This window comes from Tachysurus vachellii, chromosome 13 (genome assembly GCF_030014155.1).
Source record: "Tachysurus vachellii isolate PV-2020 chromosome 13, HZAU_Pvac_v1, whole genome shotgun sequence".
Lineage (NCBI taxonomy): Eukaryota > Metazoa > Chordata > Actinopteri > Siluriformes > Bagridae > Tachysurus > Tachysurus vachellii.
The window spans coordinates 3,206,500-3,349,445 of record NC_083472.1 but is presented as its reverse complement, the minus strand read 5'-3'; the positions used below and the strand labels follow the sequence as shown (position 1 = coordinate 3,349,445).

Sequence of the window (142,946 nt, the reverse complement as noted above, 5' to 3'; positions counted from 1 at the left end):
CTATTATTATTAATATTTTTACCATTGTGTCTTTCTCTGTGTCTCTGTATCTAATTTTGTGTTGTACAACAAGACAATAATTAATTCACAAAAATGAATTATAATAGATATTTTTTGTGACTACATTATACACTAAAGCCACCGTAAAAATCGGAACTCACCCATAGAAAGAATCTCAGGGCATCCAGACTGTTGCACCGCAGAGGGACAATCATGACTGTATATGACGCCATGAAAAGTAAACAAACTTAAAGAAAAGGTGAACTAAGAGACGACAAGCTTCCAAATGTTAAATAAAAGACACAAAGTATGAGCTGAACGTTCTCTTCCTAATCCCCGTCCCAGAATCGTGTGTCAGATGAAAAAGAGGAGTACAAAGGGGAGAGATTTAGTGACAGAGTGAGAAGTCTGAACACTAACGAGATTCGTAGAGTCCGTGTGCAGCCTGATCAACACGCTGTAAATAACGAGGTATAACAGAAAAAGCTACAAGTTCAAAAAGATTTATTTGATATGAACCCTTTTAATTAAAACACTTAACCTCAATTAATAACTGAACGTCTTCGTAAAAGAAACAAACTTCCTTTGATTACTCAAATAGACATTAACAACAGTTACTCGATATAAAAACAGACAGCAAATATTAGAGTAACTCGAAATTAAACAAATTTAATTAAACTAGGGAATAAAACCATCCGTTTATAACAAACACTTTTTTTTAAACAGAAAGAAATTAAAATCTAAACGTCTGTTTTAAAAACGGCATTTTTAAGAAATAGTAACAAAACAAAAACAGTTTTTTTCCCCCTCATTTTCTTTTGTTACTCCTTCACATCATGTCCATCTCTCTGGCTCTTCACCATTTTCGTCGTTGAGGGGGTATGGAGTGAGATCCAGTGACAGGAGGTGGCTGGACATCCAGTCATTGAACTGTAAGGCCAGAAGTGCATGAACAACATCAGGTGTGAACGGGAACAGTGGGCACTACCACACAAGCAAGTTACAAATCGACACACAAAGTCCAGCATTTCAATTGTAACTTAAAGGTGGGGTGCACGTTGTTTGAAAAATGTTTCAGAAAACTGAGTCAGACCGACAAACAAAACAAACATGTAGCCAATGAGCAGAAAGGGGCGTGTCTTCTCAATATGCAGTGGAGTGTTCGGTGCGCATGTTTGACATTAGCCGAAATCGATCGAAACATTGACATGGTGGATAAAAACGGATAAAAACGAAAAGCGAAAAAAGGCTTATGATAAGGCAAGAAGCAGGACCCGTGTTAATATAGGATCAGCTTTCCAGCGCTGGAGAGAACTGAACGTCTTCTGCGTGAAACGGAGCTAAACCTTTCACGATACAACACACAGTACTACAAAAACGCATTTATATTACCATAGTATTACTCATTGAGTTCATTTATTGATAAAAATATACCCTCGGCCAGCCTCCATAATAGTTGCCTGGGTTACGTATGTATGTGTGTGGCGGAGCTATCAATACAGGGGTGGGACCCATTTGGGTTAGGGGCGTGTTTGTTTTTAGGTGATTTCAAATGTCAACATTGGCTTTCAAACAACGTACACCCCACCTTTAAATAATTTTTTTTTTTAAATGTTTATACATAACAACTCACACCCCCAATATAGGGTAAGCTGTACATCAACTCCAAAATGTTTCGCAATCCGTGTGCACACCTGAGAAGGTGTGTTGTGTGTAGGTGTGCAGTACCTTAGTGTAGACTCCCAGCAGAGCATCTGAGCGTGAATAGAACTCCTCCTTCAGTGAGATGACAATGACCTGAAAGTTATTTCTGGATTGTTCCCTAATAAAGCTTGTCACCTGCAAAGAATCATCATAATGTTGTATGATTCATATATCAGAGAGTAAAAAGTCTGCTTTGATTATGAATATAATAACACCAAAACTCCACTCTGTAACTAATTGCAATGCTCAGTGATTATTTTTTAGTACTGTATTAACTTGTATTGATATAAGTATATTTGGAAATGGGAAACTAATTGATTTATTTATTGTAAGTATAATTGATAATAGAAAAAGTGATGAGTGTCATCTTGCCTTTCCAATGTTTGTGTTGTCCAAAGCAGCATCCACTTCATCCAGCACAAAGAATGGAGCAGGACGGAAACTGTGATAAAATAATATATAAATGTCAAAACTAATGTCATGAATGAAAATCAGTCAAATTTACATTTTGTTTTAAAGACAATTATACAATCTATAAATTCTTATAATATAAAATAAATAATGACTATACCTGTGAATAGCAAACACCAGAGCGAGTGCTGCAATGGACTTCTCTCCTCCTGACAGGTTGTCCATGGACATAAATCTCTTGCCAGGAGCCACACAGTTATAACTGATACCACCCAAGTATGGCTCATCAGGATTTTCTGCAATCAGAGTCGCCTTCAGGACAAACACACACACACACACACACGTCAAGTTGTGTGAAGTTGGTTAAACATACATAACAAATTAAAACACTTGATTCGTATTTTTTTTTCATCTCTTTCTAGTTTCAAATTGGGATGCCTCCACTGGTCAAATAGTTTATTTCAGGGTTTCTTCAGGGTTTAATCAGTCAAATTTAAGACTTTTTAAGACCTTTTTATGACCATTATGATTTGAATTTATGACCTACACGAATTACGACAGAAACGGAATCCCGCGCTGTATTTGACCGGGTAACGTTAGTGACGGAGCCAAACAAAACTGACGGATCGCCTGCACCCGCTGCAGGCCTTTTACAGCAACGATATGGTTTTCCGACTTTGCAAGCGACTTCAAGGCTTTTATGCATAAACTAGACAGCTCCAACGTCTTCTTACACAGAGTGCAATAGACTTGATACCGATTGTTAGCGACGGGCTTGAGCCAGCTACTAAAGGCACCGTCTTCGAGCCACAGATCGTTAAAGGTACATTTTCCCATTGTGATAGCCAGGATGATTTCAATTAAACTAAGCACTGACTCAGTATGATACAGTATGTTCGGAGTTCGCACGGGTTTCTGTGAAAGTCCTTCCGACAAGTCTGTATGCTGCCGCATGGACCTTGTAGTTCTGGAACGCTGTGATACCAGTGTGATACCACCCAGATTCCTCATACAGAACTACAACAGGCCAAACAAATGAATGCCATTGCCGCCACGAGCGCATTTTGATTGAAGAACAAATTAATGGACGAGCATATCAATTTAAGACGTGGCTAAATGTTTTTTATGACCTTGTATGGAAAATCCGGACGTTTTTATGTCTTTTTATGGCCTTAAATTCTTATTGTTAAATTTATGACTTTTTATGACCCCGCGGAAACCCTGTTATTTGGTCTAGTTCTTCTTGTTGCTAAGTTGTATGCGACGCATAACCTTTAAATAGACTTCAAGATCTACTGAAAATAAGCGACTGTAGAAAGTTTGACCTTTCTGTGACCTTGACCCTATTCCATGACCCTGTTTAGATCAATTGCAGGTTACATTTTAAAACATTCAACACTTGTACATGATATCGCATTTGGAGATGATCAAGGGTGGCTCGATGGCAAAAAATCCATAGAGAAACATAAAAACGAAATGTGCTTCTTGCTTAATATACATAAAAGAATGAATCTGAATAACAAAGTCTCACTTGAGCACTGTCATTTCTGCAGAGGTCTTTGTAAATATGGTTGATGGTGACAGAAACGTGCTCAAAGCACTGGCTGAACCGATGGAAGCGCATGGCCTTCACTTGCTCAAACTCCTTATGGCATTTCTTAGCTACACTTGTGCTGGCCTCAAATGCTAATAAACACAAACAAATAAAGAGGCAGTCGAAGCATTAACTACATACATTAATAATTATGTCAACTTATGTGCATCTGTGTGTGTTTTTACCATCAGCCACACCACGAAACGTGTCCTTCACCTCACTCATCTTCTCCAAGGCCTTCATATTGGGTGGTTTGGACATATGGATCAATTTCTCCAGAGACGACACTTGCTCTGTCAGCACCTCCAGCTGGGACATCACCTCCTGCTCCTCAGTCAGACTCTGCATGTTCACACACACACACACACATCCATGCAAATACATCACTTGTGTACATAAGTAACCTGACAGCTCTATGACATAAAACCTTCAAAACGTCACAAGGGCTCGGTCTTACCTTCAGATTATCTCCCAGATGTCTATAATCAATCAGAATCTGTGCTTCTCGCTCATAAATGCTTTGTGTAGTGATGCTTACAGAATCAGAGTCCAGCTGTGTTGAAAAGAAGAGAACTTTTCTTTGTAGTGTGCAACACCATCACATTAACATTAAATTTTTTCCCAGCTCACATCTTGGAAAAGCTCACCAACGCACCACTTCGGTATTAAAAACGCTTGAACGTTCTGATTAAGAATATTAACTATTCATCAAGGGTTAAATGCAAGAGAAGAATAATCACAAACCATCTCCTGAGAAACTCAAGGACAAACGTTGATCTGGATGATATTTTAGTGCAAGAATCTCTACCCTTTTAATCATTACAAGCAGCAGGTACTAAAAATATTAATTGTAATATGAATACGAATAATAATAATAATAATAATAATAATAAGGGGGGCACGGTGGCTTAGTGGTTAGCACGTTCGCCTCACACCTCCAGGGATGGGGGTTCGATTCCCGCCTCTGCCTTGTGTGTGTGGAGTTTGCATGTTCTCCCCGTGCCTCGGGGGTTTCCTCCGGGTACTCCGGTTTTGATGCCCGATGACGCCTGAGATAGGCACAGGCTCCCCGTGACCCGAGGTAGTTCGGATAAGCGGTAGAAAATGAGTGAGTGAGAGAGTAATAATATTGATCATTTTTAATCCAGAGTAGAAAATAGAAAAGAAAAAAAAAGTTTCATAAAGTTCATTTTTATAAAGGGTGCCAACATTTCTGGAAAGCAGTGGCTTTTTCAAAGTCATTCAAACTGTGAGAAGCTCACGGGTCAATTATTTAGACAATAAAAACAGCACCTTTAGTACTAGACTGATTACAAAACATTTCCCCCAGTGACTGTACGGTGTTGTGCAGTCTCGGTGTACCTCGATGTCACTGATGTCGTCGAGTGTTCCCGAAAGCACTGTGAGAGGCAGGCCCTCAATTTTGCAGCCCAGGAGTAGGTTGTGTTTGCAAAGTTTCTGATGCTCCAATGCAGTTTCCACAGAGATCATCTCCTTCTGCTGCTTTGTTAGTTCCCTGAGAAAGACAGAGTACCTTATGCACTGCAAAGGTATCTTGAATAAAGGAAAAGTGTACAGTCTATAGTTCGATTAAAATGAGAGAGAATTGGTTGAATCAAATGGTTGAATAAAATCTACCACTGATTAACTGTGAGCAACCAGAGATACCTGGAGTTCTCTTGATGGACACTGATTCTCTTATCCAGCTCAGCCTTCGCTTTATTAATACAAGACTTCTGTTCTGCCTGCTTATTCTTTAAGTCTTGGAGCTTACACTGAGATTCGTCTACTGCAACAAGCAGCTTCTCTTCCTCCTGAACAACACAAACATTTAAAATGTGCTACCTGCATTAGGCTGTACTGGAGGAAATAAACCTAAGGGTTAAAACAGTTCATATATGCCTCTTTTCCACCAAAAAGAACCGGGTGCTGGTTCAGAGCTAGCGCTGGTGCTGGTTCAAAGTTGCTTCCACTGGCGAACCTTCTAAGAACCGGTTTGCCTTTCCACTCGGCACAGAGCCGAGTCTGATGTCACTGTATACGTGTCACGTTACACAGCAATGTTAACGCAGCAGCGGCAAACACAAACACATCAACAATGGCGGATTTTACTTTACTGTTAATGCTCATGGCTTTGTGAACCTACATTAACATCCAAACGCGGTGAATCCAACGTCTACGTGCAGCTCCATGTTATCTATATAAACGGAGGTTGTAATCGAGAAAGTACATAACGTTATTTTATCATTAACACAAAAGAAAGTTAGCCTTAGCATGTAGCTACCCACTATCATGTGTGCTGATAATGTATCATATCGCAGTAACGTAAATGTGTATTAAACATTAGTGTACTTAAGGTACATTATCAAGTGCGCTAACAGTAGCCCCGCCCACAGCCCCGCCCACAGCCCCGGACACAAGCGGTTCTTAAATGTAGACCAGCAACGTTTTGGTGCTACTTAAGAACCACTTTTCTTTGGTTCAGAGACGGTGCTTTGGCTGTCGAAAAAGAAAGAACTGGTTCTAAATTAGGCTCCGAACCAGCAATCAAACTGCCTCGGTGGAAAAGGGGCATTAGACAGTATGTAAGTGGCGTGTATGAATATTTAATTTTAATGTTTTTGGTTTTTTTTTTTTTTTTAAAGTGTAATTTAAAACCAGCCGAAAGGTAACATACGTTAGACATTTAGAAATGCTTACCTTTTTTAACATGAGGACAACATCTTCCTCTTTCTTGATGGAGTCCTCTATTTTGCTGATCAGCCTGCGCTGCTTGTGCAGCTGCTCCCGCTCATACTCCAACTGTGTGTTCAGACGAGTGCGTTGCGACTCAAACTGCAGCCTGGACATAAGCACAAGATGATTAACACACCTTACTTTTGTAATCAAAACAATTGTGAGTATTTTGTAACTTGTAGATAGCACACTATTTATTACATTATGATTATGGATAGTCCAGCGTTAACATATCGACACCAAAAGGCAAGTTTTAGCAGCTATACTGTCACATACTCATACGTTAACGTGTAGTTGAATACTTTTTTTTTTTTGGCTTAAATGCTCTATAGTTTTCCTATAGGTATTCAGTTCAAAGGAAAATGTCTTCCTAGTTTTAGAAACCTATCATTAAGTCTAATGTTCCTGTGTGGCATGTGTGTACGAGGCCCTACCGCTTATTCTCGATCTCTCCTTGCTGTCTCACATAATCCTGCTCGTACTCACGAATGTTGGCTACTCCAATCTCAGCGCAGAAGTCTGAGAATACTGTGTCCTCCATCTACAGCAGAAGAGTAAACCTCTACTAAACAGCTCACCGTTCAGGCCCTCGGTGAATAAAGCTGTTGTCACATATATATTTTGTGTGCCTCACGTGATTGATTTCGTCCTGGAGGGCTGACACCCGACTGTCGTTCACTTGCACATTATTGGTCTGCATCTCGATCTGAGACTTCATGTTTGAGAGCTCACTCTGCAGTCTAGAGATTTCCTGTCGCACACCCACAAGCGTAAAGACAATTTAGTATAACGGAAGAAATTTAGTTTAGTAGATGATGGAAGAAAAATGGGGGAAAAAAAACAGAATGAAAAGAATGAGAGAAATGAGAGCGGGACAGCTTACAGACTGACGGGTTGGGATGATTTTTTTGCGGATGGACTCCAGCTCAGAGTTAGAGTATTTGAGGCGAGTCTGGATTCCGTGGGCCTGGGCTGTGATCTGATGTAGCTCAGCCTCCTTGCGTTTCAGTTTTATTAATTCCTACCAAGAACACACACATGCACACAGGTCTCGCATTAGACGTATATGAACCCTGATGCAGCTCCGTTTAAAGAAATGAGTGACACAGACAAACCCTTAGCTCTGCATTAAGCTGCTCCTTTCGCTCTTTCAGGCCATTCATGTCCTTCTCCTCCCAGCGCCGAGCTTTATGCCGCAGGTGAACGGAGCCACCAGAGATCACCCCCGACTTGGAGAACAAGGTACCATCCAAAGACACAGTCTAAAATATTCAAGGTCAATGAGGTCATCAATTAGAATCGACCTGGGTATCAGTACCAAGAGCAGGCATTTTATAATAATCTTCAACTTCATCCCCACCTTTGCACACAGAAAGTATTCACAACCGTGTCTAAATCTTACCTTAAGGCGCTCTGGGCCGTCAAAAGCAACATGGCGGGCATCTTTCAGATTCTCACACACAAGGGAATTTCCACACACAAACTGCACCACTCTCTTCAACTGTGGTGCATTCTGGGAACACTGCACCACATCCACCACCATCTTGGCCCCACGGACCTCCCGGAGACGCTCATTTAGCGGCTTAACCTGTCAAGTACAGCCTCGTTCAAACCAAAGATGCTTACTGTGAATCGTGTGAAAATTAGCTCATGTTCAAACAATTTAAGTTCAATAACCGTTCACAAATAATGTTTCACCAAAAGACAAAAATTAACCTGACATGCATCCTGTCTAATGACAGATGACACAAGGCAGTCTAACTCACATCCAGGTTGTCGATAGGGAGGAAGGTCTCTCGCTCAGCTCTCTCCTCTTTTATAATCTGAATGCAGTCACGGGCCACTTTTGCAGTAGACACCACAATGGCGTTCATGTAATGACCGAACACCTTTGTGACAGCAAGCTGATATTTCTTGTGGATTGGCTGACACAAGTCCATCAATCGTCCGTACTAGAGATGAAGAAAAAGCGTCAGAATCAATTCATTAACAAAAAGTTGTTTATTAAAAAGAAAGTCAATCTTATGTATGTATATGACGCTTTTTGTATTACCTTTACACGTTACAAAGCATTTGTTAATAGCGGGGACATGTTCTGTGCAGGACGACTCTCCCCTTTACAAATCATGCACAATGTAGGCATATTAAAAAACGGATAATAAATAATATGGAACTTGTTAGGTTACTGTCACAATTTTCTTGACTCTGACTGCATGAAGGTTCTTAGAGTAACGAGCACCGTGTGCTTATATGTGCTTTGGTATTATGAGTGGGATAGAGTATTTTGCATATATATTAGGTCTGCAATTAAGACTAATGTTGACAATACCACAACGTCCGGGTAGAGTCTACGCAGGCTCTGAAAGAGCTCGTCTCGTTTCTGTTGTTTCCGATTCTCCTGGCTATCCATGCGAGCGCTCTGAAGTTCCTGCCCTACCATGCCCAGTTCTTCGTTCACTTCTAGTATCCGCAACCGTCCACGCTCCAACGTCTCCCTCAAGCACCGTTCCTGCTCCAGCTGCTCATCCAGAGCTTTGCTGCAACATACAAAGTTTTGGTGAGCAGAAAACAAACATTCATTCTAATTTTATACTGCTGAATTAAATTTTTATAAAAGGTTACACCAAAATACAAGGATTTTAAATATTTTATGCCCCGATATTACCCTACTTCTGTTAAAAAAAGATGGACCCATATGTTGCATTTAAATCATTGTTCTTCACTCAAAGCTCAAGAAATTTTACTAAAATCTTAAATAGATCAATGAACTAAAATGGATAACAAACTTAGAGGTGATGGCATATTCCTCCAGTTTCTCTGCCTTCCTGTTTAACTCGTCCAGATGTTCTTCAGCATGCTTAATGTTTGTCTATTCGTGCAGACAAAAATACAGGTACATTAGACACTCTATTCTTAAATCCAGCCAGTTACTATATTTGTTGTGCATTTCAACAGAATTAAATTAACACAACGGATCATACCCATACTGATAAAAAAGGCTACACAAACACACACATCCCACATACCTCGACTTCACTTGTTCGCCTTTTGTCAAATTCCAGCTTTTCCCGATCAGCCTTCACCTCCCAGTGTAGTTTCTCAGCTTTCTGTAATAAGATGGCCCCTTTTTTCCTGGTCAGTTCCTTCAGCTCCTTATAACGCTCCAGCTATGACAAAACAATTTCTAAATGTTACACCTCGATCCAGCACAATTTAACCCACTGTTCATATCCGTTTACACACACTTTGTAGATTAAAGAGTAAAAATGCTTATCCTGAACAAACCTGAAGATAGCGTGACATGTTGACACAATACTATGTTGCATTTAAAAATGTAGAAAAAACACTTTAACAGAAAATACTGCCCTTCATCCCACTCTGTCTCACCTGAGCTTCCTCAAGCTGCACGTCCTCGCCCCTCTGAGCAGCCTGCTCCGCTATCTCTGTCTCATAAACTCTCCAGGCCTTCTCTAGCTCGGCCAGCTCAGTCTCCAGTTCCTGCAGCTCCTGTTCCTTCTTGGCTTGCTGCCTTTGGGTCTTCAGCAGACTGGTGCACGTTTCCTCGACCTTGCGCTGGTGGTGACTGGTGTTCACTTTGGCCCTGATGTAATGAGGCCTCTGCTGGCTGAGGGTTTCCTCCTGGGACCTGGAAAAGGAGCAGAAGAAGACATACTGTATAAGCTGAATGAAGGCACAGATATTCAGCTCTTCATCCTAAATGGCACACTAGTAGAGTAGTTTGTTTTCCGAGATTCAGCTACTGGCTGTTTTGCTCTGCTGATATCCCGACTCTTAACCTGACTATTTGTCCTCTTCGATTTTTGCCCTTCTGGTTTTGTCTGTTTCATTTCCAATAAAACTCTGCACTTGTATCCAAATCGTGTATGTTCCTGATAATGCTCACTTGATCTCCTTCTCTAGTTTCTGCAGTTCTCGGTTTAGGCGTCCGTGCTCTTTCTTCTGAGCCTTCACACTTTGCTCCCAGTCCTCCACTATGCTCTTTTTGACAGTGACAGCTTCCTGTTTCTCTCTCATGAACTCCAGGAGTGCATTAATACGCCTCTCGTTGTGATAAAGCTGGAAAAGGCTGAGGTGCAGCTTGCTTTCACCGAGCTGCTCCACCAGTGCCTGATATTTCTCTGCCTAAACAGATGATGGCATGTCATGACAGCATTAGCCCAACCTGCATTCAAGGAAGATAATTACTACAGATAGTACAAATCGTTCACCTTAATACCTCAGTTTTATCCTTGAACACCTGCTTCTTCTCTGCAGTGGCTGCCCGTTTGCGATTAAAATGGAACTGCGTGTCCTCTTTTGCTTTCTGCAGTGCTGCTAGCTTGGTGTCGTATTCGTTTGCCAACTCAATGGAGTTACTGATGCGTTCAAACAGCTTTGTATGTTCCTTTGCATTCATCATAGCGATAGACTCCACTGCACCCTGAAATATACACAGTACACACCACTCCACATCCTCACAGCTACTAAAGCAGTGCAGTGCGGTGATGATCTGTGTTAGTGTACCTGTCCTATTAGTGTACCTGTCCTATTAGTGTACCTGTCCTATTAGTGTACCTGTCCTATTAGTGTACCTGTCCTATTAGTGTACCTGTCCTATTAGTGTACCTGTCCTATTAGTGTACCTGTCCTATTAGTGTACCTGTCCTATTAGTGTACCTGTCCTGTTAGTTTCAGGGTAATTACAGAATAATTCACAGTAGTGACTGAAAGCCTTGCAAACACTTTCTAAGCCCTTTGATTCAGTATGGTTCTATCTGCCACTTGTTATTCATGCAGACCTTTGTAATACTACGGTCACAATTTTGAAGTGAACAATTTTAGGAACCGATTTTGCTAAAACCAAAAAGCAAAAAAAAATTGTCTACAATGCAACTGAATTATTTTAATTTTATTCCTGAAATGTTGCGACTTTATAATTTCTCAAAAAAATTTTACAAATTTATTACAGCTTTATTCTTGAAATATTTCGATATTGTTCTGTAATTCTATATTCTTCAAATATGACTTTCCCCAAAATAAAAATATTTATTCTTGAAATATTTCGTTTATTCTCATAATCTCGTAGTTTGTTTCAGCAGCACTATAACATGAATGCAAGGATGCATCGTGTATAAAATAGGTGTAACAGAATTAAATATAATTTAATATAATAAAACGAAACCCGCTTTTTTTTTAAAAAAAAAAAAAGTGTATTATTTTATCATTAAAGGTTTACAGCTAAAGAACAAAATACGGCACGCGGCAGTGATCCGTTGGCCGCGAGTCGACTCATGTTAGTGAGCTGAGTTAAATGATTTGACTCACTGTAAAGAATCGGATCTTTCGTTACTAACCTGAAACACTAAGCAGTTCCTGGCTTTCACTACGATGCCTATGTTCTCCAGCTCGGCTCTGTACCGACTCGGTGTCACCTGCCTGCCGTTGACTCGGTACTCCGAGGACTCACCTCAAACAAAACCCAGAAAAACTCAACTTTAGCTAATGTTTGTAGAATTAAAGCAATTCCGAAACATCAGTGCTAACCAATCACACCTGATATAGTTCGGCTGAAGGTAGTTTCTTCGTCGTTATCGTCGCAGAAGCACATAGTGACCGACGCGGTCCGGGAGACCGGTTTATTAACGTGGGCGCCATAAATCAGGTCTTTGGTTTGCTTCACTCTCAGACTGGAGGCTTTCTCTCCCATCACAAACCCCAGAGCGTCCATCACATTCGACTTACCTTTCCAACGATCAACGTTATACGTTAATACGTCATTTTCTTCAGTTTAGGTTTACAGAGCAAGTTTTAAGTATAACTAACTAGTTAACTAACTTACCTGAACCGTTAGTTCCAATGACGCACGTGAAGCTTTTAAACGGACCTATTGTCTGCTTTCCTTTCCATGACTTGAAATTTTCCACGTCTATCTGCTTTAAGTAGCCCATATTCACTTTTTTCACAAAGTAAATCAATAAAAATTCCGACGAAAGTTGACATTCGTTTATATGACACCAGACGTAGCTAAATGCTAACCTGTTCCCTCACAGTCCTCTCAGAAAGAGCGGGAAAGCGCGAGTTATTAAAATAGCTTCCCGTTTTGACCAATCAAAGACAACGTGATTTGCATAATCCAATGCGATCCAATCAAATTCATGTTTCAAATTCAAGTTTAATTAGAACTTATGAATATGTTGTCAGTTGTTTTCTGATAAAAATATGGTGACTTGATTAAAGCTCTTCCTTACCATCTCTTTATAAGGAATTAAAAAAAAGTCTGAAAATAACACACGTCTCCATAAACGTGTACATAAATATGAAATAAATATATACCTCCAAGGTATACAATGACTATTTACTGACATTCGACTACTGCCAAGTGCTGTATTTAGTGTTGTAGCCTGCATATCAGTGACAGTGAAATCTCATAATTTAACAATTAAAATAAAGCAAAAACAAAAATTGGATGCGTCTCACATACTTTGTAATTGTTGATCTATTTTGTTTGCAGGTTGTTGTTGGAAATTCAGTTTTCACCGAAGTGAAGTAAGATTCAGGGCTTTTTCTTTACTCCGGCGTCACTTCGATTGCTGGGACGCCATTTTGTAAATGGCGCGATACGAATATTTGAGGTGATGGAAAGAACCCGAAACTCGCCCTAGCTGTCGTTACTGATTTTAGATAAATGAATTCAATATAAACAGGATTTAATGTTTTCTAAGTGTTTTAGGATCAAGATCCAAGATGCTAGATCCCTAAATTTTGGTCTTAGGTTTAGGTGATGGTTGTGTGAAAACTTAGGGAAAAAACTTAAAGCTTTCAACTTTCTGGTAAACTTTTGGGAAAGAACAATATATAAAAGTGATTGTCAGGCATCCGCAAACCTTTGGACATTGACAATTTCTAGCTCTTTGACTGGAAAGCATGAAATTGTATCACACTAATTATTATTAGGAAAGAAACTGATGAACAGTGTTTCCTATACCAGGAAGCTGTAATTCAATGTCTATTTTTTTCACGTCCTTTGCTTCCTACTGAGAATTCTCTCTTAAGAAGTAAACTGCCTTATATTTAGTTGACAGTTTTGTGACTGCAATGGTGATTGTTGTAGTTCTTAATTTTCACAAATTTTTGTAACTTAAAAAAAAAAACATAAAGCTAATCAGGCAATTTTCTTGAAAATACACAATTTATTGGAGTGATTGAAAATGTGACAAATTATAATGTTGTAATTTTGGAATACTTATATACTTATGGATGAGTTTTTAAACTACTTGGGAGTTAAAGATATTTCATTAAAAAAATTAAATATTAATATGCTAAAATGCTTTTGAAAAAAAAGTTATCAAATTTGATAGACTGAATTTGACTTTTATCCTTTATTGTATTTATTATATGTTGCACAAAACATAATAATACCATAAAGGATAAAAGTCAAATTCAGTCTATAGGAGAAAGTACACAATATTCTAAAAAGTATAATAATTATTATTTTTTTATATAAGCAGCACCTCGGTTTTCCTTTGAAGTAAGAAATCAGACTTTATTTTCAGTTTCACATGAATTATTGTCCTAATAAGGATGATCACGCACATATTCCATGATGTACTTAAGACCCAGCCAGGTCTCAGTGGCAGTTGGAATGATCTGATTGGCTGGGAGGAGGAAGCCATAGCGACCGGTGTCACGCAGCTCGAAGGCAAAGGAGTATTTGATACCGATGTTGTAAGTCCAGTCGATGCTTCCACCACTGGCTTGATCTGAAGCAAGAAAAAAAAATAAAATAGTACATGAGCCAGAAAGAAAGGGGAAGACGTAACAAACAGAAAGAATGAAGGTTGTATAGACTCACAGATGATTTTACAAATGCTTCCAACTTTGTAGCTGGTTCCATACAAAGAGCTGAGGGCCTGCACTGCACCTTGACCTACAGCTTGCTAATAAACACCAAAAACAAAACGGGTTAGGAAGTTATGTCATCATTTTGACCAAATAGAGTTTTTTTGACCTACTATAATACACCATTCCTCCTCAACAGGAGCATGGGTTAGTCTGATAGCAGACAAACTAAATAAGGGATCAATCATTTGGGGGAAAGCAGTAATAAGAAAATAATCAACCACTGGTTGGTGGTGTTATAAGGCTTATATAAGGTTATAAGACTCATATAAGGTTATGAGTCACAGTTTCCACCTGTATATTGACAATTGTTCCTACAACAAAGTATTTTATTCCACTTATTGGTCTTATTTTGTATTCATAAAAGAATGACACTGATTTCATATACATTAATATTTACATTTAACATCCTGGAATGTCTGCAAAACACCAATCTTAATGTTATGACTGTAAACAGCAGTTTCCTGAAAAGCCTTTCTTTTATTCCCCTCTCTTAAATTTTAGCTTTTTTGTCATGTTACTGTAAAACAAAAAGTATTCTCTGTCCTAGGATTAGAAAACGTCCTACATAAAGCAGACACTGGAGACTCCTTCCATGAAATGTTAACTAAATATCTCCTCCCAGAAAACAACTATAAAGAGGTTTTTTTTAAAACAAACCAGCGATCTGTCTCGCAGCTGCACTACTGTCAGGGTAGATTGTTCACTACTGACCAATCAGAAATGAGAATTCAACCAAAGCAGCGTACAAGTTCAGCTTGGTCAGGGACATCGGTGCAGATGTATCCGTACGGGTACATGAGCAGCTGGGAGTAGGCATGGATGGAGATGAAGGACTTGAAGTTGCCGTGGTTCTTGATGAGGTTCACGATATTGTTCACTTCAATGGCGGAGTGTGCGGAAGGTCCGTGGTAGGAGTCGGAGCACGGGTTCTTACTGGCACCAGGGCCTGCAGAGAGCATGTAGAGATGCAGAGATTATCGTGAAGTCTGATACAGATGGATATCTTTCCAGCTATTAGAACCAATTAGGATTATCTTTTTACCACCAAAGCCAGCATCCCAGTTTCTGTTGGGGTCGACACCTCGGCACATGGATCCGGTGTTGACGGAGCGAGTCTTGCGCCACATGCGGTCCTGAAAACAAACAATCCCATAAAAACGGCATCATGTTTTCTATCCACACTGCTTTAGGAATCATTATCGAAAGGCTATTCTATAGCAGACTTCACAGTGGTGCAGCAATTAATTCACAATTACTGCTTCCAGCTCCAGGCTGGCCAGATCTATCCTGGGAGTAAGACAGAGAACCACACAGAACAAAACATTAACTTAGAACTTAACTGGCAACTCTGGGAACTGGGACACAGTCACAGCTTGCAACCTTGGTGTAACTTTGGACACTCAACTGTCCTTTTCCTCGCATGTCGCTAATGTGACAAGCTCATGTTGGTTCCTTCTCTACAGCATTAGAAGGATTCAGCCATTTTTGTCCACACAGGTTGCTCACGTACTTGTTCAGTCTCTTGTCTAGACTGGAGACTGCTGTAACTCACTGCTGGCAGGTCTAACGCAATTCGTCTTCTGCAAATGATCCAAAATGCAGCTGCCTAAGTTCAACCTGCCTAAGTTCTCGCAAATGAATAAAATACTATTGTTGCTTTTTTTAGATATGCTTTGTTGCTTAAGACATTAAATCAGTGCTCTATTAAAACGCTGGTACTTGGAAATTCTTTTATACTTGATGGGTCTTTGAATAAGGGAAGATAAAACCTGCTTGACCCTAAAATCTTGACTCATGACATACAGTAGTATATTTTTTCAATTCAAATTCAGATTAAAATTTGATTCATCATATACACAACATGCTTGTTGGACTGTCAGGGTCATAAAAAACAAGAATTGAAATAGAATGAATAAAATAGACTAAAAATAGAATTACAATAAAATATATATACAGGTAGGTATATAAAGAAGTGAGAAAAATCGATTGAGAAAATAGATTTTAGTGAAAGTTTAGTGCAGTATTTTAATATAGTACATTCTGTGCTAAACCGGTTGAGGTACTGGAAGTTGTGCTGATGCGAATTGTAAGTTGTTTGGGTTAAAATCATCTGTAGTGACAAATCATAAACTTACATTGGTATGGGTGTAGGCGTAGCCGTCAGGGTTGGTCACGATCATCAGATAGACGTCCATTTGTCCCAGAAGAGAAGTCACCGAAGGATCAACCCCAAAATCTGTAGCAAGCTAATGAATTACCGGTGTTAATATTTTGAAAGTGGCTCCAAATAAGACAAAAGATTTGCCTATAGGTAATAAACTTTCAGTCAAAAAGGGTTTAATTTAGACTCATTGAGTCTCTCACCTTGTTAGCCATCCACACAGCAGAGGCGGTTGAGATCCACTCTCTAGAGTGTATTCCAGCATCAATCCAAATTGCAGGCCTGTTGCTTCCCCCAGTGCTAAACTAAAGAGGTATATCCAGAATGACTTGTGAAAAACACAATCCCAAAGTCTTCAAACATTGTGCAGACATCATCCAATATACAGGGTGCGTCTCATTCAGCTCTCTAGCTCCCTAGGTTGGGACTCTAGGTGTCTAGTATCTAGGTGTTCATGAGTTCAGAAATTTTTAATCATTATTCATAGACTTAAACAAACCGTATATAGAACATCAGATAAAGTCAAAAATCGCTAACGTATATTAGTATACATGTGACAGCTCCGGCAATGGTAACAAGCTACGTACTTTGTAGACGAAGTTGGCAGAGAGTGAGACCACTTAACAGGGCTTACTCTCTAATCAGTGCCCTGACTCCTGAACTAGGGAGCTGATTAAGACACAAACACAGTCACGCATAGATGTTAATTTTTAGTTTTATCCTCACCTTTAGCACATACATGGGACGATTCTCATAAGAACTTCCAATATGCACTTTGGAGATCAGATTGGGATGAGCAGCCACCATGCTGTCCATCCAACTGTAGAGCTGTATGCATAAAGGTCATTCATTCATTCAGTCATTTTATGGCAAAAAAAAAGTCTAAGCCATTTTTAACCCATGATTGCTGTAACAATAACAATAAGTAAGAATTAATAGACTTGAAGGAGTGCTGTAATCATCCATGGCGACGTGGTGTGATGTGATCTGATGTGAATCTTCCAAAAATTCTCTTTTCAAAAATTCCTTATTAATTCCACAACAATTTTCCAAAAGGTCCTATTAATAAATTATTAAAACACCACATTATCATAATTTTTATCTGTTTATTGTTGCATTTAATGTCATTGAACATCTATTAAACAAGATTGTTTATGTCACTATAACTGTCTACAAATAAATAAATAAATAATATCGAAATTGTCTCAATATTGAAATTAATCTTGTTTCAGCTTTTAAAATTTGTCATTTATTTAAAGAAAAAAGAGCAAAACTTGAAATGATCGCAACAATCATGATTTCTCAGAAGTAAGAAGGCTCTTCTTTTCTCCATCACTTAAAGTTAACATGACAAAAAAATGCAGCTTATCATGTTACCATGTCACTATAAAGTGCAAAGAATTTGTCGGAAACCTTAAAGGAACAGATTTACTTCACTGATTCTACAGTAGAGATTCTTTCCTTAATGTCAAATAAATGTCTACTCACAGATCTTTACCATTTGAACAACTATACGTCCAAGCTGTTGCTATAGAAACAATATCGTTTTTAGTGCGATATCCTGTGATTTGTTTATCACTTATACAAACGTATTACAGTAAGTAATTACATATGTATTTTACAGTTTAAGATTAGAATCCTATGGGGCACGGTGGCTTAGTGGTTAGCACGTTCACCTCACACCTCCAGGGTTGGGGGTTTGATTCCCGCCTCAACCTTGTGTGTGTGGAGTTTGCATGTTCTCCCCGTGCCTCGGGGGTTTCCTCCGGGTACTCCGGTTTCCTCCCCCGGTCCAAAGACATGCATGGTAGGTTGATTGGCATCTCTGGAAAAATTGTCCCTAGTGTGTGATTGCATGAGTGAATGAGAGTGTGTGTGTGCCCTGTGATGGGTTGGCACTCCGTCCAGGGTGTATCCTGCCTTGATGCCCGATGACGCCTGAGATAGGCACAGGCTCCCCATGACCCGAGGTAGTTCGGATAAGCGGTAGAAAATGAGTGAGAGAGAGTGAGTGAGAAGAATCCTGTGATAAATTCAAGTAGTTTTCCAAAAAATACAAAAATCAAAGAATTCTTGGCAAAAAACGATCACATAAAAACTCCATAAAATCCTGAAGAGACTGATTACCCAATCAGAATTGAGAATTCAAAGGCACTGTGGTGTAACAGTGTATAAGTGTGTGTGTGTGTGTGTGTGTATGTGTGTATGACGGGAGCGCTCACTGTCTCAAGCCCATGGTATGTTGCATAGTCGAAGCTCTTTGCATCTCCACCCTTCATGGCATCGCGCTGTAAACCTTCCTGCTCCTTATCCAGGAGTTCCTATTGTGCAACAAACTCGAAACATTCAAGACATGACTTTCTTACCTTAATTAAGATCTTTATTTCCATGTAAACAGTCTTTTATGTCCTTCTCACCTGCAAATCCTCGATCATAACCTGGAAGGGGATCTCATTATCCTGGAGAAATCTCCGGACAACATTCAGACTGGCGTACGGCACATGGACGTCCACCGGAAGGTCACTGGAGACAGGATGAGTCCAGAAGTCCAGCTAAATGAGGATAAGATTTTATTCTTTATAGCTGATCAATTTCCAACCGATGGTTATAGAAGGTCGTGAAATTTTACAGAAAATTGAAAACAGAAAATGTCTCATGACTTTTAAGATACATAACATGTTATGGTTCACACATATCTCAGGTGAGTTGTTGAATTATTTTTGTTTCACATGCACAAATTTTGAGCACAATGTCAGAATGATGCACATATACAATATATACTGTAATGTGCATCTACTGTAATCTGGATCTGCATTAGAGGGACAAGCTACACTATATCCTAGTTTTCTGTGTATATTAAGCTTATGCTTGCTCACTCGCTCACCCACTCTTCTAAACCTTTGAGCTGGTGTGTGTTCATTGCAAAACACCTCAGGTTGCTGAAAACCTAAGTCTGAAAACCTGTTGTTACAGCAAATCAACAAAGATTCTTACTTCTGGATTCACATTTTCTCACTCATATATATATCATATATATCTCACTCATATATATGTATATATGAGTGAGGTGTGTATATATATATATATATATATATATATATATATATATATATATATATATATATATATATATATATAAATAAAATATAATATCCATGTGTTCATATATTATTATTAATTTGTATTTTATTTTATATTTATTTATTTATTTTATTTATTTTTTAATATTTTATTTAAAGATTTTTTAAATAAAATAATTTTGTACTTTATAATTATTCCAGCATGACAATGCCCCTGTGCACAAAGTGAGCTCCATAAAAACATGTTGTGTTAAGGTTATAGTAGAAGAACTCAATTCAACCCTCCTGACTCTGACTCAACCCCACTGAACACCTTGAAGATGAGCTGGAATGCCGACTGCACCCCAGACTTCCCCAAGACTAAAGCAGGAATGGGATTTTCAACAACGTGACGTGTGAGTGTGAGTGTGAGTGTGAAGATTTGCCTGGTATCTAATTTCCCCTCATAAAATTATTCCACAAAGGATGCCAAAAGATTAGAGACATGTTTAAGGCTGCTATACAGTACCTCAAACACTTCTGTGTTCTCCAGCTCCTTCAGGAGCTGGATTTGTTCCTCAGATTTTGCATCAATTCGAAGAACCTGGTCCCTGTTCATGAAAATAGTGAGTGAAATAGTTGACTTTGCTCTTAATCACACAATACAAGAAGTTCCAAATATCTTTAACAAATAAATCGATTTGGGATATGCACAATTCATAAAAAGTATTCATAAAGAGTATTACTATACTACACTATAAATCTAAATCAATGACTAAGATCAGTAAATCCTGCACTCGCTGTTTTTTTCCTCTTCATGAAATTATAATCAGACTCACCCAGTAAAGACTTTACGGCAAAATGCTGCCAAAAAAAAGGTAAAAAGTGCCAAGCAGATCCTCATGATGAAGTCTACTGACTGACTATAGAAGATCTGCATTTAATCAGAGCTCTTATAGTCTACCAGCCATGTGTTCGGTTCTCAGCGTTATCATAAACAGCAGTATCGGTTATTTTCCTTTCATTTGTGGCTATTTCTGGCCTTGAACATGAAGTGTTTATTTTCCTAACCATGTGTGTATTGCAGCCTGTTTCCCAGTTTGTCTTTATATACACGGTGTCCCAGAAAGCACCACTTCGATTCCATCGTAAATGGATGTTCGTGGAGGTTCTCGGAGAGAACAGTGATGAAACTGCGTCTCACACCTCCCACAGACAAAGACATCATTATCAACAACAACAACAACATAGATTAAAAATAAATAAATGAATAAATCACCAAGTTTACATTAAGTTCTAAAATGAATGCAAGGATCAACACCATGTACACGTTTTACAGCTTTATGTCTGACTGTCTGGTACAGATTTCTGACACTGGAGACTCATTTTAGTAAATATTAAATAAACAAACAAACAAATGGTCCCTTCATAAAACGGTTCATCATCTCGATTACGTCACACTTCTGAAAAAACGTGGATGTTGTGATATAATTTTATAAGTTTTACGCTATTTTTATTAACATACATGACAAACTCTGAAAGTTGAAAGACCTGATAAAGTACTATTTTTTATTTTTTTTAAATTTTTAGATTGTTACAATATTTTCCTCCTAATAAATGCATCAAACTAATTTTTTTTTTTCCATGCAACTATTTATTTTGCTCGCAGTTTGTTATGGTCCACCTCATTAGGAAGATAGATAGATAGATAGATAGATAGATAGATAGATACTTTATTGATACAAAAGAAAATTCAGAATCATTTCAATACATCTGTAGTTTAATACCTGTACAGAGCTAAAAATAAACAGGTTATTTATTTATGTTAAAAATCTTATCTCCATCTCATCAGGTGAGCAATAACCCCATTTTCTCCTTCTATTGCTAATAAAACTATCAGTCATCCACTGATTCGCAGGTGGCTACGTGGATAGAGAATTTAACGCGCATGCGCACCACTTATTCATACTTTATATACAAAATTTATAAATTCTGGTTTCGATGATAACGTTTGTGAGTCTGTTTGTGACCCTAAAATTCAGGCATATATTTTCAGGGAAAATATATATTTTATAAAATAAAATATATATATATAAAATATATATATATAAATATATATTATATATTTTCATATAAAATTCAGGGAAGACTCTCTTTAAGCCTCGTTTGTTTGTTAGTTTGTTTGTTTGTTTATTTATTTATTATAAGTTTAGTTTATTTAGTTAAATAGATAGTTCATTTAAATGTGAATAAATAACTAAATTATATCGTCAGGTCTGTTGTTTTAAATAATCGCAATAACTTACACAGTGATATGAAAACAAAAGCCCAAACTAAACCACGCCCACTCTACGTTGTCATAACGATGACGCGACAGAGCCTGACACTTCCGGTCAGCTGATTCTGCTTCTCCAGCGCGAGCGTTTCTATCGTTTAGTGTTTATTGTTTTTATTTGTGTTGTTTTTTTTAGCCTAAACTTTCACAACAAAGCTACAGCGATGGCGCTCAGTGATGCCGACGTACAGAAACAGGTAAACCTGCTCTGCTTTGTTATACAGTTACAGTTTGTTTAACGTGCAAGTTCACCTGAATTTAAAGGTAACTTTCACTTTGTTTACATTTAGAGCTGGTATAAAAGTCACATTATGGGTTTCAGTGGTGTTTAAATCTCTATATTCTACACTTTTTACTAATATCTTCTCCATCCAGTGTAAATGGAGAAACGATAGTTATTGCACAAGTTCCCTTCCTTTCTCTTATACACCTTATTTCTCTTAAACTTGGAATAAAATTCGTTTATCCTGCAGAAGTTCAAGGACATTTCTATTTAAAACCAAGCTCGAGTTTATACCGAGTCAAAACATCAGCTAAATTATGTATAGTGTCTCTAGGAAGTGAACACTTGATCCTTCTTGTCCATGTTGGACGGTTGTAAGCAAAAGCTGACTTATTTCTGCTTTTCCACATGCCAGGATTGCTTCATGTTGTACTATTAGTTTTATTAAGAAAGCTTGGACTTTTTTTTTTTTGGAGACCAACAAGGACCAACGTTTGATTCTTGTTGGTCTCTGATATGCTAAAAAACAAAAACACTCACTCGGGATATGAAGATTTTGGACCTCCGATGAGATGAGGGCGACTCTGTGAGGATCCTGAGACGTCTAGAGATCTACCAGCTCCAGTTAGACTCTGCGATACTAAAGAGGAGATTCAACTCCATGTGGTCTTTGAAGACAACAATCTCCTGAACCAGACTCAAAGGGGAACCCGTCCTCTTATGGGTGACTCTGTGAGGATCCTGAGACATCTAGAGATGTTCCAGCTCCAGTTAGACTCTGCTATACTAAAGAGGAGACACCAACTTCATGTGGTCTTTGAGGACAACAATCTCATCAATACAACATTTATCAGACTGTATATTTATAATCACACCCTCCAGTGTCACCCAGATGAGTGATGAGGTTCCCCTTTGAGTCTGGTTCCTCTCAAGGTTCCTTCCTTTACCATTCAAGGGAGCTTTTTCTCCCCACAGTCACCTGTTATACCCCAAGGTAGTTTCTCTGGATGGTGGAGTTGATCATTTATGAGCTGAAATTTATAGCAGCATCAGGTACTAAAATCTGAGCTGTCTCTCGGTTTCAAGACAAATGTGTTCTGTTAGTCAACTTTGTCATTTGTAATAAGAGTGCTGCAGGAATGAGTGCTTATTTTTGCCCTTTTTTTTTTAACCCATCCTCATCTGGGTGACACTTCTACATAAATACTGTAATAATACATCTTTGAATGTTTAGAATAATAATAAAGTGTGGATGATCTCTTCATTTAAAAACCTGCAGAGGTTAACATATATTTTCTTTCTAGATCAAACACATGATGGCCTTTATTGAGCAAGAGGCCAACGAGAAGGCAGAGGAAATCGACGCAAAGGTAAAGTGTATATTTCTGTGCACATTTTGACATGAAAAGAAAAAAGCTAGATTGAACATGAAGATGTCTGGGTGTCTTGGTTATCATGGTATTTTAAAGCTGTCAGTGTTAAAGCTTTTGTGTGTGTTTGTGTTTGTTTTTCTCCTGCAGGCTGAGGAAGAGTTTAACATCGAGAAGGGACGACTTGTGCAAACACAAAGGCTGAAGATAATGGAGTACTATGAGAAGAAAGAGAAACAGATTGAACAGCAAAAGAAAATGTGAGTCACTTGTAAATGCTACATCTAAACATGTGACATTTTTATCTTACATTACTACCTTTTTTAATCATTCATAAATGAATCTGTGTCTCTTTAGTCAGATGTCCAATCTGATGAATCAGGCCAGGCTGAAGGTTCTCAAGGCTCGGGATGACATGATATTGGTACGAGCTGTGGGCGTGTGCGGCCGTGTGTGTGTGAGTGCGGCTGTGTGTGTGTTTGAGTGGGTGTGTGAGTGTGTCTGTATGTTTGTGTGAGTGTGTGCTTGTGTATTGATCTTGTACATGCCCCTGATTATCTGGATTGCTCCACTTTACTTCCTCCCCCCCTCCCTCCCTCCCTCCGCCTCTATCTGTGCTGTGTTTTTAGGATCTTCAAAACGAAGCCCGAACGCGGTTATCTGTGATCGCTAAAGACAAGACTCAGTACATGTCTCTGTTAGAAGGACTCATTCTGCAGGTCTGCTCTTCTCTTTACACATCACACACCAGCGTAATGACACTCAGCATTTTCAGATAATACACACGGCTCACTTATACATCCATCCTGAACAGATTCTCACTCACTCAATTCATTTTACACACTAAATGTCAGAGACGGCTTACTAGAGGACATTAACACATCTCCTTTACCTCAGGGCTTTTATCAGCTGCTGGAACCGAAGGTGACGATTCGCTGTCGTAAGGATGATGTGGCCATGGTGGAGGTGAGTACAAGTCCCTAATAGGTCTGACTGAAACTCAGTATATAACTCTCACACACCTGCATGTAAGGAGTCCTGCTACACTGGAGGGAAAAAGAGTGAATTTAAGATTTAAGAGAACATGTTTCTTATAGTTTCTGGAAAACCATCACAGTTCTCATTAAAATGTGACCTAATTGCTTACACTGAATTCACATTAAAGTGTTTAGCTGCTACCTTGAGCTGCTGTCTTAAGTAGAGTGATGCGATCAATTCACGTCACGTCTTATTTAGTTATAAAGTTCAGTTCACCCACCTACTCAAAGTGACTGCTTGCCTGGATGAAGAGTGAGAACGACTCTTGATCACATGCTCTTCTTCCAGCAATAATAACTGTTCAATACATTCATATGTTTCTAAGGAAACCGAAGGATAGCAGCAGAAAAATTTATACTGAATTATAATTATAATTATAATAAAATTTCATACTGAAATCGCACGAACTGAGGTAACATTCGTGACGTCGTCTGCAGATATTGATTACAATGATTCACATGCTGAGGATAGAGCAGAATTGCTCAGAAAACTGCTCACTTAGGATGGCAGGGATGGCGGTACGGACGACTCCAGGGACAGCAGTCAATCATGAGCATCTGTGGGCTTGTGTATGTGGAAGTGGGCGTATTCAGGTTAGAGGGGGAGAGTGAGAGAGGGGGAGAGTGAGAGGAGGGAGAGAGTGGAGGGAGAGGTGAGGGGGAGAGTGAGAGAGGAGAGAGGGAAAAGGGAGAGAGAGAGTGAGTGAGTTAGTTAGTTATAGAACCTACAACCAACCTACAGTTTGGAATTATTTAGTGCACAGTCTGTCTGAAATGTAAAGATCGTAAGGTTCCTGCACGTAGCTTGAGAAATAAAATCCGTCCCTCTTTATTTTTTAGGCTGCTGTGCAGAAAAATATCCCCATCTACAAAGAAACTGTGAAGAGTAACATCGAAGTCCGCATCGACAAGGACAACTTCCTCCCCCCTGAAATGTAAGCGCTCACATGTCCATACTTCCTGTTTTATTTGAGGTGTGTCTCTAAGAACGTGTGCCCTCTCTGAGAAAGTGTGTTTTTTTGAGAATGCATTTTGGTGTGTTGTGTGTAGCTCAGGAGGTGTGGAGGTCTATAACGCGAACGGAAAGATCAAGGTGTCCAACACTCTGGAGAGCAGACTGGATCTCCTGGCTCAGCAGGTAACTCGCGCATGTCGCATCACTACACCACTTTGTAGTATTTTTCTATAACAGCGTTCCGTCACTGATTTTATTTTATTTCAAGCACATTATGTGTGAGTATGTGTGTGTGAGTATGTGTGTGTGAGTATGTGTGTGTGAGTATGTGTGTGTGAGTATGTGTGTGTGAGTATGTGTGTGTGAGTATGTGTGTGTGAGTATGTGTGTGTGAGTATGTGTGTGTGAGTATGTGTGTGTGAGTGTGTGTGTGTGAGTGTGTGAGTGTGAGTGTGTGAGTGTGAGTGTGTGAGTGTGAGTGTGTGAGTGTGAGTGTGTGAGTGTGAGTGTGAGTGTGAGTGTGTGTGTGAGTGTGTGTGTGAGTGTGTGTGTGAGTGTGTGTGTGAGTGTGTGTGTGAGTGTGTGTGTGAGTGTGTGTGTGAGTGTGTGTGTGAGTGTGTGTGTGAGTGTGTGTGTGAGTGTGTGTGTGAGTATGTGTGTGTGTGAGTATGTGTGTGTGAGTGTGTGTGTGAGTGTGTGAGTGTGAGTGAGTGTGAGTGTGTGAGTGTGTGAGTGTGAGTGTGAGTGAGTGTGAGTGTGAGTGAGTGTGAGAGTGTGAGAGTGTGTGAGTGTGTGAGTGTGTGAGAGTGAGTGTGAGTGTGAGTGTGTGTGTGAGTGTGTGTGTGAGTGTGTGTGTGAGTGTGTGTGTGAGTGTGTGTGTGAGTGTGTGTGTGTGAGTGTGTGAGTGTGTGAGTGTGTGAGTGTGTGAGAGTGAGTGTGAGTGTGAGTGTGAGTGTGAGTGTGAGTGTGTGTGTGAGTGTGTGTGTGAGTGTGTGTGTGAGTGTGTGTGAGTGTGTGTGAGTGTGAGTGTGTGAGTGTGTGAGTGTGTGAGTGTGTGAGTGTGTGAGTGTGTGTGTGTGAGAGACGTTTACCAAAAAAAAATATTAATTTGTTTAAAAAATAATGGAATAGATGTCGGTAATGTTTGGAGACCCGTTTATTAAATTAAGATGTTTTTCTTATTTATTCACAGATGATGCCTGAAATCCGAGTTTCTCTATTCGGCGCCAACCAGAACCGCAGGTTCATGGATTAACGAATACTGTGACCAAAGGAATAGTAAAGAATTAGCCTTATAACCTCACTGTGACTGTCTCTGAGTTTTTATGCAAGGTGTGTAAGAGATCGCTGTCCCTCTGCGTGATGATCTTTCTTCTTCGGCTGTGAAAGGTCCAGGTTTCCTTCCTCTTCTGGCAGGACTGACTGGAAAGGTGTAGAGTGAGCTAGACACCATCGATGCACTCATGGATAATAAAAAGCTCTGATCTTTACACCGTTAACGAGCACATCGCCGTCACTGTACCTCTCCTGTCGAACCAGCATTGTTGGTTCTCTCTGCCTTAAACGTGCTTATTCTGTGTAACCTTTCTTTGTTGCTTTGATTGCTTGTGTGTGTGTGAGGGTAAATAGAAAACCGAAAAGTAAATAGAATATTTTATTTCTATATTTGGAGACATTTCAGTATTGCTGTCATGTTAAAATCCTTTGTTACAATACAAACATCAACCAACAAAAATGGTATATCTTTTTTTTCCTTTCATTGTCTTTGAACATGAGAACAAATTAGTAGAAATATTTCCTCACATTCAGTACGTACATCACATGAAATAACTTATCGTATTGAAATGATGTTTCTTTTGGACACAATACTGTCACTGTACTTCTAGTCAATTCTGCGTTAAGAGTGTACAATCACTCTTTCATGCACAATCGCTTACGTGCACCACAGGGCTGCATTTATCAGTTGTTTAGCTAAGTATAAATTTGTTTGTAGTCAGAAATCAGCTGTAAATTACAAAGCACCTTCTCAAAAGCAGTTGATTTGAGTTTCTGGAAGGCCACAGAACTCCATAAGGGCACAGAGACCTGAAAATGGCGACTAAACGTGGAAAGAGCTTCTTCCAGTAATGCAGCACGGCCACGGCTGCTCATGACGTACCACAGACACACTAATCCGTCCTCTCAATAGTGCAACGTTACTTCTATACTATATATGAAGGTCTAGAATAGATGTTGTTTTAGATCGCTTTGTTTCAAGTAAACGTGTTACCCAAAATGGTGCGTAATTGAGTTAATGCCCCCCCCCATTTTAACTTGATTTCAAATTAGTGAGAGTCCTTTTATTTAAATTTACACAGCAGAACATACAACTACAAATATGTTTTCCTCTACTGAATATTCATATAACGACATGTCTTAAGTGCTCCAATAAGCAGTTTACAAATAAACCCTAACTGTTTATATACGAACTGATAAATGAGGCCCAGTGCTGTGATTGTGGATGCTGTAGAAATACTGTCACGTTCTATATTAAACAAAAACGCCTTTGTCTGTCTTATACCTGGTGGAAATTATACATTCAGTGGTGCTTGAAAGATTGTGAACAATTTAGAATTTTCTATACTGTATAACGGGGGGGCACGGTGGCTTAGTGGTTAGTAGTACTAGTAGTAGTTAGCACGTTCGCCTCACACCTCCAGGGTTGGGGGTTCGATTCCCGCCTCCGCCTTGTGTGTGTGGAGTTTGCATGTTCTCCCCGTGCCTCGGGGGTTTCCTCCGGGTACTCCGGTTTCCTCCCCCAGTCCAAAGACATGCATGGTAGGTTGATTGGCATCTCTGGAAAATTGTCCGTAGTGTGTGATTGTGTGAGTGAATGAGAGTGTGTGTGTGTGTGCCCTGTGACGGGTTGGCACTCCGTCCAGGGTGTATCCTGCCTTGATGCCCGATGACGCCTGAGACAGTAAGTATACTGTATAACTGCATAACCTTGCATAAGTATAACTTATATAACTGCACAAGTCACACCAGACACTGAAGATAAAAGGGTCACGTACTTCTGCTGATACCGGAACATATCCTACCATTAATCAGATTCTCTTGATCTATGCTGGTTTTTAGCTTTAGGTTACATTTATGCAAATGTAGGGCATAAATGGGCAGTCGTGGCCTAATGGTTAGAGAGTCTGACTCGTAACCTGAAGGTTGTGGGTTCGAGTCTCGGGCCGGCCACGACTGAGGTGCCCTTGAGCAAGGCACCGAACCCCCCAACTGCTCCTCGGGCACCGCAACATAAATGGTTGCTTACTGCTCTGTGTGTGTGTTCACGGTGTGTGTGTGTTCATGGTGTGTGTGTGTTCACGGTGTGTGTGTGTTCACGGTGTGTGTGTGTTCACGGTGTGTGTGTGTGCACTTTGGATGGGTTAAATGCAGAGAACGAATTCTGAGTATGGGTCACCGTACTTAGCCGCATGTCACGTCACTTTCACTTTCATGTATAGTATAAAAAATGGTTCACAATCTTTCAAGCACCACTGCAGGAAAAATAAATAGGTTTTTCGTTCCGTCCCTCTGAAGTAAAAGTTTTTACTTGAAACCAACAGAGGATTTTCTTTTATTTATTCATATATACAGTATATATATCTGATTAGAAAAGTGAAACCTGGTCATTAAACCAGTCAGAGGAATGTGTTTGCATTGTTTTTCAGTTTATCAGTTTCTCCATGATTTGTTCAATAGCTTTTTTGTGGAAAAATCTACTTTTATTAAACTCCTACAAGTGAATACACGTAATTATCTTCTATGATAGTTGTACTCATGTTCGACGCACGTGAATAGACTGCGTTGGCTGAATGCGTGTTGTGATGATGATGTCACACGTCTCGCCCCGTCCCAAATCTGACGAAAAACTGCGGTCTATTTTGAAAAATTTCAGTCTCCTACGAATATCGCAGAGTTTGAATGCTTGATTGTGCGTTTACTTCTACCATCGCTAAATCCTGGAGGGACTGATTACATCGTACGTTGAGATTAAACGTTACAGTTACAAATGTAAAATCAGAATAGAATATACAATCACTGTACATGATTTTCATGTAATAAGATCAAACCTGATTTAAATAGAATAAAATGACATTACTGAATAAGTACAAAAAAAAGTTTTATCCATACTGATTTCAGTCAGACTGTAGTGTAAATTCCAGCCACAAGGAGGCGTTTGCTTTCTTCTCAATAGCCACGTTCACACTGCAGGTAAAAGTGGCCCAAATCTGATTTTTTTGGGGTCAAGTGACCAGGTCAGACTTCTTCAGGAGTAGTGTGAACACTCAAATCTAACCCAGATCTGATTTTTTCAAATCAGATTCAGACCACGTCCATATGTGGTCCTGAATCAGACCCAAATCTGATTTTTTCCAATGTGGCCGCAGTGTGAACAACCGAGGCGGATTTGATGCGACATTAACGTCAATCTACATCGACATTCGTCACAATTATGCGCCGGCGAGTACGCACACAAACGTGACTACGCCTACAGAATGGATCAAATAATCAAAAGTTGCCCTCGACATCCGAAAATTTTCAAAACACCGCGTCTCTGTGCTGCCATTACACAAACATTTAGAAAGAAAAGCGAAAATGCTTACTTCCTCCGTAACCTGTCCAACTTTATCGCAACCGCGTGCTGCGTGTGACGTCATTGTTATTGTTCGTTTGCGCATGCGGGTCAGTTCGAAACAGCAAACAGTTCACACTGGTATCTGATATAGGCCACATTTTAAACGGTAATGTGAACAGCCAAACAAAAAAATCAGATCTGAGCAAAATATCCGAATTGAGCGTTAAGACTTGCAGTGTGAAAAGTCCACAAATCTCATTTCTGCTTCTATTTTTAAACGTTACTTGTGCTCTTTACTCCATTCAATACAGTAATAATACTCAGAGTTTGTATGTTTAAAAATAACAACATATAGTATATATATTTAAAAAAAAAAACAGTATTACTTGCATTGATGTTTGACGAAGGTTTTCTCAAAACCTTGCTGCATATGAGTGTCATGTGACCAGACCACAACCTCAAGATTCTTCATTTAAAAAACAGAAACATTTATAATAAGTCACTTTCTGATTATGTGTAGTGTTTGTTTTTTTGGTGTTATAGAATATACAGCTGTATAGATATCTAACAGAGGTTAGACTTTGTAGCGAGCAACAAAAAACAACAACAGCAACAAAATAGAAGTTTTGGCTACACCTATATAAAATTAGTATAAGCAGAAGATAATTAATAATATTTGAATACAATCATTAATATACTGTTTTTCTCTGATCTAGGGTCATGGTTTAATGGTAACCATCATTCACTACCAAAAGTAAATGCACGTGTCCTGAATGTACTCAAGTAGACACGCCTCCTTAACGTGATTGGTTGGATTGGTATGATTTGCATAATTATTTATTTACTAAAGGGAATATGTTACTTAAAACTTAAAAAGCACAGTCTCTAGTTTTAACAGGAGTAATCCAATAGACTTAAGCTGAGCAAAGTAGAGGATTTAAAGCACTATAATCCTATAATGTCTGTTACTCTGGCTCTTAAACAATAATATGGGGCAAGTGGTAGCCTAGTGGTTAAGGTGTTGTGCTAACGATTGGTAGGTTGTGAGTTCAATCCCAGGTCCACCAAGCTCCCACTGTTGGGCCCCTGAGCAAGGCCCTTAACCCTCAATTGCTCAGTTGTATAAACAATTAGATAACGTAAGTCTCTCTGGATAAGGGTGTCTGCTAAATGCTGTAAATATCAAATGATAAAAAAACAAAGCACCAATCTGTTTATCTTGATCTGTTTAGGTTTAACTCTATTCCACTTGCATGCTATTCAACATTCTTTCTGTTTTCCACAATTAATCACTTGCAAACAAATGAATTAAAACTTTCATGTAGACCTGTACCCTGTTTAGTATAAAGAACCCTGTTTACACACTTTACACACTTAGTGATCACATGAACAGCATTTTCTTTTTCTATAACTCCTTTGGTTATGTAAGTGGACATCCGTCTTGGATAAACCACTTACTCCATAACTAACCCCTGGTCTCTCTCTCTCTCTCTCTCTCTCTCTCTCTCTATCTATCTCTCCACGTATTGAAACAGTACTGTGTGTTTGTTCATTGATATGACACTTCATTTTTATCCCAGCAGCTTCATCACCTGCTCACCCACACCCAGGAAGTAGATGCCTTGTGCGATGCCAAAAAGCGGTGCGATGACCAGAGCTCGACATGTTGCTCCTTTAAGAAAGGCTGATGGTCCTTCTCGACTCAGAATGCGCCTGGGAAATCAAATCAGAAACATTTCTTAAAAAATGAATTAATTCATTCATTCATTCATTTTCTACCGCTTATCCGAACTACCTCGGGTCACGGGGAGCCTGTGCCTATCTCAGGCGTCATCGGGCATCGAGGCAGGATACACCCTGGACGGAGTGCCAACCCATCGCAGGGCACACACACACACACTCTCATTCACTCACACACTCCGGACAATTTTCCAGAGATGCCAATCAATCTACCATGCATGTCTTTGGACCGGGGGGGAAACCGGAGAACCCGGAGGAAACCCCCAAGGCACGGGGAGAATATGCAAACTCCACACACAAGGTGGAGGCGGGAATTGAACCCCCAACCTCTGATCGGTGTGTTCCTTCTTTTTAAGAATGTTCCAAACAAAATGTTCCAGCCACGCCTAATGTTTTTGCTATCTCTCTGATGGGTTTGTTTTGTTTTTTCAGCCTAATGATGGCGTGCTTCACTGTTAGTGACAGCTCTTTGGATCTCATCTTGGAGAGTTGACAGCAACAGATTCCAAATGCAAATAGCACACTTGAAATGAACTCTGGACCTTTTATCTGCTCATTGTAATTGGTATAATGAGGGAATAACACACACCTGGCCATGGAACAGCGTAGAAGCCAATTAACCCATTACTTTTGGTCTCTTAACAAGTGGGAGGCACATATGCAAACTGTTGTAATTCCTACACCGTTCACCTGATTTGGATGTAAATGCCCTCAAATTAAAGCTGACAGTCTGCAGTTAAAGCACAACTCGTTCGTTTCATTTCAAATCCATTGTGGTGGTGTATAGAGCCAAAAATGTTAGAATTGTGTCTATGTCCCAATATTTATGGACCTGACTGTATATATATACAGATCTAACACATGCCATGCGAATATTTAGCATTTTAACCAACCCGTATAATAACCAGTAAACACGCAAGACCAGTTATCTTACCGTGTACAATCGATGATGCCCCGGTATGAATCTTCTCCTGCCCCCTTCTGCAGAGTCTGAAGACGAGTCTTTATGACTGGAGGGGAAAAAAACTATTACATTTTCACTTCATTTTGAAACAGCTACCATGCAAAACGCTAAATTCCCACACGTGCTTCTTTGAAGACACGTAACACCACCCAAGAACGTCATTTCCGACTCCTTATTGCGGTTGCTGCTTCACAGGGTGACAGAGTAACTCACTCAGATTTTTCACAACAGCGCCATCTACCCTCTTCCGCATACACGATCCCATAGTCGCCTGTGATTGGCTAGTGCCACTCTGATTGACAGGGGAGAGAAAGTTTAACAGTTTTTGCTCCCTTGGTTTCTGGATAACAAGCTGCTTTTGTTTTGTCATATTAACAATATGTTCTCATTCATTCTTTGATGATTTGTGGAAAGCCTCTAAAAAACACTGAGTTTAGGCAATTGCTTCCTACCCCATTTACATGGACGTTACAGAAGGAAACTGGAGAACTTGGATGAAACCCAAACAGACTAAGGAAGTGTATGCACTCCGTACTTCATACAGTAAGACTATATCAGCTGACTGTAAAAAAGATGAATTGTCCTGAAACCACCAGGTGAGCTCTGAGTGCTCACTCTGCTTTGCTTCAATAGATATAGCAAGGTTATGTCACACTTTCGTCCCAGACTATATGTCAAAATAACAATTTCAACATCTCAATACACTATCTGGGTATCTTTGTGATCTGTGTTTCAACATATGTCGATCTGGGACACACGATCTGGGACACTCTCTGTCCAATCATATCGTTAAGACATTAATCAGTAGTCTAATGGTTGTAGATTTGTTTTTGCATCTTATTTTCTCTGAGTGTCTCTATGTCACACTTGACATTTCAGCACGTGAGCTACATTTCATTGCTTCTTATTACTGACCCTGCGTCTCTGTGAATTAATCTCTAAAAGTTCTCATTAAGAGTCCGTGCCTGTCAGACAAATTACAGGTTATTTGAGAAGACGTGATGAGTTGTGGCTCTCGGATTGTGTTGTTGAGGTGGTTCAATGCACCCTTTCACAAGTAAACTTCTTTTAGTAAAAAATCTTTTGTTCTTCTAGATCTGCCCTCACCCAGGCTTTTAAACAAGCTCTCACACGTCTGAAAAGCATTACACATTTTACTCATTATTCTCATTTGCTTTGTACTGTTTGTAATCATGATGGCAGAACTTAAATAAACCTTTCCCTTTATTGTAATTAAGCCCAAAGGGATATACGAGCTCTTTGTAACTCTCATTGATCTTTTGTAAATGGTGGCAAAAGAAATAGAAAGAGAAAGAGAGAGCTCACCGTCCAGCGGAGTGACAGCCACGGCCGCCACCGAGCCGGCGGCGCATCCTGACACGAAGGACTGCAGGAAAGGTGCACGCTCGTGAGGGAGCTCTCCGCTCCGCCCCACCGCGTTAAATTTGGCAAACAGCGGGAAGTAGATCATCGAGAACGGAACATCCCTGAGTGGAGGAAAAAGAAATCGGTTTACTTTGTATGTAGTGCAATAGTTTGTACAGCTGATCAATTGAGGGTTAAGGACCTTGATCAGGGGCCCAGCAGTGGCAGCCTGGTGGACCTGGGATTCAAACTCACAATCTCATTTGACCTCGTGGATTAGTAGTCCAACACCTTTACCACTAGGCTACCACATACCCCAGAGAAGAGTTTGCAGATTTAGATTGGTTCTAACTTTCCAACAAAGTTAAATATCATGAACAAATGGTGACGCAACCTCATCACCAGCAGTGAGCTCAGAATCATTTTATTCTCTGTATATGTTCACATCTATTATCGTTATATTCCCTGGTCTATATTCAACCCAGTTTACAACACACACATTGCACACATCAAGTCTTTATATAGTACAGTGTATAATACTTTAGTTGTATATGGTTGAGGTGGCAATAAAATCTTCTTGAATTGACCTGACTTTATAACACAACACAAAATTTATGAGACTCAGATGGAGTCACCCATGTGGATATGTGGAGAGACTCTATATAGACTCCACATAACCCTGACCTTGATGAAACCAGGGACCCTGGAGCAGGAAGGCAACAACACAATCCCCATAAATGACTGTACCACCTCAAGGTCCAGGTCAAGGTATGTACATTGATGAAAGAATAAGTATGAATTAATCATTTTTAAACTACACTATATTCACGTTTATTCATTCAACAATGTTCAGTAAACGTTTTATCCCAGTAGAGTTGCCCAAGGGCCAATATGTAGCTAATATTATGCTTATTTGCATGTTTTTAGTCAATTTAAGTCACTTCAGCAATAACTGGACCTTGTACAGCAACAGCTCCAGTGTTGAATTAACACATTGCAATGATTACAAATGTCCAATTGTTCACACTCTTGGTGTTAATTCATCACCAGAGATTTTGCTGTGCAGGACTGAAACTACAGCGTACAGTTGTTATTTAGTCTTTGATGCAATTTCAAACAATAAAAAGACCATAAAACTTAAAAATCCACATTTTAGAAGTTACAGGAAGCATGTCTGAACCTGAGCAGAGTAGCTCCAGTGCCCTTGTAGAGGCCCCGGAGGCCCTGCGTCCTCAGCAGCTCCAGCGTTATGGCCGTGGCTGAGCGACGCACTGCAGCGTGGTGAGACGACGCTAGAGACGGTGAGGAGGCTGGAGTCGAGGTGGACACGGATCTCTGCGCCGCTGTAAAGGCAGCCAACAAAGACAGATATAACCAAATTCCTGATGAGGATTTGTGAGTAACATAACTACAGTTGCTTTACAACGACTTTCTAGTTGGATTCCTCTCAAATTCATTCCTAGTCAAAGGACAAGTATTTAAATGAGGATTTAAAGGTAAGGAAAACCTGTTGCTTAATTTGGTCAATAAATATGGTATTAAAAAAAAGTCTACACACCCCTGTAAAAAAAAAAAAAAGAAAAAAAAGAGAAATGTCAGATATTTCTAACTTTATTGTCATGTTGCTTCAGGTCAGAAATATTGAATCAAAAAGCCAACAAACGCACAATAAACTAGTTGCACGCCTACACATGTACATTACCTGCCATGTTAACAGGGGTGTGTAAACCTTTTATATCCAGTATTATATTAGTTATAACACTCGCATTATCATGGCATTATCACGAATATCTTCACAGGTTATTATGTAGGTGAAACCTCATAGAAACCATGAAGATGACTTTGGACTGAAGTTGATACGAAGAGTTTTGCTAGTCAAGTCTCCATCGATGAAGGGTTATATAACTAGATAACTTCAACAAGACAGACTTCATGTTAAAACTAGAATGAATTAAGGATGATGAGTCTTTATAGTGGGGAGTACGGTGGCTTAGTGGTTAGCACGTTCGCCTCACACCTCCAGGGTTGGGGGTTCGATTCCCGTCTCCGCCTTGTGTGTGTGGAGTTTGCATGTTCTCCCCGTGCCTTGGGGGTTTCCTCCGGGTACTCCGGTTTCCTCCCCCGGTCAAAAGACATGCATGGTAGGTTGATTGGCATCTCTGGAAAATTGTCTGTAGTGTGTGATTGCGTGAGTGAATGAGAGAGTGTGTGTGCCCTGTGATGGGTTGGCACTCCATCCAGGGTGTATCCTGCCTTGATGCCCGATGACGCCTGAGATAGGCACAGGCTCCCCGTGACCCGAGGTAGTTCGGATAAGTGGTAGAAAATGAGTGAGTGAGTGAGTCTTTATAGCATTATGAGGCATTGTTTGAGCTCGTATATACATGTGTATAAGGAATTATTAGCTTATAGAATTTTAAGTGCTGTTGTAATGATTTATGAATATTCGGACCCACTAACCTTCCCCAGCTTTTCTCGTTCAGGAGGTGAGTAATAATAAACTATTATTTTATTTATTATATTACTCATTACTCACCCAATCTTCCAGCATCCTGCAGCTGTATTTTGAGCATCTCCATCGGGGTCGTGACCACCACCTGACAGGTTCCTGCCCCACAACCTGCGAGGATCTCACCCCATAACGGTATCTTCCTTTAAATCACACAAACATGTGAGCTGGTCAGCAGATCTTTTTACTATAGCAGTGTCTGATCAGTCGATAAAGACGGCTTTGTCTTGAAGCAAACACACTTGTGTGTTATTCCATAATTGTCTTATTCAATGCTTGTGTTGTGATGTTGTTCTGTATATGTGCACGTGTTTTTGGGAAGTGTTGAAGGCTGACCCTTCCTTGGAGAGCTGTTGTCTGAAGACGTCGTTGGCTGCGAGTTTTATCGCTTTCTCTGGCGTTACGAGAGTGAGGTTCACTGCAGCACCTGAGAAGAACAAGTGTGAACGTTTAGTTACAGGAACGTGTGCTGCAGCTCAATTCTTCTGGATGTGCTCTAGTAGAAAAGAGGATTTCGTGAGGGTCTGCATCATGCATCACTCACACCACATTATCTCTGATTATTGTCCCGAAACATTGTCTCTATTCGTTGTACTATGACGTCATGGTTGCCATGGTAATAAGGTTCATCGGTGGGGCGTCAGTATGCCTATTCACTCCCATTGATAGTCGCTGCACAGAGTTCCTCCATATTTGCATGAAGTTTGCTTCTGTCAACTGTCGATATTGTCCATATTTAGACACTGACGCTTGCTGTCGCTCATGTCAGCGGAAGTCGCTCTCAGCTCTCATCAAATGTGAATAATTTCTGGTCACTTTGTCACTATGACTTTACGTATGTGTGGATGTAACATTACTCTACATATCTATTGATTTCTTATTTTGTTTTCTGATTCATATTTTATTTTCCAATTAATTTTGTTTTCAGATTTGTTATTTTGTTTTCTGATTAATTTTGTTTTCAGATTTGTTATTTTGTTTTCATTTTTTTAATTTTGTTTTCATTTTTGTTATTTTGTTTTCAGATTTGCAATTTTGTTTTCATTTTTAAAATTTTGTTTTCATTTTTGCTATTTTATTTTCGGATTTTTTATTTTGTTTTCAGATTATTTTTAGTTTTTTGATTTGTTATTTTGTTTTCAAATTTGTTATTTTGTTTACATTTTTTAAATTTTGTTTTCACATTTGTTACTTTGTTTTTGGATTTGTTATTTTGTTTTTGGATTTGTTATTTTGTTTTGCACTTTCTGGCCACCGTAGTAGCAAATACTACTGAGAATATATTAAGATAGTGGATATAACCATGACAAGAAAAAAAAGAAGACAATGCAGGGGTTAATGGAGAGGGAAAAATGTACCTCGATACATCCCAAAGTAGCCTTCTGTCCTAATCGTCTTGGTCAAACAGTCCAACCTTCACACCAACAAATAAAAACAACAACAAAATTTCAGCCAGTAGAATTAGCAAAAAGCAAATACTAGAGTCTTCTATACGGATTAAAACTACAAGAACATCAATGGAAATACTTAATGTTGTCATATAATATATTATATCACATTTGTTAAGCCACAGGTTTAGAAAAAACTGACCTAAGGTGAACTAATGATCTCTAAGTTTTAAAACATTAGATCACTTCTCACATCATTATCCAGAGCAACTAATACTTTATATTAACTTTATCATTTATACAGCAGAGTAGCTGTATAACCTGGGATTTGAACCAGCAACCTTCTGTTCCTAACCCAACATATTTACCTCTGAACTACCCCTTCTCCAAATCCTATATGAACGGCTGAGATTTCCATTTATCTCACTTATCCTGCACAAAATCACAGGAAGCATAGAGCCTATCTCAGGGGACACAAGTCAGGGACATGCTGGAAGCAAAGGAGGGCACGACCACACACACATTCATACACTCCAGACAATTTAGAGATGACAATCAGCCTGCAACCCTGAAAGGGAGAACATGCAGACTGCACACAGGACAAAGATGGGAATCAAACCCTGAGGTGTTGAAATCACTGTATTGTTTATGAGCTACTCAGCTTGCTCTGTTTGCATCGTTTACCTTTTTTTTTTTTACATTTCGAACCTGGCTGCATGACTGTGGGAGTTAAAGATATAGTTTATAATTACTTTTTTTAACCTTCTGTATGCTTTGAGAACTGAATAATAAAGCGAGCGAAGGATGAAATTCTCCTAAAATGTACTTCGAGTCTGTATTGTCCAGTAGCGCTCCTCTAACCCACTTCTAAATAAAGCACCATAAATGGACTCGTGACTCAGAGCTCCCAGTGAATCACAGCACTGAAAAAATTCCCCTTTTCTTTTAAAACCACGCCATGCAGGAAAAAGTGGCTCAAACATGGCAGCCTGCCTTTTCCTCTCCTCACGCTTAGGTATTCACTAGCATTCTTATGTAAGCAAACGAGGAAGGAGAAAGATGCCAAAAGAAAAAAAAAACACCTCTCGGCTCTCTTTTAGTGCCACTACACAGCGTGGCAGCTCGTTGTTGCATACCAAATTAAAAACGCAGGAAAAACAGTGTTTTATCTGGAGGCCTTAGATGGGAGAAGCACGTTATTGTCTTTATATCAGTCGAAGTCATAACAGAAGCCACATGAGGATCATTTCCACCAGAACGAACCTACGCCCTGAAGTCCATTCAGGATATAAACACAGATTAATATTTTCCACATGCACTTTTTAAAGGGGAAGTGTACACATTTTTAAAGCAAGGAATTACAATTGTAATGAAAACTACGTCAAGCACTAAACTGCTTACTTTATTCCACTTTTGGTATTTTTGAGCGGAGCTAATTTCAGGGCTGTAAAACTGGGAAGTTGACCACTTTCACGGTTGCACGTGTCTTTTTTTTGTGTTACATTCTCTTATTGTGGGTCAACCGCTTAAAGACGCAGTGCATCCTGGGAGGGTTAGCAGCTAGAATTTCATTTATAAGCCGATCAGAGGCACCGAGGTTTTTCTTTCACCTCGAGAGGGTTCTTAACTTCAAATCCGTAAAAGTGAGACGAGGATGTCTGGCTTTCCTGTGAAGCACCTAGAAATCTGAATATGTCTACTTTGCGAGCGGACGGATTCAAATTTCTAGGAGTTCACATATCAGAAGAGCCACCTGGCCTGCCTGATAATCTGTGCAAATAAGGAACGGCAAATTTCCTTCGTGCACTCTCATAAATCTTTGTTGACTGAGAACATCAGTAGCTGAATTTACATACAAACAAATGTAAACAATCTTTAAATTCACTCACTCACACTCACTCACTCATCTTCTACCGCTTATCCGAACTACCTCGGGTCACGGGGAGCCTGTGCCTATCTCAGGCGTCGTCGGGCATCAAGGCAGGATACACCCTGGACGGAGTGCCAACCCATCGCAGGGCACACACACACACAGACACACTCATCTTTAAATTCATCCTTTAGAAATTTTATATAAGAACAAAAGGCATAGTGGAGATCTAAAAATAATCCAGTGAATATTTGAATCAGATTAATATTTGGGGTATATATACTGTATAAACCATCATTTCCGGAATCTGCAAGAATTTGAGAACTGACTTTTGAGAAAAGATGTTAACAAAATATTAGTGAAATGACCCTCACTTCAGCCACGATCTCATTTCTACACGCTTTTTTCCACTCGAGCTGTGAGACGGACAAACCCGTTTTGTTTAATGTGTTTGTGTAACGCAGAAATGACAAAAAGAGCTCTCGCTACCTCATTTCACTGTGCACTATGCGGAATGGTAATGAGTGACTTTGACTGGAAGTGAAGTCTGACACTGACACATCATGACATGGACAAGAAAGTGCATGTGAAAATAATAATAATAATAATAATAATAATAATAATAATAATAATAATAATAAATAAAATAAGAATAAAATAAAAAAGTAAGAATAAAATAAAAAATAATAATAAAATAAATAATAATAAAAATATAAATAAATAAATAAAGAAAGAAAGAAAGAAAGAAAGAAAGAAAGAAAGAAAGAAAGAAAGAAAGATAATAAAAATGAGGTTCTACGACATAACTGATTTTGGTGCATGTGGCTCTAGTAGACGTTCCTCTTGATAAATTAATTAATAATAATTCAAATTGGGGGGCACGGTGTCTTAGTGGTTAGCACGTTCGCCTCACACCTCCAGGGTTGGGGGTTTGATTCCCGCCTCCGCCTTGTGTGTGTGTGGAGTTTGCATGTTCTCCCCGTGCCTCGGGGGTTTCCTCCGGGTACTCTGGTTTCCTCCCCCGGTCCAAAGACATGCATGGTAGGTTGATTGGCATCTCTGGAAAATTGTCCGTAGTGTGTGATTGCATGAGTGAATGAGAGTGTGTGTGTGTGTGTGTGTGTGTGTGCCCTGCGATGAGCTGGCACTCCGTCCAGGGTGTATATATATTGAGATATAAAGTAAATATAAACTATATATATAAACTGCTTCAGAGTCAAATATTCAAAGATTAAGGTTTAATTGAGAATATTGACTACATGTATTTAACACATGTCTAACTAATGATCTCTAGTTTTTAGATGTTTGGTTTGTAGTCCCACTGACTGATTACAAGATTGTAGACACCTGTGATGCTAATTAGTGGACACACCTTGAATTAACATGTCCCTTTGGTCACATTATTTTCAGTCTTTTCTAGGGGTGCCATCATTTTTCATTTTCTAGGCCTGTTCCAAGCATGGTTGAAAAGCAATGTCTGACTTTCATTGGTTAACATTCATAGAACTTTTATTTATTATTACTTTTGTCAGATTAAAGTTTTTTCTGTGACCATTGTGAGTTTTTCTTTCATTGACCGAAGGGTACCAACAATTTTGTCCATGTGTGTATGTAGTGAAACTAAAACTCACATCCCGCTATAGACCCGAGCACCCTGTTGATTCTGGAGGCGGGTCTTAGCCAGATCAATGGGAAACACACAGGTCACGCCCACCAGCCCGGCCACGCCCCCATTAATCAGTTTAGCAGGGAGGCTGTGAATGACAGGAAACACAAAGAATACGGATTTACGGGTCTTAGATTGTGCTTGTATTTCTGTAAGTATACATCCGTGCTCCTGTACAAAAACGTACCTAACTTTCTGTTCCGGCATCCTTCCTCTCTGTTCGCCTTCTAAGATGTGAGAACCAAACTTTTGAGAGGTGTCTGCAATAGAATCCTCCACGCAAACACTCACACGCACTTCTTTCCGAATGTGTGACTGGAAATCGTCTTCATCTTATCAGTACCCTGGAGAAGAATCACACCTAAATAAGGATGCAGTGTTTTATGAATTTACATTTCTAGCATTTAGCAGACACCTTTATACAGAGTGACTTACATTTTTATCTCATTTTGTACAACTGAGCAATTAAGGGCCTTGCTCAGGGGCCCAACATTGGCAACGGGAATCAAACTCACAACCTTCTCGATTGGTACCCCAGCACCTTAACCGCTAGGCTTTAAGTGACTCTATGATGCAGATTAGCTTCCTGGAGTAATAGAATGCTTAATACAAACCCCACACAAATCAACACAATTCTCTTAAATGATTACACGTCGATGAAAAATCATCGATTTTGCATTAAAGGTACTGTGCATTTAAATATATAATGCCAAGGTATGAGCAATATATCAAATAATATAATTATATCTGCAATACACAATGATGTAAACACAACTACAAGGCAAAAATATGATTAACCCCAAGCTCAAATACATTTTTATGTATTTATTAATTTGCCCGATAAGCGACAAGTGTTTTTGTGAACTGGTTTACATTTACATCAGAATCGGCCCTTCCAGGTTTTTTGTTATTGTTGCAGCCAAAAATGTTTGTTTTTTTTTTGCAGCTTGCAAAGTATTTTGTGTATTTTCTTCTGCTTGAATTGGTGAAATTCAAAAGATTCCTCTTTTAAACTCCTACCAATGAAGACATACTGTATGTAATGACTCACAAATGCACATGCACAAAATCCTGGAGGAATCTGTTAGATTCTCCAAACGGCTTAATCAGGAGCTCATGCTAAGTCACCGGATCACAGCTCGTTCGAATATATGATCGTTTCCATGGTAACTAACTCGCAGTTTACTAAAGCCAAAGAGATTAGAATCGTGTGTAATCAAAATCAGAATCAGCGATTGTGTATATTTGTGTATATACAAATTTGTGCTTATATTTTTTTTGTATATATACAAAACTTGATCAGAATCCGCGTTTAGTATTTGTGCGTTTAGTATTTGTGAAAGAAAGGAGTCTCAAGTGTCAGCACTAAGTAACATTCGAAGGTAAATCCGTAGTTAAGTTGTGAGACGTGGTAAAAACCTGAGTTTTTCAGTTTCTATGGTAACAAGCTGCGTTTTTTTTCTTATTAACATCACTAGAGAACGTGAAGGGAGGACTGTGTAACGCCGCTGTTGCTGTTGTAACGCAAGTGATAAAAAGAAGTAATTATAACGATAAACAGATAAAAAACATGATATGGTATGAGAAGAATAAAATACTTCAGGATAGAAAAATGACAAAACAATTCAATTCAACAGTTCAGACTGGTCTGCATCACCGCATCACATGTTTTCCTACACCACAACACCACAAAGTGTTTTTCTCCCCACGTCAATATCGTATTATTCCTATCGTCTCACATGACGCACAAAAAGTGATTGTATATTACTATAAAAGCATAAAATCTTGAGGTCTCGAACACGAGTGTAACTTTTAAGGACGTACCTAACAAAAGATCTGTTAAACTTGCTTTAATCTTCCAGCTAAAAGTTTTGCAATCTACTTGAATTAGTAGGAAAAGGCGAGGAGACAAACGAGGGGCTTAACGACGACGCCTGCTTCCTGTCAGCCAATAGCAGAAGAAGATGATGACAGTCAACAGCTCAAATTCGTAACACAATCTCTCTCTGGCTCTCTGTGACTGCTGATCAGTGATATATAACAAGATAAGACTTGTTTTTATTATTCTTTTTTTTTTTCAACTTTTCTTGACTTATTTTTTTCATCCTTCTGTGTTAGTCTTCTGTCACAAATAAATCCCTCTCTTCTAATCCCTTCAACCTCTTCTCTATTTTTATCTCGACAAATCTACAGCTCATCCTTCTTTTCACTCGATCCGAAAGAATATATACTGGTATGTACACTCACCTAGTTTGGAATTAAGTTTTTCTCTTTCTTTTTCACTCTTTTTTTGAGTATGAACAAATCCTCCTCTGTTTCTTTCAGTCCTTCTTTTGCTCTGGTGGCATTCTGGACATGCCTTTTTTCTCTCCACTCTCTCTGTACCGGATTTCTTTCACACTCATCTGGTGCCAAAATGCACAGCGATCTCACTCGCTCACTCTCCTGCTCTCTTTGTCTCTCTCTCCTTCCCTCTACCTCTGTTTTCTGCACTCTTACTTTCTCTCATTTTCTCTCTCTCTCTCTTGCTCTTTCTTTCGCTCTCTCTTCCCTCCCTCTCTCTCTCTCTGCCCCTCTTTGCTCTCTTTCTCTCCCTCCCTCCCTCTTACTCCCTTGCTCTCTGTACAGCTCTTTCTCCTCCCTTCACACAAACTTTCCTCAACACTCAAACCCAGTAGGCTGTTTTATCATCACTACATTCATGTGATGATTGATGCGTTCTTACCTCGGTTGGTGCATCCAGCCGGATGCAGTCGAGTTGTCTTTCGTTCACTTTGTGAAGCAATGTATGCAGCAACCGTAACCAAGAGAGAGAGAGAAACAGAAAAAGGGTGAAAGAGAGGGAGAGAGAGAGGGAGCCGACAGGGCCAGACGCCACACAAGGGCTGTTACACAAACACCAGCATTGTGTCCCTGCATACAAGTCCCTCCCTCTTCTAATGACTCGCTGTGACACACACACACACACACTTTTACAATAATGCAACATGACACCACACACACAAATCTACACTGTTCTCATCAGATTAGGAAGGAAGCCGGAATTGATCGAATTTTGTTATTGCACTTAAGCGCTATCTCTCCCCCCCCAACCCCCCCAAAAAATATACTTTTTACTCTTAATATTTGTACATTTTTTTAAGTCCATTACCTTTATTCTTTCTTTTTTTTTTTTTAAATTTGTAAACGTAATAAATCGACTTTTTGTGGAGTTGCTGATTCATAAATGATGCTATTTGTATATGATGAAAATTTAAATTTGCGACTTCTCATTTGCTTCTCACGATAAAATGAAAATATTAGTCTTTGAATTTCACCATAAATTCTTAACAAATCCAGTTAGCATTAAAATAGCAATCTACTTAGGTTTTGTTATTGAGAATGTATAATTAGCTAGCTGGTTACGTTTTGTAATTTAACCAATTATTTCGTTTAGCTTGTAAAGTTTGCTCGATAAATAAGACTTGTATAATTTGTTTTTTTGTTAAGAATTTGTTATCAGCTTGCTGGTTAGGTTTTGTAATTTAGTATAAAGCACATAAGACATATAGCTAGTCATGTAAATTAGCTAGTGAACTTAAGATTTGTAAATTCGCTCGTTACGTTCATCGTGCATCACATTGATTAAGTTGTTACTATGGAAACTAGATTATGACGTTTGTGTCGAATATGAGCCAGGTTGAAACAAATATGTCAGGAAATAAAATACTACAAATAATAGGATCTGGGTGGTGCTCAGTGGCAATAAAAGAGGTCAGGGGCAGGTCAAGGGTAGTTCTTGTGAGAATATTGATGATTGATTTGATTTGAAAACATTTTACAGTAGTGAGTGCAAAGACTTCATTAGAAGGGGAAACTTAAAAAAATAAATAAAATAGAAATATTTGGTGCTATTTCGTATCAATATTCTTATCTTTTATTACTTCTCTCCTTTGGCTGTGTTTAGTATCAGTGTCCCTACATGCTGGTTATCAGATTACCCTGAGAACACAAGTAGCTTCAGCGGTGGAGACAGCAAAATAGAGAGCAAAGAACAGCTTTGTCCAGTTTATTGCTACCTGTTTTCACTTAACCATTAAGCGTCGAGTTACAGTCGCTCTACAGACTTCAGCGTGAGTGCTGCATTGTCGTAAAGCGGCAGGATGATGCACTTTTAACTCCAATTACGCGTTAAAATCGTCTTGTAAAATCTGTACACTGAATGAAAACTTGCACATGTATTACTATAAGGTTGCTACCCATCTAGCAGAAAGTTTACATTTCCTCTCAGAGGGCCCACGGTGGCCTCTACTGGACATCATGAACGGACTTTTATTAACACGTGAAAATATCAGCATCAGCTAGCTTTATTCCCCAAGTTTGCTCACACACAAGGAATTTGTTGTGGTTACAGGACCTCTCCTTAACATAGTGTATACGTATATAAACATAGGCTAAAGGGTCAAAAGATAAATATTTCAGAATCAGAATCAGATTTATTGGCCAAGTGTGTTGACCATGGGTGGTTCTAGAGGCGGGGCCACAGGGGCCCTGGCCCCTGCTGAAATCTGATTGGCAGCTGGTTGGCCCCCGTTCCATCAATCATTGACGAGAAGAGCAACCAGAGAATTTTTCACAACGATCACAGATGCAATTCCACCCCCAAACAATTGGTGGCACTCGAGCGTCTGAAAAAGGAATGACTGCCGAAATGTATTGGCACCGTACTGAATAAATTATTTTGTGTGCTTGAAAGTACCCTGTACTTGGCCCCTGAATGTAACATGTGGCCCCTTATTGGCCCCTGTTACAGAAAAATCCTAGAACCACCACTGGTGTTGACATTCACAAGGAATTTGGTTCCAGCAGTTTGTGACTCTCAAAGGTACAGACATAAATAACACTATAATATACAAGAAAACAATGCAGACGATGAGATTCAATATAGAGCAGGGGTGTTAAACTCAAATTCACAGTGGGCCAAAATATAAAACCGAGATAAAGTCACGGGCCAAACTGAATATTTATTGAAAAATGAACTGCAACTGATATCTAATGTTCAACCTTTTTCATATGGAAACAAACTTTAGTTTTGCTTGAACACAGGATTTGGAACAACCAGAGCTTGATATTACAAACACATACGAAATTAAATCTGAAATAAAAGACACATCAGTGGTGTTTGTTTCTTATTTAAATAAATAAATAAATAAATAAATGATGCCTCTCACTGGATCATTTTAAGTTCCTTTTTGAAGTGGATCTTTTTCAAAACCAACAACAAAACAACCAAAAATAATCATTTCATTCGATGAAAATCCAACTTTTCGACTAGTGTCTTCTTATGTTATATCCTATCGTTACAGACACGTTAGCTCCGTTAGGAGGTGGAATTAACTTGCCCGATGTGACTGTAGCATGGTTTTTAAAGATGCCCTGCCACACGTATTTCATTACTTTTGTGGTAATGTCTGAAGTTTACTCTGTAACATTTGTGGAAAAAATGCCTTGGTTACCTTGTTTCAAGCCATTCTAGTGTGGTATAGAAAGCCTGCAGGAAGACTCAGCTCGATTTACGCCAGTTCTCATGAATATTCAAATGAGCTATGCTGCTTGGCTCCGATTGGCTAACCGCTAGGATATGAGAGCATGACTATTCATTCACACAGCGCAATAAGTAACCTAGGCTAGAGGAAATTTGTTTACGATCACCTTGAATTGCGGCAGAACGGCTTCTTCACGAGCCCGTCGACGTTCAGCCATCCTTGCTGTATAGGAAACTCACTGAGCTACACGAATTCTGGGGGCGCGGTCTCAAGTGGGAGAGCTCATGAATAGTAATGAGCTCAATCATTACTACGTCACACTGAGCAGCTTTTCCAACTGACCTGATTTCTCCCCTTATTTCTTTTAAGTGGCTAGAACTGACCGGGGAGGTAGAAGTTCGTTTTCACATTCACGACACAACACAAACACATATGGACCGAACACATATCAAAAAATACAAGTAAAAACGGTTTTGTGTGGAAGGGCACCTTTAACGACTGTCAACAGAGAATGAGGAGCGCATGCTGTTCGTGACTACGCATCAATACAGTGGCAAGGCATTCTGGGATATGTAGTATTAGTTTAGCATGCGGCTAGCCAGCTGTAATGCACATTTGATATCTCGCGGGCCAAATATAATAATAATAATAATAATAATAATAATAATAATAATAATAATAATAATAATAATACGAATATGAATATGAATATGAATATGAATATAGAATGAATAAAATATATAAAATATGAATATAGAATGAATAAAATATATAAAATATGAATATAGAATATGAACGATCAGTTATGTACATAAAGTGTGGGAATGCAAATAACAATATTGTGCAATATTATGCTTTTTTGCGCAATATACAGCAGCAGTAGTGTGTAATATAGAGATGATATAAATAATATATAAAAGTCGCAGTTGAGTTCTTCTTCTTCTTCTTTCGGCTTTTCCCTTCAGGGGTCGCCACAGCGAATCATCTCTCTCCACCTAACCCTATCTTCTGCATCCTCAACACTTGCACCCACTAGCTTCAAATCCTCATTAATTACATCCATATACCTCCTCTTTGGCCTTCCTCTTTGCCTCCTGCCTGGCAGCTCCATGTCCAACATTCTCCTACCAATATACTCACTCTCCCTCCTCTGAACATGTCCAAACCATCTTAATCTCGCCTCCCTAACTTTGTCCCCCAAACATCCAACATGGGCTGTCCCTCTGATGTACTCGTTCCTAATCCTGTCCAATCTTGTCACACCCAAAGAGAACCTCAACATCTTCAGTTCGGCTACCTCAAGCTCTGACTCCTGTCTCTTCTTCAGTGTCACTGTCTCTAAACCATACAGCACGGCCGGTCTCACCACTGTCCTGTACACCTTCCCCTTGATTCTTGCTGATATTTTCCTATCACACAGAACTCCTGACACCTTTCTCCACCCACTCCAACCTGCCTGCACTCGCTTCTTTGCTTCTTTCCCACTCTCTCCATTACTCTGGACTGTTGACCCCAAGTACTTAAACTCCTGTACCTTCTTCACCTCTTCACCCTGTAACCTTACTATTCCACTTCATTCCCTTTCATTCACACACATGTACTCAGTCTTACTACGACTGACTTTCATTCCTCTTCTCTCCAGCGCAAACCTCCACCTCTCCAGGTTTTCCTCCACCTGCTCCCTGCTCTCACTACAGATCACAATGTCATCCGCAAACATCATCGTCCAAGGAGACTCCTGTCTGACCTCCTCTGACAACTGGTCCATCACTATAGCAAACAGGAAGGGGCTCAGAGCCGATCCCTGATGCAGTCCCACCTCCACTGTGAACTCCTCTGTCTGACCTACAGCACACCTCACCACTGTCCTGCTCCTCTCATACATGTCCTGCACCACTCTGACATACTTCTCTGCTACTCCTGACTTCCTCATACAGTACCACAGCTCTTCTCTTGGCACCCTGTCATACGCTTTCTCTAAGTCTACAAACACACAGTGCAACTCCCTCTGACCATCCCTATACTTCTCCATCAACATTCTCAGAGCAAAAATTGCATCTGTTGTGCTCTTTCTCGGCATGAAGCCATACTGCTGCTCACAAATTTCCACCACCTTCCTTAACCTAGCTTCCACTACTCTTTCCCACAACTTCATTGTATGGCTCATCAACTTTATCCCCCTATAGTTGCTGCAACTCTGCACGTCACCCTTATTCTTAAAGATCGGCACTAACACACTCCTTCTACATTCCTCAGGCATCCTCTCACTTTCTAATACCCTGTTGAACAAACTAGTTAAAAATTCCACTGCTGCCTCTCCTAGACACTTCCAGACCTCTACCGGGATGTCGTCAGGACCAACTGCCTTTCCACTTTTCATCCTCTTCAAGGCCTTCCTGACTTCATCCTTTCTAATCTTATCTACTTCCTGTTCCACAGAGTTCACCCCTTCTACTCTTTTTTCCCTCTGATTTTCCTCATTCATCAGCTCCTCAAAGTATTCCTTCCATCTCCTCTGTACACTCTCCTCACTTGTGAGCACCCTTCCATCTCTATCCTTAATAATTCTAACTTGCTGCACATCCTTCCCATCTCGATCCCTCTGTCTAGCTAACCTGTACAAGTCCTTCTCTCCTTCTCTAGTGTCTAACCTAGTGTACAACTCATCATATGCCTTCTGCTTGGCCTTAGACACCTCCCTCTTCACTCTGCGCTGTAACTCCTTGTATTCCTGTCTATTCTCTTCAGTCCTGTCCATATCCCACTTCTTCTTGGCTAATCTCTTCCTCTGTATACTATCCTGAACTTCCTCATTCCACCACCAAGTCTCCTTATCTTCTTTCCTCCTTCCAGATGACACACCCATGCACCTTTCTCCCTGATCACTTCTGCTGTAGTTTCCCAGTCATCTGGCAGCACTACCTGACCACCCAGAGCCTGCCTCAACTTCTGTCTAAATTCCTCACAACATTCCTCCTTTTTCAGCTTCCACTACTTAGTTTTCTTCTCTATCTTTGACCTCTTCCTCTTACAGACCATCAGAGTCATCCTACACACCACCATCCTATGCTGTCTGGCTACACTCTCTCCCACTACCACTTTACAGTCACTAATCTCTTTCAGATTGCCTCTTCTACAAAGGATGTAGTCTACCTGTGTTCTCCTACCTCCACTCTTGTAAGTCACTCTATGTTCCTCCCTCTTCTGAAAATAAGTGTTAACCACAGCCATGTTCATCCTCTTAGCAAAGTCTACTACCATCTGTCCTTCAAGGTTCCTTTCCTTAACTCCAAACTTGCCCATCACCTCCTCATCACCTGTGTTCCCCTCACCAACATGTCCATTGAAATCCGCTCCTATCACCACTCTCTCACCCGTGGGAATACTCTCAATCACTTCATCGAATTCACACCAGAATCTCTCTTTCTCCTCTAACTCACAACCTACCTGTGGGGCATAACCACTAACAACATTCAACATCACCCCTTCAATCTCTAACTTCAGACTCATCACCCTGTCTGACACTCTCTTCACCTCCAGAACATTCCTCACAAACTCCTCCTTCAGGACCACACCTACCCCATTTCTCTTACTATCCACACCATAATAAAACAGCTTGAATCCTGCTCCTATACTACGAGCCTTGCTACCCTTCCACTTGGTCTCCTGTACACACAGTATATCCACCTTCCTTCTCTCCATCATATCAGCCAGCTCTCTACCTTTCCCTGTCATAGTACCAACATTCAGAGTCCCTATTCTCAGTCCTACACTCTTACCTTTCCTCTTCTCTCTCTGTCTGTGCACTCTCCTCCCTCCTCTACTCCTTCGACCAACAGTAGCCCAATTTCCACCGGCGCCCTGTAGGTCAACGGCGCCGATGGCGGTCGTTGTTAACCCGGGCCTCGACCGATCCGGTATGAAATTCTTACTGACAACTCGCATGGTTAGATTTGGCAATGTTTTATGCCGAATGCCCTTCCTGACGCAACCCTCTCTATTTATCCGGGCTTGGGACCGGCACAGAAGTCACTGGACTGTGACCCCCATGGCTAGATTGCAGTTGAGTTCTTAACAGATGTATATTACAATTGTGTAGTGTAAATTTATATAACCATTGAAAAAGATATGTCTAAGTAATTGTTTTTTATATATATATATATATAAACAATTATTTAGACATATACATATATATATATATATCAAAAAAGAAAATAAGCACATAATCTTTCACTCTCACTCACTCACTCATTTTCTACCGCTTATCCGAACTACTGTACCTTGGGTCAGGACATAATCTCTGTTCAAAAATTTGCATACTTTTTGTTCTTCATATGGTGTGTTGCCCCCTTTAGCATCTATGATGGCATGCAGACTTTTGTAATTATTGTGCATGAGGTCCTTAATTCTCTCAGGTGGTGAAGCTTCTTGGCAAAATGCCTCCAGTTCCTGTTTTCTTGCACAAACTGCACGTTTGAGATCTCCCCAAAGTGGCTGAATGATATTGGCTACAGAACCTTCACCTTTTTCTGCTCTAGCCATTGGAGGGTCAACCTTGCCATTGTGCTTTGGATCATTGTCATGTTGGAACATCTGAAAGCGTCCCATGGTTTAACTACCTTGTTACGCAGGTTCAATGGCAGTTCATTTGTCTTCCCCATTGTGCAGTATCCAGTCAAGTCAGTGCATCACCTCATGGGTTGAGAAACTCACTGTCTCTTTTGCACTTTGCACATGCTGTCTCACATTTCAGTCGATTGCTGTTTTGCACAATACTTTACAATACCTCAGGTAACTGCTGCTATAATTCTAATGTGTTCATTCCAGTATTTCTGCACATGTAATATTGTTTGTACATACAGTATTTACACTGATATGTGCTGCTTTTGTGTATTGTCTTTTGTGTATTGTCTTTTGTCTTGTCTTGTCCTGCACAGTTTGCACAAGGTTGCACAGATGCACTTTATGTATCTAGGACTAACTTACTAAGTCCTTAGCTCTGCCTTTGTTTTATGTAGCACCTTGATCCTGGAGAAATGCTGTCTCATTTCACTGTGTACTGCAACAGCCATATATGGTTGAAATGACAATAAAAGCTTCTTGACTTGACTTGACTATTTATGCACAGAAACTATTTACAATTACAATGAGCTACAGGTGTGAAAACTTCCCTTTAATGGCCATTTAAACCTCTGTGTGTCAACCTGTGTTTATAATGCAGCCAAACATTCAAGGACATGTAAACTTTTGATCAGGGTTGTTTAGGCGATTTCGGTTATTATTGGGTTTTAAAAAGGAGTCAAACAACTATGTGATAAATAATGACCTCATTTTTAAAAAAATAATTCTATTATCAGTCATATTTTCCATATAAATTGCAATGTTTAACAATTTCTTTTTATACAAAACTATATATATAATACTATTATATAATATAAAATATCTTGGATCAAGTCAAAAAAATCTACTTATGGATATTTGTATAATTAGAATATAAATAGTTGTAATATTATCTATTACTTCATTATAAAAACAAAACAAAACATACAAACCATCAAATAGGAAATAGTCTCTTTCTATTGGCAGATAATTTTGTTCATTTCATGCAGTTGTCATTAGAATAAAGGAAGCAATATTATTCGCCAATGAAACTTACGTCTTCGCCAATAGTCTTTCATTTGGTTACCTGTAGTCTTCTCGAATAATAAGAAATACTTGTTAAATCTATATATTTGCAATATATGTTCACTTGATATTATTATATTTAATAATTATTATGTTATACTTATTATTATTAATAAGCTTATAAAGCAAAACAGTATGTTGGCTCTTACACAGGGCACACACACTCTCATTCACTCACACAATCACACACTACGGACAATTTTCCAGAGATGCCAATCAACCTACCATGCATGTCTTTGGACCGGGGGAGGAAACCGGAGTACCCGGAGGAAACCCCCGAGGCACGGGGAGAACATGCAAACTCCACACACAAGGCGGAGGCGGGAATCGAACCCCCAACCCTGGAGGTGTGAGGCGAACGTGCTAACCACTAAGCCACTGTGCCCCCCAATTTGAATTATTATTAATTAATTTTTCAAGAGGAACTTCTACTAGAGACACATGCACCAAAATCGGTTATGTCGTAGAACCTGGTCTAAAGTTTGTTGCCATTACTTTTCTAATACAGATACCGGTACTCATGGTACTGGGTCCCAAAGTGGCCTTTTTTTTGCAATAGAAACCTATTATAAACTTTGGAGGTTCATAACCCGGCCGAGCTTTTGAGCTATCTACACTAAACTCCGCCAGGTTCTTTAGGCTGTTACTCTGGACAAAACTGGTGTTTTCCCGCAGCCCCGCCCCCAAAATAAGCAAAATCAATAAGGAGGATAGTGTCACGTGTATTCGGGTGACATGAGCCCCCCACCATTAAGCAAAATCTAAAATTACCACAAAATGGACATGTGACACATCAAAACACTCAGCACAATGAGGGAAACTGCGTCACGTGTATTCTGATGACGTCACGTAATCTCACGTGCAGCCCCACCCCCTAAATAAGCAAAATCTAAAATTACCACCACAAAATGGACATGTGATATATAAAAACACCCAGCACAATGAGGGGAATTCGGGGAATGCATCACGAGTATTCGGATGACGTCACGTGCTTGAACCCACCCGCTTCTAAAAGTATTGGCACCCCAGCATACTTGCCAACATCAAAGTTTGTCACGACGAACTTTACAAATCTAGTTTTGTTTTTGGTATTTAAAATAGATACCCCATGGTTTTGCAATTTCATCTCTAGCACATCTGGGTTGTCTGGGTCACATGTTTAACATGGACAAGAATTTCAGCTCATAAAAATCGCACCAAACGAACATTTTGTTCAGTTCCAACAAAAACAGACTAGACTCATAATGTTACATAAAAATGACTACGTTTTGTCATATAGCACTTACACAGAGTCACTGTTTCCACCCCAACCCAGTTGGTCTTTTCCTATAACAGCACATCCTGTAGTGGTTTATATATATTTATATAACGTCATTGTGTAAGTGATTACACTTTTTTGGTAACCACAGACAGTCATCATAACATTTATAGGTGAGATTTACAATGCAAAAAACAATTAAAGTGAACTTGTTTACGTAGTCATCATATAGTCAACATATAGTCAACCAAAAATGATAAATTATTGGCACCCCTTATGAAAAGAGATCATATAATAGTGTATAATAGTTGTATTATAGTGTATAATAGTTGTGTTATAGTGTATAATAGTTGTATTATAGTGTATAATAGTGTATAATAATCGTGCTATAGTGTATAATAGCGTATAATAGTGTATAATAGTCGTTTTATAGTGTATAATAGTGTATACTAGTGTATACTAGTGTGTACTAGTGTATAATAGTGTATAATAGTCGTTTTATAATGTATAGTCGTGTTATAGTGTATAATAGTGTAGAATAGTGTATAATAGTCGTTATAGTGTAGAATAGTGTAGAATAGTCGTGTTATAGTGTGTAATAGTGTATAATAGTGTAGAATAGTCGTGTTATAGTGTATAATAGCGTATAATAGTGTATAATAGTCGTTCTATAGTGTATAATAGTGTATACTAGTGTGTACTAGTGTATAATAGTGTATAATAGTCGTTTTATAATGTATAGTCGTGTTATAGTGTATAATAGTCATTATAGTGTATAATAGTGTAGAAAAGTCGTGTTATAGTGTATAATAGTGTAGAATAGTCGTGTTATAGTGTGTAATAGTGTATAATAGTGTAGAATAGTCGTTTTATAGTGTATAATAGTCGTGTTATAGTGTATAATAGTGTAGAATAGTCGTGTTATAGTGTATAATAGTGTAGAATAGCGTATAATAGTCGTGTTATAGTGTATAATAGTCGTTTTATAGTGTATAATAGTGCATAGCCTTACCGACAGGTGGCGCTAATTCATATGATTAAAAGCTCATTCTAACGCTCTCATTACATGTCGTGGTTAATTCCTCATGTCTTATCTCTTGCTGTAACTGGAGTAAAGACTGATCTCGCTCTTTAAATATATTATAATTATAATCTGTTCTGTTTTAACTGTTTTTTAATTTTTTGTAAACGATGCTCAGTGATTATTCTGACTGATAGACGGCGAGGCATTTTGGTTAATATCATAAATAAATAAATAAATAAATAAATGCAGCTGTGTGGACGTCAATAAGACCCGATAAAACACGAGCGCGCTGTTCATCTGTTCTAATTCCACAAACCGTCACGCGCGCACCTCGACTCCGAACGGCTCGTGCGTTTCCCTTTAAAATCAGCTCGCGCCATCTGAACGCGCGGGCGGGTTCGACCTTAAACCAAAAAAAACGATTCCACGTTATTTAAGAGATTTCCTCTCGGCTGCGATCTTGCGTGTCACCAACGCGTCCGTTTTTATCACGTCGTAACGATTATTCGGTCGAAATCACATCCGTTCGACCTCGCGTACACTTTGTTTTGGTACGCGACCCCCCCGCGTGTGTGTTCACGATGGTACGTTCCAGCCCCCCATCTGTTCGCCTTGTTGTGAAATCGTGATTGAAGCAGATCCGAGTGCTGAAGTCCACCGGGTCGCGATGGCAACCGAGCAAGTGTTACTGTTCAGCTAAACAAAGTTCTATGGCACGACGAAACGACGCGTTATTACGGCTTGGGACGCACGACACTTAATGTGAGAGATACCGCGGTGTATTTTCGGAGTAAAAAGATGTCCCAGAGATTCTGTCGAGTTTCTGTGCAGGAGATCCAGTCTTGGTGGGAAGTCCCTGCCGTCGCACACTTCTGCTCACTCTTCAGGACGGCGTTCAACTTACCTGACTTTGAAATCGAGGTAAAATCTTTCTTAACAAATCTAAACTAAACAACTTCCATAAATCTCAAAGTTCTTTTTAAAACAGCCTGAAAGCGACCGGACTGTCGTAACGATTGTCTCGCGCGCACCTAAGCCTTAAACAAACCCTACGTTGCTCTATTTAGCTTTTTTCTGTCTCTAAACTCTTAAATCCGGGGTCGTGTTTACAATTCGTGCGTTTAAACGAGAAGTTAAGGTTCGGGGGGTACGTATGAGAGCAGAAGGTCCTTCCTTGGTGTCGTTTTTGTCACTTTATTTGTCGACAAAACAAAACCAAACCAAACTTAGCTTTAGCCTAACGAACATTCAAAGCAGTGACGTCACTGCTATTTGTTAAAGCCCTTGTTGTTGTTTGGTGCTTTAAAGTCTTATTGTTAAATGGAAAGTGTTTACAGGGTTTGAACTTCTTTTTTTGGTGCTTGTTTTTGTTTGTTTGTTTGTTTGTTTGTTTATCTGATCACATTCTTTTCAAACTAGATTTCAAACCTTATTCTTTCTGGATGATGACAATCACAATAATAATAATAATAATAATAACAATAATAATAATAATAATCACATTTATAAAGCTTTGTAGGTGCCAGGACACTTACGTGTTGTTTTAATAAAGTTGTTTGCTTTTAAATCTTTTTTTAAATATATATATATATATATATATATATATATATATATTTTTTTTCAGTCTTTAGCTTGTCGAGTCACTTCCCTTTTTTATTCTAACAGGTTTAAAGCCAAGTTCAGGATGAGTTTATTGTTAGTCATCAGCCAGGCTTTATTGTTCACGAGTCTTTTAGAGAGGACCGGGTGATTTCGGCCTAAATCTGACTCGTTTATAGGAAATTTTGCAATTTAAGCAAGTGCTAGGAGTTTTGTTATTTAGAAGTTTACACGTCTTGGATGCGTCGCTCGACCCCCTACTTTTATTCTTTCCTTCCTTTCCCACAACAGAGGTGTGAAACACACTTGGCATCTCTTTGTTGTTAAAAAGAGAGCATTGAATGAAGCTTTACACGTCACATGCCGATTCGTGTGTCAGGAACACTCCTTCAAGGACAAAGCAGACTGACGTTGTAGTTTGTAGTGTTTTGGTGATAAATTTTACAGCCAGAGCATCATCCTTTCTGTGTCGTGCGCTTTCGGGTCGGATGAAGATGTCGGGACTCGTCCTTGGCCAGCGATCACAAAACAATCCACACAATCCTGTCTTTCATTGGATCTTTGTGTTGGATCAAATCAGATAAGAGATAAGCGTACGTCTTGTTACAGCTAGTCTCTTGTTCGATCCTGGGTTGCTGTCTGTGTGGAGTTTCCTGAGTTCTCCCAGTGGTTGTGTGTTTTCCTCCAGGTTTTCACCATCTTCCCAAAACATTCTCGTATAGGGATTAGTGACTACATTTGACTCTAGGTGTGAATGAGTGTGTGTGCGATGTCATACTATGGTGGACCGGTGTAATTGACATACAGGTAACCATCATGTTTATATCGCTGGCTGCCATGACTTTTGTTATTCACGTATATTTTGTTAAAAACATGACTGCCCGAGCTGTAATTACGACGTCGTTGTGACATCCAGGCTCGTAAATATGACGTTTCTGACAGGCGGCAGAAGTGCTGACTAAAGGTGAATAGATAAAAAAAAAACCAAAAAGCAGGCTGCCAGAGCAGCGTGAAACAAGTATCTCATAGCACAATACATGGGTAAAGAAGCTGGGTTTAAAAACACACTGTTTCAGCAAACTTTGATCTCAGAGCCAAAATGGTTTAATTTGATTACATGCATCATCATTATCAAACAAACCAGACCAATGAGAAGGTTAAGAATGTTTCCTTGGCAACCTTTGGGATTGTTTCGGGATCAGAAACTAGTTGTGGTTTTGAGATGGGAACTGAAAAAGATACTAAAGAGAGATTCAGGGTGTTTTCTCAGAGTCAGGGCTTGTTTAATTCATCTTCGCTTCGGTTTACTTTGTTTCACGTTAGTAGAATCCTTCCTGAACCGTGACTCAAAAACAACTCTGGGTCTTGAGGAACGGATCTCTGAAGGCCTCCCAGACTAAAAAAAAATAGCATTTACACTTAATACTCTGCTTAATGCAAACAACGTCAGAGTTAGGGAAGTGATCTTGAAATATCTGTGGTGTTTTATAGGACGTGAATAAAGACTGTGAAGCAAAGATGTGAAACGTTGCTGAATTTTGGAGTTTATACAGAGATGTATAGTATGTAAAATGTGCAAGCGTTCCTGAACGTTGGCTCGCGTGTGCACTTTAACCGCACGTTATACCGTTCAAATTCCGATTGTCCTTTAAGTTTACAGTGAAGCAAATCGTCGCTGTCGGGCGGAAACCTCGTATGTCCAAATTTGGTCAATTTCATATTTTTTCACATATCGATGCTATTGGTCAGTCCCCACATGGGTCTGTAATTGTTTACAAGTTATTAACAAATCTAAAGTCTTGAAAATAGCTTGAGCGCAAATCTCATAACTCCATTGGACACTTCAACTGTCCACCTCTTCCTCACTCCGTGGGAGAGCTTCACGGCATATTTCTCCTCAAGAAGAGTCGCAACGAATCAACACGTCTTTCTGAGGTAAATGTCTTCAAAACACTGGGCTCAAAGAAAAAAAAATCTTGACCCCCGCTAGTTCTGGTGCTCGTCTGAGGACAGGAATTTAGCGCAAGACAATCCACTGCAACGCGGACTAAACCCTGTGCACTGCAGATAAGGTACGGCGTTTTTTTAATTTCCTGAAAAATAACGGTTTTGGAGATACGAGGATTCCGCCCGACAGCGACGAAGTATTTTTTTAACACAATGTTTACCTCATAATGACGGTCATTATTAGATATCGGTGTGTTATTCTTAAACAAACTCAATCTACGCATTTCTCTGGATCCTAAAGCACAAAATTTAAATAAAAAAAATTTTTTTGTCACAATCACAATTTATTTTGAGAATAGAATCATATAGAATAAAAATAGACCAAGAATAGAATTACTGTGAAAATAGAATTTAACTTCATGTAAAAGCAGTCGTGTGAAATTATGTACACGTTTTCCCCTCAATGTGAACAAACCGTAAAAAAAACAAGCGAAATATCTCGATATACGAAACTGCAAACAAGCATCGTTTTCCTTTCTTTATTTAACTAAAAACCCACCAGTTTGCAGCTAGTCGCTAATCCGCTTTAACGTTACAGTGTGAGATCTCCGGTGGTTGTTAACTCGCTCTCTGTCATCGGAAAAAAACGTCGTGTGACGTTCACGGAAAAACGTGTATTCTGTGGATTTTGTCTCAGTAACAATTGTAAGTCCTGATCACGCACCAACCGCTACCTAAATCCCGTCCAGCTGTCCTTCCTGTAACCTATCAGCTTAGTTCCTGTTGCGAGAAGTCTATTCTGAGCGCCTTGATTAAGATGTCAAGTGCAGGTCATTTATCGTCGTTAAGGGTCTTTTCATGTCACTGGACATAACGCCGGTAATCCCGCCATTGAATTAGGAGGTGCTGCCTGTTAATGAGGGCTGCAGCGTGCTTTATAGATAGTCCAGCTTATACATAACCAGTAAAAGGAAATAAGAAGTCTCTGAGGAGGCAGCGTTAAACCCTTTTTGATCTTGTGCCACGATTACAGGTTTTTCTGGAAAGGAAAGCTTGTTTAAGATACTAGTTGTACTGGTTTAAAGGAAGTGTAAACAAGCTTCATGGAAGTTGCGTATTTTTTTTTAAAGCGCAACATAAGGCTCGGTTTATCGATGGCAAGGGCAGCGGTGTGAAATGGGAAATGTGGCGTGTTACATAACCCTGTATTTTATTGCCTTTTGTAGTGTAGTTAGGTGGCGAACTGAAACTGTACTCCAAGGCTTTCAAGATTTCACATTCAGTGTCCTAGTGATGCAGTGTAGAAAGTTTAGATTTTGAATAATTTGCTTATTTTTTTAAGAAGCGAGTTCGGAGTGAGTCGTGCCACGAAATGTTGTTTTAATTTCTACACCTGTTTATTGTCTTTGATTTGAAACCTGGAACACACTTTGAAGCGTTTAGAAATAAAGGCATAACATACGAGCGAGTAGATTTTCATTGCATGGATTTGATGTGTTTGCTTATTTTGCTGTGTGTGTTTTCACTGCTGTGTGTGTTTTCGAACGCTCGGCTCTGCTGCTTAGTCGTGTTCTAGATTTAGTGTTGATTCTTTGAGCTGTGTGTGTGTGTGTGTGTGTGTGTGTGTGTATGTATGTGTGCGTTGTGTGATTAAACCATAGTTTTTGTGTGTGTGGTTTTACTCTTGAAAAATATCTGAAGTGTCTGTTAGAAGGCAGACAGAGCAGGACTTTGATTTCAGCACATACTGATAACCAGAGACTGCTTTAACAGACACAAAGCAGGATCCAGATATGAGCCACGTGTTTGATCAGCATCCAATGTCCTCACCCACTGTCCCCACCTATTGTCCTCACCTGCCTACTGTCCTTGCCCACCCAGCATCCTTGCCCACTGTCCTCACCCTCGGTCTTCACCCAATAGTCCCTATTGCAAAACTTTTTGCTTGAATATTGGACAGAAGTAAAAAGCATTTCACTGCATGTCGGACTCTGTATGTATGTGTATGTGACAAATAAAATTTGATTTGATTTGATCCTCACTCGCCCAGCGTCCTTACCCGCCGTCCTCACTCGCCCAGCGTCCTTACCCGCCGTCCTCACTCGGCCAGCGTCCTTTCCCGCCGTCCTCACTCGGCCAGCGTCCTTACCCGCCGTCCTCACTCGCCCAGCGTCCTTACCCGCCGTCCTCACTCGCCCAGCGTCCTTACCCGCCACCCTCACTCGCCCAGCGTCCTTACACGCCGCCCTCACCCGCCCAGCGTCCTTACACGCCACCCTCACTCGCCCAGCGTCCTTGCCCGCCGCCCTCACTCGCCCAGCGTCCTTGCCCGCCGCCCTCACCCGCCCAGTGTCCTTACCCGCCGTCCTCACCCGCCCAGCGTCCTTACCCGCTGAGCCTCTTTATACACTGTCCTTACCCTGTGTCCTTATCCACTCAACATCAAATGGGGAAATTACCATTTGTATGTAAAATAAATGGTTTCAGGGACATATGGCACCGTATAGCGTTTATATTTGGGGCTGAACATTATTTAAGGAATAAAATGTTTTGAGACATGCTGCTATAGTAAGGTAGTCAAATATGGGATATTGCACTGTATCCTGGTTCTTTGTTTAGTGTTTATTCCATTTACACCGTAGCAATTTGCCTACAGTAGTCATAATAAGTGAAAATTTACTCTTTATCCATTTATTGTAATGTAAAATTGTGGAACATTAGTCCCTATTGTCACTTACGTTACAGCAGCTATAAAATTTGTCACAGAGAAACCAGAAAGCCGTCCATCCTGAAAACATAACTGCTACAAAACACTGACACTGGAGACTCCTTCCCTCAACGGCAATCTCTTCACAGAATTCCCTGGAGGTTATATGGGCAGATTGGAGAATTCAGAAGTGCTCTGGAATAAACAAATCCTAGATTGGAAAATATATATATATATATTTTATTTTAACGATAATGTCTTCTAGGACGGTGTGATGAGTTAACGACCAATTCGCAGCTAGTTGCAAATTGGGTTTCAATGCGTGGTACGTGGCTTTGGTGGTTAAAAATATTCTTTCAGAGAAGCTTATAAATTGTGTTCTATATTTGAATAATTGCTCGACCTCGATAATAGGCTCTGAACTCCTGACTGAAAGGTCAAGAAAGGATATTCAGAAGAAATTTTCACCTTTCCTGGTACATTGTAAATGTCTTGTTGTTGGGGGATGTGGCGGTTAAGGTGCTTTAGACTACTCATCAGAAGCTTGTGAGATCAAGTCCCAGGCCCTTAAAGCGCAATTGCTCAGTTGTATAAAACGAGATAAAAACGTAAGTGGCTCTGGACGTGCCTCCTCAAGGACAGACGCGAAATTATCACTTTATTCTCGTCTAAATTTCGAAAAATACGAGGTAGCCACGTGGGTTGTTGTTGTTCTTTCACTGCTTCATGGTCGAGGTAGAGTAGATCCACGTGTAAGAGGATTCTGTGTGTGTGTGTGTGTGTTGATGGAGGAAGCTTGCTTGAATTTTGATTAACTGATACATCTGACCACTTCCTGATAGCGGTAACCTCCATAGACCAGACTTCAGGAAAAGACTGAGGTTTTATCTAAAATTCTAGATTGCAGAATAACTACTTCTATGAGCGAGCTATAGATTATGGAAGTCCAGGTATGTAAGAATAATCAGAATCTTTCACTTTTCCCAGACGTTAAAATAATCTGGTCTGCTTTTTTTTTGTTAATTCAGCGATTATTCTTTCAGCTTTTAGAAGATTACAAAGAAAGTCATTAATTGTTAGCTGGCTCATTTATAAACATAGCTAATGCAATGCAAGACCTTAATGCAAGATCATGGACATTTACGTTCAAGTGTTTTCCGGCGTTGAGCTCGAGATCGCTTCGTTCCAAGTCAGCTAATGTTCCTGTAACGTCATGTCCTGAAGCATTTCATTCCTCTCATACGACAGATAGCATTTTCAGTCATTGAAGAACAATAGCTCATACTGTATAAAAGTAAGAGTTTAAATTTAGGAGTACAGCATTGTATGAGTCGTTTTATACGAAAATGATCTCATTAAAATACTTATTTTTTTATTCTTATTTTCAACTTTTATTTCGGTTTCATATTGTCCAATTACACAATGCTTACGTAATCCGATCGGATCTATAACGTACACCTGAACGGAAGAACGGAAACGTGACGATTTGCTTCACACCGTTCTCGTCCGTGGCATAAGAAAGTCTTGCTCAGCAAAACAGACGATCGATACTCGCACTGTCGGAGCATTCGTGCACTGGAACTGGACTCGCTGTGTTTTCTAAACACAGTAATCCCGTTTCCTGGAGGCCCAATAAAATGGCTCCTGTCACATTGTTCCCTGGTTACACTTCACCGTCACTCTCCGCATCTCTGCTCGCGGGAGACAGTAGCTCGGCAGGAAGAGGCCCTGATCGCCCAGGCTATCTCCTCGCTCTTTGTCTGAGCTGAACACGCTTGATTTCCCAGCACTGTAGCTGTGAAACGAGCCCTAAAATCTCCCCCCCAGGACAGGGGCTCTCAGCTGTAAGGAGGGGAGACTTCAAAAACTGGGGGGAAAGGAAAAAAAAACTTCCCTGAAAAGACCTCGAATGCTCCAGAATACGGTAGCGTATCATACCGGACTGTACACACCCCCCTTGCCAGGAAGTTTACCCTGTTCTTTGGCACAATGGAGTTGGTTTTGTCGCCTGACATTTTCGTTATGTCTTAATCAGGGCCAGTGGTGTAAAGGGGCTAGCGGGGCTAAAACCCGCCCTCCCGTCTTTCAGGGATGTAAAAAGACACCAATGTTTTTAGACTTTGGTGGAACTCGAGCACAACAGGATGGTGTGAAGATGTGAGAAGCAAAGCTACGAGCCCACGCCCATGTGCCACGCCCACTTGATCCATGTTGACCTCTTGTCAAAATGAACCCGTCCTAATAAAATCACCATTCCATTTGGAGTTATCTTTGACTTCTTTGACGTCTAACCATTTTCCAAGCCTTTATTAGTCCATCATCATAATCATCTACCACGTTAATTACCTACACACCAGCGCACATCTGCGAACGAGATTAGGCGACGCGATTCCCTCAGCACACTCTTCAGACTTTCGCTTGTCAAGCTGTAGCTCATTTACGCCCGTCATTACTGACTTTTCTACCTGGATCTGTGGATAATTGAGGTCGCCTAAAGAGCCCTAATTATCACTTCTCTTTAGCGATCACATCGGTTATTGTGAAAGTGCTCATTAAAGACATTTGGTCATTCTGTGTCGAATCACAGGGGCACAGTGCACCACCTGTCAAGGAGCTCTGAGCCTCCTTACATCACATCACCATCACGCCAGAAATCCTAACAGCGAACAGGAACATGATCTCATTCCCTATAAAAATCCCACAATGCACCACAAAAAAAGCAGGGAGCAGCCATGCTCACTACGATCCCTTACTGTAAATGACGTCAGATTTGAAGCTGAAGTGTCTCCGATTAGGGAAAAAAATGCTTGTGTCGTATTTTTTGCCGGTAATCGAGTCTTCAGTGAGTCAGGGTCGTTAGCAGAGCCCATAGTTGGCGCACTAGCTACCTTCTAACTTTGTCAACACGTTGCATGCTAATCAAGTGGAAAACACGTTTGTTTGATTTACATTTTATGCGCCACACTTCGTATCGACTTTTTAACAAATTATCCGCACATGCTAACCGTACTAGCTACAAACACGCTCCTGAGACACCAGCGATCTCTGCTACTTCCTTTCCAAGCTTTGTTTGGCTTTCTGTTGCTCTCTCACTCTAATGCCCCTTTTCCACCGAGGCCGTTTGAGTGCTGGTTCGGAGCCTGATTTAGAATCAGTTCTTTTTTTTCGGCAGCCAAAGCACCGGCTCTGAACCAGGAAAAGTGGTTCTTAAGTAGCACCAAAACGTTGCTGGTTTAGACTTAAGAACCGCTTGCGTCAGGGGCTGTGGGCGGGGCTACTGTTAGCGCATTTGATAATGTACCTTAAGTATACTAATGTTTAATACACACTTACTTTACCGCAATATGATCTGTTATCAGCACACGATAGTAAGTAGCTACATGCTAAGGCTAACTTTTTTTCTGTGTTAATGATAAAATAACGTTATGTACTTTCTCGATTATAACCTCCGTTTATACAGATTACATGGAGCTGCACGTACACGTTGGATTCGCCGCATTTGGATGCCAATGTAGGTTCACAAAGCCATGAGCATTAACAGTAAAGCAACATCCGCCATTGTTGTTGTGTTTGTGTTCGCCAGTGGAACCAACTTTGAACCAGCACCAGCGCTAGCTTCTTTTTGGTGGAAAAGGGGCATAAGAGAAAAAACACAAACAGCCGTTTTTGACCGGGTGTCAGTTTTCCATACGGGTTTTCTCATCCACTATAAACATTTATCCCGAGGTTTAAACCTTACCTTTATTTTGGTATCATGTTCTACATCATTTGCAAGATTCAGTACAAGTAAGAACGCGAACTGGACTGTCGCACGTTTAACACCTTAAAAACATCCAGCTCTCGTTTTTGATCGTCTTTGCAAACCTGATGTCGGAAGACGTTTATAAGACGCTATCAGATACGTTCATCTAGGTCATTTTTTTTTTCTCCTGACTGTCTGGAGAGCACCCTTTATTGCCCCGTGCTCTCGTGAACAGTGTGTCAGGAGTGTTAGCGTGTGTGTGTGTGTGTGTGTACGTGTGGGTGGGTGTGTGGGTGTGCTTTCTGCATGTGCTGAATAGGCCCTCATTCACGATGCTTCTCACACACTGCTGCTGCTCCAGCTCTGTCCCTGTTGGCATCACCATGACTAAGTCACAGATGGTGGCTCTTTCTTTCTTTGCCTTTCTCCCCCTGGAGGGTGGAGGTGCTCCTGCCTGGGTGCTGCAGTTCATCTGGGCCTTCTTTTCTTCCAGCCTCTCCACGGCCTGATTGTAATAAGAGATTTTGTCTGTAGTCTGGCAGAGCAGCAGTTTTGTGTGTGTGTGTGTGTGTGTGTGTGTGTGTGTGTGTGTGTGTGTGAAGCAGGTGGATTGAGCTGAAAGTAAAGGGTCTGTGTCTCCAGTTTCTTTCTTACTCGAATTGCTTACATTATATTTTCATTCGAAAACAAGACAAGACGTCACGCAAACGTCTTATCTTTCGCTGGAAGTACACGACGATCTGAATTATTATCTGTTACTTCCGGAATGCTTTCAGTGAAATTTCACGGGAACGTCTGACTGTCTTTTACATCGCGGCGTAGTGAGATTGTAGTTTTGTTTAATAATAAGCATGCACAGCGACCAGGAAGAGAACGGTTACATTTTCTTCTAAAGTTTTCCAAACGACAGAAAAATGTTCTCGCTATTATCGAGTTGAATCCAGACGACGCCGGAACCATCCGAGGCCAGGGGTTCATCTGACCGCGCTATCAGGATGGGATCGGTGTCGTACTTGCTCTCACAACAATCAAAGCAACTCAAGCCAATCATCAGTATCTGACAACTCGCGTATGTGGAAGAAGGAGACTGTATTGTTTCATAGCTGCCTCGTGATGCCGTGACTTCCTGTACTGGATGAAGCAAGACACCTTCAACTCCTTTCTTGCTGACTGTTTGTGTGATCACAAGGCATTGAACGAGAAAATCAGATGAGCCAAGTTTCCTGTGCTCAGACACGAGTTGTTCTGTTGAATCGGTTTACTTCGTCGTTCTTATTCTATTCGGATGTTCAGCAAAACAGAAACAAGCTAGTTTCAGTTTTCGCTTACATTTCAGCAAAGGTTGTTCCCTCGCTTGCATCCGCTTGTCACTAATGTCACTAATACCCCTTTTCCACCGAGGCAATTTGAGTGCTGGTTCGGAGCCTAATTTAGAACCAATTCTTTCTTTTTTGACAGCCAAAGCATCGGCTCTGGACCAGGAAAAGTGGTTCTTAAGTAGCACCAAAACGTTGCTGGTCTAGACTTAAGAACCACTTGCGTCAGGGGCTGTGGGCGGGGCTACTGTTAGCGCATTTGATAATATACCAATGTTTAATACACTTTTAGTTTACCGCAATATGATCTGCTATCAGCACACATGATAGTAGGTAGCTACATGCTAAGGCTAACTTTTTTCTGTGTTGATAAAATAATGTTATGTACTTTCTCCATTACAACCTCTGTTTATACAGATTACATGGAGCTGCACGTACATGTTGGATTCTCCGTGTTTGGGTGTTAATGTAGGTTCACAAAGCCATGAGCATTAACAGTAAAGCAACATCCGCCATTGTTGATGTGTTTGTGTTTGCCGCTGCTGCGCTAACGTTGCTGTGTAACGTGACATGTATACAGTGACGTCAGACTCGGCTCTCTAGCCGACGGAAAGGCAAACCGGTTCTTAGAAGGTTCGCCAGTGGAACCAACTTTGAACCAGCACCAGCACTAGCTCTGAACCAGCACCCGGTTCTTTTTGGTGGAAAAGGGGTATAGGTGAGGAACAGGTAAACACAAAGCACTGATACCGGACACTCCTTCCGTATATCTTACACAAATATCTGCTGACACGAAGCCGTGTCAAGAAAACACATTTTAATAGATTACAATAAAGAAACAAGGAAACACGTCCTTGTGTACGAGCTGTTATTAAAGTTACCGTAACTGGAGCGCATTATTATCACGTTACAGCGTTCTGACAAATCAGATTTGAGAATTCGACCGCACCGCTGTATAAATTTCTGCACATGTCCGGATGCCTCTTTTGCTTAGTCGCACCACCTCTATCAAATGAGCCACATGTAAAAACAGATCTTTTTCAGTGTAAAGAAAACACACTCGCTTGATCTCGACTCACGAAGATATAATACCTTTACACTCGTTTACAGCCGTACAGAGTTGCATTGTAATTATTCACTCCCCTCCCCCAGGCGTGATTGACAGGTGAGGGAGGCAGTACATGCATCAGATGGCTTCACATGGGGAGTTGGTCATGGGTGTGTGTGTGTGTGTGTTGGGGGGTGGGGCACACACTCCTTAGGGTTTGTTTCAGCCGCCTCTATTGTTTCCTCTCCCTATGGCTCCCTGTCTCTGTCTCCAGCAAACACACAACATGCTCTCCAGGAGTTTGCAGAACAGGGAGTGAAACTGGAGATGGAGTCATGGTTTAGTTTACTGATATCGGTTTTGTGCTAATCTGCTGTTTGGGGGCTTTGGTAACTGTGATGCAGGAACATGCCGGGTTCGAGATAGACGAGAAGCCTTGCACGTCGTCATGGGCTGCACCTTGGGCTTCTCTTAGACAGCTGAATGTGATAAAGGGGGTTGTGTGTGTGTGTGTGTGTAGTGGTGGGGGTAAGCAGCAAGTGTGTTACCCCACAGACCCTTAAGTGTTTAGCTGTTGGGTGTTGGGAAGCCTGAGCTCAGTGCAGTACGTGACACAAACATAGATGTGGGGAGGGGTGTGTGTGTGTCTGCATGTGTGTGTGTGTGTTGGGCCTGTTGTATTGATGTACTTGATGTCTATGTGCTTTGAGAAGCTGATTGAGTAAGACTGGAACAAAAGCTCAGCAAGAGACACTCATCTGCTCTTGGGAACAGTTGTTTGGAGAGACGCAGACTCACAGGGTGCGATTCCTCTGATGACATGTTAGCCAAACAAATTCTTTTATTTAAGTTACAGTTAAAAAAAAACATTTTATGTTTACTTTTAAACAGCTTGTATGAACAGTTACTCACTGTACGCTGTAGCGGAAAGACTTAGAGGAACACATCCTAGCTAAGTCTCCTTACTTTAAAGGAAAAGTATTCATTACTATTTGTTTACTTTGTTTAAGATAAACCTCCGTAGTCGATCCGCCAGACCGCGTTTCGATGTCCGACGCCTCCGCCATAAAATTCACCAAGCACATCTGTAGCCTGAGACCTAATTACTTTTGTAAAAGATATGGGGAAAGGACACCCAGACACATGGCTATGTCTGCTTCATATGCTTAGAAAGGAAGTGGATACGTGTGGCACTTTTTCCTGTGTTGACAATTAACTCCTGTTGAAGCTAATGATCCTCACTGAAAAGTTCTGAGCTGCGATTTCAACCTCAGGAAGTGTCGGCCCACCCAGCCTTGACATTGACTCAGGTCTTTTTTTTTTTTTCTCTCTCTAATTATATCAGAGCCTTTACGCTGCGTTCAGATGAACCTTTCCAACCTCCGACTAGAAGAACCAAAGAAATCACTGCCTCGGTCAGAATTCCTACTTAAATGTTGGAAAGGGTTCCTCAACCCAGAGTTTAGGAGATCAAGATGGCTTGACTTTGCTTCAATTTTCACAATACTAAGGTCACGACTTTTAATTCCCGTCGTATACGCTGAAGAAAACACCCACTTGAAATCTCTATTCGTCTATCTCTAATCTCTATCAGTTCCTTTACAAATCCAAATTAAGCCCAAGTAGCGACTGTGTACCAGTCAGAATTTAGAACACTTCAGTGGACTTTTACTCAAGTTATTTGGTTCCTACAACAGGCAGTATACGACGTGATCATGTGACCGTCTCACGATCAAAGGCAAAGTGTGTTTTTTATACAGAGATCACATGGACCACGCAACTTCATTGTAATTACTACAGTTACGACCACAAAGGTGGGTCGGGAAATGTTATCCCATCCGTGGATAGTCTTTTTGGAAGTAAGCGAAATCTCAGTATTTTGTTGTATTCTGGCCTGTGGTTGTGTTTGTGCCGTACTTGTTTCAAAGTGTAACCCCGACGTGCCGAGATCTATTACTAAGTATAGATATTTCCTCCTCCTCTGCACACAAAATCCGGCATGGCAAAAGACTTGGCTGTGGAGGTTGTTTGTTCGGAAGGAGGGGGAAGTTTTGCCAAGGGAGACAAGTCTTTACATGGTGGAGATGTCCCCACCCATCCCCCGTATTCCTCTTAAGTAGCAACGGCTGTTAACTGCACCCCGCCATCTGTAGTAGGCCTCTGGTGTGCATCAAGAACTGATACCAGGAACGTTTTGCTTTCGGCTGGCCTTCGAGGCCTCAAGGACTGCTGACACAAGCCAAGCAAAAATGCCTGATCAACTGTTTTTCAAGGCAGGTTGAGCACTCTGGGGTCATTTCGTGTTTAGGGGTCATTCGCCTGCAGCAGATGAAGCTGTCGGCTTGGAGTCGCTCGCTGTCACAGACCGTAAAACCGAGTCAGCTTCTGTGGTTTGTAATGTAATGTTTCGATTTCTTACCAGGACCCTGAAGCTTAAAGATGATGATTATAAGCTTAAGTCATTTAGGTGACATAATACTATAATGATTTTGGGTTGGATCAGATGCCTGTAAGTCCACAGTGAAGCTCAGAGAATTGGAATCACTTAGATGAGATTAAACTGTCGTTGTCCGTAGTTCAAGTACATAGCCGATTAAAAAAAATCAGGTACGTGTTAGCCGAACATCCCATTCCAGATTTCCCAGATAAGCTCCACTCTTCTGGGAAGGCTTTCCAATAGGTTTTGGAACATGGCTGTTGGGATGTGGAGATTTCTTTCAGATACAAGAGCATTAGTGAGAGAAGGCACTGACGTGGTGTCGAGTTGATCTGCCGCACAGTATCGCAGTTCATCCCGAAGATGTTCAGCAGAATAGAGCCAGACTCAGGGTTCTGTGCCGGGCACTCGACTTCTTCCACTTCAACTTTAACCTCCACACCGTTTCTTCATGGAGCTTACTTTGTGCACAGGGCATCGTCATGCTGGAACAGGTTTGGGCCTCCAGTGAAGGGAATTTGTAATGCTACAGCATGCAGACATTCTATAGCATCGTGTCAGCCGTGTAGTAGATGTGAATAAACATAAATCGACAGACATCGAGGAAAATACACGGTTCATATGGGGCTCGAACTGTAGGTAGGCATGGATCCAATCTAATATTCTGTATCGGTATCGGAAGAAATGCTGGGGAAAAAAACGAACAATCGTCAGAAGCATTTCTGCTTCTTGGGGACATTTGCTGCTTGACTGCCAAACTCAGCTTAAATCATTTGTCTAACAACATTTTGGGTAAATAAACCATCATTAGGGAGCTTTTATGGCTTTCTTGGCATTGATGCTTACTTTGGACTCTGAAGCAGCCATGTTTCCTGGCAGCCTAAATGGCAGAACTCCAGGTCTGATCTGAAACCACCTGTGTCTTGGACAGGTGTTTGGTCTTAGTCCATGATGTGGATTGTTGTGCGGCACCGGAATAAAAAGTTGCCAGTTGGCCAGAAAGATAGGAGCGAAAAACGTTTTAGAAGAGTAAAATTAGAAGGGATTTTTAGCTGTTCGGAACAATTATGGGGACGGATTGCCCTAAGACCTTGTTTAGAGAATCAGCTGTGAAAGCTGGAGAAATAAGACAGCATTTAGTGACGTGTTCTTTTGACTCAGCTCAGTTTAATTTTTTTAAATAAAATAAGAAAGTTAACAGATTTAAGTAGAATTAACATTTCATTAAACAATTTGTGAATATTACTTATTTAGTGCTACTACTACTACTACTAATAATAATACTAATAATAACTCTACCTTAAGGAGTTTCAAGCCTTTATCTAAGGGGCTTTTTACACCTGGTCACTTCATGCGTTTTCTGTGATCAGATAGCTATCCGATGGTAAAAAGACCAGGTCTAAATGCCATCCGAAACGTTTTGGAGACGAATATAAATCCGACGGTTCAAACCACTTCAGGAGGTGGTCTGGGACGCATTTCAGATGAAACTGGACAGGTGTAAATGAATGTGGTTGTTCAAGCCACATACGTCAGTGCTATACTCCTCCCAAATGGAAGTACGTCACTCACAATTGACTCACGAGTCGTGCATCGCTGTTAAGTAAATGTTATTTTTTTAGCATAACCGTCGTAACGAGTTTTTTCGTCTTCTTTTTGATCGCATTCTGAAAACCGCGTACACCAAAGCGTGTTCCGTTTCAATTACCCCGGAAACGAGGTCAAATATATTTGCATTTTGGGCGGGAGTAGAAAGATCGGATTGATATCCGATCCGCCGAGACGTATCCGGTGATGTAAACGGAACGTAAATGTAAACGGAACAGTTTTAACAAATCAGATAGCTATCGGATCAGAGAAAACACACGAAGTGACCGGGTGTAAAAAGGCCCTCAGATACAGCATGTGGTCATGTACTCGTCAATTTCTCTACAGCGTTAATTTAGATTTAGTAACCGGTGTGATCACCGTTCAGGCAGTTCTTTTGTAGTCTGGCTTGACCTATACATCAAACTGCCCACTTCAGTGTCCTGTAGGCTCGCAAGGCGTTGCGGGACCGGTTAGGTTTAAATTTCCAGCTGTTGAGGGAGAGTCGGCTTGTGCGGAAGAAAGAGGCCAATGCACACCACATTAATTCCCTCCTTTGCCATCTGAGCTGCTGAATGGCACTTCAAAGCCGGCGTGCGGTGGTGCTAATCCCCCACAGCCGGACTCAGGTTTGAAGTGTGATCAAAGTACAGCCTTCACTGATATATGCGCTCTCTTCAGCTCATTGGTTGTCAGGGGACCAAGAAGTGTGTGTGAGCATGACTGAGAATCTGAGGAACCTTTCAGGAAAAAGGCAGAAGCAACGCAACACTCTTGACCGGCTCCAGACTTTTACCGACGTGGCGGGTCGTTTCAGCCCGTCGGCTTTCTCGGGCTCCGTCGAAGAAGAACCGAAGTAATTAATATTCATTCTAAGCAGTTCTAATGAGAGGCAGCCCCTGATCCACAGGAAGTGGATGTGAAGTGGGCACTTTGAAGCGAAGGCTTGAAGTAAAATGTCATGATGTGAATATAAATTCTGCAATGAAAAGGGTGTGTGATTACCGCAGGATCACGACCTTGTTTTTGTTGCTCCCAACCCACTTGACAGCCACGCCGGTCACCTTTCAAACTCAATCCCACACCAATTGACTCCTTCAAATAAGACTCTGACACATCCATTCTTTCTTGTGCTGGACACCTGAGCGAGCAGATCGATAGCTTTTAAATTGCTCATTAAGATCCTCCCAGGAAGTTCAGTTGGCTCAGCATTTGTAGACAGTTGGTGTTTTCTTTGTCAGGGCTTGAAAATAAAGAGTCTGTGGATTTTTTTTTTTTTTTTTTTCCTCTCTCACCCTAAGCACAAACATATGTCTCATCATTGTTTAAGCTCTCTCTCTCTCTCTCTCTCGCTCTCTCGCTCTCGCTTTATGTGTGTGTGTTTTTATCCTGCTGATACCATCCTTCGGGTTTTTCATGTCTCTGTGTAGCCAGGAGGTGTGTTAGGTGACCTCTGGCAACCCTGGCTCTTTCTGCAGAGAGGTGACAATCTGCAGCTCAAGTGAATCACACAACGAATTGAGGTCTGCCCTTGAGTTAATGTTGGAGTGTCACTGCGCTCAGGAAAGGGGGAGGATGTCTGGGGCTGAGGTCAAAAAGTACGCTCTGTTGCCAGAGGAACCGAGTAGCAAACTTGAGTCCTTGAGACAGCGTCCAAAGAACTCCATGTAGTCGGTATGCTTCATCTTGCGAAGGCGAAAGCTAAATGAAATGGACATGGGGCCACAGGGGATGGGTGGAGGGGGGTAGAGTGTGGATTTGCATATCTGCCCTCTCAGCTATCGTTCAGCAATGCATTCTGGGAAGGGCGGTGCTCGGATGCAGGGGAAGGAGGTGGATTGGTAGCTGTGACTTTGGGCTCCTTCTGCTGCCAAGTGTTTTGGCTTCGTTTTCTTTCAGCACGTCCAAGTTTACTCTCCTGCTTATTGCCGCTTCATAAAGCCTGAATAGCGAGCGCACAGCGCCGGGCCGGAGAAGGGTCAAGGTTGAACTTGAACCTCAGCTGCAGGAACCTTGCTGAGAGCCTTGAGGCATTTCTTCTAAACCCCGACTCGAGGCTGTGGAACCAAAACGGAAGATATTATGATTAATTTCCTATAACAACATGTCCTGGAGTGTTTTATTCCTCTTGCACCACATTAATTTGCAATTCCTTTTTTTTTTTTTTTAGATAATCGATGAAGCAAAACATTTTTTTCATGGTACCGCTTGAGTTGTAGCAGCTAATAATGTAGTATTACATGAACACTGATCATGTAACGATTGTTCTTGCACTCGTTTTTTTTTTGTTTTTTTTTTTTCTTCCTCTCCTTTCTCTCGAAGTTGAACCAAAAATGCATATTGTCATGTTACCCATAAAGTGCAGAGTCCTCTGTCCCGAAAACTTTTCCATGGCTCAAAACATACCGAGTGTTGACACGCCGTGGACCCGGTGACTCGTTCCAGAAATATCGTAAATGTAAATAAACAGAAAACCATAGAATTACAGTGGTGAATGTCCATGCACTATGGACTGAATGGATAGATGGATGGATGTGTAAGGAGTTAAGAAGATAATATTAATATAAAAATAATGAAATGGCTGGTATTGCTGTTCAAGAAAGTGGTATAAAGTGAGTCACTGTTCTGTGTTGTCCATGTCCTCAGCCTCCAGACAATCCAGATTTACAGGATGCCTTTATGATACAGATGTAACGTGTTGTTATATGTCAGTGTCCCTCATCTTATAGTCTGTACTTCTAGTCCATGAACTGGAATGTCTAAACCTCAGTTACTGCTGTCGAAACCCAGGAACTCTACCTTGGTCAGTGTTAATACTTTATAGAGGTGAATCACCGCATCTTAAAACGGGACAATCCTAGTCGTTAAACCCGATATGTTCTCATAACTCGGTAAAAGCGGTGCTTGTAAAATTGTCTGACCTCTGCTCCCTGCTGCTCTACGTGTTAGGAGCTGGAAGAAGCGCTGCTGAAACAGGACGGAGACTTCCTCTCTGAGCTCGTCTGCTGTCTCCTGCAGGGATGTTACCAGCGAAGCGACATCACGTAAGTTGTTTTTCTTATTCATTTTAACAGCTCTGTGTCTGCTGGTTTGGAGGCTTGATATCACTTTTGCATACTTCATCAGCACATTTGAAGAATGCGTCATGCCTCGCGCAGTCATTCGGGCTGACTCACCACGTCGTTGTGACATGCTCAAACTGTCTGCCGGTTTGCCTGGGGCAGCTTTAGCCCCCGTTTCCTTAAATGGGTGTTTTAAATGTGGTTAAGTCAGCGCTGTGATAAATGGCTTGATCCTTCAGGGGCATACATATCTCATCAGGTAGAGTAGCATCTATAGCTACGTATCACAGGTAGAAATGACCCCGCTGGCACATGTGGTTAACAGGACGGCAGGATTTATTGGACCGGACAGCTGCTGGGCCCTGGCCTTTTCATCCACACACACTTGCTGAGCGTTCCAGAGGAGGAGGAGGAGGAGGAGGAGGAGAAGGGAGAAAAAGACAGAGGGAGTGATAGGATAGTGGGGGGCCTGCAGCTGTGTGTGAGTGCATTCTGCTTTCCCCAGATAAGCCCATTCTTTCCCTCCGTTCTGCTCCCTTTCTTGTCTGCGTTAAGGCAGGGTTCACCCCTGGCCTGGCCTCTTGTTTCTGTGCATCCTAGCAGGAACTCCAGCTCTCCTTGCTCTCGGATGAAGCCAAACAATGTGACCCAGAACTAATGCTTGTTTGCCCAGTCAAAACCAGTGTGATAATGGAGCCAAGTAGACAGTCGTCGTATCTTTTCTGGGCCTTTCAACCCCTTTAACCATATGCATACATTGCTGTTCATTTGTTCAGAAAGAAAAAGATTCCTTTCAGATAAATTGAGATCGAGTTGTTTAATGCTTGGTCTGGTTGCTGTACTAAGCATGTACATGTAAGCGTAAAAGTTCCAACCCCTTTAAAACCCTTGGTTTCCTCTACTTTTAGAGTTTAGCAACAGAAAATATTAAAGCGTCATACATCATACCATCCTTTCCACCCTGAGAGCGTGGCCAGTGGAAATCTTGTGGACTCACGATCACAGACGGCTCCGACCTTCTTTGGATTCGAGCTCATAATCATCAGAACATCAGGCAAACATAATCGCATTTTACCAGGTTGAAGCTGATTTAAAAATGGGACTGATGTATCATTAGGACAGAACAAAGCATTGGTTGGATGACTGGAGTCTCACTTGGTTCTCCTCACGACCATGTAGGTTTACTAAAAGCTCTTTGGTGTCCTTGTTCCTCCTGAGTGCACGCTGATGGGTGGATTACTCTTGGATTAATCACCCCAGGTGTAAACATACATGCGAATATGTGTGTGTTTGTGGTGTTGTGCATTATATTGGTGTCCTATCTAGGGCATATTCCCAACTCATGCCCACAGCTTCCAGGATGGTCTCTGGATCCACCACAAACCCGACCAGGATAAAGCTCTTACTGAGGATGAATGAAGAACTGTATAAATAGCAATAAAGTGATGTTTGGCCATGATAGATTTTCATGCAAAATAGGAAACAAACACAGCTAAATACTTAGCTAAGTAGCTTAATACCGTACATCTCATACCTCCTGTCAGGCCTCAGGCTTTCCGCAGATATTTGGAGGACATCATCAACTACCGCTGGGAGCTGGAGGAGGGAAAACCAAACCCTCTGAAAGAGAGATGTTTTGAAGAGCTCCCAGTCCGCACACAGGTGGAGATCCTGCACAGGCTGTGCGACTACCGTTTAGACGCCGCCGACGTCTTCGACCTCCTTAAGGTAAGGTTAAAGCTGTGCTTAAATTAACACATCCTTGATTAAAAAAAACAGACTTCACAGAGAGTTTCATGGAGATAAGAGTTATGGATAAGATAACTGACAACTTTTTATTGGTACTCTACAAAACTAAAGGCACCAGAAAACCCGTATTTTTAATTGGAAATCGGTTTTAAGAGTTCTGATGATCAACATCCGATGATGCTTTGCACTTGATCTTTTTTTGGTCACTTGATGTGCCACACAGAACGGATTAACAATCAGAAACAAAAAAAAAAGGCTAACCTAAATGTCTAACCAAGTTTTGTCCAAAAAGATTTAATTGATCCAGCTTATTAATGCTCGTTTGTTTACTTGGTAGTAATTATGGTGGTAGTAATTAATCACTCTCCATACAATGTTTGGCTGGAATTTGAAAAATGGTTTTCCACAAAGACTTCATTTCAGTGCATGGATATATTTTTTTATAAAACCATGTGAAAACTATGACCTCTATTAACCCTTGTATGTTGTTCGTATTTTTGTTACCCAGCCAGTGTTCGTGGGTCTGTTGGACCCGCTGCATTTTTGGGTTTTTAATTCAACATAATCAAAAATTTGATGTTAAAATACTCTACAGATGTTTACTTCATCCCAATTACAAGCAACATATAAACAGCATATATGGTTAATATTTGCACTTTACCTTTATTACATCACATTTTTTAATTAAAGTGCTACTCGTTTTTTGTTGTATTTTAATAAAATGTAAAAAAAAAAAAAAGAAAAAGAAAGTCAAATTTAATCAAGTTATGAGTGGGAAAAAAAATCAACAAATCTACAAGGAAGCAAAGTTTTTCAAAACTATTGATGTTTGTGAACATGGGTCCCACAGACCCGAACACCATACAAGGGTTAAATATGTATCAAGTGAACAACACGTTATTTCTCCGCTAATACACATTCTCACTTTTGTTTAACTGAATTATTTCTTTTTCCTGACCTTTTATTTCAGGGTCTAGAATCAGACAGCTTGCGTGTTGAGCCTTTAGGTCAGGATGGACACGGTGCCCTTTACTGGTACTTCTACGGCACCCGCCTGTATAAAGAGGAACCCGTCAAGAAGAAGCTCGGGTAAGCGTAAGGGACAGCGGACATGAGACTTTTATAACAGATTATTTAATACGGTGTTCACGTGAACGGTGTTGTAAAAACGTGCTTCTGCTTCTGGTGATTTGTCTGGCAGCGAAATCCCTGAAATAAGAGCGCCTGAGAAAAAACGGAGGGGAAGACCACCGAAAAACAAGCACGGAGACTCGTCACCAGTGTAAGACTTCCTTCTTTATTCCTATTCATATGTACATAAAATAACTGCGTCGAGTTAATGATCTCCTGAGATAAAAGTGAACCTAGGCTGCTGTTCTCAACTGTCAGCGCAGTCCTATGCAAAGCAGCTCAAGGTCGATTGAATCGGGCAGGTTTTAAATAAGTCAGCCACCTCCGCTCCAGTCACCGCAGAGTACTTAATCTTTTAAAAACCTTTTTTTTTTTCCAGAACGGTTGTGATAAAATTACATCATGCACTCTTTATTTCCTGTTTTATTTTTGGTGATTTTTATTGGTATTCACGGTCACAGAGAAGTTAAACTTCGTCATTTACAAAAGAAATCCGGAATTCCTGAAAATACATAAAACGAAAACAAAAAATCTAACAAAGACTAACTAAACTAGAAGGTTTTTAACTAAAATAAAAAAGCAAATCAAAAGCAGCTTCATTAAATATCTCCTGGTCCTTTTGTCTATTTCAGAGAGACATCTACAAACGATGAAGAGAATAGAGCGGAGGAGCCACAGCTGACTAAAGGTGAGATACTTAATTAATAATTTTTTTAACAGAGGCTTAAAGATCAGTAATAACCTCTTATTACCTCCCTGGGTATGATCTGAATAGTGATCATGAGCTCACAATGTGTGTGTGTGTGTGTGTGTGTGTGTGTGTGTGTGTTGTAACAGGGCGTGAGCGTGGAACCTGGTCTCTGGTGTGTGAAAGTGAAGAGCAGTGGACCAGGCTGGCTGAAAGCATTAAGGACAAAACCTCTCCTCAGGACCGGCACCTGTTTCGCATCATTACCCAGAACTTCCTGCCTGAGATCAGCAGCATGATCAAGCACAAGGTCAGACTCGAGTCTTTTACATAACAGTCACTAAGCTCACACACGCTTACACCCGCTCACACACACACACGCCCGCTCACACACACACGCCCGCTCACACACACACGCCCGCTCACACACACACGCCCGCACACACACACGCTCGCGCACACACACACGCTCGCACACACACACGCTCGCACACACACGCTCGCACACACACGCTCGCACACACACACACGCTCACACAGTCACACACGCTCACACACACACGCTCACACCCGCTCACACACACACACACAGTCACACCCGCTCACACACACACGCTCACACACACACATGCACGCTCGCTCACACACACACACGCTCACTCACACACACACACACACACACACATGCTCGCACACACTCACACACGCGCTCACACACTCGTGCTCACACACACGCTCGCGCACACACACACGCTCGCGCACACACACACGCTCGCGCACACACACACGCTCGCGCACACACACATGCTCGCACACACACACACACGCTCGCGCACACACACACGCTCGCGCACACACACACGCTCGCGCGCACACACATGCTCGCGCACACACACACACGCTCGCACACACACACATGCTCGCACACGCTCACACACTCAACATTCGTGCTCACACACAGACACGCTCACACACTCACGCTCACACACAGACACAAACAAAATGACACACAGGTTCCCAATATCAACAACTTTCCTATTCTGCTTACAAAAACCTTTAGTCTTTAATGTACCTAATCATACCTGTGTTTTTACTGCACAAAATAGTTTTTTGTTTACATGAGTTTGGATTTAGTGACATTTTTCCTGCACCGATTAATTATTCTAGTCTTATTTTTGCATATGTTTGTCACTTTCACTCTTCTCCAGAGAGATATATGTTTATATATACATTGATCTCATTTATATACCTGAGCAGTTGAGGGTCAAGGGCCTTGCTCAAAACCCCAACAGTGGCAGACTGGCAGATCTGGGATTTAAACTCATAACCTTTTGGTCTTTAAACTCATAACCTTTTAGCCAGTAAGGTTAAACATTTTTTAAAATGTGAGTGATATTACATCATAAACTGTTTTGCCAAAACCTGTAAGAACGACAGTAAGAGTATATGAAGTGATAAAGGCTCCACAACAACGATGTAATGACGAACTTAATCGAAATTAAATTGCACACAGGAATAAAACATGACAGACCACAAACGTACATTTTTTTTTTTTTAAATTCAAAACAGTAAGTAGAGAGTTTTATCTCCTGTGGATGGTGTTTTCAGCGTTTACAAAAGACCGAAACTCACATTTGAATGCCCTTTGTTTACGTTTGCTTCTCCCACATCATTTTCCTACTCTAAACATCTCCATCATTTGCCTTTCTACAGTTTTATTTTCCTTTACCTGTCAGCATGGTCCTGCACAGAAAGCTAAATGCATATTGACCTCAGATGGAACAAAGAGCGAGGCATCTTTCATAAATCTGACACACAGCACAAAGAACCCTGTCAGAGCTAATCTTATGTAGGCCCTGACATGACGCAGGCTCTCACCTTCAGCCGGCCAGAGCGTGACCGGTGACTGACGGCCTGCAGCGTGGCCTGGTGGGTGACCCCTTAAGTGGCTCCACTTGAAGCAGTTCATCTCGCAGTGCTAAATTTAAGTGCTGTGTAATAACACTCTCAGCACTCTGAGATATTTATGACACTTACGGTGCTCTTACGATCACCACTCTTCCAATCGTCGCTCTTGTGATCTAACGTTCACCACAATCGCATCATCTCTTGAGTTTTACAGTATAATTTTAAGTATACAAATCTGAGGTTTTTCCAGTAAGTCATTGTTGACTGCTTTCATTTTGCAAATTGACTTGTTTACATTAACTCACGCCGAGGTGAAGCAAAGGGTAAGCCCGACAGAGCACGACTTGACCCCGGCGACCCCCCTCTGACACCCCTACACTTTTCAAATGCTCCCCAGAGAATGTGCTTGTTTGAGAGAGGAAGAGAGATGGAAAAACTCCCTGATGTGATTTTTTTTTTTGTCCTTTTCAGGAGAAAGAGCAGCTGCAGAAACTTTTGAATCCTCCTGTACGAAACTCTCTGAGGCTTTCCGACAAGCACGTCTTTAAAAAGGAGGAGGTACGTGCACTTAAAATTCAGCTTCGCTTTAGTAGAATCATCGCGTGATGTAAATCCGCTCTTCTGTTTACTCCCTTAAGGATTTCACAGTAACACATTGCTCTCGAATTATCGATTTCAATCGCTCGGAATCAAGACGATCGTTTTTACTTCTTCTTTTTAAATCCATCTCGTCTGTGTAAAGTTGGCTCGTATAAACCGTGACTTTTCTTGTCTAGGCTGTTTCTGAGGTGGATCCAAAACAGAGAGAGGAGGACTTGGAAAGGCAGGCTTTACTTGCTGAGCAGCGTCGAGAAGAAGAACGACTCCTTCAAGAGGAGCGAGAAAGAGAGGAGCTAGAGCGGGCAAAAGCAGCTGAAGGTACACATGAGCTCCACATTTTTTCTACAGGCAGCCCATGGGCACAAATGCTTTCTTTTAGAAGCCAGATCAAATGTGTGCGCACACACACACACACACGCACGAAAAAGACTTGCTTTTATCCCGAACTTGCTTCCATTGCACAAAGCAGCGAGTTGAGGAGCTCCCAATCCTCGTTTATCACCCCAAACTCCCTCTGGTTCCCTCTTGATATTATATGTGTGTGAGTTATTTAACTCCTGATTGTGGCAACGAGCTGCTCTGCTTGTTAATGTATAATGGATGAAGATTGTAGCCTGAGGAGATCTCCAGTGGCTCTTTTCCCAAACCTCTTTAATCCTCACAGCAGGATGCTCCTGACACAGTCTTTCATATCAGAACAGAAACCAGCTTCTTTATCTCTCACAAGCCATTTGATCTAGTTTGCGTTCTAAAGCTGCTCGCTGAGTCACTCATTTGACTTCTTTCTTTAGTCGGGAAAAAAAAACAAAAAACCCAGGTCTGTTTAGTCTTCTGAATTTGGCAAACAGGTGCCTTAAGGAAAGAACTATGCATGGTGTGGAATAGTTTTTGTCGGCTTCTACACGGGTGTTTTGCGCGCATGTATTCGGACGTATGCTCATAACCGTGCTTGTGTACATGTCCACATTCAGAACGATCTCGGAGAAGAAAGCAGCGTGAAGAGAGGGCGTGGCTGCTGTCTCAGGGGAAGGACTTGCCGGCTGAGCTGCTCCACCTGGACCCCCACTCGCCCGTCCGGCGTACCCGTCGCACCAACGAGCTGTAAGAGTTTATATCACGATATGACCAGTATTACAATCCACGACAGCAGCTTTCACTAAAATAAACTCTAACCTATCCACCTAGTTTTATTTGAAACTATAGACGTCCCTGGAACTGCTATTTTTTTCGACAAATGAAACTTTGAACGCTGATAAGATTAGTGGTTCTTAAAGCAATGCAGTTTTAACAGAAGGAGCCTCCGTTGTCAGTAAATAGTAACAGATGTAAAGCTGTATCTTTTATATTGTCTGATTTTTATTTTATTTTTAAATGAAGAGAAAAGGCAGCTGTTTATAGCTGCTGTGATTAACAGGAACTACTTTTGTTTTGTGGATGTTCCACAACATTAAATGCAATGATGCATAGATTATAAAAAGGTCATCCCCCTGCAGACACTGAATGTTTTCCCTTTACAGCATTTTACTCCTTATTTTAAATATTAAGTTCAGAAAATTATTCAGACGGAACTAATAACACTAATAACACTAAAATATCCCAGATAAAATTCTGAGTATTAATCCATCACTGGTTCAACGTGTTTGCTTTGTGCGTTAAGAAATCTCACGTTTCCATGCTTTTAAACGAATGTTTTTGTTTAGATGTTTTTCCCCCCATTAGATTAGTTCCTACTCTTGGGCTGGTTGACATAATCATGAGTCATGATCAGTTTCAGAACCCAGTCTATGAGCTGTATACATGTGGACTTTTTACCAGTAAAAATCTTTAACGCAATTTTAGGCTTTATAGCTTCATGGTTGTGGTGTTTTCGCCCCTCTGTGTGGTTGTGTTCCCCATGGCTAACTTCCAGTTCTCTTTTTCTCTTTCAGCTTTGATATCGATGACGATTATGCCGCTCTTTACAAAGGTGGGTAGCGGTGGAAAGGACTGTACCAGCAGCGATGCACGTTTCCTCATTTCTCAGCTTCAGTTCTTTCAGTGCTTTAAATCAGCATTTTTGTTGTTGTTTTTTCCCCCTTCCTCAGTGCTGGAGGCTCTGAAGGCTCACAAAGACTCTTGGCCGTTCATGGAACCCGTGGATGAATCCTATGCGCCTAATTATCATGAGATCATTCAGGTTAGCTGCCCGTATGTCTCAGCAGGGAAACTTTTCCGATTGAGATTTTTTTTTTTTTAAAGAAATATTGAGAAAAATGTGCAGCAAGTGGTGAAACTGTGTGATTGCAGTGCTACTTCAGATTCTGAATCACATTACAGAATGTTTCTGTTATTACTCAAGCAGTTGGGATGGGATCGGTGGCTTGCTCGGCTGTACTGTAAATGTGGACGTTTTTTAGACTTGTGAATAGTTTCTTGATTATCAGATTCTTTTTCTGTTTACTTTTTAAGACTCCTATGGATCTGTCCACCATTGAGAGAAAATTAAATGATGGCGAGTACGTTGCCAAGGACGAGTTCATAGCCGACATGAAGCTCATGTTCGAGAACTGCCTGGAGTACAACGGAGAGGGGAGCGGTAAATATATTCTCTTATTGTCAGTTAAAAAAAACAGACAGTATATAGTGTCTGTGTGTTGGTCTGTCTGTCTGTGTCTGTCTGTCTGTCTGTGTGTGTGTGTCTGTCTGTGTGTCTGTTTGTCTGTGTGTGTGTGTGTGTGTGTCTGTGTGTGTGTGTCTGTGTGTGTGTGTCTGTGTGTGTGTGTCTGTGTGTGTGTGTCTGTGTGTGTGTGTCTGTGTGTGTGTGTCTGTGTGTGTGTCTGTGTGTCTGTGTGTGTGTGTCTGTGTGTGTGTGTGTGTCTGTGTGTGTGTGTGTGTCTGTGTGTGTGTCTGTGTGTGTCTGTGTGTGTGTGTGTGTCTGTCTGTCTGTCTGTGTCTGTCTGTCTGTCTGTCTGTGTCTGTCTGTCTGTCTGTCTGTGTGTGTCTGTCTGTCTGTATGTGTGTGTCTCTATGTGTCTCTCTGTGTGTGTGAGAGAGAAAGAGAGGGAGAGGGGTGTGTCGAGTATCTGACAGTGATTAATGGCGAGTGATTGAGCTGTTCTCCAGTGCACCAAGTCCTGCAGTGCCACACAGACATTCCATCACTGCGGCCCCTCTCTCTGGAGCCATCCATCTGTCAGAATGCTCTCCCCCACACTGGGAGGGGTGGTAGGGTCAAATGTCAACTGTGGCTCTGTGACCTGGTCAGTGGACCAGCTCAGAGAAGGAAGGCGAGACCTCAGGGTGTGTCTGTGCGTTTGTTTGTGTGTCGATGGGGCTAAACAGACAAGCTGTGTTTGTGTTGCTTCTCAGAGTACACCATAATGGCAGAGTCCCTGGAGCGCTGTTTCAGCAGAGCCATGCTAAAACACTTCCCGTCAGAGGACGGAGACACCGACGAGGAGTTTCAGTTGAGCAAGGAGGACCGCGAACGTGAGCGAAAGGACAAGAAGAAGAGTAAAAATAGTCGGCACTCAGGGCCCGACAGCTTGATCCGGGCCACAGAGCAAGCACAGAAACGCAAAGCATCTAGTGGAGGTAAAGGAGGCAACCACCCCCAGGAGAACGGCTCCAAATTTGCTTCTGGACCACCTGGTTTCCAGTACAGCAACAGGCCCACACTTCCTTACAACGTGAACACAGGACAGCCTCGCTCTGGGAACAATCCACTGCACGGCATGTACCATCCTTCACAACAGGCAAGGCTTCCTATATGCTATACACTTCCTATATGATTTAATTCAGGAACCGTATAATAAAAACAGATCTTAGAGGGAAACTGCACCGTGGAAAGCGTCATATTTGTGGTTCTTTAGGCAGGTTAGAACGCTGGAAATGCTTGTGTGTAACTGGGATTGTATTTTGTAGTGAGTAAGACGTGTTCTGAGTTGCAACAGTTATTTTTGTATATCGTCGCTGTCAGACGGAATCCTCGTATTTCCAAAACCGTTATTTTTCAGGAAATTAAAAACACGCCGTACCTTATCTGCAGTGCACAGGGTTTAGTCCGTGTTGCAGTGGATTGTCTTGTGCTAAATTCCTGTCCTCAGACGAGCACCCTAGCGGGGGTCAAATTTTTTTTCCTTTGAGCCCAGTGTTTTGAAGACATTTACCTCAGAAGACGTGTTGATTCGTTGCGACTCTTCTTGAGGAGAAATATGCCGTGAAGCTCTCCCACAGAGTGAGGAAGAGGTGGACAGTTGAAGTGTCCAATGGAGTTATGAGATTTGCGCTCAAGCTATTTTCAAGACTTTAGATTGGTTAATAACTTGTAAAAATAACAGACCCACGTGGGGACTGACCAATAGCATCGATATGTGAAAAAATATGAAATTGACCAAATTTGGACATACGAGGTTTCCGCCCGACAGTGACGATATGATATGCCGATGCCATGAGTTGCAAAACTGTAGAAGTACAGAGAGACGAAAAGTACAGAAAAGCCGAAGTACAGAGAGGTAGCTCTGCCTGTTCTGGCCTGATGCAGAAAAAGTAAAGATAAAACTAGATGCTATACTTTATTGATATATTGATTGATTACTGATTGATTGATTTTATGTCTCTGATTGTAATTTGTGTGATGCCAGATCTGTTCTCTGTGCTCTGTGATTTTTGTGATCTCTTGTGCGCAATTGACAAATCAATCACTGTATTTGTAATAGTGAATAAAACCAATAGAGCCAAAAGAGCAAATGAACCAAATGAATTTCAATCTGATTCAGACTGGACAGATACTCTATATGACCAAAATAATGTGGACACCTAAACAACCACATCCAAACTTTTTCATCTTCCCTTTACTTATTTATTATTTACGTTGCAATAAAGGAACTTTTATTTTTTGTGTATTGTTGCGCATACAACAAAAGTTTAACTGAAGTTTTTTTTTTCTCTTATAACATCAGCTTCAGCGACATCAAGGTCCTCCAGGACCAGGAATGTATGGCCAAGGTATGATGATGGACCCCAGATATCCATATCCAGGACAGAGACCTCTCATGGGTAGAGCTCCAGGAGCTCCCCAACACATGTCTCATTATTCTATGCAGGTATGCTCGGTGGAATTTAGAACAGTTATAATGTACAATCATGTATTACCATTTGCTCATGTAAAAGTAAAGGCTTTTTTATACATTCATTTCTTTTTAGTGCCAATTTCTTAGATAAAAGGGAAACTACTGAAGGTGCAGATGTACGTGTTCCTAATAAAGTGGATGGGAGTGTATTTGAAGTGTCACAAATATAGCCGCTTAACATTCAATCTATATTTTTGAATACAATGAAATGTGGCTTTTTGTGTTTAGCATGTCATGGCATATCATTTTTTTTGTTAGTTTTACAGTTTTTCAATTGTAAAAACTAATACAGTTAATTTGACAAAACCTCGTAGCACACAGTGTCTTGAAATTTTTTGCTTGAATTCTAAATTTAATGTATTTTTCTTCTTCTCAGGGTCCAACTACACATGGTCCGCACTTTGGTCCGAGATACCCAATGGGACCTGATTCTCGTCACCTTCATCCTCAAAACCAACAACATTCCTACATTGGTCCCACTCATGGCCCATCGCTAGGACCAAGACCAGTAGCCCTTCAGTCTGGAGGATTGTGTACCACTCCGTCCGAAGGCGACATGTATCGACCTCAACATCACCCAGAAGGGCAGCCCATGGGAAATGGTTACCCTAGGTCCCTGCACAACTCCTTCACTACCTATGGACCTCCACCCACACCTTACGGTTCTTGGCCAGGCTCGAACCAACAGCAGCTTGGACGTCCAATGATGCAGGAACAGGCTATAGGTGGTCAGCACCCATACGGTCATGGCATGATGCGTCCCCCACACAGTGCTGGATATCCCCCTTCTAATGGCCAGTACAGGATGTCAGCAGTTAGCTCTCAGGGATCCATGCCCCACAGACCTCCCATGACCCCTCCAGAGCCCAGACCACATGTGGGATCAATGATGGACAGTCCGGAGATGATTGCCCTGCAGCAACTGTCAGCATCATCCTCTCGCCATAGCGTTGGAGGTTACCAAGAAACTCCAGCAAGGAAACCTAATATGGCAACAGCTCCTGAAAGCCAGAACACAAGGTCTGCAGAAGATAGCCAAGGTGCTGACAGAGTGTCTATAGGTAGGAGTGTCTTAAAATGCCTTGGCTTTGTAATGTAATGTCTATTCTTAACGGATTACTTCAGGCAGCAATGCTAAAATTGTTTGCTAAAATGAATGAAAATTAATAAAATGAATGCCTTCATAAAGGATATTTTTTCTATTTTTAGTAACAGGTTTAGGGGTGGAACTGGCAAATAAACAGCAGAGCGAGGAGTCCAATTGCTCACCTTGTCCTGGTCCAGCTATGGTCCCTGAACATCCCAGTGGTGCCCAGCAGAACCCCAGTGCCACAATGTGGGGTGGCTCACCACAGAAGTCTTCAGCAGAGCTTGCACCAACTGTGCTATCCACACCAAAAAAAGACATATCACAGCTGGAAGGAGAAAGCATCAGAGCCATACAAATTAGTCCCGTCTCTCAGGTGGATCCTCAGTCTGAATCCCAGTCACAGAAATATCAAGATTCCTCACACTCTTCTAATAATGGTCCTGTGAAGATCACTCAGAAAAACTCAGATATGTCCGAGCAAATGTCTTCCACCCTTCTTTCAGAGGTCTCCAAAAATGGCCCTCTAAATATTCCTCAACGAATGTTGCCCAGTAACACTCAGCAAGTTCCTCAAGGTGTATCTCCACAGTACCTTCACAGCGGGACACTACACATGTCTACTAATGCTCCTCACAAGCTGGACCTACAGCCAGGACCTGTTCATGGCATGCCACAGTCTGTACCTCAAGGGTCACAGCCAGGTGCTCAACACCCTGCCACATTAATTTCACTGCCTTCCAGCCACCCTGTTTCCCAACCTCTTGCTCAACCCTCTCCTGCTGAACGTGGTGACCAGAGACCCAGTGAGCCTACACGGGAGCCTGAGGGAAGCTCTGGTGGTCTCAATCCCGATATGAAGAATGCCCTTGCCAATGTCAACGGGCAGTACAAACAGCAGCCTTTTAGCCCAGAATTACAAACCCAGATAAACAGGCCAGAACAGGCACCACCACAAGGACACACACCACCAAGTCACCCTCATGGTCCAGAGACCAACACTATGGTTCAGTTTGGCATGGCCAATCCACATTATACCAAATACATGGGCAGACCAGTGCCCCCGTCTTCTCATCTGCCTTACCCAAACCAAGCGCCACAGTCTCAATCTATGAGCCCTCATCACAATTCTGCCCATTATTCTCCATATCAGCAAGGTGCAGTGTATCAGTACCACATGGGTCCACAGCACCCTCAGGCCCATCCCAGCATGCATGCTTCATACCAGCAGCAACAGCAGTACTATCCCCAGCACCAGCAAAACAGCAGGCCTGGTTTCCCAGCAAGAGAATGGCCTAGATCCCAGTACCAGCCTCATCCCCCAATGATGCCCAACACTTACCTACCTGCTGCAGGTTCTGGCATAAATGGTCGGCAGAAGGAGAACACCATGTCTCCTCTGGGCTCAGATGGTTCTGGTGGGAACGTTATGTCTCCGAATCTTCTTACCGATGTATCCCAGGGCAGCTCCACTGAGAATCAGGAGGGCGCCACCCCGGCAAAACAGGCACGGACTGAGGACAACTCTGATCTGCCTGAAAGCCCGAAAGAGATACTGGATCTAGACAGCCACAATGCTGCAGCCCACCGGCGCAGCTCTGCTCAGCCCCAACACAACTACCCCTACGATCCACGGGCCATGCATCACAGCATGCAACAGGGCGGAGCTTCCCAACCTCACGGTGTGCCAGGTGGACCATACTCCAGGCCTCAGAACCCAAGCGGACATTTTGGTCCTCACAATCCTCACCCTCACTTGATGGAGGCACTGCAGCGGCCCCAGCACCTGCCCTACACACCAGGACAGACTATGTACCGTCACCCACATGCCTCAGGTCACTTTCAAGGCATGATGTTGCATCAGAGAAGCATGATATCAGAACACTTATATCATCCACGGTTAGTTGCACTTTAACATTTAATAAATTAAATGTATTAGAATAGAATAATAATCGTGGTGCACGGTGCTTAGTGGTTAGCACGTTCGCCTCACACCTCCAGGGTTGGGGGTTCGATTCCCACCTCCACCTTGTGTGTGTGGAGTTTGCATGTTCTCCCCGTGCCTCTGTGGTTTCCTCCGGGTACTCCGGTTTCCTCCCCGGTCCAAAGACATGCATGGTAGGTTGATTGGCATCTCTGGGAAATTGTCCGTAGTGTGTGATTGCGTGAGTGAATGAGAGAGTGTGTGTGTGTGTGCCCTTCGATGGGTTGGCACTCCGTCCAGGGTGTATCCTGCCTTGATGCCCGATGATGCCTGAGATAAGCACAGGCTCCCCGTGACCCGAGGTAGTTCGGATAAGCGGTAGAAAATGAGTGAGTGAGTGAGAATAATAATAATCACAAATATTTATTTTAAATATTTAAAAAAATATTTAAAAAAAAATAAATTTTAAATAAGTTTTAAACAAAAGTGCTTGTGAGACAAACAATGGTGGTTAGTGATTGGTCATCAGGAACAGTAGTGATTAGTGTAATGGAACATCGACTTACTTAAGCTCAACTCGGACTTTACACGCTGTTGGCGAGTTGAGAGACCTTTCCTGCAGCTATGATACAAGTTGGAAAGCCATATTAATTGTAGGACTCTCTGTTGTCTGCTTAAGAAGTCATTACATTTGTTATCTGGCTTTTTTAATGAAGATGCTAAAGGAGTCTAAAAAATATCTTGACAAAATGAGTAAACTGGCAACATTGGCTAAAGTTTTCACAGGTGATTGCTAATTCTACAGAATCTGACTTTCACTAATGTTTTCCAGTTTACTTTTTTTTTCGTAACCCTGCAAGGTGTGTATTTCATAATAATATATAATAATATTATATTTACAGTATAATGTGTATATTTCTCTCCTATGTGATAGGCAACACCTGATGAGTGCAGCAGCTCCAAGTGGTCCTGGCAGTAAGCAGGGAGTGTGAAAGGTAGGATTTGGCAACCTTAGGCAAAACATTGACGTTTTGTGCTTTTCTCTTGTCAGGTTATGTTGAGTTTCATTTCTGTTTCTGTGATTTGCAAGAATGTAAAATTCATTTCCTCTTACTGGAGATGTGTATCTAATTGAAGCGAATCTCTATCCACCACAAACAGCTGTTTTGATGTTTCCATGAAATGAGAAAAGAACATGAACCTGTTTACTCAAAGCTCACTTATAAAGTGTATATATATATATATATATATATATAAAGCCAAAGCACCTCTAATGCTGTTGCTCTTAAAAGTAATTCTGTAAAAGTAAATGGTGTATTATGAGTGAATCAGACTATTAGGGTCCCTGTTATGAAATATATTATTCTATAATCATATATAATTCAATGAGTCTCACAACCTTATACTCGCAAAATTCAACAACTGCCCTTCAAATTGAACTGCACTTCAATAAGTGAAGTTTAAATATTGCTGTCCTTTTTTCATAGGGTGATCGTTTCCTGTCTGTTGTAATCGATTAAACAGTTATGATGTAGGTTGAGTAATAAAACTCACATTTTCATTTATCTTAAAACTCTGTAATTAACGTACACTCTTTCACTTTGTGCCTTTATGTAGGTAACGGACAAATCAAAGGGAAAAGGCTGAGCAGAGACCTGCACCGTTTCCTCAACTAAAAAAAAAAAATTAATAAAATTTTGATGCTGGCAGAAGTATCTGTGAAAAGACACATGTGGTTTTTGGCTTGTGTTTGTGTCCTGGAACGTACAGCTTCCTCTGGACCGCATAGACGATCTCTACGGGCTGAAATGTGGTCGGGGCTGCGACTTGCCCTATCTGTATATACGCTCCATATGTTTGAGAGCTTCTGCACTTTGGTGGCGAGTATTGACCTTCTGACATGGTAGGATGTACAGCTCACAGGATCCTCTGCATGCGCAGCTACATGGAAAGACGTCAGGGGGTTGTGTAGTAACTCGATGTTCTTTTCCAAAGTCAAACTCAGGTGTTGAAAAGAAGGTACTTGGGGCGTCTTTATTCTCCATGGACACACTGGAAACTGTTGCCTTTTGCATCATTGTTGAATGTTGTGTGTGTGCGTGCATGAATGTATGAACGAACACTAATATAGATTACAGCGTGGCGAGTGGATCAGCAGACTGCTCTCCACCTTTAACTTGTTCAGATTTTCATGTAGTCTTGCAATATGTAATCTTGCGTTCACACTAGCAAGCAACACAGAAACATTTGTTCGTTTCCTTTGTACCTGCGTGACAATTAGCCACTATTTTACTGATGGTAGCAAACGTGATTTTCTTTTTTTTTTTTTTCCCCAAATGTATTCAAATAAGGTATGACACGTTAAATTGCAAAACGACAAATCAAAACAATTGGAGTATACTGGAAGTATTTCTCAGACCAGTCACGTGGTCTGACATTTCTTCAGTTTCTTCTTCCACACTCAGACTTGCCGCGATTTCATCGTTTCTTCACGCGTATGACGTTTCGCCAATTTGTATAGAGACATTATGAAGAAACCTAAATCTCGGAAGGAGGTAGCAGAGCTCCTCGGTTCCCCTCGTGGAAAAACATAGCTAGTACGTTTAGCTATAACATGCAAATCGAACACCTTTAAATGTATTTTAAACAAGTTGTGTGTAAATCCAAAATGCTAGTGATGACAATTTCCACGCCCGCAAGAGAGAAACCACAAACATGAACAACTCGCGTGCTAGCGTGAACATAAGGATCTGCGTCCTTCAACACTGCCTTGGCTTGTAGAATGTTTTTGGACTCGTAGCGCTCCTCTGCTCCTCTTTTATGCACTAGAGATAGTCTTTATTACTGGAATTAGTGGCCTTGAACTTGTGCTACACGTGTGTGTGTATATGTATATAACGCGACTCGATGAGATTTTCCCATGCTAGTTTACGTATAAATCCACACAGTGATCACGGAGAGACTTTTAAGCTGTCCGAGGTTCCCTCTTCTACTTTCTTCTAGCTGTATTTCACTACGCTTTTTCTTCTCTGAGTCTGATTCTGAGTTTTAGCTGCTTGTGTCGGAAAAAGCATCAATATCGTGATGATCAACTGTGAAATTAGATCACACGAGACAAGTCTTCAGATTCAGATCATCTGAACCGAAAAATGTTTTTATATTTTGGTGCTTCCTCTTTCACACTATTCGTCCTCAGGGTGTTGTGCTTTTAATACGGGTATAAAGCGAATCAGTTTTTTAAAAGGGGAAGTGACGAAGTGGGCGTGCGACTGGAACTGTGATGATTACTCGACCTCAGTTGATGTGAAGACGGTCTTTTTTTATTGTTTTTATATGATCTTGAGTTGTGTTTTTTGCAGCCTCTCGTGTGGGTAAGAAACAAAAAGAATCTGGAAGCTGTGATGAATTCTTTTGTTTTTGCGAGATTCGTGTTTTTCTTCAGAAGGAAAAGTTGGCATTCTGTTGGATTTTGTGGATTCTGTGTGTGAGACGATGAGCTCTGTGTGTGCGCCTGTTTTACTTTTTATTCATTTAGCTGTAACATTTAATATTAACAGCCAGATCTGTGCTGATTTCCACACATCTATCTACCTCATGAAGTTGGAGTCTGGCGAGTCTCTCTCTCTCGCTCTCTCTCTCTCTCGTGCTCTCTCTCTCTTTCTCTCTCTCTCACACACACACGCTCTCACACACACAATTCCATGTATACACTGCAACATTTCCTCTTTCGACTGCAAAACCTGTGATTAAAACTAGCCTTAACTTTTTTAAAGCAGAAAAACTCAAACAGCATCAGGAGACCATATACAGGAGACCATATAGAGTCTTTTCTCATTACAAACAGATCACTGCAAGTTTTCTCATCTGCTTTTTTGTTGTTGTTTTGTTTTAACTAAAGGTATGTCCGGTTTTGAGTCATACAGTACAAAGGCTACACACTTTATAGCCCTTTTGGTATGAAGAGTGTTTGCTAGTCATATTTCATTCATTTTGTCAGTGAATAAAAATAGGAGCAGAAGAAATCACTAGGTGCAGGCTGATGTAACATTGACCTCACTTTTTTTTTATTAAAGAAATAGATAGAAAATATTTTAGCACTAGATGAAGTGCTTTTAGATTGTCTGATATGTGAATTATTTTCTACTGTACAGATTTCTTTTTTTTATTTGAGTTAGGGACTGATCCACGCCTACTGATTCCTTAGCATCTTTGCTGTCTGTATTTCTATCTACACTAGTGACGACTAGATTTGGTTAAATATAAATCATATTTATTTGCTCTTTTACATTTTGTACATTGCTTTTTTTTTGGGGCTTGTTTTTATAAATGTCTGCGCTTTTTTTTTCTTTATCTTATTTTTAAACAGTTGTCGATACCTCAGTAGCACAACGGCATCAGAACAACTTTTGTATATTTCATTTTGATGTGAAGTTTACAGGTTCTTTTTTTTTTTTTTTTTTTTTTTTGGAAATGGACCGAAGTGTTTTCTATACTCTGTACATTTCTTAGAATAAAAAAACAAAGGAACTTGACTCTCTGTGTCTCTGTGTGCACTGGTAAATGTGAGAATATTTCACTTGGTGATTTTATGTATTTATTTATATATATGTGTGTGTGTGTGTGTGTGTGTGTGTGTGTGTTTTTTAAAAACAATGTTTCCGAACAATATTTCTGAACAGACGTTTACGGTCAGGAAAAGACACATTCATTTTAATATAATAAATAAATAATCAATTTTAGAATTTAAGCTTATCTTAAAAATATTTTCTTTTTTTTAATAACAAAATGTTCGAAAAAATGTTTTAATAACAAAATACTGTTGCTATTTAGATCATCCAACAATTTTTTTTTTTAGCCTATAGTAACTTATAAAAATTAAACTTTTCATTATTCACATATAGCAAAGAAACAACAACTTTATTTTGTTTATTTATTTGTTTGAAAATTCTATATTATGGTTAATTAGCATTTACGCTTGTCACGGTGTTAAAGCCGTCCTAACGATTTACTGATATATCTTAGATTATTAATTTACCTTTAATCCTATAATTTGGGTAACAATTCTGTACTTTTTATGAAGTGACCTCATAAAACAAGATTAAAAAAAGGGAACATTTTCTTCTCATGATCATCAGGACACGTTGATGATGTCACAGTTCAATCTGTTTCAGATTCGTATACAGCAAAATAAATATTTTGAGCATTTTATTGGTTATATTTGTGCTAAATTGTGTCTCAGTCAAAAGGTACAAATCTTCTGCATTTGATGAATTTTCTGCAATGATTAGGAACTTTTAATTCATCATTTTAATGACTTTTTAAACAATTTACAGAGACTGAACTATTGGTGTTTACGATGTTAGTTATATTTACTTTAAACTTAGAAAATAAAAATAAAGCCATTATCATAACAGCTGTCTGTGGCGTTTCACCTATTCACCGGAAATGACGTATATCACCTGGCCTTTACGCGAAAAGTCGGTTAGGAGTCGGGTTGCCATGTTGGTATTCATAGTTAATAATGCTGTGCTGGGGAAAGCAATCAGAGATTTATGCTGTTATTATAACATGATTCTCTCTCTCTCTCCCCCCTCTCTTTGTCCTCTCTCTCTCTCTCTCTCTCTCTCTCTCTCTTACTACTTTTAAAGTGCATAAGAGGAATATTTTATTCGATGTTATAAACCGCAACCTGGCAACCGAAGTGGAAAGGGGTTAGCAGAGAAACCTCATTGCATCCTGTCGCAGGCTTTGTTTACGGTTTTAACTGCAATATTTTGGACCATTTCTTATTATTTTGGTGAGTCTTTATTTAATAAACTAACTAAATGATAAGAATTATACTTAAGTTGTATTGTTTTAACGTGTTTAGATGATGATCGTGTGCTTCTGTCTCTAAAACACTGACAATGAGTCAGTGAGCAGCTGCTGTTAGTGTTAGTGTTGTTATTGTTATTAGTGTTAATGTTAGTGTTAGTGTTATTGTTATTAGTGTTAATGTTACTGTTAGTGTTATTGTTATTAGTGTTAAGGTTAGTGTTAGTGTTAATTTTAGTGTTATTATTAGTGTTAATGTTACTGTTAGTGTTATTGTTATTAGTGTTAAGGTTAGTGTTAGTGTTAATGTTAGTGTTATTATTAGTGTTAATGTTAGTGTTATTGTTATTAGTGTTAATGTTAGTGTTAGTGTTGTTATTAGTGTTAATGTTAGTGTTATTATTAGTGTTAATGTTAGTGTTAATGTTATTAGTGTTAATGTTAGTGTTATTATTAGTGTTAGTGTTAGTGTTATTGTTATTAGTGTTAATGTTAGTGTTATTGTTAATGTTAGTGTTATTGTTATTAGTGTTAATGTTACTGTTAGTGTTATTGTTATTAGTGTTAATGTTATTATTATTAGTGTTAGTGTTGTTATTAGTGTTAATGTTAGTGTTGTTATTAGTGTTAATGTTAGTGTTGTTGTTAGTGTTAATGTTAGTGTTATTATTAGTGTTAATGTTAGTGTTAATGTTAGTGTTATTGTTATTAGTGTTAATGTTAGTGTTATTATTAGTGTTAATGTTACTGTTAGTGTTATTGTTATTAGTGTTAATGTTAGTGTTAGTGTTGTTATTAGTGTTAATGTTAGTGTTAGTGTTAATGTTAGTGTTAATGTTAGTGTTATTGTTATTAGTGTTAATGTTACTGTTAGTGTTATTGTTATTAGTGTTAATGTTAGTGTTATTGTTATTAGTGTTAGTGTTAGTGTTGTTATTAGTGTTAATGTTAGTGTTAGTGTTATTAGTGTTAATGTTAGTGTTATTGTTATTAGTGTTAATGTTAGTGTTATTGTTATTAGTGTTAATGTTAGTGTTATTCTTATTGTTATTAGTGTTAATGTTAGTGTTAGTGTTATTGTTATTGTTATTATTGTTAATAATGTTAATGTAATTGTTATTAGTGTTATTAATATTATTATTATTAGTCTTAGTGTTATTATTATTATTATTAGTGTTAGTGTTAATGTTATTATTATTAGTGTTAGTGTCATTGTTGTTATTATTGTTATTATTGTTATTGCCGTTATTATTGTTATTGCTGTTATTATTATTGTTATTGTTGTTGTTGTTAAGCATATAAAGGGAGGATAAAAGCACAGCCAGGTCATATTTGGGTAATTACACGGAAAATACTTGAAATCTACATGAGTGATGATAATGAGGAGGTTACTGACAGTCATGGAGGTTACTGACAGTTTTAATATAGACTCCTTTCCTTTCCTTTTCCCTTTTCTTTTCTTTCCTTTTCTTTTCCTTTCTAGATCTCTTTTCTTATTACAGTGACTATGGTGTTAGTGTTTTTGCTGTCAAGTTTAAATGATGAATTGTGATCCTTTTTTTTGGAAGTTAAAAAAAAATTGTCTTTGTGACTTTACCAACATGTCATTATGGAGAAACAGTGTTAGTTTGTAAAGTTAGTGAATAGAAAACAAACACTTTTGGTTTGAAATGTTGGAAGGGGAAAAAAATCACATAGTGATGGAAACCAACCTGACTGTTTTTCCCCCATCAGCAGGGCAGAAAGATGAAAAGAGAAGTGTAAGTGTTATTCTGTATTTCCTTCCTTCTTTCCTTCTGTCACTGGTTCAGCGGTTATTCTTTCCTTCCCTCATCAGACATCCCACCAGACCAGCTGTTTCAGAGATGTAGTGATGCTTCCAGTCGCCTTGCCATCACAATTAGGCCCTTTTCAAAGTCACGCTGATTTTTTTCCTGACTCCAACACATCAGATACAAGAACTGACCGTTCACTTGCTGTGCAATATTTTCCACTCTGTTACAGCTGCCAGTGTAGTGAGATAGTCAATGTTATTTGTTCCACCTGCCATTGGTATACTGCTGTAATCATTAAGACTGTCCTGTCGCTCATCCTAGGAGTCATATTCCCAGTCTGAACAACACACAGCTCTGCACAATCCCTGTTTATTTTAAAATATGCCTCTGTAATTGTACGAACTCTCAGAATATTTCTTATTTCTTTCCAGAGCCGTGTGTGTGTCGCCGTGGACGATGCAGCTGGGTTTGACGTTGCTCTTGTTGCTGCTCTTCACGTCATGGTGCGACTCGATGCCTGATCCGCACCGACGAGAGGCTCTGATGAAGCTAGAGGTGAGCAGAGAAATCGGAGGTGAGGTGATTCTGAACAGACAAGAAAAGCTCCTCGATGAAAAACTGTACCAGATGAAGTGGCAGGAAATGGCAGCGCCAGACTTCCCCCCTGCTATGCACTTTTTTAAAGCCAAGCCTCTGATCGACGCAAGTCCAGTCTTCAGCCTGCTGCAGAAGATGCCCAAGGGTACGGTTTATTCTCAGACATCTAGCACTCTTCATTACAGTGAAAACTCTGTCTGCTCAAGAAGTCCTGTCTGATCTCTTTCAGGAGCAGCTCTACACGTGCATGACTTTGGCATGGTTGGAGTTGAATGGTTGGTGAAGAACGTGACTTACAGGGAGAATTGCTACGCGTGCTTCACCGACGACGGCTCTGTGCGATTCGTGTTCTCGTCCGCGCAGCCCAAAGCGGCGCCTTCCTGTTCCGCATGGACTCTGCTCAAAACCCTTAGGGAGAAACACAACACCACTGAATTGGACAAAAGGTGACGGAACCTGATGTTTTACAGAAAAAAACACAGTCTGTAGTAGTAGTAGAACAAAATATGTTTTTTTTTGCAGCTTTATCCGAAACCTGACGCTGGTCACCGAGGACCCGGACAGCGAGTATCCCAACCAAGACGTCGTCTGGAAAAGGTTCGAGCAAGCTTTCTTGGTGGCCTTTGGGTTGGTCACCTATGCTCCCGTCTTTAAGGATTATCTTTATGAAGGTTTCAGGCAGTTCCACAGTGACAACGTTATGTATGTGGAAATCCGAGCTCTTATGCCGCTGGTACGTGTGTGTGTGTGTGTGCGCGCATATAGTGTGCGCGCATATAGTGTGCGCGCATATAGTGTGCGCGCATATAGTGTGCGCGCATATAGTGTGTGCGCATATAGTGTGTGTGCATATAGTGTGTGTGTGTGTGTGTGTGTGCATATAGTGTGTGTGTGGTGTGTGTTTGTGTTTGTGTGTGTGTGGTGTGTGTGTGTGCATATAGTGTGTGTGCATATAGTGTGTGTGCATGTAGTGTGTGTGGTGTGTGTGTGTATATGCATATAGTGTGTGTGCATATAGTGTGTGTGTGTGTGTGTGTGTGTTTACTCTTCGCTCTAAGTCTTATAGAAAAGAACATTCAGAAATAATTAGATTTTTGGTGTCACTCAGACGTACGAGCTCGACGGCAGACTGAACAGTCGGGACTGGAGCATGAGGGCTTGTCAGGACGTGGTCCAACACTTCACAGCTCAGCATCCCGACTTCTTAGGAGCCCGAATAATTTTCACTGTCCACAGGTTTGTCTTTAATACAGCATTTCTTATGTGGATGGCATGGTATAAGAGCTATTTAAGTGTGTGTGTGTGTGTGTGTGTGTGTGTGTGTGTGTGTGTGTGTGTGTGTGTGTGTGTGTGTGTGTGTGTGTGTGTGTGTGTGTGTGTGTGTGTGTGTGTGTGTGTGTGTGTGTGTGTGTGTGTGTGTGTGTGTGTGTGTCTCAGAGGCTTGAATTCGACACAAGCCGTAAAGGTGGTCGAGGAGGCCATTAGGCTGCAGAGGAACTTTCCAGACATCATGGCAGGCTTTGACTTTGTAAGTTACAACCTAAGATCTAATAACAGAACAAATCAAGATTCTTCAGAAAAAACCAAACACACACAACCTACGTGCCCAAGGTGATGAACTAACAAGGAATTTATCGATACAGCAAAAATAAACATGATCATGTGTTTAGGTTTCCTTTTTCAGTGGATTCAGTCATTCAACAAGAATTTTTATTCACTAATCACAGCGTTTGTGAGATCCGTTTATCCTTTAATAGGAAATGAAAGCGTGCATTGAAACTTAGCCAAGTGAGCTAATGTACCAAGGTGTGCAGGGTTGCCAGGTCTCAGTGCTGAAAGAACTGAAAGTAGCCCTATAAAAATAAAATCAGAAAAACATTATTTTCTGTTCCTTATTTTTTTTATTTTTTTTAAATTCTTATTTGTTTGTTAGTTTTTTATTCTAAAAAAGTCTTCCATCCCAAAACAACAAGGAGAAACGAAACAATAATGCTCATGTTCTCATTATTTAAAATTATTATTATTATTTAGGCTTAGTGGTTAGCACGTTCGCGTCACACCTCCAGGGTTGGGGGTTCGATTCCCGCCTCCGCCTTGTGTGTGTGGAGTTTGCATGTTCTCCCCGTGCCTCGGGGGTTTCCTCCGGGTACTCCGGTTTCCTCCCCCGATCCAAAGACATGCATGGTAGGTTGATTGGCATCTCTGGAAAATTGTCCATAGTGTGTGATTGCGTGAGTGAATGAGAGTGTGTGTGTGCCCTGTGATGGGTTGGCACTCCATCCAGGGTGTATCCTGCCTTGATGCCCGATGACGCCTGAGATAGACACAGGCTCCCCGTGACCCGAGGTAGTTCGGATAAGCGGTAGAAAATGAATGAATGAGGATTTTTATTTATTTATTTATTTATTTTTAAAAGAAAAATGATTTACATATTTTAGGTGGGTCATGAAGATAATGGAAATCCCCTGTGGTACTTTAAAGAGGCTTTGGGTCTGCCGGAGGAGCGCGGCGTCCATCTGCCCTTCTTCTTCCATGCAGGAGAGACCAGTACAGCACACACAACACACCCAAATATATTTATGTAGATTGACCCGTGTCTGATTTTCCTCTGTAAAGCGTACGTCTTCCACTTCCTGTGTAGACTCAGAAGGCACAGCAGTGGATCAGAACATGATGGACGCCCTGCTCTTCAACACGTCTCGGATCGGACACGGCTTTGCGATGCCGCGTCACCCCGTGGTCAAAGAGCTCTCCAGGAAGATGAATGTAGCGGTGGAAGTTTGCCCCATCTCTAATCAGGTAGCTTCCTGTTTTCATCCAGGTGTGATCGAATAAACGAGGATTCTTATTTCCATTCAATAATTACTGCCGGGGGCACGGTGGCTTAGTGGTTAGCACGTTTGCCTCACACCTCCAGGGTCGGGGGTTGTGTGGAGTTTACATGTTCTCCCCGTGCCTCGGGGGTTTCCTCCGGGTACTCCGGTTTCCTCCCCCGGTCCAAAGACATGCATGGTAGGTTGATTGGCATCTCTGGAAAATTGTCCGTAGTGTGTGATTGCGTGAGTGAATGAGAGAGTGTGTGTGCCCTGTGATGGGTTGGCACTCCGTCCAGGGTGTATCCTGCCTTGATGCCCGATGATGCCTGAGATAGGCACAGGCTCCCCGTGAACCGAGGTAGTTCGGATAAGCGGTAGAAAATGAGTGATTGTATATAGCATCTATACAAAATGCTTTGTACGTAGTGTTACGTTTTCAGTGTACAGCGTATTGTATTTTGTCATCAACTGAAACGAATTTCCAAAAGTCCTGGACGTTTCTGGTGATATGCGAAAGCACTTTCTGAAATGTGAAACGTTCAATACAATTTATTTGTTTGGCGCTTTTAACAATCCACATTGTCTCAAAACAGCTTTACAGGAGAATGGAAACAGAATAAATTACATTTTAAAAGTTTAAAATGAAGTTACTATTTATCTCTAACATTTATCACTAATGAGCAAGCCGGAGGTGACGATGGTAAGGAATAACTCCCTGAGATGATATGAGGAAGGAACCTTGAGAGGAACCAGACTTACAAGTGAACCTCATCCTCATTTGGGTGACACTGGACAGGAAATAATGTCAATGTAAATAATGTCCTTTCTACATCAGTTTATAGTCCAGTGGAATTGTGTAACCAAGAGCTCCTGAGAGTCATTTCTGAGTTCATTACAGATTTAACACTAATTCCTTTCTGTTAAAGTCTTCAAATGATCACTAATGAAGACTCGAGCACAAATCTGACCGACATAACAGTAGCTCGAAGACGGTGTCACGAGTCTCCAAGCGGCTTCATCCACAGCAGTCCCATGAGTCACGGGCTGTCCATGCAGGTCAAATGTCTGTTCAAATGAAATTCTGCCACTTTGACTTTCCTGCTCAGGTCCTAAAGCTGGTGTCAGACCTGCGGAACCATCCAGCAGCCGTGCTGATGGCAGAGGGCCATCCCTTGGTGATCAGCTCCGACGACCCGGCTCTGTTCGGAGCGTCCGGTCTCTCGTACGACTTCTACGAGGCTTTCGTGGGCTTCGGAGGAATGAAATCGAATTTAGCGACGCTGAAACAGCTCGTGTTAAACTCTCTAAGGTAACGGATCACTTCGCAAGATTTGTTTGCGTCACAGATCCCAAAAATCCTTCACTTTTCAGTGCTGCTTCTTTTTTAATCATGACGAGTTTTCAATTATAAAACACAAACCGTGTATTTTATCCAAACCTTTTATATACAGCTGTTATATTGTTTAAATGACGTTTGCACTGCTGTTCCAACGCTGGCTTTGTTGCTCAAAACTAAACTGTGCATTATAAACTCTTTAGCTTCAGTTGCATCTATAAGATGATCGGAATATGATTTTAGTTTTACGTGTAGGTTTCAGATCAGTTATGAAAAGGAACCTGGATGTAATGGTTCCTCTTTATCTAACAGGCGTAAGTAAAATTGGAAGATGACTGAAGTATTTTTTTTTTCATTAACAAACGAATCTTGCACAAATTCATACCAAATCATAATTAAAGTAGATGTATTCGTATTTTCTGCTTCCTTCAGAAAGGCTTCACTGTCGATTCAGGACAAACGTGAACACGTGAATTTCAGCCTTTTTAAATAAAACACATCCACAGTCTTAGGAAATTCTTCACTCAGGATATTTGCTGATCTGATCTTTTGTTTGGTTTGGTTTCAGGTACAGCTCCTTGCCTCCCACTATGAAGGAAAAAGCCATTTCAGCCTTGCTAAGGAAGTGGGACAAGTTTGTCTCAGAGAGTTTACTGTGAACCTGCAGGAGAACCTGCTGGTGACCATAGAGACACTTTTTATAGGCTGCATTTTTATACACGCAAGAATGAAAAAATTTACCTGGCTGTGTGTCGGAATTGAAAGGAATGTTTTACTGGCATGATTTAAGAAAAAAACAAAAGTCACTTAACTTCTGAGTGATTAGATCGCCCTCTGCTGGACATATGTATCTATTACCTTCATGCTGTGGGAGGTCTTTATCTCAGGTGACTTTTTGGTAGCCAGATGAAAACTAACTGACAATAAGAAAGAGGCTGTTCTTTTATTTTAGAACATAAAAACATTTTTTTTCGTCCATTTATAGCTACATTTAGTGTCGTGGAACATTCGTGAATTGAGATTGTTTCGGTTTCAATCAGTGAAGCTCTTTGAATTGTAACAGTTAGAAAGCACCAAAACTTGAGACTCCTTACAGACATATTTACACATCTTCTAACAGAATGTAATGCACTTAAAAAAAAAAAAAAAATTCATTCATAAGGGTAAAATGATATCAACATCTGCTGCACAAATCCCTGTCATTTAACTGTTGCTATAGAAACCATGATATAGCAAAATAGTGATAGTTTTAATGCTGCACCACTGTCAGAGCTGCTGATCAACACCTTCTGACCAATCAGAATCAAGCATTCATCAGGATTGGTTTAGACATATATTTGTATAGATGTACAGCTCGCTCTTTGTGTGTGTGTGTGTGTGTTGCTTTTTATTAGTCATAACAGATGTGAAAGTTTAAGAACATTGCTACGCGTCATCTCAGGGACACTGAATAGATACTGAGTGCTCTGATAGAATAGAAGCCTTTATTTTGTCACATATACATTAAAGCACAGTGAAATTCTTTCTTCACATATCTTTCTTCACATAAATTTGGAGGTTTTGGTCAGAGCACAGGGTCTGACATGATATATCACTGGAGCAGAGAGGGTTAAGGGCCTTGTTCAAGGGCCCAACAGTTGCAGCTTGGCAGTGCTGGGGCTTGAACCCTGATCTTCTGACCAACAATACAGGGACTTAACCATTTGATCATTTGCTTTAATTCTATTGATAAATGACTTCATAGTGAGAACATAGTGTGTATGTGTGTGCGTGTGTGTGTGCGCGTGTGTGTGCATGTGTGCGCGCATGCATGATGTGTGTGTGGTGTGTGTATGTGTGTGTACACATTTCCCTGTACTGAGACAAGATGGAAACGTATGCAAGTCTTATAATGGAAGTCTGTCTGTCTGTGTGTCTGTCTACACGACGTACATAATAATAAACATTTATTCACTCCTGTTTGCTCATTCCTGATCATCCATCATTGTACTGTAACAGTCCAGATGATAAGAAGCTTCACTGGGTGAATAAAGAACACTGATGAGTTTTCCTAGACAGCATCACAAGCTCTAACTGATTTTGTCCATACAAACAAAAACAAATAAACTATATAACAGAAGTCAGCCAGTATTATTCTAAAAGTGCCAACTTGCTTAATGAAATCCTCAGTATAGATAAAGACGTCACATTTTGCGTTGAACGTGATCTTTATTATCATGTCTCCTCTTTTTTTTAAACATATCAAATGAGATTTCTATCTGCTGCACGTATTGAACTGGGAGAAGTAGGTCTCGTCAGGGATGTTGGCGTCCTTCTTCCTCCTGTGATGAAGACAACAGAACACAGCTCCTAAACTCACGGCACAGCACAGACCTTCCTCACTACACTCCGATTATATTCACACACACAAGTTGTTTACCAAATACAACAAAGGGCTGTTTCTTAATGCAATGAGAGTGTCTGTGTGTGTGCTGGATTTAGCGGATTTGTCCATTGTGTGTAGCCTCAAGTTGACCTTTTTTCTTCGTGTGATTTGAGCAGAACTAATTTAGGATGGTGAGAACTTATGCAATCACTACTACACTACTACTATGTCATGTAGTATTTTATGTAGATTTGTGACATATATTTCCAATTAATTGCATTTCGTTTGCAGAATGTAATGCTCTGAAGTGTTAAATAGCTTAAGGTGGGTGAATATTTATGCAAGCTACAGTGAACCATTTTAAATAAAACGTTAATGATGCTTATTATTCTGTGACAAAATCCTGGTCTACAGGTGTGTGTGTGTGTGTGTGTGTGTGGGGTACAGACTGTTCATGCTGAGCCTGGGCCAGTCGTATATTAGTCTCATCCACAGCCCTACGCAGCTCCTTGTTCTTTCTTGCCTTCTGTCTCTCCTCCATCGCTGCAGCCCGAAGCGTAGCCATGTGCAGGCGGTACTCCTGTAGCTGCACTCTCTTCTGCTCCATGCGAGCACGCTGCACACACACACACACACACGCATCATAAATACATAAGACATGACTTTCCATCAAATAATATCAGATAAACTACATGTACAAACAGCTCGTTTATACACTCGTTTTCCGTCTTACCACCGTAACTCATTTGTGAAGACTAATTAATCATTTAGGAATAAAAGACAGTGCTCAGGTCTGTGTGTTGAGCTCACCCTTTTCTCTGCAGCTTGCTCCCGCTGACACATGGTGTATTCTCGGGCCTGCTCGAGTGTCATGCCCTTGTAGCAGTCCTTGCGTGCTCTGGTGTACGGCTCCAGCGTCTCATCCAGCAGATCCCCCTGCAGTTGGTTCAGGATGTCAGTTTGGTTGTTCTCCTCTTCCTGATGTCGTTCTCTTTCTCTCCGCTCTTGCGATTCCGCTGCCTGTGTGAAGATCGAAACGCTGTGAAGTGAAGCTACATTCAGGAAACACCACACGTAAAAAGATACAATGCTAAAAGCACACAATGTTGGACAATCCGTTAGTGCTTTTCTTTGGGAATCAATAAGCATCACAGTCCACCAAGCTTGACCTTTTAGCTTCTAGTCTAACTCACCAGAGCTCGATTAAAGTCCTTGATGGCGATGTTGATGGCTCTCTGGTGCTCTTCGTCCATCTTCTGCAGCTCGATGGCTTTGTTATCCATCGTTAGTTTACTTTGGTCGTACTGCTGAGCTATTTAACAAAACACACCCTCAGTTAACTGAAAAGATCCTTTGTTTAGTTCATTTGCTAAGACAAGTTACCTCTTTTGAACCTATAGCAATTTTTCTTTCCTGGAGAATCTTCTCTGTTCTAAACCATGATGACCATGAGGTCATTGAGATTAACTGATGTTTTGAGTACGGATGTATGACAAAATGAAAAACACATCGGCTTTCAATGACAGATCCGTCGTTACTCTGAGCAATTAATTCATACCCCAATTTCTACCAAATGGAGCCAATAATTCTGGAGGTCAGAATCGTTGATGGAGACACGACAGACACACGAATCAGCTGCTTCCTGAAATCTGGTAAACTGTAGTTACCTTGCAGCCTTTGCAACTCCTTCACCTGGTCCAGCTCCTGCTGCTGCTGTAAGCTCCAGTCTCTCAGCTGCTCTCGCTGTCTCTGTGTCCTGTCTCCACTGTCTAGATCCTCGCCTGCCAGCCCAGGCAAAATGCGCACCCCTACCTGCTTCTTCAGCACTTCGGGGTCATTCAGATCAAACTCTCGCCTGCTGCTGGGCTGCTGGAACTGCTGGCGGAAGCTCACAATGGCCTCCGCTAGTTGACGTTCCTCTTCCTTCTGCCTGCTCTCTAGTAGTAACACTGTACGGTCACAGTCTATGAGGTCATCAGCTGGGAGGACGGAGAGAAACGGAAGAAATTAGCCACATGTGTAACATAGCAGTCTTGCAGATTGTAGAGTTACATCAACGTTTGCACCAAAGTCTCCGTTATTTCCATGTATCTCCGTATATTTTATAAATATTGATTTATTTTATTTAGTTATTTTGGGATACAGTCACTAACTCCTGCAATGTCCCTGCCTCTTACTAAAAATCTACTGTAGTGACGCATCAAACACGAGCCTGCTAGTGCCATTGCACACAGAACAAAGTGTCATGGCTTTGGCATGAGTGCCGTACAAGGTACTGTACAAAGCTATTAGAGCGAGCAAAGTATGTGGGAAGGAAATTAAACACTGGATTGACTACAAACTTAAGACACCTGAAAACACACTCAGATAAGTTTGTTTAGTCTGCTTTAGTGTCACAGTGATGTTTGCAAATATTAGCCTTTACCCCGGTGCGTGCACACACACAAACACACACACAAACACACACACATATGTCAGTCATGTGGCACTTCATTCCCATTGTTATTGCACCAAGTTGTTTCATATTTGCACAAACCTTTTAACATTTTCAACTTTGTCGCTAGTTCCCCATCACTCCTGTAACCACAATTCTGCAGGTGTCATTGTAAATGAATGATCTCTAGGTGCTTTGTCTCCTGGTGCTTTGTGTCCTGGTGCTTTGTCTCCTGGTGCTTTGTCTCCGGGTGCTTTATTGCTGCGAGTCATTGTATGTGTGAACACACCTTAAAACCAGCGCATCTTATGAATGCCGTCCAGTGACATCACAGTGACACACACACACACACTCATTATAAAATTTTAGAGGTTTATAACTTGCCAAGCTGTTGATCTATCTACACCAAACTCGACCAGCTTCTTTAGGATACTCTGGACAAAGGTTTAAATTGGTGCACCGACTGGCCTTTTCGGTTTTCCCGCAGCCCCGCCCTCAATATATGCAAAATCGAAAAAACTTTCCACAACATTGACATGTGACATATCAAAACACTTAGTTCTCCCAGAACAATGAGGAGAACTTCTTCACGGGTATTCAGATGATGTCACATGACGTCACATGCAGCTCCGCCCCAAAATAAAAAATCAGAACAAAAAATACCATAAAAACATACTTTTACTACAGAAGGAAAGTTAAAATTGTCTAAGTGATGGATTTTTCCTTTACAAATAAACTTGAATTGAATTGTATTAAATTGAATTGAACTGCGTCACGGGTATCCACTCGCCTCCAAAAGTATTGGCACCCCAGTGGAATAATTGCTCCGACAAGCCTCAAAACATCAAAGTTTGTCACGACAAACTTTACAAATCCAGTTAAACTTAACAAATCTAATTAAACTGGATGTTTGAAACTCACCATATTCCTTCAGCTCTTTGGCCAGTGATTCTTGCTGCTGTTTCTTTTCCTGCACCTGATGCTGAAGCGCTTCTTTATCAATCTACACAACAGGAGAGGACACTTTAAGATGAACATGTCAGTGTGAGCGTTACGGAGGAATTAAAACACGGGTTTAACATGGACTTACTCCTATAGTCCGGACTTTGGCGTTAAAAACGCGCTCTTGTCGCTGCAGCTCTCGGTTTCTCCTCTTGTCCAAATGAGCGGCCTCGACACGGTCCGATAACAACTCCACTCGGTCCATTTCGGTCAGATGTCACTTACAGGTCCTTTAACCAACTTTGTACGCAGAACTAACGGTGTTTTTTTGTTGTTGTTGTGATTTGTTTATCTACCGCACAGCAAGCCTTCGGCCGGGAACTAGAGCTGCAAACACACGCCGTTGCTAGGAAACGCGAAAGCGCGTGCGCAATGCATCGATTCTGATTGCAGAATCAAGAATTCCAGAACATTCACTTGATGTTTAGGAAACGATTCAGTGTCATATGTGTGTGTGTGTGTGTGTGCTCGGTTTATGTAAATACAATAATAATTGTAGTTGTAGTGTGAAAAAAAGAAAAGAAAGTAACGCGAACGTAAAGTTTCACACAAATATCCGGGAAATATAACATTTATTTATTTATTTTATCTATCTATCTATCTATCTATCTATCTATCTATCTATCTATCTATCTATCTATCTATCTATCTATCTATCTATCTATCTATCTATCTATCTATCTATCTATCTATCTATCTATCTATCTATCTATCTATCTATCTATCTATCTATCTATCTATCTATCATTTGTTTGTTTGTTTGTTTTATTTTGTTTGTTTTTGAATTCACAAGCTAAGAAAATGAGATCATCTAAAACAAAAGAGTTTAATCTCATTTAAATAGTTTTTCTTCTTATTTGTATTCTGATAATTAATAATTGATTAATTATCCAATCACTCTTGAGTTTTGCCTGTTCTGACACTTCTATCTAATCATTTCTAGAGTAAGTGAATAACGACTGGTTCACTTGCACATAATCTCTGTTAGAAACAGATTTACAAACATACTTTTACTACAGAAGGAAAGTTTAAATTGTCCATGTGATGGATTTTTCCTCTGGGAAGACATTCATTTAACATTTATGGAAGGAGTCTCCAGTGTCAGCAGGGTCAGGAACAATCAAATGTAAAGCTATAACGTTAGAGGGTCCGTGCTTAAAGACTGTATTTAACATTATTTTCTATATATCTTTTTCACTTTAAAAGAAAGAAAGGAAAAAACAGATGCCTGGTGACGGAAAAACTATTTTTGTTTGTTTGTTTGTTTGTTTGTTTGTTTGTTGCTTGAGGAGCTGTTTTACAACATTAAAAGAAATTATACAAGGTAAAAAGAAAAACACGATGTTGTTCTTTAATAAATTATGGCATGTAATCACTGGCAAGTTGAATCCTCACATTACATCCTTATAATTCATTAATAAACAAGACATTTATTGTTGTAAGAACATCTGATAAATCGTTCAGAAAAAATGGAAAGAAGAATTATTCATATCCTCTGTTCAGGATTCTTGTATGTTTACATCCGCACATTATGAACAAAAAACAAGAGAACCATCAGAAGGGTTTGATGACATGTTTTATGCTCCATTGTTGTCCTGAACAGTTCTGAATAACAAGAGTGTGATGGTGGATTTCCACACATCTGTTTGTCTTTCGGTTGCGCAGTTCACCACCCTGCAGACAACACAGCCATGATGAGCACACGGTCTGAAAAGTCTCATCACAGGATTATTACATTGCAAAATGATTTACAGCACCTGCTTAAAATCCCAGTAAATGCTCATGTTCCTCGTCAAGGCCTCTTTGCATTTATACAAGCCAGGGACATTCCCTGTTCCAGGATCTTCCAGACATCTGTTGTCAGTGATTTTATTTAAGTTGATCTCACCAATATAAAACTCGCCGCTTTCTTTGTAAATTGTGTGCTGTGAAAGCAACAAACAAACAATAAGATCAATGCATGTACAGTATGGCAGTGATTTGTGTGCAGAGTGACAGGTGATGAATTAGAGCAGCTGTTGTTAAAGGTTACCTGAGGTGTGTAATAGTGGCATGTATACGCTACAGGAGTATGACCTGGGACAGGACCTTGATCCAAACACATCTGTGAATCTAAATTTTGTAGCTTTAAGGAGAAAAAGTTAAGATATATTTTTTGGATCAGAGAAATTAAAAAGTTCTTGGGTAAATTTCAGCAACTCACACACAACGTTGTTAAGCTTCGAATCAAAATGTTTTCTTAACTCTCCTGTTATGTGCTCATCACACCATTCAAGCTCTAAATCGGGAGTCATGGGGAAAGATTGTTTAAAAAAAAACATCTATTTTCTTATTTACTATTTCAGGGTTGTGTTAGGTTTTTAAAAATTTGAATCTATTACCTTTGAAAATGCTGATTTTTTATTCATGGTAGTAAAAAAGTGTGCACTGTGTAAATAAATAAAAACATTTATTATTTAAAAGATAAGATTTTACTAGTTTAAGTTTTAAGATATGTGAAATACTGAAAAGAACAAAAATGGTCCGTCATTTAATAGTGAAATTCTCCAAAAAGTATAAATGATATTTACTGTAATAAATTGACGATATGATGAAAAAGCTTGAACAAGAAAAGGGAAATTGTTTGTGTATTGATTGAATTGTGATTGAATTTTATGCCTGTTTTTTTTAATTATTCAACTAGTTGCTGAATCAATTAGTCAACTTAGAGGAAGACTTAAAACTTTTTACACTTAAGACGTATTACACACGTCTATGTGACATTATCTACGTTTTTTCCAATAAAGCTGAATCCTGAGGTTGTTTAAACTGTTAAAGCAGATATTATAATATTAGAGCATTTTTAGAAAGAGAAGACTCACTCCTCCATAGCCCAAAATGTCGATCCAGAGGTCTAGACTCGGATAGACGTTCTCCATGTACCACTTGAACGGTTTACATCCAAGTTTCTCTCTTAGTTTTTTTCTTTCTGAAGTGTCCCCGATATCAATGCCATGATCCTGTATGATGTATTATAACAGTATTATGTATAATCGACAATCTGACATTCTGAAAGTTTATTTTGTACAAGTGTTTTAAATTCTTCCCAAATTGCATCACCTACCAGTGACCACCATAAAACTAACTGCTTACTATTTTATTTAGTTAACTTTTTTTATTTATTAATTGCATAACAGGAAAAATAACATGACATACATATAGAGGATCACATTATATTCAACTATTAACACTTACATTCATCACAACATCAAAAGAAAAAACTATATAGGCTATAACTTACCAAAAGTTTCCTATACATCCTTTTTTAAAATTATTGCTTAGATCTTTTAAGACCTCAAAATAACGCTTAAGTTGAATTTTAAATAGTGTAATGTTAGACTTAATATTAGCCCATTTTTGTTTGTGTATATTGTATTTCTCATACATACAAGCCTTATATTTAACTTCTTTAATTTAAAATTTTAGCTAAACTCCAGACTTCTTTCCATTCAGTTTGAATAATGAATTCCAAAAAAGTTTGCTTCAAGTAATAATTATAATAATAGTAGTTCTAACTAGGGATGTACCGATCCGATATTTTGGATCGGTATCTGCGCCGATCTAAGCATTTTGAGTGGATCGGGTATCGGTGGTGCGTGACCGATCCAAATCCGTGGTCATGGGCGATTATATGTGGGTGGGACAGGACCCTCCCACTTTTTAAGACCAATAATATTGGACCCACCTACTTTTACTGTCTCTATTCAGCGCACGTGTCTTTTTTTATTACTTTTTAGCGCGCCGCCAGTCGAATCCATTCTGTTTGAGGAATGCCCTAATAAATTAAACTCCATTCCACGTTTTACCTACAGCATTGACCACGCTCCTGCTTCCTGAAATCCATGGGCGTCGGAACCATTATATGTGTGTGGGACAGGACACGCCCACTTTTTATTTACTTTTGACGCCCATGCCAGTGGTGGTTGATTAATGAACAGCAAACATCATAGACTATTGCTTGAATTTATAAGAAAAATACACTTATATATTAAATTACATTAATGTAAATAAATATAATAAATTTTATGGGAAATATGTTGCACAACCGCCTGCGACAGACAGGCAAGTTTAGCAGGTGCCCTTTCCATTTACCTCAGCGCCTTAAACATGTCGCTCATTTGGGTGCAAGGTTTACTGTTTAATACATTGTGCATTGTGTTTCAAGAGTTCTAATTTAAGATTCACTTTAAAATATTGCCTAATTTAATTTAATAATTGCAGTATATATGGTTTAGATTGTTATACCACTAACTGTTAAAAGTACTATTTGCTACTGCATTAATACTTTAAGGTTTGTTGTGTTTTCATTTTTAATCCAGTAATTACGGTGGCCAGGAAGTGCAAAACACATTAACAAATCCGAAAACACATTAACAAATCCCAAAACACATTAACAAATCAGAAAACACAACGACATTTCAGACAACCCGGAAGCGGTTGGTATAGTTTGTGATTGGACAAGACACCTGTCACTCAAGGTATACATGAAGTTCAACAGTCTGCCGCAGGGAAAGTTGGAATGGAAGAATGGAATGGATTACTGTGGATTAATTCTGTTATTTTCTTGAACAGAAAACTTTATTTAAACGGAGAACTTTACACATTACACATAAGATTCCATACCTGTATATCTTGAGTGACAGGTGTCTTGTCCAATGATCGGTAAGTTTCCATTCAAAAACGATACACTACCGTTTCTGGGTTGTCTGACTTGTCGTTGTGTTTTTGGATTTGTTAATGTGTTTTCTGATTTGTTAATGTGTTTTGGGATTTGTTAATTTGTTTTGGGATTTGTTAATTTGTTTTCTGATTTGTTAATGTGTTTTGGGATTTGTTAATGTGTTTTGCACTTCCCGGCCAACGTAAGTAATGGGCATTTTTGTATTTCTTTGCCAGAAACAAATAAATCTTAATGACTAAGCGAGTTGTATACATTCTTTAGTTTGTACCAGTCTTTAATAAATTGAACGATTGTAAATTGTTGCGGTATAAGAGAAATAAAACTTTAAATTCTAATTTTTGGTGTTCACATTTACTTTGCTTTGTCATGCCACCTACTGATTATGTGTAGATTATTATTGATATTATTATTATTATAGAGTATCAATGACGTATATATTATCAGTAATAACTATCCCAGTGTACTCACTTTTAAGGGAAGGTTCCAGGCTATATGAACATGATATTTGTACTCATCCATCCAGATGTCAGCCACACGCAGTGCATTTCTCATAATGTACTTGCTCAGATCGGGTGCGTACGGCTTGTGAGCTCTCTCTATGTGGGCGATCTTGGAGCACGGCACGACCTTGATGCTCCCACCACACGTCCACACCTGACCATGAACCCAGATCAGTTGTTGCTTCACAGCTGAATTACATACATACACATACAGACATAACAACAACAACAAAAGATCTCACCCGAATACCAAGCTCTACATTTTCTCCACCGTAAACATCCATCCCTGCATCCAGGCTGCCGATCTCTCCCAGAAAAGCTCTGTCTGCAGCCAGAATTCCCATTAAAGAAGGAGACCTGGATAAATGAAGAAGATAATAATGCTGAAATCTCCATTTCGATTGGTCCATTATTTTCTGAATTATTTTTGCAAGAGGAACACTGACAAAACACTGCAGCTGCAAACTTCATGCCGTACTTTTTAGTCGTCGTCTTTTTAGTTATCGTCGCTATAGCAACGGATCATACACGAAGACATGGCAGGACCGTTTACGTACTCACCTAAAGAAAAACTGTGCTGTGTGGAAAAAATGTAATTGATGTCGTGCTGACATTTGCTTTGTAAAGAGACGTTTATATAACCTTTTTTTTAACTGTCAGAAAAAATATGTTATATGTTGTATTCATATCGTCTCAATGCCGTTTCAGTCTACTCACTTTCCAGGAGTTGAGCCATCATTGTGTTTGTATTCAGGGCTGAAAGGCACATACGTACACCACAGCGCCCAGTCAAAGCCATGAGCATAAGGAGGGTACAGAACTACTTCAAGGTCGTCATAATTGACTCGGTCAAACACAGGAGAGACGACGACTGTTCTGTCTGCCTTGATCTGCGCTAGCAGCGGCTCTGCCCTGGTGACATGGAAACAAAAATAAGAACACAGGCACGTGTTAAAAACAGATGACGTTAGCTTCCGTTATCATTAAAGCAATAATCGAAATAATACGGGCTGATGGTCAGATTCTGATTGTGCAAAAGTCAGAACTGAATTTTTATTTGCTATGCACACTTTTCTACTTTCCAACGAAATTCTCACTGCTGCAGTAGAAAATAAGCACAAATAGAATCACGATGCTGCAAATATTATTCAATCTTTCTGAGTGAAGGTAAGTGATAACATCTTGAATAGGGACAGATTTCTTTTCATAATAAATTTTTCTCCCATTTATTTATTGATTTAGTTAGCTAGTTTACTTTTTATTTATTTATTTAATTTACTTATTTATTTATTTGTTTGTTTGCTTGTTTGTTTTTGAATTCACAAGCTAAGAAAATGAGATCTTATAAAACAAAAGTTAAGTGATAAAATCTTGAATAGGGACAGATTTCTTTTCATAATCATTTTTGCAATCTACTACATTAGCTTGATTTATGGTAATTGGTATGCACCAATAACAGGATACATGATGACAATAGACTCTGATAAGACAGAAATACTACTTATAGGCCCAAAAACCAGCACACAGAAACTCTCACAACTTAATTTCCAATTAGAGGGATGTACTGTTACTAGTAGCTCGACAGTGAAAGACCTGGGTGTTATATTAGACAGTAACTTGACTTTTGAAAATCATATCGCCCAAACCACAAAAACAGCCTTCTTCCACCTTAGAAATATTGCCAAGCTGAGAAACATCCTGTCTATATCTGATGCTGAGAAGCTAGTTCATGCTTTCATGACCTCTAGACTGGACTATTGTAATGCATTACTAGGTGGTTGTCCTGCATCTTTAATAAATAGGTTACAGTTAGTCCAAAATGCAGCTGCCAGAGTTCTCACTAGGACAAGAAAGTATGACCATATAACCCCAATTTTATCATCCCTACACTGGCTACCTGTTAAGTTTAGAATTGATTACAAACTGCTGCTACTTACGTACAAGGCTCTTAATGGTTTAGCGCCCATGTATCTAACTAGTCTTCTAACACGTTACAATCCTTCATGCTCTCTGAGATCACAAAACTCAGGACTTCTGGTAGTTCCCAGAATATCTAAGCCTACTAAAGGTGGTAGAGCGTTTTCTTATTTAGCTCCCAAACTCTGGAATAGTCTTCCTGATAGTGTTCGGGGCTCAGACACACTTTCACAGTTTAAATGTAGATTAAAAACCCATCTCTTTAGTCAGGCGTACACATAATACATCCCATCATATTGTGCACTATTACACTAGACTTGCACATTCTTATGAACAGCAGATATGTTAATCCCTCTGCACTGCTCTTCTCTTCTCTTTTTCTACCCATGCTGAGACACCCATGCTATGATCGTCTTCCGTGCGATGAAATTTTTGGACCTCCACTGAGACAAGGCTGACTCTGTGAGAACCCTGAGACATCTACAGATCTACCGGCTCCAGTTGGACTCTGTGATACTTGTATATTTGTAACCACACCATCTAGTGTCACCCATATGAGGATGGGTTCCCCTTGAGTCTGGTTCCTCTCAAGGTTTCTTCCTTTACCAATCTAGGGAGCTTTTCCTTGCCACTGTTGCCTGAGCCTCCTCAGACTTGCTCATTGGGGACAAATACACATACACACATACATACATACATACATACATACATACATACATACATACATACATACATACACACTGTGAACTGTATATATCTTGAATTTTTATTATATTAATTCTTTATACTTCTCCTTATGTTTATCTTTTGTTCTATGTTTATGTTCTGTAAAGCTGCTTTGTGACAATGTCCATTGTAAAAAGCGCTATACAAATAAACTTGAATTGAATTGAATTGAATTGAATAACAGGATACATCAGGCTCAAATTGTGAAAGACTGGCTCTGGCAGCATGAGACGTCTTTTACACACGTGGACTAGCCACCAGACCTTAACATCAATGAGAAAAGGTGGTCCAGTGAAATATTGTGTGACTTTTTTTTGGCCATGCAGTATGTTTTACCTGAGATACAGATGAAACCAGATATTTACATACACTTCAGAAAAAAACACAAAAACTTTTATTTCTTTACTGTCATACATTAAATCAGAGTAAACTTTTTCTGTTTTAAATCAATAACTATTAACATATTTTTTGCAATTGTTAAATGTCAGAATCGAGCAAGGGAGAATTTTTATGTATTTTTATTATCACTTTCATCAAAGTCAGAAGTATACATACACTTCCTTAGTATTTGGTGGAATTGCCCCGAAACTGTTTCACTTGGTCCAAACGTTTTGGGTATCCTTCCACAAGCTTTCTACAATAGTTTGCTGGAATTTTGGCCCTCTCCTCTTGACAGAACAAACAGAAGGTTTGTAGGCCTTCTTGCTCGCACTCGCCTTTTCAGTGCCGCCCACAAATTTTCTATGGGATTGAGATCAGGGCTTTGTGATGGCCACTCCAATACCTTGACTTTGTTGTCCTTAAGCCACGTTGTAACTAATTTGGAGGTATGCTTGGGGTCCTTGTCCATTTGGAAGACCCATTTGCACCCAAGCTTTAACTTCCTGGCTGATGTCTTCAGATATACATATTTTTCTTTTCTCATGATGCCATCTATTTTGCAAAGTGCACCAGTCCCTTCTGCAGCAAAGCAGCCCCACAACATTATACTACCACCCCCATACTTGACAGTTGGGATGGTGCTCTGAGGCTTCAAAGCTTCGCCCTTTTTCCTCCAAATATACCGTTTGTCATTATGGCCGAACAGTTCAATTTTTGTTTCGTCAGACCACAATACATGTCTCCAGAAATTAAGATTTTTCCCCCATGTGCAGTTGCAAACTGTAGTCTGGCTTTTTTATGGTGGTTTTGAAGTAATGGCGGGGGGGCACGGTGGCTAGCACGTTCGCCTCACACCTCCAGGGCCGGGGTTCTATTCCCGCCTCCACCTTGTGTGTGTGGAGTTTGCATGTTCTCCCCGTGCCTCGGGGGTTTCCTCCGGGTACTCCGGTTTCCTCCCCCAGTCCAAAGACATGCATGGTAGGTTGATTGGCATCTCTGGAAAAATTGTCCGTAGTGTGTGAGTGCGTGAGTGAATGAGAGTGTGTGTGTGCCCTGCGATGGGTTGGCACTCTGTCCAGGGTGTATCCTGCCTTGATGCCCGATGACGCCTGAGATAGGCACAGGCTCCCCGTGACCCGAGGTAGTTCGGATAAGCGGTAGAAAATGAGTGAGTGAGTGAAGTAATGGCTTTCTCCTCCCAGAGTAACCTTTCCGCTCATGGTGGTACAGTATTCGTTTTTACTGTGGATAATGACACTGTCTTACCAATTTCTGCCAGCATCTTTACAAGATCTTTTGCTGTTGTCCTGGGGTTGATTCGCACATTTCGCACCAATACACGTTCCTCTCTGGGACTCAGAATCCGTCTCCTTCCTGAGCAGTATGATGGTTGTACATGTACATTCCCATGTTTTCTATACTTGCGTATTATTGTCTGAATGGATGAATGTGGGACCTTCAGGCATCTGGAAATTGCACCTAAAGATGAGCCACACTTGTGGAGGTCAACAATTCTTTTTCTGATGTCGGTGGATTTCTCTTGATTTTCCCATGAAAATCAAGAGAAAGAGGCTCTGTGTTTGAGGAGTGCCTTTATATTGGTGGAGGTTGTGACAATATGCATCCACAGGTGTGCCACCAATTAACTCAAATGGAATCAATTAACCTATCAGAAGCTTCTTAAGCTCAGAATGGAATCATCTGGAGTTTTTTTTGTTTGTTTAAAGGCACGATAAACTTAGTGTATGTATACTTCTGACTTTGATGAAAGTGATAATAAAAATACATAAAAAGTCTCCCTCGCTTGATTCTGACATTTAACAAATGCAAAAAAATATGTTAATATTTATTGATTTAAAACAAAAAGTTTACTCTGATTTAATGTATGACAGTAAAGAAATAAAAGTTTTTGTGTTTTTTTTTCTGAAGTGTATGTAAATATCTGGTTTCATCTGTACTTCACTTGAGATACTCACCACATCACATTGACCTCTATATGTATGTCCAAAATAGCCACAACATCAGCACTAGCAGCAGCCCAACCAGAGACGCGAGCTTGTGCGAGACCCATCTGACGATCGTGTCTCACTCGGAGGATTTTCAGCTGAGGATGTTGCTTCTGCGTGGTGGCAACGTAGAAATCAAGACTTTCTCCTAGGTCCTCTGTTCAAAAAGAGCATACGTATTCCTTCTCAATAATATCTGCACGCAGTCATAGGACATAACAGTATTGATCTTGTGTCCAAAGTTTTAAACATGCTATGGTGTGGCATGACAAGAGAATAGTCAACAGTGGGGTGGTGGGATGCAATGTTGTGACACTGTAATGTCTCACTCTACAGTGGTGGTTAATATGAAGCTCATATTACAGTAGACATTCAGTGCTTTAAGAATTTATAGTTTTTCATGAGTAATTCTCTTACCAAGGCAGCATATTTATAGAAATATATCCAAATCAAGACAGAAACATTTGTCTTGATATCAAACCAGTTTGATTTTCTTATCTTCAACCACTAAAATTCTGTGTTTATTCTTTTTGTTTATCCAACAAAAGATAAAACACATGTCTCTCACTTAAAGTAAACAGAGTCCTGACTCGATTTATATCGCAATCAGAACTAAGAATTCAGCTAACAGTTTTTGTGTCTTGTGCCATGTGCTTTGGTTTTTGTTTTGGCTTTTCCCAAAAGCCCTGGATATTTGTTCCCTAATTAATAGAATAGAATAGAATAGAACAGGGGCATTGAAGCCTTTATTATCGCCACATATACATTACAGCACAGTGGAATTCTTTTCTTTACATACCCTAACTGAGGAGGTTGTGGTCAGAGTGCAGGGGCAGCTATGATACAGTTCCCCTGGAGCAGGGAGGGTTGAGAGCCTTGCTCAGGGGCCCAACAGTGGCATCTTGGCTGTGCTGGGCCTTGAACCCCGATCAACAACCCAGAGCCTTAACCAGCTTAGCCACTACTGCCCCTTTTCTGTTATCCCAGCATATGGGTCTGAATTTTATCAGTGAGGACTTCCCTGTTTTCCTGACCCAATCAGTGGTAGTGGCTCCAACACCTAATCCAGTTAATTTTTCAAGCTGTGTTTCCCCGGTTGCATCTGCACTTGAGTGTAGCTGGATGTAGGCTTCTGTAAACCCTGTCACATGCCAGTTGTTAAACCCAGGCATATTTCCGTCATGGGAAACAGAGGCATGGATCCAAGCCTTGGTTGTGTGCGATACCTGGAATGTTTAAATGATCGGAAAATATTAACAAAAGCACCCTTTGGGTAATTAACTAATATTGGCTGGGAAGATATTCAAATCGCTAACCGCCTGGACTGGGGCTAAAATAGCCAAGAGATGGGTTTCCTTTGGGGCAGTTGTTTTAGGACTGGGGAAAAATTGTGCACATCTTCTAATGCAACAGAGACATAGACAGCACTAGTATTGCTTTATAGGCTTAAAAATACATCGCACAACACATCATCATACTGGTATTTTCTGTGTTAATTTTGGCTAAATTAAAACAAAAATCTAACTTTGATTTGAGTTTGAAAAATTTGGTGAGCTAAACTCACTACTGCCCAGATTCAGATGCATTTCATTTGTTTTATTTCATCTGTTAATCATAAATAAGAATAGAAGAATAAGAACCCTTAAACAGATTGAGTTTTCTTAACAAACCGTTAGTGCTGTGATCGTCCACCAGTATGAGTTCCTTGAGCAGGTGATCAGGTGTTCGGTGGATGATACTGTGTATGGCTCTCTTGATAACAGACAGAGCCTCATTCAGGTAGATGAGAACCACGCTGAGCGACGGAAGCTGCTCAGGATACACCTTTGTTGCACAACTGTAAAATAAAATGAACAGAAACACAAAATAATAGAACTGCATACACGGTTATTTATAGCAAAGTAATAAAATACGTTTTAACCACACAGTCACATGCACACACTCGCTGTAAATACACTGTATACACAATGGGAATTTAATATAATTTTACATATTTACAAACATATTGATTTCTGGAATAGAAAATTCCTAAATTTGAAAATGTTCATTTTATATATTATTAGATTTGGTGGTATAGTGGAATAAACTGTATAGAAATTGATTAACAGCAAACAATTCAATTCATTCATTCATTTTCTACCGCTTATCCGAACTACCTCGGGTCACGGGGAGCCTGTGCCTATCTCAGGCGTCATCGGGCATCAAGGCAGGATACAATAATAATAATAATAATAGAAGAAGAAAAAAATAAGGATAAAAATGAATAAATGAAAAGTGAAACACAAGAAACAAGTCACAAATCCAACCAATAAATAATATACAAACATCATCATTGCAGCATTTGAACCCTTTTTACCAGTACACTGCAGAATCGGTATAAACAAATGAATTATTTTATGGCCGCATGTCTGACATAAAATCAATCAGGACACTGTTCACTTTAAGTGTGAGACATTTTTAAACTCTTAAATTTGAGATGTTTCTGAACAGCCACTTGGAGCATCCCAGAGAGCATCCTGTTCTGTGCCTCCTCTCCAGTGTTTCTACAGAAAGACTTAGAAGGATAAAGAGGTAACAGAACATGAGTGAGTATACACTAAATGAATGTTTAATTTGGGTTTGAATCCTTAAACATTTACACACGCTACTGTAACTGTTTGCTGCTATCTCGAGCATCCTGTTCATATCCTGTCCACACAAAAAAATCTACCAGATCATCTGCTCAACAAACAATTTACTAATCTAAACAATGGAATTAATTTGTCTTTTTAAAAATCGAAACAATGGAATTCATTCATTCACTCATTTTCTACCGCTTATCCAAACTTCTCGGGTCACGGGGAGCCTGTGCCTATCTCAGGCGTCATCGGGCATCAAGGCAGGATACACCCTGGACGGAGTGCCAACCCATCGCAGGGCACACACACTCTCATTCACTCACGCAATCACACACTACGGATAATTTCTCCAGAGATGCGGGGCGGGAATCGAACCCCCAACCCTGGAGGTGTGAGGCGAACGTACTCTCCACTAAGCCACCGTGCCCTGCTAACAATGGAATTAATTTGTCTTTATAAAAATCTAAACAATAGAATTAATTTGTCTATCTTGCAGGTTAATTAGTTAAAAGCATATTTAACACATAAGATTATCATTAAGACGGATTAGATAAGGAATTGACATTAAAATCGTTTAACACGCTGTTTTAAGGTTGAGGGCAGAGTGGGGTGAAAATGAAATAAGTCCTTTTAATGAAAATTAACCCCAAAAAATTCAAATAATTTCGGATCACTGTCAAAAGACGGCATGAGGCAAACGAAAAGAACACACTGGAGAAAAGACAGAACTCACAATGTGCTCTGTCCCTGTCCCTGCTGCTGTGCATTGATACCATGTTATATTCATGCTATATATGTCATATACATATTATAATCATATATATTCATAACTTCCTCATGCCTCTTTAATCATTTAATCAGAGGTCTTATGATGAAACCATGATACAGCTTTCTTCCAGTTTTCTGAGTGTGTAAATTAGGAGCTAATGCTGTATGTAAGGAACTGGTTTGCATGTTAGAAATCAAAGTTATAAAAGGGGAAAACAACACACAAAAGGCTCAAGTGTGTCTTACTTTTACAACCAAAAAAAGAAATATGGGTGTTAAATATATAAACAAGCTTAAAGTACTCAAGAAATCAGCCAGAGATAAGTCAAAGGTTGTAGAGAGTCAAAGGGTGTACTGTATCAGCACGAGGAAGTGATTAGGGCGTAGTTTTATTGATTCAGTTCAGCCGTGATGTTTACCATGGCACTGAGAAGGTCAGATCAGTTAAGGGAGTTCACAAAGTGTTTACAGATTTTCAATAGAACATAAATACTTTAAACGCTTTCTTCAGTATAGAATTTCTTTGATTTCAATGTAAAAAAAATTAGAATGATAACACATTATAATTATAATAATAACACAGGTTGAATGATGCCAGAATAATTAACTGAAGTAGTATGTAATTAACGTACAGAGCTCATCATACGAGCACACACACACACACACCTGAATATAGTTTGGCCCTGTCCTGCTTCTTGCTCTGATTAGCAGGATGGTATTGCATACACTACTTGACCAGAAGTATGTGCACCCCTGACAATCACAACCATATGTTGTTCTTCCCCAAACTGTTGGCACATAGTTTGAAGCACATTCATATTTGTATGGAATGTATTGGTATTCTGGTGTTTTCCTTCATTGCCATGTTCCAGCATGGTGTTTTAAGGTTGGAGTGGAAGAACTACTGCTATACCCTTCCACATTTTATTGTTTTATTTTCTTTCTTTTTTAATTAAAAGAAATCCAGGTCACCTGGGATCCCGGGTGTCTGGTAGCTGTCTGTTAATTGGTAGTCGGTCGCTCAGATAGACGTTGTATCCGTATTTGTTATAGCCAGCCTGCGCTTCACGCTGCTCATCATGGGAAAGATTGCGACCCCATTTTTTAAACAGTGAAGATTCTGGGAAAAGCATGGACTGATGATCTCCTCTACTTTTCTTTTCTTCTATGTTGTTTTGCATGTCCTCCAGCATCTTCTGCATTCGAATTTGTTTTCCTTCAAAGGACATCAACATATCATCTGCAAATTAAGAACTTAGGTAAATAAAAATAGGATATAAATATAACTGCATACTATTGATAGAATACTATCATATTATATCAATTCATTTGTTTGCTTTTTTGGTATTATATGGATGCTATGATTAGGTTAGCTTGCTCGAGAACAAAAAAGTCTTAGCATTTAATAACATTAGCTCTCGCTTAAGTTTGCTGTATGGTAACTTATTTTACTGTATGCAACGTTATTTAGTTATGTTTCCTAACAAGCAATCTAACAACTTTTAAAACAACAATGAAGAACATTATTAGTCATATAGGCCACAATTGACATCAATAGCCACCTGATAATATCAGATTAGTTCAGTTTTTGGGTTTATGATATTCCAGAAACTAAAAAGAAAATGTTCTCTGGATCAGAATCTACTATAAAGCTAAGACACATAATTCCTTATTAGAATGTTTGTATGATACTCTGAGAACATTTGCTTTAAATAATGAATCAGAAAGATTGTTTAAGAAGGATGAAAAACACACATTCTGAAGGTTTTACAATAAAAAAGAAAAAATGTAATTTTTTTATAATTAGTTAATTTAGGGTCAATTTTTTGGAGGTTGTGTGTGTATATATATATATATATATATATATATATATATATATATATATATATATATATACACACACAGTATATAAACAACCAAAACTATTTTTCTTTTAATAATAAACAGATTTAGCAGCCGATCCATATGTAGGATACTCACATAGTTTTTCAACAGATGGTCTTTTGTCCTGTCCTCTGTCCAGTGCGCTGCTTTGGTCTGCATTGTCGTTATATAATTCTTTAAATCTCATCATGTAATTGATTATAAAAAGAGTCACGGCAGCACACGTGACAGTTTTATACCATATCAACTTTATCCTCATCCTTATAGCCTTGTGAGAAAGTTCAGATGCCAACCTGCTGCCTAACACTAATGGGTGTTTCTCCTCTGATTAAATGCAGGTGATATTATAGCTCTCTGTTTGAACACGGTTCATGCTGAAAGTCAAACAGCTTCTCTGATAAAAGGATATAAATGTGTGAATCCATGTGTTATGCGGAAACGGAGGCAGAAGCCGAAGTAGCAGCAAACAAAGTTTAATAGAAAACAAACTTTGGCAGAGCCAACACAAATACCTGCAGCACATGCAGGAATAATCCGGTGGTGCGCTCTGGGGGTGCGGCCCACAATGTCTGGAACTGACGAGAGGCAGTTCGTGAAAGAAAGGGAAGGTGCGCGTTCAGGAGAAGCAGCGCCGCGGGGTTCGGGGGTAAGTACTCCACTCGGCGTAACATCGGAAGCAATACCGATAATAAAGGACGGGGAGAGTGTGTGACGTGAGTGTATTTATAGGCGGTGAAATGAGTGTGTAGATGAGTGTCAGGTGTGTGTGGTTAGTATGCTGGCGAGGAGCTCCTAGTGGGCGGGGCGCACACGGGAGTCGTAGCAGCGTGCTCCCTGACACCACCCCCTCTCCCAGGGGCGGCACCCGACACCCCAAAGCCGCAACGAGGCCTGCCCCTGGCACGGGGTGCTGGGCGGCTAGGGTGCGCGGCGTGGAAGTCCGCCAGCAGCGTAGGGTCCAGCACATCCTGACGGGCCACCCAGGCACGCTCCTCTGGGCCGTACCCCTCCCAGTCCACCAGGTATTCGAGGCGACCCCAGCGCTGACGGGAGTCCAAGATGTCACGAACCGCGTAAACCCCGGGCTGGTCTACGACGTCTGGCTGGCCGGGCACCGTGGGGTCACCTGGGGGGAGAGACACCGGCGAAACACAGGGTTTGAGTAGAGACACATGAAAGGTGGGGTGAATGCGGTACCTGGATGGCAGCTCCAGCCGGTATGCCACGTCGCTGATCTGACTGAGCACCTTGAATGGGCCGATGAACCGAGGGCTCAGCTTGCGGCAGGGTAACCTCAGCCTGAGGTCCCTCGTGGACAGCCACACCAGATCCCCTGGGTGTTAACGCGGTGCCTCCAGTAGCCGAGCATCAGCATGCCGGCGGGTCTCGCGGATGGCCCTGCGGAGCTGAGTGTGCGCCGACTCCCAGACCATGTGGCTCTCCCTGAACCAGTAGTCCACAGAGGGCACGTTGCATGGCTCGTCGGACCACGGGAACAGAGGAGGCTGGAATCCCAACACACACTGGAAGGGGGTGAGGCCCGTAGAGTCTTGGTGGAGCGAGTTTTGGGCGTACTCGGCCCATGGCAGGAAACGGCACCAGTCCTCCTGGCTCCGGCCGCAGTAGGTAGAACTGGGGCCCATGATCCGACACGATCTCCTCCGGGAGGCCGAAGTTCCGGAAGACATGATGGAAGAGAGTCTCTGCGGTCTCGAGGGCGGTTGGCAGGCCCTTCAAGGGCATGAGGCGGCAGGCCTTGGAGAACCGATCCACTGCCACCAGGATACAGGTGTTCCCCTCCGACCGGGGCAGGTCGGTAACGAAGTCCACCCCCAAGTGAGACCAGGGACGTTGGGGCACCGGAAGCGGCCTCAGCTTGCCCACTGGCAAGTGGCGAGGGACCTTCGAGACGGCGCAGGTGGGGCAGCCTCGGACGTAGTGGGTCACCTCCTGGACAATTCCAGGCCACCAGTAACGGGTCTGCACGAGCTGGACTGTCCGTTTCTCCCCCGGGTGGACTGATCCTGGTCCTTCGTGAACTGACTGGATGAGCCCACACCGACAGGGGGTGGGGACGTAGACACATCCCTCAGGGCAGCCCCTTGGAGTGGGCTCCTGGCGAGTGGCCGCCCGGATCTCCTGGTCGAGGTCCCAGAGGATAGGACCCAGAATGAGTGCAGGGGGAAGGATGGGTTCTGGGTCACTGGGCTCCTCGGGTCCGAACATCTGGGAGAGGGCGTCAGCCTTGCCATTTTGTGCTCCGGCCCGGTACATGATGTGGAAGAGGAACCGGGTGAAAAAGAGGGCCCAGCGAGCCTGTCTGGGATTGAGCCTCCGGGCCTCCCGCAGGTACTGCAGGTTCTTGTGGTCAGTGACCACCGTAAACGGGTGCTCGGCCCCCTCCAGCCAGTGTCTCCACTCCTCTAGGGCCAGTTTGATGGCCAGGAGCTCCCGGTTGCCGATGTCATAGTTCCGTTCAGCGGCGGAGAGCTTGTGAGAGTAGAAGGCGCAGGGGTGTAGCTGTCGAGGGGTTCCTGACCACTGCGAGAGAGCAGCGCCGACGCCGGTCGAGGATGCATCCACCTCCACCACACCGGCTTCCGAGGATCCGGGTGGCTGTTGTGAAAAAATACTGGAGCCTTAAGAGAATATATTTATATTATTATATATTATATATTATATTATATTATATTATATTATATTATATTATATTATATTATATTATATTAACCAGAAGTCAGAGGGTGAATAAAAGAGGGACTCTTTATTATATAAAGCTGATTGACCACAATAAAGAAGTTTGCTCATTCTCATCCAGGTCTGAGGAGTTTTCTCAGTGTTTTGCTTGTAGTAATTACAGTTTATCATTTAAGTCTAACTAAAACAGTCTTTATTAATTAAAAGTATATAAGTACAAATCACTCGGCGATGTGTCGACTTGGAGACGGGCTCTAAGTTCCAACATATTTAATGGCACCCCAGATGGGACTCTGTAGGGACGGCATGAGCTGCCTCCAGAACCGGGACCACTCTCTCTGAAGGGCTACAGAGGCCGGCCATAATAACAAGGTAAGCAGACGCCTGTTATAGTCAAAAGTCTGTGTATAGTGAATCTGTGGCCTGAGAGGGGAGGGGTGGCCCTGGAGAGGAGGGCAGACAGCCGCCCTCGAAATCAAGAACTCCTAAGGGTGAGATAAAGAGCTGGATGAGAAAAAAACAAAGGGAAAGCCCCATAAGTAGATAAGGTTTTGATGTGTGACTGTGTGTGTGTGTGTGTGGAAAAATCTCATGAGTGAATATTTATTTTTGGGGGTGCCCCCGGTAATAGGTGCACGGTAAAGTGCCCGGTGATAGGTGCACGGTAAAGTGCCCGGTAATAGGTGCACGGTAAAGTGCCCGGTAATAGGTGCACGGTAAAGTGCCCGGTAATAGGTGCACGGTAAAGTGCCCGGTGATAGGTGCATGGTAAAGTGCCCGGTAATAGGTGCACGGTAAAGTGCCCGGTAATAGTTGCACGGTAAAGTGCCTGGTAATAGGTGCACAGTAAAGTGCCCGGTAATAGGTGTACGGTAAAGTGCCCGGTAATAAGTGTACGGTAAAGTGCACGGTAATAGGTGTACGGTAAAGTGCCCAGTAATAAGTGTACGGTAATAAATGTATGGTAATAAGTGTATGATAATAAGTGTATGATAAGTGTACGTGATAAGTGTACGGGTGTACAATAATAAGTACACAATATAAGTACAGAATATAAGTACACGGTGATAAGTGTACGTGTGTACATAGATAAGTACACAATAATAAGTACACAATATAAGTACACGGTGATAAGTGTACGTGTGTACATAAAGGACACGATAATAAGTACACAAGTGATAAGTGTACGTAAACAGATAAGTACACACGTGATAAGTGTACATGAACAAACAAGTACACACGTGATAAGTGTACGGTAATGAGTGCACGGTAATGTGTAAACTGTGTATGGATCGTTCATGTGCATTGTTGAACCGAATGACGATTCGGATTGCTGTTTGATGTAGTAAAAGTGTGGTGTGTGGGTAAGTATAGAACAGAGGTAAGTAAGCACGACACCAGTATTGTATAAAGTAGTAGAAAACAATACTTGAATAAAAGTGCAAGTATCATACTAGAAAAAGATTTTGGTAGAATATTTTACCATATATTATAATATAACACCTTTTATAATGATATTTAAGCAAAACGTCTCAAAGTATCTGATATATACTGTACTTAAAAAGCTGAAGTAGAAATAAGAAGTAAAATTCAGTGATTGTTCAAAAAAAATTTGAATAGATCATGTTCATGTATGTGTGCAGTCTCCACTGTGTGTCCAGTATGTAGTCATCAAAAACTAAATAAATAAATAAATAAATAAATAAAATGAACAAATAATAATATCGACAAGACAAAGACCAGAGCAATGATTATTATGTTTATGAAGTATTGCATGGAGTGTTTGCATTAATGTTTTGTTTGTGCTGTAACTGGAGTAACAAGAATTGTGACATTTCACCGCGGTTGGGTGTTTTTGCGCTCTTTCCAGCTCTGACAGCGCGTGCACGCTGCGCCCGATTGTGCTTTTCCATGGAGCGTGCGGACGTGCGTAATGCAATTCAGTCTAGGAGCAGTGTAATCTCCCTTATGGCATTTGTCTGGTTTTAGTCTATAGTAACGAGTAACAAAGATGCTTAGTGGAAATATAACGGAATAAAAGTGGAAAGGTTAAGTTCAAAATTAAAAAAAAGCGAAGTAAAGTACAGATTTTTGAAATTCGGACGTACATAAAGAAGTTCTTGTACTCTGTTACAGTAGAACACGGCACGATACGCACGATTCAGCACATCCGGCTACACACACAAAGGATTGCATGAAGAGCAGTTAATATCCTGAGTAAAACGAGAAAAGAGAATTATTTTGTAGCATTTCATATTCAAGAACAGTCATCATCATCCTGCGTTTGAGTTTTAATTCCTCTTAGTAACAACGTCACGAACACGCACAGCTTCGCCCAGTATTACGAGCACCGCTAGGGGATGAGGCTGCATCAACTTCATTGTAACTTTTGAGCATTAGATCCTCTAAATGCACGGTCATGTTTTATTTATTAAGCCCACACACAAAGCATAATATGATTTATAGTAGTCGTACAAATGTAATCAAGTTGATCGTTACCTGAACTAGGCGGCGCTAGTTCAGTTTGTTTACTTGCCTTTAAGCTCTTCCCTTTCTTCACTGGGGTAATATCTTCCAAAACAAATTGGGAAAGTTATTTTTTTCGGAATACCTGAATTGGAATACCTAAGCCTTATTATCCACATCACTTTGCTCGCCTCACAAATCATTACGGTTCTGACCGAAAACCGTAAGCAGAAGTTCATCTTCCACTTCCCATTGGAGGCTTAGACAACTACAATTTGGTGTCAGATTTGTAGTCCAGACTCTTAGGAATCGAACAAGCCCTCACATGAGCCAATAGGTGCCCGTAGAGCGGAGATAGACAGGTTAAAGTCCAATGACGGCTCTCCATTGTATTCAGAACACCATCCGTTTGTTTGGCAGTTGTGCGTGTTTGGCAGTTGAGGTGCCATCTGGCAGGGGGGGCTGCCAGTGATAATTCTTAAGTTGTATTGTGCAATCCTAGAACACACACACACAGAATAGCTTTCCTGTGATTTTTTTGAGCAAATACTACTACCTAGTGTGAAACATTCATATAAAATCCATTCTTGGGTCTTTTTGACTTCAAAAATTTTTTGGTGTAAGCTAAGATGTGTGGCTATGACCTTGAGTTGTTCATAAGCTCCTGGCATGTGTTTACCGTAGTATCCTGTAGTATTTTTTAAAGTAAAATCATTTGGGTGGAAAGAAACCTCCATTCTAGCCTCTGTAACTCTGTGCCAGTAAGGCCTTGAATCACCCTGATACTTGTATCTAAAACAAGAGATTGTTTTCTTTCCAATCTGGGGCATTCTCTAACCGGTTAGAGGACACATCATTACATGATGTTATAAATGAGTCGTTAGATGAGGATAATAAACCAGTTGGGAGAATTTACCAAGTGACTGCAACAACTTAATTTTAATCTGGATTGGATTAAGTAATTAATTGATTAACTGGTAGTTTATCTGATTGATTAGTGAGTTAATTAATGGAATGGGTCAATACTTGGTTGAGTATGTAGTTGATTGACTTTAATCAATTTTAATTTAAATTTATAACTTGTTGAATTAAAAGTTGTACTTTTTGTACGTATACTTTGAGATCCTAATATCTGCCTTGTTTCTCTTGAGAGCCATACTAGCAGGAATCCTGCACAACCACGTTTGCCAGAAAACGAATAAACGTTCAGCTGAAATAGTCAACAGTACACAGAAATCCAGTACCACATGACAGTGCCACAAGGGTGAGATGGGGTGCATGAGGAAGAGGGAAAAAGTCTGATCACTCCAGCTGCAATTATAATAATAAGGCACAAGGATGCTGAAAAAGAAATCAGGAAGTACATGAAAAAGTGGCAAGACCGGACAAAGGGGGAATTGCAGTGGAGTGGAACATTTGATGAAGGGAAATGTAAAAAAGATGAAGGAAAGGATAGAATGCTGGGGGGAAGCGAAAAAGGAGAGTATGGATAAAACTATGAAGAAATGGGAGATAGTGGAGTGGTTTGAACAGGAAGGAAAGAGAAGAAGGGAAGAGAAGCTAAAAGTGCCACAGAGCAAAGAACAGGAGAAAGAGAAGGCTACAGCCCCACCATCAGGTGAATGGGTGGAGCAGCTCCAGCCCCCGCCTTACAACGAACAAAAGAAGCCCGACTACCATGGAATATACCCCGTAATAAATACGGGAGAAGAAGGTGAAGCACAAGAATTAGAACTGGAAATCACGGGTGGACAAGTCAAAGGAGTAATCCGGCAAATGTCAGCAGAAAAAGGAGATACTAAGAACAAGTATGAAGGGCCCTATCAGCCTTTCTCAGAAGAAGGTAGCCAGAGGGAGGAGAATGAGATTCTAAGACACAAAGATGAGCAAAGGGGGGGCTCAGAAAACCCAAGAGGGACTACAAAAGAAGAAGGAAAAGAATATCGACAGGAAATGGACGAAGGCGGTGGATACCAGTCGCACTGGGATGATCAGATAGAAGATATTGATACCCAGTGGGGGAGAGAACATCCTCACCTATCTCACCAACAGACAGAAGCTATAAACACGGAATGGCTGGGAGGACCTCCCCAATCGCAATATATGCAAGCACACAGCACACCAGCCCCAAGAGAATATCGGATGAGGAGGATAGACGAGGCCTACTGGGCAAGTAGAAGGCGAATGCAGGACAGACAGTGGGAAGAACAGAGTGCACTGATGGATAAAATGCACGAATCCCTAAAAAAGCTGGAAATTCGCACCAATAAGGCCCTCGTGGTGAGCCATGGAGGACAAGGAGAGCACCAACAAGAGAAGGAAGAAAAAAGAGGAGCGGAAACGGTGGACGAAAGGGTGAAAAGATCAGCTGGACAGCAGTCACAGACCTCCCTGGATACAGAAAACGAGGAGGAAGTATCCCAAGGGGTGGGCCCAGAGGACGAGAGGTCTCAGCCCAGCAAGGGAAGCATGTAAGTGAGGATAGATGGAGAAGTGCAGCTAACCTCACTAGAGCAGGTAAACCTATGGCCAGACAAAGGACAAGGCGAAGCAATTAAAGCAGCTCTGGAACAAGGTTGTATGGCAGATGAGACAATGCAGGAATTGAAAGAACACACATCTCACCTGGAAATGCGGGTGGAGGAGTTGAGAGGAGAGCTAAAGGAAGAACAGAAGCGTGCCGAGCAAAGGATAAGAGGCCTACAATATGAAAAAGAAGAAACCACAGCAGCAATATGCAAAGGCTTGGAGAAAAGGTTGCAAGAACAAGAAGAAATTAAAGCTACAAGCAGCATTTCCCGGGTTCAAGCGTTTAAGGCCTTTGGATTGACATGACAATATATGTCATGTCATGCTACATATGTCATGCTACAGAGGGTGCCACAACATATGTCATGTGAAGTACTCACCCGTCCAGTTTTCCCTAAAATAAACAAAGTCATATCCATTGGAGATGAGCCGGATACTTGGCTGAAACGAGTATCCGGTACGGATAAAGCACTTCTGCCGAGTACGAGTATTATACGATTAATACGAGTCAATATCTGTGCTCGGATTGTATGAAAATCATCATTGGCTAGCTGATTGTGTCAGCGTTCTGTGATAGGCTAGTCACAGCGCCCCTCCCCTACAGTGAAAGGCTAGTCACAGCGCCCCTCCCATACAGTGATAGGCTAGTCACAGCGCCCCTCCCCTACAGTGATAGGCTAGTCACAGCGCCCCTCCCCTACACACATACAGATGTATTGTGTTGCTGTGTCTCGCTCTGCTCACTCACAGTCACACACAGAACAGCTCTCTGTCTCTCCCTTAGTCACTCGGGTTCGTGGGTCTTTTCCGTTAACGTTTAGGGTTTCTTCAGCTTGTAACGTTAATAATACGTACTTACTAACCAGTAGAGTTCTGGTAAACGTGGGTTCGTTCAGACGTGGTGCTTGGTAGAATGTGACTCGCATTGCGTCTCTGCCTGTCGGAGATTTTTTTTCTTTTTTAAACCTTCAGCTGTCTCTAACCAGTAACCAGACACTGAGTGTCTGACACGTTTTTGCTGTATTTCATAAACACATAAAGGTAGTAAGCTAGTGTTATAAATATTACAAAGTAATAATTACCGGTTAAAGCCCCGCCCATTTCAAGCCCCGCCTACTTCCGGGTTAGGCCACACCCACTCCGAGTTCTCAGAATCCAATCAGAATCAGAATCTTTGCCTTACGAGTCAGCACAAAATTGGGTTTTTGGACTGTTTTTTTTAAAAATGGCTGTTTTTAGTGATTTTTCCGTTATAGCACCACCAAATTGCCAATCGCTGCGGTTTTTGAACTGTGACCTCAGTTTGACCTCTTTCACATGTGTCCCAGGTTTGGTGTTGATAGCTCATTTAGTTCTTGAGTTATTGACATTTTAGTAGTTTTGGGGCCCCTTAAGGACCCTGAATCAAAATTTCGACTTTTTTTTGAAAATTATTGACATTGAGACTCCAGAGAATATTACTGCACTGGATTGGTCTCGATCAGGCAAAAAACCTAGGAATAGTTAGCAAAAGTAGGTTTCGGACAAAATGCACTATAGCGAAAAACTTTTCAAGGGGGAATGAAATCGGAGATATACGTTTTTTAAGTCATGAGCCAAGGATACCAAAGGTATAAAGCACTTGAGATTTGGACATAGGGGTTTTAGGGGTTATGGGGACAAAACCTGTTTGCAGGTTTTGCAGGCGCGCAACAAAACAGAATGGTACACAGTAATTGATCTATGTTCAGCCTTTTTCAGTGTCCCATTGCACCCTGACTCTCAGCACTTGTTTGCGTTCACTTATCGTGGGCAACAGTATACTTATACGAGGCTGCCCCAAGGGTATTGCGAAAGCCCATCAATATTCAACCAAGTATTGACCAGAGATCTGATAAATCTACAAATGAAAAACCGTATGATTCAGTACGTTGACGACTTACTGATTTGTAGCCAATCGAAGGAGCAATGCATACAGGATTCAATAACAGTACTGAAGGCCCTAGCAAACAATGGGCACAAGGTTAGTAAAGAGAAGCTACAATTCTGCCAGAGAAAGGTGGAATATTTAGGACGAGTTCTAGAAGGAACAACACAAAAGATATTACCGGCTCATGTACAAGCTATACGTGATGCACCACGACCTCAAACCGTGCGTATGTATGTTAGTGGTCATTCGCCCTGTGTGTGACATTGTGTATATTGGGGAAAGTGGACAGGTAAGTACATCACGTGACATACATTGTGCAACACATAGGTACTCTTTCCTGTATTAGACACATTAGGTTAGGAGCGTGTGCCACCCTCTGTACGTTTTGGTTGGGGTAGGTAGTGTAGGTTAGTTAGGGCGTCGTTCGACGCTGAAGCTCTGTCTCATTACTTTTCCTTTTGTAGTTTAGGTTAGAGGGTTAATTTCAAGGTAGAGTGGTTTTGTTTTGCTTATTTCTTTGTTTTGGCACAGCTCGTGTCCCTCTCCCCCCGTGCGCCAGATGTTGTCATTCCGGGGCATGGCAGGGTTCAGTAGACCATGGATATGCGATTTTTTAAAAGTACAACCACTTAGAGACATAATAAAAGCTACAGATCAGGCTAAACCCAATGCACAGCTGACATGGACACCAGAAGCACTAGCAGCATTCGAGATGTTGAAGTGTATACTAGCCTCAGCCCCAGCGCTGGCTAGTCCAGATTACAGCAAACCATTTCACCTATACGTGTCAGAAAGACAAGTACTAATGCAGCAACAGCAAGGGGTAGGAAAACAGCCCATTGCCTACTTCAGCACAGCATTAGATAATGTTGAGAAGGGCATACCACCATGTTATCGTGCTATATAAGCAGCAGTATTTGCATATCAAAAAGCTTCTACAATTAGATGGGTCACCCCGTGACCCTGTATACAGCACATGCACTGCATGCATTATTGACAAATCAAACGCTTGTAATAACCAATGCAAGGCACACAGGATATGATGTAATACTGTCGGCACCAGAGTTGACAATCGAAAGGTGCAACACAGTAAACCCAGCCGAAAGAATGGTGCTGCCGAGTGAAGGGACTCCACACAACTGTACAGAGGAATCTGAAAAGTTCCTGAAAGCGCGACCAGATTTAGAGTCCCAACCTCTTCTAGGGGCACAGCGAATCTTCTTTGTGGATGGATCATGTTATCGCACCATTGAGGGAAACAAAGCAGGTTATGCAGTAATAGAATATGACCTCATTGAGAATGTATATCGAACAATTAGCATGGTGACTGTCCCACAACCATGCTCAGCTCAATTGGCAGAGATAAAAGCATTGACAGCCGCGTGTAAGCTAGGAGCAGGAAAAGCGTGTACAATTTACACTGACTCAGCCTATGCGTATGGGGTATGTCATGTTTTTGGACCAATCTGGGCACAGTGAGGTTTCCAGAGGGCTGATGGTTCTGCTATCACCCATGGACCAGCCATATCAGAACTGTTAGCAGGTATACAGCTACCTAAGAAATTAGCTATCGTGAAGTGTAGAGCTCACAAAACAGATGGAACAACAATAACTAAAGGAAACGCTGCAGTAGATGAAGCAGCTAAAAAGGCAGCATTAGGGAATAGATGCATAATGGCACTTATGCAGGGAGAAGAGCCAGATGCAGGTCCAGGAGAGATGTCAATAGAAGATGTCAGGGATGCACAAAACACAGCCAATCTGGAAGAAGTAGAACAGTGGAAAAAGCGAGGTGCATTTCAGGACAAGGAGTCAGGAGTATGGAGAGGCGGAGAGGGGTTGTGGGTTACCCTGTTACCAATGGTGATAAAGGAAGCCCACGGGATAGACCACTGTAACAGAAGGGTGATAATAGACACTATCAGGAAAAATTGGTGGTCTCCGTATCTAGCCAGCTTCGTAGAAAAAACACTGAGAACATGTGAGCTATGTGCTAAAAGAAATGTCAGGAAGCATTTCACAGCCCCAATAGGACACATTCCAGAACCCCGAGGGCCGTTTCGACACTTAATGATGGATTTTGTGGATATGGCAGAAAAAGCAGGAGGGAAGCGATACATTTTGGTAGTGATTGACATGTTCAGTAGATGGGTTGAAGCAGTGGCCTGTGCCAAGAATGATGCTAAGACAGTGACAAAATTCTTGTGTAGGGAAGTAATCCCGAGGTTTGGTATCCCAGATCAGTTGAGTTCAGATAATGGACCTCATTTTGTAAATAAAGTAATTGAGTCCCTTGCGCAAGCGTTGTGCATTAACCATAAGATGGGATGTGTCTATCACCCAAGTTTACAAGGAAGAGTAGAAAGAGCCAACGGCATGTTGAAAGGGAAAACTGCAAAAATATGCGTTAGCACAAGTCTGACTTGGGTACAGGCTTTGCCTTTGGCTCTGATGAAAATGCGCTCGCAGACAAACCGTACAACGCACTTGACACCTCATGAAATGGTGACAGGCAGGCCAATGCCTGTGGCTTTCACACGAGGAGCCTATAGGGGCCCATCGCTTGAACAGATGGAAGGCGAAATGTCAAGCTATGTGAAGCATTTAACCCATATCCACAGGCTCTTGTGTTCTCAGGTGGGTCCGGCTACGCATGGCACAGCAGTAGAGGAACCACGTAACCAGGTAGACCCAGGAGACTACGTGTACATCAGAACATTCAAGAGAAAACATTGGAGACAACCAAGAAGAGAGGGACCTTTTAAAGTGGTGTTAGCTACCCCCACTGCAGTCAAGGTCGAAGAGCTTTGTGTGGAGGCCACATCGTGCCCACGGAGAGGCCACAGGGTGTCGCTTGTCGCCTCGACGACGCCTGGTTCTGCTACACGTGCATCGAGGTGGACCAGTCTAACTTCATCTGGAGGGACTTCGACCTGGGTGCGGCGCCACATCGCACCTGGCTGACACACCCTTCCCCGCCGACGGCTGACACCTGGTTCACGTTGCTGAAGGACACTGATCCTTGCAAACGCAGATCTAGTCCTCCCTGACGGACTGTGGGTTCATTCGTGCCACCAGAATGATTATATTCTTGACAAAGGACTGCTTTTGCAGGTGCACACATATGAGATACGTCGTTCCCTTTGTGTGGCCTCAACGTATGGACGTGGACATAAACATGCGTATATTATTTCCCGCCATATACGGCAGGCCGCCATACGACAGTACTGTACTCTATTCTTTTGTGGATATAAACTCTGGACATTTCACACCAAAGATGTGCAACAAGGACTACAGGATATGCAAGAACCACCCACGTTCATATACTCATGGACAGGAGGTGATTCAGATGCGGTTGTTCCTGTAACTCGAGACTTTCACGCTTATCGCAACAGAAACATTTGGGGTTCCCTACGCGCAGGCCGACGCATTTGGGCCCCCTTGCCACAGTGGATTCAAACCATGCATCGCAATCATTATTGGTGGTGGTCATAAGGACGACTCCCATGCCATGCGAGAACTGTTTGATTTTCATGTGTTTATGCTGTATGTTTCGGTGACCCTGGTGACACTGATTTCACTGTCGCGCTATATTTGCGGGCAGAGTGAGAATTTTCCCTCAATTTGGCATCCAGAGGGTTTTTCGCTCACTCCTGGCTCACCTTTTTGAGAAGGGGCACGTGTGTGTTGTGGTCTACTGTGCTCGTTGTTGTTGTTGGGGGAGAGATGTTGTATGTTTTTGGTACGTTTTTGGATTTGTGTTTTTGTTTTATGTTCTATGTGTTTTACGTCTGTTTTAGTTTTAGCTTCTGTTTCTCGTTTGTGTTAGGGTGGTCGTCGTGGTTAGGTACTTGGGTTTTGCTGAGACTTTGCAGTCTCAGAGGGGGAGAGATGTTGTGAAAAATCCTGGAGCCTTAAGAGAATATATTTATATTATTATATTATATTATTATTATATTATATATTATTAACCAGAAGTCAGAGGGTGAATAAAAGAGGCACTCTTTATTATAGTAACTCAGCAGACAGGAGAAGAAAGAGTGTAAACAGGGGACTCAGGGCCATAGAATAGAACTGTTCCAGACACGTAATGAGCTCATGGGTGATATGAAGTAGCTGGAAGCGGCGATAGCTCTCCATGACATCAGCGGGAACTGGCCTTGGGTAGGGAGGAGGACGAGGATGGTGAGGCGAGGACCTGATGGGGCGACTAGGATGAGCTGACTGACCTCGAGGCGAAGGGTCTGAGGAGAGATAAGGGGAGTTAGAGGAGATAGAGGAACGGGAGCTTGAGATAAGGGTAAACAATTCCAGCCTGAGCAAGGACAGGCTGAGATCATAACATGAAACATGCGAAAGTTGAAGCTTTTAGCAGTTTAGAGGAGTCATCAAAGAACTCCATTTTTTACTTTTATGTACACAAGCAACATTATAGTAGCAATAGCTTAACAATAGTAGTAACAGTATAGCAACAATAGTTTAGCAATAGTGGCAATATAAGATGACAAATAGATAAGAGCTTTCTTTTAACATAATAACTTTTGACATAAAATCAGACTCATAGAGTGGCTTATAATTATTAAAAATCATGTATAGAAGAAAATAACAAAGGAGAAACTTACCCATTGCAGTAGAATGAAGGATTAATCTTCAGGACGTCTGGCATGGAAAAAACTTGGAGGCAAATGTAACTTCGACCAGGGAGTGAGGCTCTTTTTTGAGCACACTTTTAATAACAAAATTGTTGTTTAGATATAATTGTTATGTTGAACGAAGAAGACCCAGGGTCACAGGCCTGGGCTTCCGGACCTGGGCCCCGGGGAACTAAGGGGAGGAAAATCCATAAATGGGCATATGGGCAAAAGGTGAAGGAAAAACAAGGGGATTGTAAGGAACAGGACGTTACAAAAACATATGAGACATAAGGATAAGGTGATATGAAATGGGTCTGTGAGGAGGGGAACTGATAAGGAGGCGCTTGGAAGCGTATATATAGAGGAGAATTTTTGGGGCCAAATGTGTATGTGTAGAAAAAAACGTTACTTTGCTGGACCGTCCTGAGGGTTTTTGTTTTTGCATGCCGATGCTCTTCATGAAAATGCTTTTTCCTTTTGGGTTTTTGGGATTTCTTTTGTTACTTTCAAATTGGCAATTTCTCTTAGAGAATTGTTAGCTGATTGACCACAATAAAGTAGTTTGCTCATTCTCATCCAGGTCTGAGGAGTTTTCCCATTGTTTTAATTCGTATTTATGTTAGTGCTATCAGTAAATTAAGTTTAAGTAACAATTATATAGTATAAAAGCATTATAAAGTATATCAGTATAATTCACCCTGATATGTGCCGACTTGGAGACGGGCTCTAAGTACCAACAACTCCTCCTAGGGAATTCATGCGATTGACATCAAACGTTGTGAACATGATGCCGAGACATTGCACTTGCTAAATTGCGAAGGGATTTTTGATATCTCGAACGGTGTTGCCATGGCGAGGCGACAAAGTTATGGCGAATTCAGAGAGACAGGAAGTGTCTAATATCTAAAGCAAAAAATGTCTTATTGGGAAGACACGCAGTGTGTATTTTCGGCCAAGGATTCCGATCGCATCTATGTGCCTATTGTGAATCTCGGACATAGCGCCACCAACAGGCACCAGGAAGTGTGTCAGTCACAACAGTTGCATGTGGTGAACTTTTATATACTCCTCCTAGGGAATTCATGCAATTGACACCAAAAGTGGTCAACATGATGCCGAGACATTGTACTTGCTAAATTGCGAAGGGATTTTTGATATCTCGAACGGTGCTGCCATGGCGAGGCGACTAAGTTATGGCGAATTCAGAGAAACAGGAAATGTCTAATATCTAAAGCAAAAAATGTCTTATTGGGATGACACGCGGTGTGTATGTTCGGCCAAGGATTCCGATCGCATCTATGTGCCTATTGTGAATCTCGGACATAGCGCCACCAACAGGCACCAGGAAGTGTGTCAGTCACAAAGGTGGATTTTTTCACAGTTGCATGCAATGGACTTTTAAATACTCCTCCTAGAGGATTCATGCGATTGACACCAAAAGTGATCAACATGATGCTTAGACGTTGTAGATGATAAATTGCGTAGGGATTTTTGCTATCTTGAACGCTGTTCACATGGCAAAGCGTCAAACTTTACTTTCTTTTTCAGGCATATTTAAGGCTTTTGGTGTGCTTAGATTAACTTGAAATTTGACACATACATCACATTTGTTGGCTGTTAAGTGTGGACAAAAAGGTCAGACAAAGGTGTGTCTCTTAAGTGGCTCACTAGCGCCCCCATTTGTCTAAAATGTGGGGTTTCATTTACCTACAGTCCCCAAATGGGTCAGTAACAACATAAAATAGTCCACTGATATTTACCCACTTGATGCACTTGCCCACCGTGCATTGTTTTCTGGAAGGCACCGTATAGCGATGAACAAACGTGCGAAGGCCCGCCATCGCTGCTTGCAGCTATATTTAGGGCCTGAGCACCGAATGGTGCGAAGCCCTATTGTTTTTCCTCGGGAGTATTATTTTTTTTTTAATTTTTTTTTCCCCACACATTGGCCAATTGGGGTCCCTTAACATGCTCGAAAACTCTTGAAATTTGGCACACACGTCAGAGTCGCGCGACACTAGGATTGGACAAAGGTTGGAATACGGGCGTGGCAGGGGGGCTCTGTAGCGCCCCCTGTAATGCAAAAACAAACATTGGTGCACAGATCGGGCAATTATGTACGCACATGTACGAAAGTTGGTACGCATATAGATCTCATCGACCCGAACAACTTTCGCGCTCTAAACTATGAGCTCCGCCCAACAGGAAGTCGGCCATTTTAGATTGTTTTATAAGTGCATGCGGTGAACTTTTAAATACTCCTCCTAGGGAATTCATGCGATTTGTTGGCCTACACATTGGCCAATTGGGGTCCCTTAACATGCTCGAAAACTCTTGAAATTTGGCACACACGTCAGAGTCGCACGACACTAGGATTGGACAAAGGTTGGAATACGGGCGTGGCAGGCGGGCTCTGTAGCACCCCCTGTAATGCAAAAACAAACATTGGTGCACAGATCGGGCAATTATGTACGCACATGTACGAGAGTTGGTACGCATATAGATCTCATCGACCCGAACAACTTTCGCGCTCTAAACTATGAGCTCCGCCCAACAGGAAGTCGGCCATTTTGGATTGTTTTATAAGTGCATGTGGTGAACTTTTAAATACTCCTCCTAGGGAATTCATGCGATTGACATCAAACATGGTGAACATGATGCCGAGACATTGCACTTGCTAAATTGCAAAGGGATTTTTGATATCTCGAACGGTGCTGCCATGGCGAGGCGACAAACTTATGGCGAATTCAGAGAAACAGGAAGTGTCTAATATCTAAAGCAAAAAATGTCTTATTGGGATGACACGCGGTGTGTATGTTTGGCCAAGGATTCCGATCGCATCGATGTGCCTATTGTGAGTCCCGGGTATAGCGCCACCAACAGGCACCAGGAAGTGTGTCAGTCACAACAGTTGCATGTGGTGAACTTTTAAATACTCCTCCTAGGGAATTCATGCGATTGATATCAAACGTGATGAACATGATGCCGAGACATTGCACTTGCTAAATTGCGAAGGGATTTTTGATATCTCAAACGGTGCTGCCATGGCGAGGCGACAAATTTATGGCGGATTCAGAGAAACAGAAAGTGTCTAATATCTAAAGCAAAAAATGTCTTATTGTGATGAGACGCGGTGTGTATGTTTGGCCAAGGATTCCGATCGCATCGATGTGCTTATTGTGAGTCCAGGGTATAGCGCCACCAACAGGCCCCAGGAAGTGTGTCAGTCACAACAGTTGCATGTGGTGAACTTTTAAATACTCCTCCTAGGGGATTCATGCAATTGAGACCAGACGTAGCCACCATGACGCAGAGATATTGGAGATGCAAAATTGCGAACGGATTTTTGATATCTCAAACACTGTTGCCATGGCATTGTGTCAAAGTTTACTTTTATTTCAGGCATATTTAAGGCTTTTGGCGTGCTTAAATTAACTTGAAATTTGAGACATACATCACATTTGTCGGCTGTTAAGTGTGGACAAAAAGGTCAGACAAAGGTGTGTCTTAAGTGGCTCACTAGAGCCCCCGTTTGTCTAAAATGTGGGGTTTCATTTACCTACAGTCCCCAAATGGGTCAGTAACAACATAAAATAGTCCACTGATATTTACCCACTTGATGCACTTGCCCACCGTGCATTGTTTTCTGGGAGGCACCGTATAGCGATAAACAAACGTGCGAGGGCCCGCCATCGCTGCTTGCAGCTATATTGTATTTTTATTATCACTTTCATCAAAGTCATATACACTTCCTTAGTATTTGGTGGAATTGCCCCGAAACTGTTTCACTTGGTCCAAACGTTTTGGGTATCCTTCCACAAGCTTTCTACAATAGTTTGCTGGAATTTTGGCCCACTCCTCTTGACAGAACTGGTGTAACCGGGTCAGGTTTGTAGGCCTTCTTGCTCGCACTCGCCTTTTCAGTGCCGCCCACAAATTTTCTATGGGATTGAGATCAGGGCTTTGTGATGGCCACTCCAATACCTTGACTTTGTTGTCCTTAAGCCACGTTGTAACTAATTTGGAGGTATGCTTGGGGTCATTGTCCATTTGGAAGACCCATTTGCACTTCCTGGCTGATGTCTTCAGATATACATATTTTCTTTTCTCATGATGCCATCTATTTTGTAAAGTGCACCAGTCCCTTCTGCAGCAAAGCAGCCCCACAACATTATACTACCACCCCATACTTGACAGTTGGGATGGTGTTCTGAGGCTTCAAAGCTTCGCCCTTTTTCCTCCAAATATACCGTTTGTCATTATGGCCGAACAGTTCAATTTTTGTTTCGTCAGACCACAGGACGTCTCCAGAAATTTTTACCCCATGTGCAGTTGCAAACTGTAGTCTGGCTTTTTTATGGTGGTTTTGAAGTAATGGCTTTCTCCTCCCAGAGTAACCTTTCCGCTCATGGCGGTACAGTATTCGTTTTGACTGTGGATAATGACACTGTCTTACCAATTTCTGCCAGCATCTTTACAAGATCTTTTGCTGTTTTCCTGGGGTTGATTCGCACATTTCGCTCCAATACACGTTCCTCTCTGGGACTCAGAATCCGTCTCCTTCCTGAGCAGTATGATGGTTGTACATGTACATTCCCATGTTTTCTATACTTGCGTATTATTGTCTGAATGGATGAATATGGGACCTTCAGGCATCTGGAAATTGCACCTAAAGATGAGCCACACTTGTGGAGGTCAACAATTCTTTTTCTGATGTCGGTGGATTTCTCTTGATTTTCCCATGATGTCAAAGAAAGAGGCTCTGTGTTTGAGGAGTGCCTTTATATTGTGACGGGTCTGCTGCTTCCCCGCTACGTCCGGCCAGTGGGTGGAGCTGTACCGCTAAATCGTGTGCACCTGTTGCTTGTTATCTCTCCTTATTTAAGTTTGGTGTTGATTGTGTTCGGGGGATTTTTTCCGCTTGGGTTCTGTTTGGGGTTGTTTTCTGTTTTGTTTCTTCCTTATTTTGTAAGTATTGTTTTCCATTTGTGTTCTTCAATACACTGTCATGTTTAAACTGTTAAAACATTCTGTCAAAGCTCAGACTAATTATTCACATTTTAAATAAAAGATTAAATGGTAGTTTTGGTTTTCACTTCGTCCTCCCTTTTTTGTCATGACTTGAGCCGGTTGTGACAATATGCATCCACAGGTGTGCCACCAATTAACTCAAATGGAATCAATTAACCTATCAGAAGCTTCTTAAGCTCAGAATGGAATCATCTGGATTTTTTTTTTGTTCGTTTAAAGGCACGATAAACTTAGTGTATGTATACTTCTGACTTTGATGAAAGTGATAATAAAAATACATAAAATTTCTCCCTCGCTTGATTCTGACATTTAACAAATGCAAAGAAAAAATGTTAATATTTATTGATTTAAAACAAAACGTTTACTCTGATTTAATGTATGACAGCAAAGAAATAAAAGTTTTTGTGTTTTTTTCTGAAGTGTATGTAAATATCTGGTTTCATCTGTACTTCACTTGAGATACTCACCACATCACATTGACCTCTATATGTATGTCCAAAATAGCCACAACATCAGCACTAGCAGCAGCCCAACCAGAGACGCGAGCTTGTGCGAGACCCATCTGACGATCGTGTCTCACTCGGAGGATTTTCAGCTGAGGATGTTGCTTTTGCGTGGTGGCAATGTAGAAATCAAGACTTTCTCCTAGGTCCTCTGTTCAAAAAGAGCATACGTATTCCTTCTCAATAATATCTGCACGCAGTCATAGGACATAACAGTATTGATCTTGTGTCCAAAGTTTTAAACATGCTATGGTGTGGCATCACAAGAGAATAGTCAACAGTGGGGTGGTGGGATGCAATGTTGTGACACACTGTGTTGTGTAATGTCTCACTCTACAGTGGTGGTTAATATGAAGCTCATATTACAGTAGACACTCAGTGCTTTAAGAATTTATAGTTTTTCATGAGTAATTCTCTTACCAGGGCAGCATATTTATAGAAATATATCCAAATCAAGACAGAAACATTTGTCTTGATATCAAACCAGTTTGATTTTCTTATCTTCAACCACTAAAATTCTGTGTTTATTCTTTTTGTTTATCCAACAAAAGATAAAACACATGTCTCTCACATCGCAATCAGAACTAAGAATTCAGCTAACAGTTTTTGTGACTTGTGCCATGTGCTTTTGTTTTTGTTTTGGCTTTTACCCAAAAGCCCTGGATATTTGTTCCCTAATTAATAGAATAGAATTGAATAGAACAGGGGCATTGAAGCCTTTATTATCGCAACATATACATTACAGCACAGTGGAATTCTTTTCTTTACATACCCTAACTGAG

The 142,946-nt window shown here is 40.9% G+C and overlaps 8 protein-coding genes across 12 annotated transcripts; 3 read left to right on the top strand and 5 right to left on the bottom strand.

Moving 5' to 3' along the window:
• Positions 1-803: 803 nt before the first annotated feature.
• Positions 804-12,393, bottom strand: smc1b (structural maintenance of chromosomes 1B). Its single transcript, XM_060885262.1, has 25 exons — positions 12,285-12,393; positions 11,999-12,187; positions 11,800-11,912; positions 10,683-10,886; positions 10,350-10,588; positions 9,833-10,091; positions 9,472-9,612; positions 9,232-9,314; positions 8,775-8,982; positions 8,212-8,397; positions 7,848-8,033; positions 7,561-7,707; positions 7,329-7,466; positions 7,080-7,196; positions 6,880-6,986; positions 6,410-6,551; positions 5,378-5,523; positions 5,072-5,225; positions 4,167-4,262; positions 3,895-4,051; positions 3,647-3,801; positions 2,276-2,427; positions 2,077-2,146; positions 1,729-1,839; positions 804-930 (listed from the first exon to the last, which is right to left on the bottom strand). The coding sequence occupies exons 1-25, from the start codon at positions 12,391-12,393 to the stop codon at positions 835-837; spliced, it is 3,705 nt and encodes a 1,234-aa protein (XP_060741245.1). The 3' UTR covers positions 804-834.
• A 1,568-nt stretch (positions 12,394-13,961) lies between these two features.
• Positions 13,962-20,543, bottom strand: cpa4 (carboxypeptidase A4). Its single transcript, XM_060885534.1, has 11 exons — positions 20,407-20,543; positions 20,097-20,178; positions 18,926-19,060; positions 18,731-18,829; positions 17,235-17,336; positions 16,712-16,813; positions 16,483-16,593; positions 15,390-15,480; positions 15,094-15,293; positions 14,298-14,382; positions 13,962-14,205 (listed from the first exon to the last, which is right to left on the bottom strand). The coding sequence occupies exons 1-11, from the start codon at positions 20,505-20,507 to the stop codon at positions 14,018-14,020; spliced, it is 1,296 nt and encodes a 431-aa protein (XP_060741517.1). The 5' UTR covers positions 20,508-20,543; the 3' UTR covers positions 13,962-14,017.
• A 1,399-nt stretch (positions 20,544-21,942) lies between these two features.
• On the top strand, positions 21,943-27,222 carry atp6v1e1a (ATPase H+ transporting V1 subunit E1a). Its single transcript, XM_060884749.1, has 9 exons — positions 21,943-22,099; positions 23,430-23,495; positions 23,646-23,755; positions 23,853-23,919; positions 24,125-24,214; positions 24,393-24,461; positions 25,373-25,467; positions 25,583-25,670; positions 26,680-27,222. The coding sequence occupies exons 1-9, from the start codon at positions 22,067-22,069 to the stop codon at positions 26,740-26,742; spliced, it is 681 nt and encodes a 226-aa protein (XP_060740732.1). The 5' UTR covers positions 21,943-22,066; the 3' UTR covers positions 26,743-27,222.
• slc25a18 (solute carrier family 25 member 18) lies at positions 27,129-44,435 on the bottom strand. Of its 4 annotated transcripts, none has more exons than XM_060884748.1 (10): positions 44,327-44,435; positions 41,789-41,945; positions 41,567-41,689; positions 38,036-38,091; positions 37,014-37,104; positions 36,705-36,820; positions 35,349-35,511; positions 34,130-34,290; positions 32,774-32,849; positions 27,129-31,812 (listed from the first exon to the last, which is right to left on the bottom strand). In XM_060884748.1, exons 2-10 carry the CDS (start codon positions 41,806-41,808, stop codon positions 31,671-31,673), a joined length of 948 nt encoding a protein of 315 aa, XP_060740731.1. In that variant the 5' UTR covers positions 41,809-41,945; positions 44,327-44,435; the 3' UTR covers positions 27,129-31,670. The 4 variants fall into 4 exon arrangements, with proteins under 4 accessions (XP_060740731.1, XP_060740729.1, XP_060740728.1 ...); XM_060884746.1 differs by having other exon boundaries at positions 41,789-41,962; positions 44,327-44,420; XM_060884745.1 differs by lacking the exon at positions 44,327-44,435 and adding an exon at positions 43,849-44,152 and having other exon boundaries at positions 41,789-41,962.
• Positions 44,436-55,641: 11,206 nt separating this feature from the next.
• Positions 55,642-93,268, top strand: LOC132855483 (chromatin remodeling regulator CECR2). Its single transcript, XM_060884448.1, has 19 exons — positions 55,642-56,014; positions 74,426-74,520; positions 76,083-76,266; positions 77,258-77,376; positions 77,489-77,569; positions 78,051-78,106; positions 78,256-78,416; positions 80,486-80,572; positions 80,791-80,932; positions 81,586-81,715; positions 82,543-82,580; positions 82,699-82,790; positions 83,063-83,189; positions 83,963-84,348; positions 85,555-85,698; positions 86,102-86,786; positions 86,935-88,711; positions 89,671-89,731; positions 90,354-93,268. Exons 1-18 carry the CDS (start codon positions 55,892-55,894, stop codon positions 89,726-89,728), a joined length of 4,485 nt encoding a protein of 1,494 aa, XP_060740431.1. The 5' UTR covers positions 55,642-55,891; the 3' UTR covers positions 89,729-89,731; positions 90,354-93,268.
• A 1,136-nt stretch (positions 93,269-94,404) lies between these two features.
• ada2a (adenosine deaminase 2a) lies at positions 94,405-103,033 on the top strand. 2 transcript variants are annotated; one of them, XM_060885341.1, is made up of 11 exons: positions 94,455-94,533; positions 96,285-96,310; positions 96,757-97,067; positions 97,152-97,368; positions 97,445-97,655; positions 98,031-98,158; positions 98,360-98,450; positions 99,361-99,469; positions 99,564-99,721; positions 100,845-101,047; positions 101,643-103,033. In XM_060885341.1, the coding sequence occupies exons 2-11, from the start codon at positions 96,297-96,299 to the stop codon at positions 101,731-101,733; spliced, it is 1,533 nt and encodes a 510-aa protein (XP_060741324.1). In that variant the 5' UTR covers positions 94,455-94,533; positions 96,285-96,296; the 3' UTR covers positions 101,734-103,033. The 2 variants fall into 2 exon arrangements, with proteins under 2 accessions (XP_060741325.1, XP_060741324.1); XM_060885342.1 differs by lacking the exon at positions 96,285-96,310 and having other exon boundaries at positions 94,405-94,533.
• An 85-nt stretch (positions 103,034-103,118) lies between these two features.
• Positions 103,119-107,211, bottom strand: ribc2 (RIB43A domain with coiled-coils 2). Its single transcript, XM_060885343.1, has 7 exons — positions 106,964-107,211; positions 106,795-106,876; positions 105,107-105,418; positions 104,633-104,751; positions 104,250-104,459; positions 103,889-104,055; positions 103,119-103,395 (listed from the first exon to the last, which is right to left on the bottom strand). Exons 1-7 carry the CDS (start codon positions 107,078-107,080, stop codon positions 103,329-103,331), a joined length of 1,074 nt encoding a protein of 357 aa, XP_060741326.1. The 5' UTR covers positions 107,081-107,211; the 3' UTR covers positions 103,119-103,328.
• A 922-nt stretch (positions 107,212-108,133) lies between these two features.
• On the bottom strand, positions 108,134-122,755 carry LOC132856175 (probable polypeptide N-acetylgalactosaminyltransferase 8). Its single transcript, XM_060885634.1, has 11 exons — positions 122,492-122,755; positions 121,484-121,751; positions 118,796-118,962; positions 117,096-117,282; positions 112,813-113,007; positions 112,338-112,452; positions 112,064-112,249; positions 109,737-109,874; positions 108,908-109,000; positions 108,633-108,800; positions 108,134-108,549 (listed from the first exon to the last, which is right to left on the bottom strand). The coding sequence occupies exons 1-11, from the start codon at positions 122,652-122,654 to the stop codon at positions 108,430-108,432; spliced, it is 1,800 nt and encodes a 599-aa protein (XP_060741617.1). The 5' UTR covers positions 122,655-122,755; the 3' UTR covers positions 108,134-108,429.
• Between the last annotated feature and the right edge of the window lie 20,191 nt (positions 122,756-142,946).

What these genes read in the sequence shown, in the direction of transcription:
- smc1b (XM_060885262.1), bottom strand. Translation starts at nt 12,393, where the DNA reads ATGGGCTACTTAAAGCAGATAGACGTGGAAAATTTCAAGTCATGGAAA. An exon ending in GAATATGCCATCACCTCTAA is followed by an intron (nt 8,983 to 9,231) that starts GTTTGTTATCCA and finishes TGTATGTTGCAG; the next exon opens with CAAAGCTCTGGATGAGCAGC. An exon ending in ACAACACAAACATTGGAAAG is followed by an intron (nt 1,840 to 2,076) that starts GCAAGATGACAC and finishes GATTCTTTGCAG; the next exon opens with GTGACAAGCTTTATTAGGGA.
- cpa4 (XM_060885534.1), bottom strand. Translation starts at nt 20,507, where the DNA reads ATGCAGATCTTCTATAGTCAGTCAGTAGACTTCATCATGAGGATCTGC. An exon ending in TTATGATCGAGGATTTGCAG is followed by an intron (nt 18,830 to 18,925) that starts GTGAGAAGGACA and finishes GTTGCACAATAG; the next exon opens with GAACTCCTGGATAAGGAGCA. An exon ending in TCCCTGACCAAGCTGAACTT is followed by an intron (nt 14,383 to 15,093) that starts GTACGCTGCTTT and finishes GGTGTTTATTAG; the next exon opens with CAAGCTGTAGGTCAAGGTGC.
- atp6v1e1a (XM_060884749.1), top strand. Translation starts at nt 22,067, where the DNA reads ATGGCGCTCAGTGATGCCGACGTACAGAAACAG. An exon ending in CAGAGGAAATCGACGCAAAG is followed by an intron (nt 23,496 to 23,645) that starts GTAAAGTGTATA and finishes TTTCTCCTGCAG; the next exon opens with GCTGAGGAAGAGTTTAACAT. An exon ending in CTCGGGATGACATGATATTG is followed by an intron (nt 23,920 to 24,124) that starts GTACGAGCTGTG and finishes CTGTGTTTTTAG; the next exon opens with GATCTTCAAAACGAAGCCCG.
- slc25a18 (XM_060884748.1), bottom strand. Translation starts at nt 41,808, where the DNA reads ATGCCGGAACAGAAAGTTAG. An exon ending in ATGCCGGAACAGAAAGTTAG is followed by an intron (nt 41,690 to 41,788) that starts GTACGTTTTTGT and finishes TGTCATTCACAG; the next exon opens with CCTCCCTGCTAAACTGATTA. An exon ending in CTACTTTGGGATGTATCGAG is followed by an intron (nt 37,105 to 38,035) that starts GTACATTTTTCC and finishes TGTTCTTCTCAG; the next exon opens with GTGCTGCAGTGAACCTCACT.
- LOC132855483 (XM_060884448.1), top strand. Translation starts at nt 55,892, where the DNA reads ATGTCCCAGAGATTCTGTCGAGTTTCTGTGCAGGAGATCCAGTCTTGG. An exon ending in GCGGGCAAAAGCAGCTGAAG is followed by an intron (nt 80,933 to 81,585) that starts GTACACATGAGC and finishes GTCCACATTCAG; the next exon opens with AACGATCTCGGAGAAGAAAG. An exon ending in GTACAACGGAGAGGGGAGCG is followed by an intron (nt 83,190 to 83,962) that starts GTAAATATATTC and finishes GTTGCTTCTCAG; the next exon opens with AGTACACCATAATGGCAGAG.
- ada2a (XM_060885341.1), top strand. An exon ending in CTTCCATGCAGGAGAGACCA is followed by an intron (nt 99,470 to 99,563) that starts GTACAGCACACA and finishes CTTCCTGTGTAG; the next exon opens with ACTCAGAAGGCACAGCAGTG. An exon ending in CTCGTGTTAAACTCTCTAAG is followed by an intron (nt 101,048 to 101,642) that starts GTAACGGATCAC and finishes GTTTGGTTTCAG; the next exon opens with GTACAGCTCCTTGCCTCCCA.
- ribc2 (XM_060885343.1), bottom strand. Translation starts at nt 107,080, where the DNA reads ATGGACCGAGTGGAGTTGTTATCGGACCGTGTCGAGGCCGCTCATTTG. An exon ending in CCAAAGTCCGGACTATAGGA is followed by an intron (nt 106,877 to 106,963) that starts GTAAGTCCATGT and finishes CCTGTTGTGTAG; the next exon opens with ATTGATAAAGAAGCGCTTCA. An exon ending in GCCCAGGCTCAGCATGAACA is followed by an intron (nt 103,396 to 103,888) that starts GTCTGTACCCCA and finishes TCTTCATCACAG; the next exon opens with GAGGAAGAAGGACGCCAACA.
- LOC132856175 (XM_060885634.1), bottom strand. Translation starts at nt 122,654, where the DNA reads ATGAGGATAAAGTTGATATGGTATAAAACTGTCACGTGTGCTGCCGTG. An exon ending in ATAGAGGTCAATGTGATGTG is followed by an intron (nt 113,008 to 117,095) that starts GTGAGTATCTCA and finishes CCATGTCACCAG; the next exon opens with GGCAGAGCCGCTGCTAGCGC. An exon ending in CCTGGAACCTTCCCTTAAAA is followed by an intron (nt 109,875 to 112,063) that starts GTGAGTACACTG and finishes TACATCATACAG; the next exon opens with GATCATGGCATTGATATCGG.